Source organism: Phyllostomus hastatus, unplaced genomic scaffold (assembly GCF_019186645.2).
Source record: "Phyllostomus hastatus isolate PE091 unplaced genomic scaffold, TTU_PhHast_1.1 phas_contig_150, whole genome shotgun sequence".
Lineage (NCBI taxonomy): Eukaryota > Metazoa > Chordata > Mammalia > Chiroptera > Phyllostomidae > Phyllostomus > Phyllostomus hastatus.
In genome coordinates this window covers 20,492,646-20,636,824 of record NW_025333611.1, presented here as the reverse complement: position 1 = coordinate 20,636,824, position 144,179 = coordinate 20,492,646, and the positions used below count along the sequence as shown (strand labels likewise).

The window sequence follows — 144,179 nt, the reverse complement described above, 5'->3', positions numbered from 1 at the left end:
GAGCTGGGAGGTTACTCACCAGGTGGGTATGCATGCAAAGGCCATCAGACTGCACACTTCAGAGGTGTGCCTGCTGCTGCATCTGGTGGGCACCTCGATTACGGGAAAGAAGATGTGGAGAGACCAGAGAAGATTTGGTACAGAGAGATGACTGGGAGCGAGGGGCACACTAATCTCTCTTTCAACATAATAAAAGTGTGTTTGGAAGAGTGGAGTGGAGGTGGTGGTTGTACCTAATGGTTTTAATGGCCAAGGTCTTTTTCTTTTAATTTTTATTGTATTTATTGATTTTAGAGAGAGAGGGAGGGAGATGGAGAGAGGGAAAAGACCACATACTTATGCACTCATTGCTTCATTCTTGTATATGCCCTGACCGGGGATTGAACCCACAACTTCGGTGTATTTGTATAACACTCTAACCAATTGAGCTACCCGGGTAGGGCAATAGCCAAGATCTTGACCCACAGTTTGTTCCTTTCTCTCTTATAAAAGTTTGTATCTGGCATTTTTTCAGGATTTCCATACGCAGAAGGCACTTTGCCTGCCCAGGAGGGCAAAACAGCTTCTTGTCCATCTCTCCATTCGTTTCTGCATTTCCTCAGTTATCCTTCCCACGCTCAGCAGCACTTGGGGAGGGCTCGCCACGTGCGGGGTGCTGCGCTGCTTCATGCTGGGGCGACAGCAGTAAATAGACCCGACAAAAACATCTCACCTAGCCCAGATGGAGATTTCGGAGATTATTGTTACTTTGAAATAATAAGTAAAGTACACAGGACGTTTGTTGGAGAAAATAAAACAGGGAGAGGGGTGAGGAGTAAAGGGCAGGTTGCATCCTCAAATGGGGTCAGGCAAGGGCTCCCGGGCATGGAGCCGGCTCAGCAGAGATGGGGAGAGGTATTGGGGATGCGCTCCAGGTCGGCTGCAGGCACAAGCACCTGAGACAGTGGGGCACGCTTCCAGCCAGCGGGAAGCAGTGAGGGGTCAGGGGGGCTGAGGGTTGTTGAGGGACAGCCATAGATTTGAGTCTGGGAAGTGAAGGAGGGCGAGACAGGGCTGGGCGTTCAGACTTGGCCCCCCTGCCCTGAGGGGGGGTTGAACGGATGGCTGACACGATCTGGCTGACTATGCATAAGGGAGCCCCGGCTGCTGGCTGCACCCTGGGGAGAGACTGAGGCTGGGGGGCCGGTGGTCTGCAAGTCCCAGGCTCCCTCACCTGTGGTTCTCCAGGTGCACCTTGACCTCCAGGGCAGTGAGAGGAGAGCAAAGGGCCTTGCCCTGTCCCCTCGGGAGGCTGCCAGGACAGGCCGGACGGGGGTAAGGAGCAGCCCTGAGCCCCTCTGGACAGGGCACGTGAAGGCCTGTGGAGAACAGAAACTGCAGGCGTGGACTGTTTGCTGGTGACTCGCCTGGAGGCTTTCCAAGGAGGCAAAGTTTGCCTGGCAAGGTCTCTGGCCGTAGCCCGAGCTGAGCAATGAGGTGGAGGCTGTGAGATCATCTCAGGCAGGGCTGCTGACCTCACCTCCCGATTCCAAGGTGGGAGAGGCGCAGACAGCCCTGCAGGGGCGGGACACAGGGGTCCCTCCTCACAGCAGGGCCCGCTGTCCGGGGTGGGGGAGGGGGCCGGTGAAGGGGCCAGTGGGGCGGCGCTCTTGTACAGGGGGAGTCTGCTTTTGTGTTCTCTCTGTGTGTCTTTGTCCCCCACGGGGGAAATCTGGGTTGAAGGGAGGACCCCGAGTGTGCAGGCCTGGCCCTCCCGCTGCCTGCTGTGCGGGCTGTGGGCATCAGGCTGCAACTGAGCAGAAGCTGCACTTCTTTTCTTTAAAAAAAATTTTTTTAAGGATTTAAAAATCCTCACCCACGGAGGGAGATGTTTACTGACTTTAGAGAGAGATGAAGGAAGAGGGAGAGGAGAAACATCAACTGTCTGCCTCCCATTCATACCCCCGACAGGGGTGGAGCCAGCCACCTAGATATGGGCCCTGACCGGAAGTCCAGCCCACAGCCTCCCTGGGGTCCAGGATGGTGCTCCAGCCAACCCAGCCGCCTGCCCAGGGCAACACTCCATTTCTTCACCACGACCTTTTCTCCTTTCTGTCTGTCCACTCCCTTCCTTGTAATCTTTAAGCCCTCAGGACATCAGATCCTGGTCAGCATGAAACTATCTCAAGAACGAGGCCTCAGGTCTGTGGACAGGGTTTCTGTCAGGGTGAAGATGGCATCTCGACTTCAGGTGTGTCTCCGCCCCAGGCCTTGGCAGGTGGAAGGACCCGGCGGACCACACCCTCAGAACCAGAATGCACAGCGCCCGGGCTGGCATCAGGGCCCCAACTAACGATCCACTTCTCCCCACCCTGGCCCAGCCAGCCCATGCACCCGTGCACGCCCACAACCCCCAGCCCCGCAGTCCCAGTGGCCGACGATCTCTCTGCCATGTGACCCACCCCAAAGCCGTCAGGGCGCCAGGCCTCTGAGCACCGGCTTCCCTGTCACTCCAGGCCTGGACCCGTTTCCTCAGCCAACGAACTCCTTTCGTTGCTGTGAACTCCTGTTCGAGTCAGGTTGGGCTTTGAGGCAGCCAGGTTTCAAGACCCCTTGAAAGGGGAACAGACCCCTTTCGTCCGGTGACCAAGCTCCCACTCTGGGCTGTTCTCCCTCCTGCAGAATATGGGGCCAGGCCAGAGGATCCTGCTTTTCCCTTCGTCCTGCAGCCCTACCCAGAGAGCCCCTGCACACTGGTCTGCACCCTGGGGTCTGGGCCTCAAGGAGCTCAGTCCAGGTGTCTCCTAGAGCTGAGCCTTGGGTCACTCAGTAGCGTCTTTCCTCCCGGGGGGTGAAGTGTAAGGAAGCAGTTACCTGCTCACAGGTATGTCCCAGTTAAACTGAGGTTTTACTTTGTCCTCATGATTCATGCCAACTCCCTAAGGAAACATGCCAGGCCTTACATTTGAAGACACAGTATATATAGCGCTGCCTTCCAGAGTCCTGCAGTCACCCCCTGCAGACTCACTGACAGGCTCCCTGTGGCCTAAGGTATAAAAGCCTGTCTCTACAATCTGGTGTTCGTGACCCCACAGTGGAGGCACCGTCCCCCTCTTTCTCCTTCCCCACCTGCCCTCAGCTGTTTGGACCTCTGTCCGGCCTCCTCGACCCTGCGGGAACACTGCTCTCCAGCCTCGGCCCGTGGCCTGGCTCTGCCTGGAATGCCTCCCCACTCCACCAGCTAGACATTTGCAGAGCCCTGTTCGCTGACTTGTGTTTTACAAAACATTACTGAGTTCCCATAAAAATCCTACAGGGCAAGCTTCATCCCCTCCTTCAGGGCTGAGAGGTGAGCAGTTTGCCTGGTCAGCTGGTGTGCGGTGGGCCTGGAAGCCACACCCAGACCTCTGGACACCCCAGGGCTGAGATGTGGACCACTCACAGGCTTCTCCCAGCTGCGGCCTGCTTGTGCGTCTCTCTGCTCTGATGGGCCTGCGTTGTCCGAGACAGGGCTGGGGCCTTCTCGACCTCCGGGTGTGGGCTGTGGATGTCTAGCTCCTGCCCTTCCCCCGGCTCCACGGGGAGCATCTCCCACTGAGCACCTCAGGGCTGGGCGGGAGAGCCACCACTCCCCCGGGTGGCCCCAGCCTTTCCCCCACTAGGCGGGGAAGGTAGTTGCTGCCCAGACCTGCAGCTTCCATGACTCACCCACAGGCGGGGCAGCGCCCCACCCGCCCTGAGAGGAGCTGCGGAAACCAGTTGGGTGGGTCCCAGCTGTTAATGCAGCCCGGCTGCCCACTCTCCCTGCCTGCTCAGACCTCAGCAGTGTGGCCTTCACTGTTCCTGCTGGCACGACAGACTTAAGGTGACACTTTAACCCACCCTTCCTCCGTCGAAATCCGTGTAATCTACCATGTCCCCTGCGATCATGACAAAGATTTCCTAGCGAACCAGGCCCCAGTGTGTGGGCAGCATCTGCCTCTTGGATATGAATACTGACTGCTACCATCAGTCAACAGCTACCTGTATGCTTGGCACTGTTCTCAACGTAGCAAAGCTTTTGCGTTTCCCTTGAATCTAGGTAGAAGGAAAAGACAAAGTAAAAATGTGTATCCAACTGTTTAGGTGCAGGAACTGAGTTTCAGGATGGAGAAGCAGCTAACCTGGGTCACTGTCAGAACAGAGGCTAATAATTCTAGCCTCCTGTCTCCACCAGCTTCCGAGCCATTTCCAAGGCTTCAATCAAGCCGCCTTCCAGAAGCACGGTGGAGTCTGCTTTTGTTTCAGATCAAAGGTTAATGCAAGAGGAAGTTACGACGCACATGCAGCTTTGATGTTGTGCCTTCATCTTCATTAGAAATGGAAGCCAACCAAGGAGAGCGAGTCCTGCTGAAACCTGAGATAATTAATGTGGTCAGAAAGAGGCAGGAATCCAAGCAGGTTCAGATACAAAAGCAAAGTTAATGCCCTGAGCGAACATGCAAACGGAGACAAGCGCCACCCAATTTTCGAGAGTACTCTAGTGAATAGGGTAGAGACTGCTAGTTCCCCGCATTGTGTCAGCTGATTGTAAATGGCTCAGAAAGCTGACACAGAAAGCTTTCCGCTAGCTTGTCTTTTAAAAGCACACACATCACTTTGAACGCAGAAGGTGAATGTGGTAGGTGAGCGATCACAGGCCATCTCTTTAAGGATGCGGCTTTTAAAAGCTGCCCCATCATTTTCCATCGCCGATTTGATTGGCTAATTATTCAGGGTGAGTCTTTGTCCTGCTGAGATAGTCAACCCAGGGAGAGAGGTGGTTAGAGTGGGAGGCAGAAAACAGCCTGATTTTCAGCTCAAGGGAGTTTTTCAGGTACCAGATCCAGAGATTCACACCCGGAGAGGGAAAGGAATGAACTCCAGGGGCCCTCTGAGGGCTTAGGAGACTGAGGCCTGTGGGCAGCTCTGCCCTAGAAGTTTCTACTCATATGGGCCCCTAACCAGTGGGCATATTGTAAAACTGATCCACCCTGTTCTAGAAGCTCCTTCAGGAAAAAGAGGTCACCATGGTATAACATTGAACAAAACTCTAATGGAATTGTTTACTGATTTTCTTTTATTTACTTGTTATTTTTTTAATTTTAATATATTTTATTATGCTATTATAGTTGTCCCATTTCCCCCCTTCACTTCCCTCCACTCTGAACACCCTCTCCCACCCACATTCCCCCCTTTAGTTCATGCCCATGGGTCATAAGTTCTTTAGCTTCTACATTTCCCATACTATTCTTACCTTCCCCCTATTTTCTACCTAGCATCTATGCTACTTATTTTCTGTATCTTTTCCCCCTCTCTCCCCCTCCCACTCCCCTGTTGATAACCCTCCATGTGATCTCCATTTCTGTGGTTCTGTTCCTGTTCTAGTTGTTTGCTTAGTTTGCTTTTGTTTTAAGTGTGGTTGTTAATAATTGTGAGTTTGCTGTCATTTCACTGTACATGTGTTCTATCTTCTTTTTCTTAGATAAGTCCCTTTAACATTTCATAAAATAAGGGCTTGGTGATGATGAACTCCTTTAACTTGAGCTTACCTGAGAAGCACTTTATCTGCCCTTCCATTCTAAATGAAAGCTTTGCTGGATAGAGCAATCTTGGATGTAGGTCCTTGTCTTTCATGAGTTGGAATACTTCTTTCCAGCCCCTTCTTGCCTGTAAGGTCTCTTTTGAGAAATGAGCTGACAGTTTGATGGGAACTCCTTTGTAGGTAACTGTCTCCTCTTCTCTTGCTGCTTCTAGGATTCTCTCCTTCATTTTAATCTTGGGTAATGTAATTAAGATGTGCCTTGGTGTGTTCCTTTTTGGGTCCAACTCCTTTGGGACTCTCTGAGCTTCCTGGACTTCCTGGAAATCTATTTCCTTGGCCAGATTGGGGAAGTTCTCTTTCATTATTTGTTCAAATAACTTTTCCACTTGTTGCTCTTCCTCTTCCCCTTTTGGTACCCTTATAATTTGGATGTTGGAATATTTAAAGATGTCCTGGAGGTTCCTAAGCCTCTCCTCATTTTTTTGAATTCTTGTTTCTTCATTCTTTTCTGGTTGGATGTTTCTTCCTTCTGGTCCACTCCACTGATTTGAGTCCCAGTTTCCTTCCCATCACTATTGGTTCCCTGTACATTTTCCTTTATTTCACTTAGCATAGCCTTCATTTTTTCATCTAATTTGTGACCAAATTCAACCAATTCTGTGAGCATCCTGATTACTAGTGTTTTGAACTGTGCATCTGATAGGTTGGCTATCTCTTCGTCACTTAGTTGTATTTTTTCTGGAGCTTTGATCTGTTCTTTCATTTGGACCTTTTTTTTTTTTTTGTCTCGACATGCCTGTTACGTATGAGGGGCGGAGACTTAGGTGTTCACCAGGGTGGGACAACCCAGTTGCTCGGTTGTGATGTTTATGTGGGGAAGGGGTCTAAGAGGGAACAATGGCGTTTGGTCCTTTCTCTGCCGGATTCCAGTCCCTTCTGCCGCTTCCCCCAAGTAAACTGGGCCTTTCTGGTGCTGATTCCCAGGTGGGTGGGCTTGTGCACGTTCTAGGACCCTGTGGTCTCCCCAACGAACTCTCCTGTGAGGCAGGCAGTCTCTCCTGGCAACCCAACCTTCACAGGTGTTTTCAATCGCTGTTTGGAGGCTTTATTTCCCGGCGCTGGGACTGTGGTTTGTGCGGTCTGTCTTGCTCTCCATTTTCGTCCGGTTTATCTGCATGTGAATGTGGGACTGCCCCGTCAGCCACCTTGTGCACCCCACCCCTTCACAATCCACTGGGTCTGCCCACTGCCACCTTGAGCACCTGGGGTCCGCCAGCCACCACTTTGCTGAGACCCCCTTCCACCCAGCCTCCCGTCTCTGCCCCTCCTATCAGTCTGGATGAATGTGTCTACTTTAACTCCTTGGTTGTCAGACTTCCATACAGTTCAATTTTCTCTCAGTACTGCTCGTCATTTTGTTTCTAAATTGTTGTTGTCCTTATTTTGCTTGTGTGAGGAGGCACAGTGTGTCTACCTATGCCTCCATCTTGGCTGGAAGTCTATTTATTGGTTTGAGAGAGAGAGAGGAATGGAGAGAGGAACCATTGATTTGTTGATCCACTTATTTATTGATGCATTCACTGGTTGATTCTTGTATGTGCCCTGACCAGGGGTCAAACCTGCAACCTTGGTGTATCAGGACAATGCTCTAACATTAAGCTACCCAGCCAGGGCTCACTAATTTTTAATCAAAGAGCTCAAAGTGATTTTCGGCACATGCAGACACACCAGGGAGATACAGTGGGATCGGTCCCAGGCCATGGCAATAACGCGGTATCACAGTAAAGCGAGTCATAACCTTTTTGCTGGTGGATGGTCTTGCCTTCAATTTGTGTAAAAAAAAAAAGTAACATGTGAAGTGCAATAAAGTGTCATAAAACAGTTTGCCTGTATCTTGGGGAAAATTAAAAGAATTGAGTGACACTACAGCGACAAAAACACCTTCAAGTTCCACATCATTATGTGAACATGGCTTCTGGACCCACACGGTCGTGCGATAGAATGAAAAAATAGGGATAGTATGGGCAGTGTTCCTGTCTTGATCTGGGATATTTATTCTATATTTACTTATTTGTATTTATATTTAGGATATACATTTATCAATGCATATGTGGACATGCCATTTAAAAAATCCATCTCCATAAATAAAATTTAACTCTGTGTGTTTGTTACCAAAATTTGTAATGCACTCATGTGGCTTCCATCAATTAGATCTAGCACCTGCAATGACAACTGTAGCCAGAAGAAAGACCACTTCAAGGTTTGTGGTCCCAAGAACTTAAAAACTACAATGGGAATTTAAGTGCATATTTTTTGTTTCAAAGAAACACAACAGGGCAGCCACTGACAGAGCAAGGCACACAAAATGAGTTGCACGCTTGATTAAATCCTGTGGGGGACGTGAAATGGAAACAGGAGTTGATGGTGACAAAAGGAATGCTGTAAGATTCCTGACCAGGATGTGTCATGGGTCATTTCCAAAGGATGATGGTGAGCACAGCTGCCCCCAAAGGGTGTGGGCTCCAGTCCGTGAGTAAGGGCCACCAGTCCCAGATACTCATGCTTAAAAGGCAGCCACAATGTGGATGCCTTTTGTTGACAGTCCCCTACCCTGCCCCTGCCACCCACTTAGGGATATAATTGAAGACGGAAATTTCAAAACTGAATTCCGACGGTGCCCAGAAAGGGGGCATCAGTGTGCGGCTTCCTGTACAAATGCCCTAAGCCCATCCTTTGCAACCTTCTCCAAGTTTTGATTTTTAAAAATTAGATAAAAGTGTGCAAAGGGATACACTCTTTTTCAAAGGTCTTGTAGGGAACATGTGAGTGAAAGAGTGTGAAAACAAAATTCTAAACCAGCAGTGGCCACCGACAAGGTGACCATCCACACTTCTTTTCTCAAGAAATTCTTACCTAACTTCCAGCCCCTTGTCTTGTGAGATTTGAGAAAAACCATTTTCTTTCCTTACTTTCTGGTCAAAACCCAATTCACACGAGAACGGTATTGTGAAGAGAGACTGGCTTAACAATGAAGAGGCCACCGTGCCACCAACTTGTTCCGTGGCCTCCAGGAGGTCAGTGTCCTTTCTCGGCCTCCGTTTCCTTAACTGTAGAGAGTATTAAATCATATTTTAAAATGTACACTTAAAAGTCATAATCTTTTAAAAAATATTTTATTTATTCATTTTTAGAGAGGGGAAGGGAGGGAGAAAGAGAGGGAAACATCAATGTGTGGTTGCCTCTCACATGGTCCCCACTGGGGACCTGGCCTGCAACCCAGGTATGTGCCCTGACTGGGAATCAAACCGGCGACCCTTTGGTTCACAGCCCACACAATCAATCCACTGAACTACAGCAGCCAGGGCTAAAAGTCATAATCTTGTCCTAAAATTTTACGATCTTGAATGTCCGTTTGGTCAGTAACATTTTTAGACTCTGCTCTCTCTCAATACTTAAACGTATTTTCTTTCCCCCTCTCTTAACTATGCTCCTGCTGGAGAGGAATGAACACATCTTACAGTGAAACATGTGCTCAGTTGGAGAACCTGTGTGCTATAGGTTTAGGAGTTTCTTTCTGGTTAGAAGTCCCCTCTGCCCGCCCCCCCTGCCCCAGACCACCTTAGCTCTTTCTGAGCTGGTGTTGTCCATGAATCCATCAGTAAAGAAAGACCAAGAGCCTCCCTCCTAGCTGTGTACCATTCCTGCAGCACTAAGAGAGCAGACAGAAATGAGAGTTCCAGTCCTCAAGGAGGTTTCAGTCTTGAGGGAGAAACACACGTTTGAGTAATTGCAGAAATACAACTGCAAACCAAGTGAGGAGAGTAAGGGCGCAGAGGGAGAATGATTTCCGGTGGGGCTGGCAAGGCTTCCTAGAGATGTTAACGAGCGGGCAGATTGGAGGAGAAAGTGGATGGCATTTCTAACCCTGAGAAGTACATGGAGGCATGGCGGTACAGTGAGTCCTTGGAACTGCTCCTGTATCTGCAGTGCAGGCTGTTGGGGTGGAGATCGGGGTTCAGGACAGAGGCCAAAAGACGAGGCTGGATAGGTCGGTCAGCAGCGGCCCATTATCTGAAAGGGGTGACACACTCAGGAAGAATGAGGTGGAGAGTGGACTGGAGGCTCTGTAAGAGGATATTGGAAGAGTTCAGAGGAGATAATTAAGGCCAAATTGAAGCAGAACCAGAGGACGGTGAGGACACAGACCTGACAGCGGAGTCAAGGGTGGCTCCCAGGTGTTCTGCTTGGGAGTTCCCATTCATTGAGAGAAAATTATAGGAGGGGAACAGGGCTAGGGAAGCAAAATAGCACGTTGGTTTGCAGTTATGGTGAGTCAACCCCGATACTCAGCTAGCCATTGCAATGCATGGGGCTTGGTGCTGTGGTTGCACAAAAACCATAGGTAGGAGTTTATCACACAATGTAGGTGGCCTGTCACAGGGGCAGCCATTGGGATCAAAGTAAGTGTGCATGTTAAGCATGGGCTCTGGAGCCAGCTATTAAACATAGACCAGTAAGTTTCCAAGTCATCTTCCACAATCTTTTGGAAAGCAGAAGGGATGGCAGGTTCTTAAGCAATAGGCAAGCATAAAAAAAAAAAACACTCCAATTTTAATGTCAGCTTAAAAGTTCAGCATGGTTTGGAGAAAGAATTAGTTGGTCAGGTAAGACCTGCAACATACAGACCTTTTGAAAATGTACTCAAACACCACACACACGCCCAGGATCACAGGTTGATAAAATTTCCTGACAGGTGGAGAGAGGATTACAATTCTATTTTCAAGAAGCTGAATCGAGAGAGCTTTTGCCAATCTCTTTTCGGGGGTAGCACTTGGTTATTCTCTCACATCGACGATTCTCTCCCTCTCTTTCTCCCTCCCTACTCCTGTCTAAAAATAATAAATCAGCATGTAGCATTTTTTTTTTTTTGCACAGATCCAAGATAGATGTGGCCTGGCAACAGATCTTGAAAAAGCGATAATGCAGTATCTTTTTTTTTTAAATTTTAATTGTTGTTCATGCAGTATCTTAACTGACCACAAATCCAATGACTCCACAGCATAGTGGAGACAGAAAGCTAATGCTATCTTAGTCTCCATTAATATTCAACAGTGGTTTTCCTGGCCACCTTTTTGTACTAAACTCTGAACACAAGCAAAAAAAAAAAAAGAAAGAAAGAAAGAAAAGAAAAAGGACGATGGCCCTAAAAGAAACTTCTTTTCCAGCAGGGGAGATGCATAGTCTTTTCTAATTCCTATGCCCAAATGGAGCTCTAGCCCCCCACAAGGTCAAGCAGCTGTTGGTCATTTATGGGAAAGTTGCAAGATCAAACCCTCAGCAGATAGGCAGATGATTTCTTGCTGTGTTTATGCATATCCTAGCAACGGGAATGCATGGCTCGTTTTCCTGTGTGACAAGCCCTGACAGAGAGGTGCGGAGCGTGTGTTGTAGAGCCCTCAGGGTTTAGGGACTGCAGGCTCTGCCTTCTGGAAGATCCAGCCTGCATACCTGCGAGTTTCAACCACAGGTTCTGGACACACCCAGGTTTCTCTACAGCAGCACTTGCAAAGCAATCTGTGACTAAGAGAATTAGAACTTCCTAAGTACTTGTCCTTTCTCCTACATTGGCAAGCCTTCTTGGTGCACAGATTTTAGGCCCAACTAGGTCTGGAAAAAGGGGCATACGTCAATCCCGCCGAGGCAGTTCATTGCCAGTGTGCCTCCAGTATCTTTGCAAGGAGAAATTCATTTGCATAGTCGCTATTCTGGAGTTTGTCGATTTCAGTAATGAGCGTGAAACACCTCGGCTAATACAGCTTCCTCCTAGACCTCTCCATAGGGTGGTACTCCTTTGTGACTACTCCCTGCTCTTCAGTTAACTCATCCTTCTTTACCCTTGTATGCCTCAGACTTCTGCGTTCATTCCTCTTCCCATCCGGACCAAAACTGGAAAGTCCTAGGGTTTCAACTGTCACTCTTGCAGTGACAATGCCCTAATATTCACCTCTCTTCCCTGGGGGCCCTTCTGACCCCACACCTTGAACCTACTGAAAACAGGCGGCCTCCCAGAGTTCCTGGATAACTGGATTTGACAGAAAAGGAAGTCTTGTTAAGATGCATAAATCAGACCTTTCTCCTAAACGAACATTAAAAAAAGTTTGCAACTTAAAGGGATTCTAAGTTAATCATTTAAAGAGTAATCTTAACACAAGTTCTGGGAGTTAGAATCCAGGACAAAGAAACTTGATGAGCTTTGTCATCCAGCCAGAGGGGTGCCGGGGGTGGCAGGGACCGCCTGGTCTTGCATGGATGTCACCAGATGTGGGGATGGGAAGAGACAGTGCAGTTTTTTTCAACCAAGAGGATGCTTCAGGCTTCCATTGCCTGGGGCTGACCTTTTCCCACATGGTGTTTCTGACCATTCCAGCCTCACATCCATCAGCAGGGTGACAGCCTAGTGATTATTCATTCCCCTTTTATAGGTGAGGAAACTGAAATCACAGGTACCTTCCCAAATGACTTTTGCCAAGATTTCTCACACTTCAGTGTGCATGGGAATCACTTGAGGGGTCTTCTTAAAAAACAGGTTGGTGGGCTCCATCCCCAGAGGTGATTCTGTAGGTCTGGAGCTGGGCATGGCAATTTGCCCAGCTGCTGCTGGTCCTGGAACCATACTTAGGAGAATCACTGCCCTGTGCCTAGAGCAGTTCAGTGACAAAAGGGTGCCAGCTGGGCTCTGTCCTAGCCCCGTCACTCATCAGCTGCGGCCTTGAACAGGGTATTTCAAAGGCAGATCAGAGCGTGAAGATTCAGTGATCTGTTTACTCTCCATGCATTGCTTATTCATCATCTTAGCCTGTTTTAGAGCTCCACATACAGTATCGGGACACACACACCCCCCCACACACCCCCACCCACCCACCAGGGTTGGGTATCTCCAGATTTTTCAAAAAGCAAAATCCCTTTACCAAGGCTCTTCTCCTGGTGACAATGCACACTCGAGTAAAATTAATGCCCGGAATTTTCCTTCCTGATGTCGTTACAAATATAGCACACTTTCCTCTAAAGATAGAAATGAAGATAGACAAGTGGCATTTTAAAAAAAGACACTGGAATATACTTAGTGCATAGGGGCATATTATCAGCCTTAAAATCCAAACAAGACAGACTCGGCTCAAGATGATTGAACCCAAGGAACCCTCACCACGAACTTATGAGTTGTGTTAAAGCAACGGTTAGTACCACGCCCACGACATTGCAGGGTGCTGGACTTGGCACAAGGGGATGAGGAAGACACTCCACTGCTGGGACAGCCGTGCGCTCTGAAAACCACCTCCCTCCCCAACACATTCCCCAAACGCCAGGTTATGCTTTTTTTGATTTTTCTCACAGTCTCCTCCTCCGCCCCTGCTGTTGATATCATTCATGACTTCCCGCTTGCAGACTAAGAAAACTGTCTTGCAATAGAGGCATGGCTGGATGGGACTTTCCTCTTTCTCTGAATGTGTTTCATTTACATATTACTCAGGGCAAACTCATGATCTGACAGATGTGAGCCCCTCGGTCTCACCACCTGTGTCACTCATTTGGCTCCAGGTGAAAGGAGTGGGTAACTCGGCTGGATTATTCATGTGGGTGTTTGGCTGTACCATTCCTCCAGGATTAGTTTCTTCAAGGTGAGTCTTCTTTGCCCGGTAAAATCTTACTCATCCTTCAAGATGCAATTCTGAGATTATCTTTTCTAGTGCCCATTTGCTCTGCTAGTATTGCCTCCATTTTGGTAACATCCCATACTGCATACGGTCTCCTACGAACTGTCACCTCTCAATTCCCAGGGAGTAAGCACGGTGCCTGGCACTTAAGATTCAGTAAACGCTCCTTAGTTACTAGTCTATTTGTGAGTAAAATTAATTCCCATTACTGTTGGTGCAGAACTTGCACTTTTGTACACAGGTTGAAAAAGTGCATGCCACCATACGAAATTCAAGACAAAGATGCAGTGATTTATACACCCTTCATCATTAGGTAGGAGGCAGGGGAATAAAGGATGTTAAAAACTGTCCAAAGTACTCACTTTCGTGTTTTTTGGTGGACACACAATCGAGAGACTAATTTATTAGTTTTTGTCTAAATCCAGACTAAAATATTACTCGAGCTGTAGTTAGCACAGTGCACACCAGTTTTGCAATTAAAAATATTTACTTAGCAACTGTTGAGGGCAGTTTCTAAAAATATGCACCTCTCCCCCCACTGCTCCCAACTCTAAACGTCCAATACAGCACTGTATCACCACGAAGATTTGCACCGCTGCCCACTGGCAGAGGACCAAAGGCCGGCTGCTTAACATCCCAGAAATTGTTTCCAATGGTTATTCAAACCATTTTACTTCTCTGAATCAGTAATACTATCAACTTAATATGGTAATGTTAAGGCAGGCTACATTTTTCTACCTAGACATTCCACTCCATAACGACATTATCAGGCCAAAAAAGTACTTTAGTACTGGGGGAAGAGGAACCCCTTTGGTAAATATACAAGCATATTAGAATAATCTATATAACCCTGGTTACACAGAAATGCTCCAAAGATGGAAATGAAATATTTACAACCACAAGCAAAAACAACTTAAACCATACGGCCTAGCAGGATGCAGGATATTGAAATATAATGTATCTTACATTCATCCAATACTAACAATTTTTAAAAAAGATTTTATGAGGACCTGGCCCAGGCATGTGCTCTGACTAGGAATTGAACTGCCAACCCCCTGACTCTTACAGACCGGCACTCAATCCACTGAGCCACACCAGCCAGGGCCAATACTAACAATTTTCATTAGCAGTTTTATGCTGTTTTTTTTTTTTTTTTAAACCCTAATTGCAGTTTTTACTAGCTTCTTAGTAGCAAGACTGGCCGATTTTTTTTTTTTTTGTCTGTCAATACAGGAGTACTTGTTGCTAACTAGGTAAAGGTTGGCTGGCAAGTGCAATAAAAGGACTGCTCGGGCTTATTGGTGCCACTGAAAATGTTTGTAAAAACCGCGAACAGCACTGTTTGGCCCAGGCAGCAGCGCTGGTCGTGGGAACCTTCAGACACTTGCACATCTTTTCAGGCTTCACTCCCACCAGCTCGTCTCCAAAAGGCCCCAGAAAACAAGCTCTCCCACTTGGTCCTAAACATGGAACCTTAATGGCCTACCAGTTGAGGGAATGATGTATTCATAAAAACCCTCCATTACACTATTTGATATCCATTTGACACTCAATCTACTTTAAAAAGGCAAAAGTTCAGGTTTCAGTTAAGAAACCAAGAGAACCTCAGCACCTGCTCCAGCAACGCACTCGGGGGCCCTTGGAAGGAAAATGGAGTCAGAGCTCACCTCACGGAAGCTGGGGACAAGGCAGACGCAGGCACACAGCACTCGGAAGTGCGTGCCTGGCAAACAGCAGCCACAAGGCAGTACGTGCCACCAACCTTTGAATTTAAAATGGTGGTAAGGCTACAAGAGGGACATTGCTGTTTAACTGCATGAAAACAAACAAAACTAAAGGAAATCAGGTTTAGGTTCCGGCTGGGAAACATCTGCCCACCCTGTAGCCCCATACTTTCCCATTATCTAATGGGAAGACCCACCAACTGCTTCCTGTGGTAATGAGGATTAAACGTGATGTCCTTCATTCTCCAAGATACTTCATGAAAGTCACTATTGCAACCTTTAAAATGGGTATGATCACACCACCTTTCCAACTGAAGATTAAAAAAATGTTAGTATCTGCCCTAAAAGATGTGGCTCAGTGGGTTGGGCACTATCCCACAAGCAAAAGGTCTCGGGTTCCATTCCCAGTCAGGGCACATGCCTGGGTTGTGGGGTTGGTCCCCCAACAGGGCGCCTATGAGACAACTGATCAATGTTCCCTTTTTCCTCCCTCCTTCCCCTTCTCTCAAAATAAATAAAACCTTCCAAGTGTTCAGGCCAAGTACTTTTAAGAAAGTCCTGCAATTAGTAATGTGTAGATACTTTTAAGACAATGTAAATATCCTATGCATCAGAGTTGTACTTGCTACTTTCAGGAAAATGGTTTTCTAATGCAGTATCACCTTCATCTCCATTGGCCGACATTCTAAGAGCTCTCCCCTCTCCCATTCTTCACTCAGGGATCTCGGGGAGTTCTGCTGCTACCACTATTCTGGTAACATGTTTGATACAGATGTGGCTAGTCAGAAGCCTTCAAGTGCTTCCCATGCCCTTCTGACATGTACCCATCATATACATGTATCTTTTTTTTTTTTTGAGATCTCTTTTAACTTTTCCTTTTCTGTGCCCCAGCCCTAAAGCCACACGTCTCCAAAAAGCATGGTTCTTTCCATGATTTAGAAATCAAGATCTGGGTACTGGGTGTACTCAGTGCTGTTGCAGTTAATACAGGCCCTCAGTGAACACAGCTGGGAAATAAAACATTCTGTACACAATGTTGAAGTCATGAAAGACAAATTAAAGATGAGTGCCACACAGAACCAATGACAGCACAATACGGATTCCTTACTCTGGATCCTGGACAGGCTTTGGAGGAAAATGTTACGAAAAACACAGGGATAATTGATGAAATTGAACAGACTAGACTACAAACCTGTCCAATATTAAAGTGTTCTGATTTTGGTAACTATAGTATCCACACTAAAAATATTAGGTGTAATGGGGAAAGATCTGTAATATATTCTCAAATGGTTAAGGGGAGCTACTGCACTATTCTTACAGTTTGTTTTTAGTATCAAAATACAAAGTCACAAAAGAAAGCTTAAAAGTAACTTGTAAACCAAAGGACTGTTAACACACACACTACTTCTAAGGGTACTGACTCAGTTCACCAAGATGACCTGGTACAAAGCTCTTGCTTGTCTCACTGAAGTCTGATCCATGATCATATTATTTAGATTAATGGACAAATTGTTTCATCAAACAAAAGCTTTCATCTTAACTCGAAGTTACAACCTACAGTGACATTTTAAATGGCATCAAAAGAAATGTAAACAGAAACACCTAAATTCTGCTATTGGCAAAGAATTTTGAGGGTAAAAAAGTAGTTCCATCTAAGCTGCTTGATTTCATCTGAACAGGAAGTGATTTCTTAAAACTTCCCCCAGATGAGATACACACAACTTCCCTTAAAATCCAACCATGATTCTTGCCACCTTTAGCAAGTTGATGCTTCAGTATTTTTCACAAGTTTGTCAGAATAAGGCATAATTTGCAAATTCTACTGTCTTCTTTTGCTATTACTGAATGGATGAGCCAACCCCCTCCCACAGGTTTCACCCATATTCAAATATACTCTAAACGATCTCTCCTACAATTGCTTACATGGGTTCCCAGCCTCCAATCTATTCCTCAATTCTGTGATCCTTCCAAAGGGCATTTCTAATTTTGTCCATCCCTTTAATGCCTCTACAACTGTTTTATTCTCTACCTGCCATTCTCAGTCCTATCCTTAGTTCAGGTTTTTTATCTGCTGTGCTCCTTCTAACGTATCTGTTCCCACATCTGGCTACAATTCTAACCTACTCCTTCCAGGACTGAGTCGGCTGTCCCTGCTGGGCGCTCCCAAAGAACCCTCGTTTCTTTAGACGGTGCACTGCGATGGCCAAGTGGCTCAAGTTCATTTCAGCTTTTCTGCATGTATTTATTGAACTATGGAAAAATGTACCTTCGGAGTGATAAATATCTAGGTAAAATATCAAGTCCTGAGTTTAAGTATCAAATGAACAACAAATCACTAATATTCCATTTCTTCATATATTGAATTCTAGCCACTGTGGGTCCACAGCCTCAATCAAAACACAATGCATTTGACCATTGTGAAACGTGTTTTAGACAGTTATTCTAATAGCTGTTAGTGCTCAACCTTTTCATCACACTTTAGCATGTATCCTCAAAAGTGGTGCAGCAGGTCCCTTCAGAAAACAAGTCATTTTACTACACACTGGTTGATAATTAAATACAGAATGCATGGCCTGATGAGAAAAACTTATACTTGATTCACCACCACCTCTGGTCTTTTCAGAAGATGAAAGGTAGACCAAGTTTGTTATTATTAAACATATTCCACGAAGGAAGCAGAAAAACTGGGGAGGGGAAATCCTCAAACTGTGAGCAATGGTAACGTGACTAAAGAAAGTAGTCTCACTTTAAAGGGAACAGGACTTCCAAGACACGCAAGTTCTTGTACCTGTTTTCAGCAATTTACCTCATACAGACCCCCTCACATCTTGGTCCTATGGCCATCACTGTTTAAAACCCTGAAATGTGGCTCACACGCTGGCTCGGACCCAACTCTGCCAGGCTACTGCTGCGTCTGCAGGAGCTGAGCTGGAATGTCTCGGCCACCCCTTTGCAGAAGTCCCGCAGTTCACTCTCATGAAGCTGTAAGAACCTATCCTCGATAGACCAGCGAACATGGGGAAAACTAGCTCACTGGCTTGAGTTCTAAAATCCTTGTTTCTTATTATAATGAAATCAGGTTTATTATGATAGTATACTCTGCTCAGAGCATGTAATATTAGTATTGCAAGGACTGGCAGAAATAGGAAAATCTCTTAATATTTGTTGATAAAAAAGAGTGAAAGCAACCCCCCAATTCCATCTGTAGACCTTAGGAGCATAAGCACACTCATATGGGAGGAGATAACCAGTCTCTCCCTTCATATATATTTTTTTTATTTTCTTGTTATACCTTCCCAAAACAGAGACATTCAACAGTAGTTAGAATGGCCATCTCCCAACATTAAAAAAACTGTACCCCCTCAATGGGTGAACGAAGTGAAGAGCAGTAACCTCGAGTTCAGCTGAGTAAGCCACTGTGGAGCCTTAAGTGGCGAGGTCTTCCAATTTCAGAGTGATGTGTCTTCAACTTGTATCATCATTTTAGTGGAAAAACATAATTTAATTTTGGTGAAATGAGATTCATCTCCCGACAGGATTAGTAAACAGCATTCACTGAATTTCACATTCTTCTCTTGTGAACTGTGAAGAGAATGAATGGTAGCTAGAAGATCAATGGGATCCCAGCTCCAGCCGCAGACGGAATGACGATATACCAGGACAAAACACCTATATTTTGATTTACAAAGCTAACAGCAGTTATAAATCTGCAACTTAATTACAGACCAGCTACACCACACCTTTTCAAATGGCAAAAATACAAAAAAGTTAAGTGTTACAAAAATATTTCAGAAAAAGTGCATAGTCTAAGTGCATAGTAAATAAAAGCACTGAAAAATATCTTGCTAGAGGGAGTTCAGCTTGGAAAAGTTATTACCAAAGCTAAACATTTTTATTTTACACAAACTATACTCAAAAATAGCTTTATGAGACTGATTTCTGGCTAAAAGTATCAAAGGGTTTATTCGTCAGGAAACAAATACGGACACGGGTGGTAGGGAAGAAACACAGCTGCCTGCCCCGAACTCGTGCTCATTGTGATTTCTGCAGCATGACAGTGCTAGCATACCCTTTAGTGGCAGAATGTAGTCATTCCAGAATTAATTATTGCTAAAGTAGTTTTCAAATAAAAAAAAAAGAAAAATGAAGCTTGACACAATCTGACCAAACAAGTGTCAATTTACAGTTTCAAGGTTATTTTACAAAATACCTACATTTTTACACAATAGGCTCCTGGCAGCATTTTCAGAGAAAAGTTCTTTTGAATTTATTCTGACATGATATAAATGAATAAATTACAGTATTTAAAAAATTATCAATAACTCTTTTTCTTGGGCCAGAAAAAGAAAAGGGCAACATGTAAGATTAAGAGAGGGAAACGCAGAAACTTGCAGAAACGGGTGGGCTGGGGAGGGCGAGCAATCACATGGTGTGAAGCCCCCCAAGACTGAGAGTCAATCTGCTCAAAGCCAATTAACAAGAAATTGAAAGGAAAACTTCGTTCTGCAGTTAAACCCTTTAACGCTTTCGTTCTTACTCGAAATCAGTCCAGCTGTGGTTAGTCCGAGGCTGCAGGGGTCACGACACCGAGCCCTAGCAATCGCAGCGCTAGGCGTTTGTGCCTGCAGGTCATTAGAAAAAGAAAAACGAAACAATGCCTTTCTCCTCCAGACAAAAACAACTTTAAATTAAAAAAAATTTGAGGAAACGTTATTAACACTAAACCTAAAATGATTTGCAAAGGAGTATTATGTAACAAATGGCTTGAAGTAGTCTATTAAAAAATTGGGGAGATTTTGATTTCAGAGTGAGTCAGCAAGGCATTTTTTTGTTGTTGTTTAAAAAAAACCTCATTTCCTTACAGAAACAGTTTATAGTTTTTAATGAACTTGTAAACAAAAAAGCTCCCATTTCAAAATAAAAACAAAATCCCAGATCATATAGATGTTTACAGTGATTACATTTATCTAAGCGACATACATACATGTTCAGTTTTAAGATGTTAACTAATTTTGTGTGACAAATATGCTTCTTTTTAATACCAATAACATTATAGAGTTAATGCAGAGTCCTAAGAATAATCTAGTAGTCACTAAGTTTTTCTTAAGTCTTCACTTTTAGATGCTGTTATCTCTAGCACAGGTAAGCAGGCAGTCTTTCATATGCTCAAACACTGGAATCTTTGGTTGCTACCATATCAGCTGGCTTGCAAACAAGAAGCCAACCATTTTAAGAATGTTTTAAGTGAACAACTTGCAAACCCCAGGGGTGGATAAACCCTAAGAATGCACAATTGTGAGCATTTACAACCATCACAACTGTGGCTGAAGACTGTTCATGCCGTTCTTCTGAAATGAGATCTCAAAGCAGTATAGTTCAAAGTAAAAGATTTTAACAAAAAAAAATTGGCATATGCACAATTTCTCCACCAATTTATGTGTGTCAACCATTTAGTTAACTTTCCCACTTGAAAAAATGCAATAGAAAACTGGACACCATGTTTCACTATCTCAGTTAATATTCACAATTAACAGCAGCTACAACTCGGGACCCAGCATCACCAATGCCGCCCAGAGCCAGTTTATACTGAAATTAAGTTCTTTACACCAAGTAAATGGTTGTCCACAACCACTGGCTAGTGTACATATGAACTAAAATTTCTAGATTTGGGGAGAAACAAATGCTGCTCCGATCATCTGCACTGCTTCTTCTGTTCCTTGATTCATGCTTAGAAACCTGTTCAAAAAGAATAAAAACAGGAAAAAATGGTTAAAATTCCAAGTTAAAGAAAGTTTAAAATGACACCCAAAATAAGGAAATTGGGTAGAGGGGGCTAACAATTGTGCTACAATTGCGTGTGACTCAGGTGATTTTATTTATTTGAAAACCACTAGCTCAATTTTTTAAAACAGAAAAACAAGAAACCTGTCTGCTCTGGAGATGTCTAGGTAGGAACGGTACACAATGAAGTAAAACCTCCCCGTCAGCATGTGGTGCTCAAGCTAGACGAGCCGTGGTAATCACACTAAGCCTGTTTTGTTTACTGCTGTATCTCCAGTGCCTAGAACATACTGTGTTCGACTGTCAAACTGATGAACAATGGATTGCTCCAGCAAGTAGGAAGTTTAGTTCAATCACACTCTGAGTTAGAGACTTTTTTGCACATTATTTCTGATACAAATAAGGGAACAATAAATTCTAGTAAGTGTATTCAAGGCATAATTATTGGAGTTATTCCACTGAACACAAAATTGTTACTTTTTACACGGAGACCTCATGACTTCAAAAATTCTTTACCTCCATTCAGTTTACATTAGAAAGGTTAGGTTTTGTCTTGGATTAGAAAATGTAAAGAGTTGTTTTTTTAGCTTTATTTACTTCTCAAGCCCTCCCGCCTTTGCAAACACTCCCTCCTCTCAGCCACAATTAAGACTCTAGCAGGGGTGTCCAACCTTTTGGCATCTCTGGAGCCACACATTAAATACAGAATGACACGTAATCACAAAAAAAATCTCATAATGTTTTAAGTGAATTTACAATTTTGTGTTGGGCCGCATTCACAGCCATCCTGGGTTACACGTGGCTCTCGGGCCACAGGCTGGACAGCCCTGGTAGGGCTTCATGTCAAGGTCGGTGGAATAAAGAATTCAGGTAAATTTACCTATGGCTAAAGACAGAGAGGAAATAGACCTCTCTCTCAGGAATAACATAAAAACCCCATCAATGCCCTCTCCTTTCTTTCAAGGCACCGATGCCCCTTTCCACCCCCTTCTGAACTCTTATAGCCACGCTATTAAGTAGCTTATTCTAGCCCACTCTGATCTCTCACTTCCTTAGCACAAACCTTTTTTCCCCCCCAATAATAAACTACCTCTTTTTTTGGTACTTCCCAAACATTTGTGGACCATCGCCAATGAGCTTTGTGGGATAAATAAAATACTTCTATAATTCATGTTCATGTATATACCATATGCCTTTTTTCCAAAGATAATACCAAACTTAAGATTAGGTACAGAACAGACCCATGTTACCTGTCCCAAGTACTATGTTGATAAAGCAAATGCCAAAAATAAAAGGAGGAAACTTCCTGAAATTGCACTTCACCACAAGGAATATTATCTTATTGATATGCATTATTAAATAGGATTAGCAAGGTAAGCCATAAAAAGAGCTTTTAAATCACATCTGAATTGAACTTTAAAAATCTGACTATATTCTGTAATCTAATCCCAATTTTAAAATAGACTATTTTAAAGCAAATTAAAACTGGATTAGCTAAATAGAAATGACCTTTACCCTAATAAGCATTTTTTCAAGTACTGCAATTATTCTTAAATACAAAGTTTCCCCAACTACTAAAATTGTTTTTTCTGTTATCACAGCTTACTTACACAATTATATAGAATAATTACTATGTTGAATATCCAAACAGCTTTAAATGGAAACCATCATCACTAATAAACTAAAAAGGAAATATAAGTTACACCAGTTGTGTCTTTAACAGGGATAAAAATTATCTAGGTAAGAATTTTATCTGTTCATCTTTTAATTAGATTTAAAGAATTCCTGGGTCAATTAATTACAACTGTTTATGGACTGGTTAAAGGCTAGCCTAACAATATTCCTGGTAGAATACATCAGTCAAATCCAGATTTAACTCTTCAGATTAGCCAGCGGTAAGCAGGACACTCCGCCTAGGGAATCAATGTATCTCCAGTGAATCGTCCTAGGATGTTACTGAAGTTTGTTGAGAAAAAAATCTCAATAGGAGCATCCAGGGTTTTGACATTCAATCTTCAAGTTCTAAGCGTTCTTCTTCCCCAGTGTGCATTAGTGCTTGGTTTTTGTCTTGTACTTTAGGTGGTGTCTCCTGGCTTCTACAAGTCCAAAAACCCATCTTCACTGCAACAACAGCTAAAATAAGAAGTGGGTCCCTTTGTTCCTAAAAGGAGGAGGGAAAAAAAAAAAAAAGTTAAAAAAGAGAAAAAAAAAAGGCCTCAGGACTATCACGACAAATTCAGGAGTTAATAGCTACATTTAAATTTCTTTTCAAATCTGCAAAAGAAAAAAGAATGTTTGTTTATATATAACTAACTAGGAGATTCTACCTGTCAATCTGAAAAGTATTTATCTGCTCCTATTTGTAAATTAAATTCAGATGTCCCCAGTTTTTTTAAAAAAATAGAACAATTTACTTCAAAGGGATATTTATGTGGTAATAATAAGGCTTGAAAGTTTATGATGGGCTTCTGAAATGTAAAATTCTTTCACAGTGTAAGACATGAACTTTTAAAAAGTAATTTAAATATTCATATTCATCACTGTGCAATGCCATTTATATTAACTTTTCCTATTTCATGCTTCTGTGTTTTTTGTCACATAGGATCAGAATCAATCTGACAGAATTTGAAAGCAGACTGGCAGTATGAAAGTAAAAGCAAAAACAAAACACAAAAACCTGTAACTCTTCCTTCTCCACACAAAAGTATTACATTAGGAAAAGATAAAGGAAATAGATTTTATTTTTATCACTACAGAGAAGATAAATTACCATTTAAGTAATTTATTAAGTAGCAGGTACACATCATCCCTAAACTGCATCAGAAAAACAGACTGGTGATCTGATATTTCTTGTCTTTCCTATCACAGAATTCGTTCTGCTACAGATTTCTGAGATTGCTGAATTTTAAAATACCTGTAACAACTGATTCCTTCCCCAACTGGTAGATGGTCTGCATTATACACCACTTGAGCCACAGCCACACTGTACTCTTCTGGGTCTTCTGGACCGCTGTACCACCCAGGAAATCTGACAAGGTGCCAAGTCTGATAGGTCAAGCAAGCCTTGAAGACGTGGGCTTCAGGTCACCATAGATCAACTCTTGCACACTCATCTTCATTTCCTGTTGGGTAATTTAGTTCTTCTCTCCAGCTTTATTGTCCACAGTGAAAAAAAGCTGACAAAAATTTCAGCAAGCAGATGCAGCTCCCTGGTGCTTCTTTGACATTGAGTATATTCAGAGCAGATCAGTCGCTCCAGATATTTCAAGGTCTTCCCCTGTGATTTGAGTTACGTTGCTAAGTAACCAGCCACGTTCCTAGCAGCAATTGGTGAAGTCAGAAAAAGTTAAGCTAGACATAAATGGTAGGTGAAGCCCAGCAAATACTGGAAGGTAATTCAAGGAAGACCATGGACATGTGATGGGAAACTATTTCTAATCTCTTGAATGCCAACAATTTGATACCCAGATACTTATGACAAAACTATGCTTACTAATGATGGCTGAACTAGTGACCAGATAGGTGGGTTAAGATGATGAGAATTGCAGACTTAGGTGAGGATCAACCTTTGGTTTTAGTATCTTCTGAAATTCTCCCATCTCTGTCCTTAACTAAAGAAATGATGAACTTAATGGACTATAAATGTCCTAAAAATATCCCCTTCTCCTTTACTTCTTAAATGCCTTGAAATCATGTATAGTTACAAAGAAACTGAAATGGATCTGGAAGTGTGTCAGATGTAAATCTTTTAATTTTTTTCTTTAATACATATGAAAACAATAATTATAATCATGTGGAAACAGAACACTGAAAACTAGTACAGAACATAGTGGGCATTAGGAGAAGAAACACCTTGTTTCTTTTTTATTATTATTTTAATGGGCTTTGAAATGAAACATTTCAAAAGACAGTTTCTCTAGAAAAGTAATTAGGACAGACACCTATTACATATAATAAACCTGTCTTGGCTGAATTAATTCAGACTTTAAGAAGTCTTTGGGCATTTTTAGTGGATTGCTAGAGTTTCTTATTATAGCTTTCCATAAAGAAATGTTAGATACACATTTTTCAAAATAAAAATAATCAGCCCTGGCTGGTGTGGTTCAGTGGATTGAGCGCTGGCCTGCGAACTGAAAGACTGCTGGTTTGATTCCCAGTCAGAGCACATTCCTGGGTTGCAAGCCAGGTCCCCAGTTGGGGGTGTGTGAGAACCAACTGACCCATATTTCCTTCCCTCCCCCCCTTCTCTAAAAATAAAAAATAAATAAACTTTTAAAACCAAATAAATAAAAATAATCACATAAAATATACTAGTGAATGCCACCATTTGGGGTATTTTTCCAGGAAAGATATTCCTGTGATATAGAGATCTGCTTGCTGAAGATTCATTTAAGAAACTAAATTCTCTGGCCCTGGCTGTGTGGCTCAGTGGATTGAGCACCGGCCTGTGAACCAAAGGGTTGCTGGTTCGATTCCCAGTCAGGGCACATGCCTGGGTTAGAGGCCAGGTCCTCAGTTGGGGGCATGTGAGAGGCAACTACACATGGATGTTTCTCTCCCTCGTTCTGCCTCCCTTGCCCTCTCTAAAAATAAATAAAATCTTAAAACAAAACAAAAAAACAACCTAAATTCTCTGATGTGAAAAACTGCAAGTGTAGCTCTCTGCATAACAAATGATATGATATATTTAAAAAGGCACCATCTAAAATTTTAACTAGGAGAATGTTGGTGTCACCAGCATCACTGAAAGGATTTCTGGGAAGCAATAAATCATTGAACTACACAAGCTATTCCTTGAATAAAAAACTGCAGCTTTTAAACACCCTTTCAACTGAGAGACTGGAACCAGGAATAAGTAATCCAGACTGGTTTTCAAACTCCAGACTTCATAGGTTTATAAAGGGATGACCCAGAAAATGGGGCTGGGGTAAAGGTTAGGGGAACTGGGTCCTCATACTCATTTCATGCTGCCCTCAAACCCACAAAAACTCTCATGGCTTTATATACAGGGGTTTCATGTAAAATTTGCTTGGGGCACCAAGTTCTATGTCCAAAATAAATGTTTTCAAGAAGTCAAAGATCAAAAAGAATTTTGATTGTATTCTGTGGAGTGGCACATTTTAGTTGCAAGCAATATTTTGCTTAGAGTCAGATTATACTACTGCCTGCATATGCATTTCTAAAAGTAGTCAATGATATGTGATGTGTTTTAGGAAAAGCCCAATTTTCCAAAAATGCACAAGTCCATTTAATGTAATAATTTGTATAACCTCTGTGTCTAATAATGCTATGAGATTTTCATTCAGATTTTAAGTTGCTTTTATGAAAAATAGCTTCGATACAAAGTAAGGATTGAACTTAAGTTTAATTTTTTTCCCAAGGAAACATACTAACTCAGTGGATCCAACTTCTCATCTTTAAGACCTGGATAGAATAGGACAAAAATTCCGCTTGTTTATTGAGTAAGAAACACATAGTAAACTAACAATGAAACTAGCTCAAAATAAGGTATAATTCTTTCTGAAGGCTGCTGAATGCCTGAAGTGAAATGTTCTAGGTCAGCTGAGATTTCAATCTAATTTTAGTTCTAGAAATTGCAACTTGTGATGATCCTATTATCCCAGCTAGCTTTAGGCAAAACTTGGTTTCATTCTGTGGGGAAAAGCAAACATACCATAGGTGTCAGGTGCAGCAAACCCCCTTTAGAGACTGTGTCGTCTTACCTACAGGAGGGACATTTCTTCCACTTTCTCGGCACTGTGATTAGTTATACGATGATTGAAACACTCAAAAGGAGCAATTCAGCCCCAATGGAGATGCACACACAGAGCACCAGGCAAATGTTTGTATTTGCTACCCTGAGTTGAAATTTTATCATTTTAGAATCCTCACTACAGTAAACCTTCAACTGTGAATCCTCCCCAAATACAGAAACAGGGAAGCATCTCAATTTCATTCCTAAGTAGATGAGCTGCTGGGATGAGGATGACACCAGTTAATTATATTTATAAAGTATCCTTGAATTAGAGCCTATTTTTATACCACAAAATAGTTTAAACACAACACTAAAAATATGGATCAAAGAAGACCAAGTTCAGACTAGAGCAGTCATTCAGAAATTAAACAATTAGAAACTGAAAACCAAAACTTACCTGCCCACCACTTCTAAAAAGCAGGCAGGTATTAGGAGTTAAGCCCCAGAAAGGGGAAAAGCAAACAAAGAAAAAACATGAAACACAGGAGCTGAACTGTACGGCAACAGCAATCAGAAATGGAGCTGTGCCCTAACAGTTCCACCCCCACAGCACCGAGAGTGCCAGAGAAAGAAAGGAAACAGACTAGCAGTTCAATGGCATCTGCCCCAGTTTTTTTTTTTTTTAATTTTGCAAGGCCTAACTGCAGAATTCAATTCTACAATGTACCCCTAGATGCTAAATAGTAGCAAGATTTAGAAAAATAAAGCCCGAAACAAAAGAACCACTTTGGAATAAAGAACATATGCAGTTAAGTATCAACTGTAAGAGACGTTTATTTTCAACTAGGAAAGATGTGCCGAGCTTTTCAGTCACTTGAGCATGCAAGAGCTTACACCAGATGCTCTATAACTGAGAAGATAGACACCCTGGGGGCAATGCCAGGCTCACTTCCTGAAATTAGATCATGTTCACAATATTCCATTTTAAATGCTAAAGTATTAACATGCAGAAAATATTCTTAACACTGTTAGTCTGAAAGAGAGTCAAGACATCATGGCTAACCAGCTTCATTATTAAAAATCAACAAGTGTTAGGTCTAGGATTTTGGATTGATTGATTATACCATATTCCCAACACCAAATGTTTATTTTGGAAAGAGTTAATGAATGAGTAAAAGATGCAGTTGTTAAAAATGACTCAAAATCCCAAGAGAAATGATATAATATACGCACATATATGTATATACAAATACATATACATATATATGAAGAGGGACATTTGGGTTTAAAGTTAGTAGTCAAATTTTCCAAGGACGTCTTTTTTTTTTTTAAACATAAAGCCAAATTTTTGTTATTTTACAACCACCTCCTCGATCTAACACTGTTAAAAATGAATGAATGACCCAATTTTGTGTTCAATTTTTTCCCCCTGTAACGTCACTTGGCTCTTGGCTACTAACCTTTCATGTTACTCTTGGTTTTGTCAGTTTGCTTGCCTGTGGGGGTTTGGGCCTGCTGACCCTGCCCACTCGAAGAGGCTGCCTGCTGCGCTGCTTTCTGCTTTAACATTGTCCAGTCAAACGTGTAGTCATACTGGTGGTTCAGGGTCCTGGAAAGTACAGTAAAATTTTATGTTAATCCTTCAGTAAGATTCTAGTTTAATACACTACTGAACTTTCAAGAAAGTGACACCATTTTTTTTTTAAAGGAAATGAGTACTCTCTCCTATTCAGTTAATCAATTCTTTTTACATGTCACGACTAGGGGAAAATGATGGTGCCACTCTGGTCTGCTATATCTGATAATAATAAATCCTAACCCCTTTCAAAAAAACCCCCCCAAAAACAGAAAACAAACTGCCTTTAAATCTTCTTAAAAGGGGCAAGAGGGTAGGAACGGAAGGCAGCATGAACGACAAAACACTGTCATTATCTTGTGCGGATAATCATAATAGGAGGCACCCCTAACAACAAATCAGAGTAGGAATGGGACTGCAAGTTTGTGAGGGAGATAGCTATGCTGGTGGCTTGGCAAGACTTTTCTGGGGTTAGAGAAGCACTTCCAATTATTCTTTTCCAACCAAGACCTCAAACCCTGTGTACTCTATCACCCCACCTCCCAAGACCAATTCTGGGCTGCACCTAGGGAACGCTAGGAGTTGGGCCTGCCTCCACACTATCAAAGACTCCATGACTGAAAATTCAATTTCTTCTCATTTTGGTATTGAATAAAGTTTTGTATCAAAACTGGAAACTTCCAAGGGCCATCAATGTCACTTATTTCTAATAGAAGTGCAATTATTGTGGAAAAGTTAGATTCTACTTTGAGCTTGATTCAATTGTTTCTCTATCCCGAACTAAAATGGTTTCAAGCACATTTATATTACAAGTGGAAACAAGCAACAAAACAAAACCCCAAAACAAACAAAAAACAACCCCCAAAACCAAAGAACAAACAAACAAAAAATAAATAAATGAACAAATACCCCCAAAACCATTTCTTAAAATTTTATTCATATTGGCCAGGCCCACTTTACTCTGACACTTGTCAGACAGATATGTTGGGTGAATTTAACTAATTACCCTCACTGGAGTTTATAGTCTTAAAACACCTTAAAAACTGACCTGAAAAGAATGCGGAATAGCTGCCTCAGATACATGTAATCCGGGGCTTCCTCAAAGCGCAGCCCACGACAATAGTTTAAGTACATGGCGAATTCTGCAGGAAAACCCTGTAAGTTCAAAGGTTAAAACACAAAGTTAAAAAAAAAAAGTTTTATTTCAAGATAGAAAAATAAATGTATTTAAATACCAGAAAAGTATGTATTTGAGGAAAGTGTTTACTACTGTATTGGACAACCCAGAAGTAAAATAAAGGGCTCAGTATCTTTATAAATTAAACAAATTTTACTGTCCTGACCTCTTTTATTATTAGTGTCATTTAATATGTGTAGAGAAAAAAAATATATATTTTTTGCCCTGGTTGGTGTGTGAGAGGAAACTGATGGATATATCTCTCACACAATGATGTTTTTCTCTCCCTCTCTCTAAAAGTAAATAAAATGTTTTTTTAACAGATCATCTGTGATTGTTCTTTTTTAAAAAATATTTTATTTATTTATTTTTAGAGAGGGGAGGGAGGGGTATATAAAAAAAAATTTTTTTAAAAATATTTTATTTATTTATTTTTAGAGAGGGGAGAGAGAGAGAAACATCAATGTGTGGTTGCTGGGGGCCATGGCCTGCAACCCAGGCATGTGCTCTGACTGGGAATCGAACCTGTGATGCTTTGGTTCGCAGCCCGCGCTCAATCCACTGAGCTACGCCAGCCAGGGCAAAAGTAAATAAAATCTTAAAAAAATTTTTAATATGCATTCACGGTCTGTGTTACCAGTGAACAGCAATTACCAAATGAACTAGCCCTTACATGTATTACAAATGTTGTTCAACAACCACAACTGAAGGTCAAGTAGAATATTTCATGTGTTGTCCCGTTATAAAAACAGACAAAACCTTAACAAAAGATATCTACCAATATCATAAACATTACAGACGTGAAATAAGGAGTTCAACTGGATCATGAGATTGAAAACATTCTCACTATTTATAGTAATAGCTAATACTTCTGAGTTTACTGTACCCTGAATTATATGTGGCTAACTGGAAAAGACAAAATTCACAATTTCTACATCACAATGAAGACAGAGGCCACAAGCAGAGACTGTACTAAATCCTTTCTCTTCCTGTAAAAATGACTGACTTTTCTGATAAGTGAAATGAATCTTTCTGTTACATGGAAAGGTAGTCTATAGAAAAGACGATATTTTGCTTCTTGAAGTATACAGATTTTAAAGTTACTTGGGTGAATTATAACAGAAGAACATTTTGCTCAGTAACCTAAAATGTATTTCATAATTTGAAACAAATCCCCAGGGGTCTCAGAAAAGATCAATTTTCCACTCCATCCGCTCCTTTATTGCAGATATGTAGAAAAGAGGGAAAAAAGTCATTTTGTGGATGGGGAGACACATAGGGACATCACTATTTACCCCCTTCCAGGGCACTATTTCAACTCATGCTGATTTCTACTTTCTATCGCCCAACTAGGTAGGTAATTACATATTATTTTCTCATTATTTCAGGTGTTCAATGGACTCAAAAGCCACTCTGCGGTCTTCTCTCTGTGGAAAACCATGGCTATCCATCATGGTACAGACATCTCTCCATTTGCAACTCACATGCCCTCTCTGAGGTTATCCCTTCTTTTCTGGCACCAGTTTAGAGATAAAGAGAACATTTTTAAATTTGATTTCTCATAAATTAGTGAGGGTCTATTAGAAAAGTTTATCTGCTCTCTTATTTTCCCTGTAATTTTTAGCAGATGACAGAGCCCAAATAAACCAGAAACAATAGAACACTTAATGGCAAATGGTTAGCTCCTAAAAGGATGTTTAAGTTCCAGTGCTGACAAGCGAAGCCTTTCTTTTTGTTCTTGGATCATTTATATTAACAAATAAAAATTTCACCATGCACACCTACCTTACATAAAACTTCAACAGGAGTGGACATCTTCTTTTCACTAATCTTTTCATATTTTTGTTTCTTTGTTGCAGCCTGTGGAAAGAATCAAACCACACAGACATACTCAGTACTATATGAACTGCATCAGTTGAACATACTAGATATAAATGTAAACTTATGATTCAAGAGATCATAAACAAACAAAAACCCAAACCCAAAGTATAATGTCTAAATTTCCCCTCCTAAATTGTCAATTTTTTATGAGTTTCTACTCCAAGATCATTTTTAGCTATCAGGAAAGGGTGCATCTAAAAGGAACATCAGGATGTATGATTCAAGTAAAACATGGGTAGAGTCCAACTTGAGATTTTTCTTGACCCATAGTCAACACAAGGGCAAATGTATGAGCAAATCAATTACAAAAAATGTTGTCTATCATTTAGCACCATTAACAACTGGTGTTAAGTCAAAATGTTTTTTTTTCAATGAAAAAATACTCATATTGAACAAAGCTGCCCACATATAAGCACAAAACAATTTTTTAGGTCACAGATGCTCCAAAAATACAAGAACTATTTTCCTTTAAAGGATGAATAAAATTTTAAAATAGCCATTTAACTCTAGGATATGGAGATTTATCATCAACACACAATACTCACAAAAGAAATGTTAGGATAATTAAACAATATAGTTACTGCCACTGGCTAAACCAGTTTTCATGTATACAAAAGCAGGTATTTTAAACATAACAGCAACACATCAAAATGAGAAAGTCTCCACCCAATTTCTTAGCCCATGTTAATGTCTACCCAGAGAAAGCTACTGGTCGCCAATGGGCACCTGCTTACTACCTCCCAAAAACTGTTCTTCAGGCGTGCCTGTGGAGAATTCTATTAGATTATTCTAGCTGGAATGATCAGATTTTACTTCCCCAATAAAAAGTAAAGCTAATTCCCTTTTAGAACACCTCACATTTGAAAGAGACCTTACAGATCTTCGAAAATGTATTTTTATTTTTGAAACAAAACAAAACCCTGGTAATTTGAGTCTGGTTTACCTTTAGTCCTTGCCATGGCAGGCTGGTTCTATTAAAATACATCAAAACATATCCTAATGATTCCATGTCATCTCGGCGACTAGAAAAGAAAATACGTATTTATGAGCTGAAATTATTATGTAAAATATGTGAAAGAAAGCCAGGTACACAAAAAGAATTTTTTTTAAGTGAGGAGAGAAAAATTTGGTGTCTTGTGTAAATTACTTAGTTAAGGCAATAAAAAAGTTCATAACGGATTACTTCTAAATAAAACACTCTCACAGAACTCAAAATTACAAAACCTAACACAGTCTTACAACTTAATTTTTAAAAAAGGGCAAAGAAGATTTAGCCAAACTTTCCAAATAAGGTTCATGAAGACGGAAAAACCGAAAAGCGCGATACTTGTAAGTTCTGTGGAAGTTCATGAAAAATAACTTTAGGGATGCTGACATAAACTAACATTTTAAACATGAGAACACACACACACACTTTCTCTCTCCTTCTCTCTCTCTCTTCCAGATGACCCTTGAACAACACAGGTTTGAAATGCAAGGCTCTACTTACATGCTGACTTTTTCCAATTGACCACAATTCAACTGACCCAGAGCAGTTCAAACCTGAGTTGTTCAAGGGTCAGCTGTACACATGTACGTATACCCAGGCAGATACATGTATTTAACAACTGGTAACACTTTGAACTACAAGAAATGTGAAATTATAGTTTAACCCAGGGTATTTATTCATTTAAGTATTTTTTAAACTTAAAACCTTCTTATGAGGTTCCTTAACCTGAAAGCACATCATCTGTCATTTCTATGCTTGTTTTAAGGAGCAACAGATGACTTAGAGAAGATGAAGGGAACATGGAAACATAGAACTTAAGACAAGAAACAGGATAGACAGATGACAAAGATTCACTTCAAACCGGATGCTATTTGTTAATTTATGGAAGAGTGGAACAGGAAATGACCCACCAACCCCCTTTGGTTCATTAGTACTCCGATAACACATCCCCCGCCCCATGAAAATATCAATACATTCTTCTCCCAAACTCAACTTACACCACTAGAATATAAAAAGCCTAAGACCAGCATTAAGAAAATAAGTACTGTCTTCAGATGCAAAAACAAACATGACAAATTGCATTTATGTATCTCCCTTTTCATCATGCAGTACTTTTCTCCCCAAGAGATAACCTTCAACAACGAAAACAAAAGGCCTCATTTAATTGGCTTCTCTGAATTGGCTAAAACAGCAGATAAAAGAATTAATAAGCATCCTTCAAATCCTCAGCCAAGAGACATCTTCAGATATTGTAAGAAATTAATTGAAATATTGTAAAAACCCGCTAATGGCTTTTGTTATAAATTTGATTAACACAGTCAATTGTCCAACTCACCTCTGTTCAATACCAAGATGTGCATTGATGCTAGCATACCGGGCAGTGCCGGTGAGATTTTTATCTTCTCTGTACGGTATATGTTGCCTTGTCCTGTTGTCTCTGTACTTTTTGGCCAAACCAAAATCAATAAGGAATAACTTAAAAAAAAAAATTAAAAGACATTAGGTTTCCAATCTTGTTTATTTACAATACTTCTTATTCATTAAATGGCATCTATTTTCTTTGTTCAAATATATCAAAATAAAGTATCCTAAGTAGAACAGATAATGAACAAACTTAACACTCTAAGCTTTTACTAGTCCTTATCAACAAATCAAGTTAAAAAAAAACTTAGGTCAAGTGGTTGGTTGATCCTGTCAAATGAACAATTTCACAGGCCCAACTCATTCATTACACACCCAGGAGCCTGTCTTTAGACAAGTAGTGGAGAAATACACATCCCTCTGCTTGATAGCAGAGTTGACAAGTGTGCTAATGTGCCATAATGAAAACTGGTATCCTACTACTATCGGTAAACAAGACAGCTTTCAAAGTTTGATAATGACAACAAAAACAAGATTTTTATTAACAAAATATAAGCATTTTTCTAAACAAGCATGTATTACATTCTACTATTTTGAAGGGACATTTATGCATGTGATCAGGTCAAACATCTGGAAACTATAACAAATTGATCTAACAATCTTTAAGTGAAAAGTACTTAATATCAAGGTGGCCTACAATTAGCAGTTTAAATAACCTAACCAAAATAAACAAATGAACAAATAAATAAAATGCAAAATATGTTCACACATTTACCTACCTTCTAAAGCAAAATAAACATTTACTTAAAAGTTTAGCCTTTATCATAAAATTACATTAAGACCATTAAGCAAAGCAAGTCTACATGCCCTTACATACTAACATCGTCTTAGATTATTGTTCTCCACTAGTTAGGCCTAAATTTTGTAGATCTTTCCATTAGGCTGACACTGGGTCCCTTCTGCCACAGTTTATAATCTGTTATGTGCTGGAAAACCTGATTACCTAGTCTGTTAGGGTGTGTGTCAAAAAATAAAACAAATTATTAACTTAGGTGAAAAAGATCTCTCTTAGGAGGATGAAAAAGAAAAAAAAAAAACACCCACTTTGGGCAGGCACTGTTGTAGTCTTTGTTACAAACTGGATGAAAACACACTGAGGTTTGAGCTCCTGTAACCATGTTAACAATGTGATATTTATGTACTTGGTCTAATATTATAAAGCAATGAAGACTATATTTTAGTAAAATGTATTGAATAAAGAAAGCTCTCGTAGAAGATGAAACTCCCTTCCTAAGCAACTGAGTTACAGGAATATAAGAAAATGTTATAAAACACTAAATAAAGCTCATACTGTTTCTCTTGATATGAATATCGGCTTAGTACACAAATGAGCAAAATAAGCAAAATGTATTTATTAAGCAAAACAAAAGTTGTAAACTTAAGCTCTGCAGATTCATATTAAAAATTTAACAAAGGAAAAAATAAACACAAAAGGACACCCAGCTTCAAGGTATTTTAAAAATATCCCTAAGAATTATGAGGATTTTAAAAGTAATGAGAACATAGAATCTCCTTTAAGGGATATTTTCTGGGATTGCTTCCTTTAGTCCTCAAAGCGAAGGAGGAATAAGCTCCAGCATGATTAGGTCTTGACAGCTTCATTCAGGGCTAAGCCTACCATAAGTAGCTCCGTTTGCAATTCAATAACCAGACACTTTCTCACAACTAAAAGACTGCTTTATAAACTGTTCACTAGTTTTTTCCTTCCACAACTCTAAAGGATGAAATCGAATGAAGAAAACAAAAAAAAAAAACATACAAACACATCTCAATCTTTGGTATCAAAACAAAATATGTACAAAGCAAATTAAATCAGTTTAAAATTTTGTTCTTGTAAAAACTGAGTCAGGAAAAGTAAAGTCACTGCCAAACAAAGGTATCTTATTTCAAGAGCAAACAATTTAAAGAAAAACTACGTAAATTTTTTTAATCTCTTGGTAATTCATCGTTTTCTGGTACTATCAAGCTTCTTTAACAGCTCTCTATGCTTTGAATTTTAAAATGAATGTAAACATATAATGGAAGCATGTACACGAAACCGCATGATAACAAGGACACGACACAGTCGAAAATATGTAAAGGTAGAATAAACAAGCAAGTCAATATTTAGTTAAGCCACAAGATAATGTATTTTTTATAGGTTTGTAGATTTAAAAAGATGCCTAATATTTTTTGTGGGTGAAGCTGCTTTTCTGTGGGTTTTAAAGATATGTTCTAAGTATAATTTGTGCCTGTCTTAAAGAATACAGCCTATTCTTCAAAGGCATGTGGAAATAAAGTAATATTGGATATACAGGGTAACGCCATGCAGTAGAGGTGCATTGTCTTCAGAAACACTATTGCCAATTTTAGGTTATATTTGCAGCAAATTATCTCCTAACTGGGGGGTCACATTCCCCTGCCCTTCCAAGGAATTCACAAGATCACTTTTCCTCACAACCCAGCTAACCTGTAGAGAATATAAATAATTCAATGCAATTTAATGGAAATATTAAATGATTATGGTACAAAATGTAGGTAAAACATGTGAATGAATGGGTAAGTTGGAAAGTGGCACCAGAACTGCATTAGAATTGCCTCATTACCCACCACCCTCCCTCTTTTTGTAACCTAAATCTAGTAACTACAGTTGGTACTTCTTTGTCTAAGAATAAAAAGAAGTGTAAACTTACGAAACCTTTGTAATGATGGGAAGTGGTCCCTAGAATAATGCTGGACAGTATGGACAAAAGTTAAATGATCACCCTGATCATGCATGTGATAATTAAACTGTAACATATGTTTACATAGCAAGTAAAATTTTCTCTTTTTAAATTAGTCACGGCAATACTTTCTTCTCAGTGTATACTAAATTGATAAAGATTCATTCATTTACTCTGGATCTTCAAAAATTTTACCTGTCATCAGCTTCTATTTTAATTTATGTGTTACTCGATGGCAACTGTTTATGTTATCGTTATGTTCAGAATGCAAATTTCTATTTATCTTATATTTCCAGAGCATACAATGTTTTTTTTTACCATGTTCTTATTGAGGTAAATCAATTCTAGAAACACTAGATCTGAAATCTGATCTACACTTACTTGAAGTTCATTAAAGGGCAAAAGAGTTGAGGCACAATATATTCACCATACAGCACTGCTGCAGCTGGATTTAGATGTATTTCACACATTAAGTTCTGCAACTCCAAATACATTTAAAAAAACTAAACAGTCTATCCTCAGTTTATCATCAAGTAAAGAATTTCCATACTAGTCTAACACATCATTTTCTCAAATGGACGCTGGAGATCTAAACATAATCCTGTTTTCATTTAGGTTTTCTCTAAACTTTAGAAGTTTAAGCAAAAGCCACAAAGAAACATCTTAGTAATGTTATGTTTGCCAAGTATGTCTGAATAATGCCAACGTAAGAGGTGCTTGAGCAAGATCTACATTCTCCAGAATTAAAACAAAACAAAAATAATCAAAATAAAACAATAAAAAAGAAAAGCACATGAATTTGGGATTGAGGTTGGAATAGGAGACAGTTTCAGACCTGGTTTAATCCTGAGAAAGATGGGTCCTGAGAAGTACTAACAGTCATGCTTCTTTTCCTCTTCCCCACTGGAGATTCTAAACACTAAACAGACAATAGAGGGTGGCAGTGCATCAAACAGTATTGCTTACATTGCAACAATGGCCGGCGCAGACAGGCAACACCGAGGCATTAGAGAAAGAACAGGGTAGCCAAATGCCATCCTTCTTCCACCAAGCACTGAGCTTCTCAGTTTTCCAAATAAAAATTACATGCTCAAGAACATTTGAATTCTGGAAAATACTCAGGTTTTTAATGCCACTATAATGTGTCACTGTCTGAAACAGGGATAGCAATGGTGACATTTGGCTCTTTAATTTATAAAACCAAAAATGGGGAATTTGGATCTGCAATCTTTAGTACCATAATCTGCCCTTCCCCCAAAAAAGATTGTATAGGGGGAAAAAATCTTCAGTAAGGAAGAGGTAGAAGGCATTTAGTCACCTTAAAATTTATTTTCATAAGCATGCATGGCTAATTACTGGCAGAGATGAGCAAATTCACTAAGACTGGAGTGGCTACTCCTAAACATCAAATTCAGAACAATTTTCAAAATAAGAATTTGACTTCAAAAATCAACCTCGAAAGCCCCCCCCCCAACTTTGTTTTCCAATAAATAGAAAACTACTGGAACAAGCTGACCAAAGAATCCAGTCTCACACAACTGGCATTTTTGAAACTACAATACAGAAAACACTAAAAACCAACTACATAAACAAAACACTAATCTAAAATGTTCAAGAACAACATTTAGAATTTGAGTCTTAGTCCAAACAGTGCGCTTCTTGCCCTAGGGGCTCTCTGAATCTGTGTAACAGCAAGCAGCTCCACAGTATTCTGTTTAATACCTCTAAAGAGGACACAAAATTCTAAAAAGACTTTCATCACCAGGCAAAATTTGGACGTCCTAACACAACTATGTGATTAACGAACTATTTTTAAAGGCGGAGGGGAGAAGCAAAGAGGTATTATATAGGCCATCATTTAATTTTAAGGCATAAACTATGTTCTGCAACATCAACACACAGAATAGGGATCACATGAGGATAACAGATCTTAAGTGGGGGAAAAAATGGGAAGGAGGAAGCTGGAAAAATGGCCAAAAGATTAGGGTCAAACTGACAAAATTGCCCCAAAATTAAGACCGGCATTTTTTTTCGATTAAATTACCAGGTTTTGCAATAGCAATTAAGAACCTGGATGCTTCAAAGAAAGAAGCTACATAGTATTTTTTAAAAAGATGCAATCTGGGAATGGCAAGATAAGTTATATGTAGATTTAAACACATTTAAAAAAATATTTAGCTCAGTTTTCAACAACAACAAAAAAACTTAATTTCCTAGAACTTGGTCAGACCAACATTAATGTCTCACACATTAACAAGTAACACCAGTTCTAATAATGGTAATAGCTCCAAGTTGGCATTCATACAGGCAAACAAAGGTAAACATTTATAGCTAGACCTAAAAACACCAAACATTTCCTAACAGTTTAATAAAAACAAATGGGAATCTTCCATCCAAAACATAACAAAACAAAAAAACATAAAAAACCCCCCAAAAGTCCCCAAGTTGTCCTGAAGTTGAGAATTCCTATCAGATCATTAGAGCATAATATGCTTAGTGCATTGCCAATGCTGCCTGTCTGCCCGAGCTCAACAATGAATCAATTGATAAATAAAGCAATTCACTCAATACACTAATCATTGTAGAAAAAATTTCAACACAATTCGTTTCTAACTACAATCATGCGTCACTAGCTAAAAACCCAATCATCCCATAAAGTTCAACCATTTTGAGACCCCAATGAACACTAATTTAGTTGTATGAATGTTCATTTCACTTAATATCTTCTGTTGAAAGGGAAGGGGATGAAGAACCCACCCAACTCATCACCCAAGAAACTGTCAACTACTTCTGAAACCGGCCCAAAGGTTATTCTTTTGAATACACAAATCCAAGGACTGAAGAATTCTCATTATCAACCATGCTCAGTCAGCAAATGTTAACACCATGGTGACAGGTCAGTGGTTCCCACACTGGCACAAGCACGTATGATTAAAAAAATAACTAAAACTGTTCAACAGTTAAGTAACAGATGATCATATTTCATTATAAAGCCCTTGGGAATTTTATACTTCCGTAAAGATAACTAACCTTCGTTGGGTAAGTTGGAGAGAATTTATTTCAAGTTACTAAGTTAATAGAGTTAGCTGATTATCCTTCTAGTACAATCTTTAAAAGCAATTATCAACAGCAAATTAAATTCACTATGACTTTTTGAAGATCAAAAGTTTACCAAAGCAATTCTTGAAGTTTTCTACTCTTTGTTCTTTCATGCAAATAACATTTGACTAACCTTATTACAGTGACGCCCAATACCCATTAGGAAGTTATCTGGTTTAATGTCTCTGTGTATAAAATTCTTTGTATGCACATATTCAATTCTACTGATCATCTGGGGAAAGAGAAAGAAGGGGAGAGATAATTAAATTAAGTCATCTGAATTTAGTAATAAAAGAAAGACATTACTTATCAATTACTTCAATATCTCAATTATTTTTCAAGATCACAGGTATATTTTAATAACTTTATAGTTCACAAAGACAGTGTAAGGCAAAATTAAATGAAAAGGGCAATCAGGCTCTCCATTTACCTCTAGACTCATGGATACCCAAGCATAAACCCACATCCTTTGGCTTGTTCTCTCCCAATATTAAAGATTTAAATAAGGCAGCATCTAGCCCAACAACTGGTGTTGGCAATTTTTAAATTGCAAAAGCAATAAATTTAGAATTGTTTCCATTATTGTAATCATTATATAAAGTAAAAACCAAATCATTACTTTTTACCCCCAATCCCATGTCCCCTGAGGTAATCTGTGTTAAAACAGCCTGGTAGTACCCAGATCTATTCCTACGCTCATAAACATACACACACACACAACTCAGACATATACTGTGGAATAAGGGGTCCTGATCAATTGACAAATATAGCTATAAGTTGTTATTGTTTTAAATGGAAATAGAAGCATTTTATTTACTTTATTCTTGTTTGCTTATTTGTTTTTAATTACACATATCCAAAACATTCCTGAAGTTGGCAGCATAGAGAGTAAGAATATAATTTTTACATAAATGAGGATCTACACATGCTGGGTTTCCTTTGTTTTGCATGTTTTTGAACTCCCCATTTTTTCTCCACACTTGTAAATCATATATATTAAAAAACTGAATAGTAAACATGTAATTTTGACAAGTTTTTCCTGCAGATTCTGCGAAGTCAAATGAAGTAGGTCTTGGCATTCTTTTTAATGGCTACAAATATTTTATGGTATAGATGAAGTTCCCCCCAATCACCCCCAACCTACAACATCCCCACTGTTTCCAGTATTTCCCCACTGTAAGCAGTAATACTACCAATAAATCTAAATATAGCCTGCCTACTAGTGTTTTTATTTCCATAAACTCCAAGTACCCCTCAATTACAGGGAGAGTTGCTGGACTGAAGGGTATTATTTTTTCATTTTGATAAGTGCCCGTCAAAAAGGTTACTAACAATTCATTTTTCCACTAGGAACATTTAAGAGTATTCTTTTCCTCACTAGTGAAGTGATTTCAGTTTTTTCTCAATTTTTCCAATTTGACAGTTATTACCTCACTTGTGCTTCCCTAATACTTAGTTTGGAAATCTGCTCATCTGTACTGACCATTCCAATCTTCTATTCTATAAACTGTCAATATATATATATTTTTATACATTATTCTTTTGACTTGTTCTTGTCAGTTTTTCAAAACTCATCTTTTAACTGTTTATGGTATCTCTTTCAAAATAGTTTTAATTTTCAAATGATGGAATATGCCTACCTTTTCTGTAAGATACTTAGAAACTGTATCTAACCATGTCTTCCATATCCAATGACTGCCAACATTGTTTTTCTCCCCAAGTGTTCTTGCTCTTTCAGTACTATGTGTCAAGATTCTATTTTGTATTTGTCCCCCTTTCTCCAGACCTTTTATTACCATGGATATAAATACTCTAAATCTTAGTAGGCTTAATTTGAGAAATGTCTCCTGACACTGAATCTGTAATCTCTGACTTAAACTATTCATGCTCTCAAGGAGGTAAACGTGCACGCCAAATACCACCTTAAATACAGCAGCAACTTGTGCATTAAGGAAGTAAAACAAAACATTTGGCTCACTTAATGCACACACTTGTCCTAGCTAAATAATACCCATCATTAAACTGTGATTCTTCACCCACTGGGAAAATGACAGTTACCGGCACAAACTACAGATTACTTTAAGGGCTGCCTAGTCTACAGAGCAAGACTTAGCTGCTACCTTCTAGAACAAATGTTTTCCTGCAATCCTGAATTACATTCTTTCTCCCTCATGACCAGTATACCCAGAATAGACTTTTACCACATTTTTCTCTGCTAAACTCCAAACTCCTAGAAAGAAAGGACTAGTTATGTTTCCCTATGCCCCTCTTTCTAGCGCTACCTAATTACAGTGAATGCCCTAAATAAATACATGCCAATGTGTTACTGATCCTACAGAATATAAACCTTTTTATCAGGATTCACTCACATATTAGTTAAAACTTATTATAAGGATTTTAACCCTTAAATGTTTGAGTCCCTAATGTTCAACAAGTAAAAACACTGTAATTTGCTAATATATTAAATTTAGGGAATATCAGGTGCTGATTACCAAAAAAATGAGCATTACTTTCTAATCCTTTAAATGTAAGCTTCCTAAAATTCCACCTCAAATGTTACTTTTATTACCTCATTTTACTTTCTTATGATATCTGATCTAAATTTTATAAATGTTTTTCTCTTCTACAGCATTTTTATAAACACTGAGTTAACTTGAATTATTTCAACATTTTCCTGCTCTTAAAGGGATTGTGACCAAAATTTAAAATGATAAATTCCTTGACATTTACATACTACCTTTTACTGTATTATCTGTTTCCTCAAGGTTTATTCTCTGACCTCATTCTCCCATCTAAGTTGTTTAAAACAAATTTTCTTTTGATAAAAGAAAACTCTAAGCTCTGGCTTTAAAACATTTTAATCTAACCTCTAGCCAACACATGAATTGAATTCATGACATCTCCAAAACTTTTGATTTTGTTTAGATACTACCAATGGCTGAATTTTCTATTGCTTCAAAAAACTTCCATTTGGTCAAAATTTCCTTCTTGATTAAATTATTTCAGTGCTTTATTTCCTCATGTACTCTGAACCTTTCTTCAATCTTATAAGGAAACTTTCTATATTTAACACTAAAACAAATACACTGCCTCTGATAGAGTAAGCATGAAAACTACTAGTCTACAGGTGAGTAATAAACCAATACAATCTGTTTTTGCACTATACCCATCATTAAACATCTGTAAGTCATTACCAGAGTAGAATGCCTGAATGAGTACACCCTGCTATTTTATCTTTCTTTGCTGATCCTAAGGTTAAACAGTGACACATAGGTTTATACACATTTAAATTACAGTCACATAGTGGAAGTTGTATTTTCAAGTTTTAATTCTCATCAAAATTTCACATACCTGGTCAGCTAACATAAGTACAGTTTTCATTGTGAACCTTCTTGAACAGAAATTGAAGAGGTCTTCGAGGCTGGGTCCAAGAAGATCCATGACTAGAACATTGTAGTCTTTTTCCTGGCCATACCACCTAAGGAACAAAAGGGGAAAAGGAAAATCGAAGGCATTATGAAAAGCTGATTATCACTTAACATCACATTTTAAAAAATCTTTTTTTTTAAGTTGTTGTTCAAGTACAGTTTTCTGCCTTTTACTCCCATCCCAGCCCAAGCCCCCCCGCAACATTTTAAAAATTCTTAAACCTTAGTAAGTTTTCCCTCTCTGGTTCAGATGATGAACCCACTGAATGAGCACACTGCCCAACACAAAATAAGGGTAAGGAGACATTCCTTTTGTCAGTGACCCCACTGTCCCATTCAGAGAGGACTTGCCTGGCAGGCTTAATACTCCTCTTACCAGGGCAGATGAACTCTATACCCATCTGCCGCTCATTCCTGTGCCCTTGAGCAAGTTCCTTAATCCCACCTAGTCTTACTTCCTAATTGAAGAAATAAAGAAGACTGTCTATCAGTCATTTCAAAAACATAGATCTCCAATATTACATCTCCTGTCCCATTCCCCACCAAATTGTATTTAATAAAAAAAAACATGTTCTTAAAAAAAAGTCACATTTTTTGGCTAAGTTTCAGATTACAGAAAATCAGTATCACCATGAAAACAATGCTTGCTTTTGAGAGGAATTTTGTTTTCCTTGCCCCATGCTATATTACGGTGGACGAATAACACACTGTCCACTATAACTCAAGGGACATCTATTGCTAATTTCAGAGACTCCAAGGACTGGGAATCACTGCAATAAATGATTTCAAGTTGCCATGACTATAATTCTGGTAAGAGTACTTTCCTAAAAAATCAACACTACCATTTTTATTTCAAACTTGTGTAGATTACAAATTCTGCTTGGGGTGGGGGGCACAAAAAAAACCCCTGACGAATATTTAAAATGTTTTTAAAAGAAATTTACTTCTAGCCCTGGCTGGCATTGCTCAGTGGATTGAGCTTGGGCTGCAAACCAAAGTGTCGCAGGTTCAATTCCCAGTCAGGGCACAAGCTTGGGTGCAGGCCACGGCCCCCAGCAACCGCACATGGATGTCTCTCTCCCTCTCTCCCCCTCTCCCCCTCTCCCTTCCCTCTCTAAATATAAATAAATAAATAAAATCTTTTAAAAAATTTATTTCTGCCCTGGCTGGTGTGGCCCAGTGGACTGCGTACTCAGGCCTGAAAAATCACTGGTTCAATTCTCTGTCAGGAGGGCTCGTACCCACCCCAGTTGCTGGAGAGGTCCCCAGTTGGGGGCATGAAAGTGGCAAACGATCAATATTCCTTCTGCATTTCAATGTTTCTCTCCCTTTCTCCCCCCACTCTAAAAATGTTTGTTTGTTTTTTTTTAAAGAAACTTATTTTAAAGCTAGACTGGAGCAATTTCTTTGTTAACTCCAAAAAGATCTGACCAATTATTTACCATATTTGAAAAGTTTGTGTTCTTAAAGTATTTCAAAAGCCAGGGTGAAAAAAATCTGTCAAAAGCATTAACAAGTATCAGTCCAGTGGGAAACTTAGAGCTACTTCTTTTTAAAATTTTTGCTATCATGTTGTTTTGTTGATATGTGTCAATTAATTAAGAGAAAAAAATCAAGATTAAACCCAAAATATGGTTACTTAGTATTTTTTAAAGATTTTATTTATTTTTAGAGAGAGGGTAAGGGAGTGAGAAAGAGAGGGAGAGAAACATCAATGTGTGGTTGCCTCTCATGTGGCTCCTACAAGGGACCTGGCCTGCAACCCAGGCATGTGCCCTGATGGGGAATCAAACCAGTGACCCTTTGGTTCATAGGCTGGCACTCAGTCCACTGAGCCACACCAGCCAGGGCAGTTAATTAATATTTTAATAATTCTATTTTCTACAAGTTGACTGGTCATTTTGAGAAAGCACCTGGTCTGTCCCAAACCAAGCTCTTGGTTATAACCCCAGGGGGACAAAAAACTCTCTGGACACCAGCTTTTGTATTGGTCCCACTGAAGACATGGCAGGACTTTTTCATGGTAGGATGGACAGAGATGGGACACTGGAAACCCAGGGAGCAACCTCTACTTCCACATGACTAAACCATGCCACACCACAAGCTCCCATGTGTGGATCCCTGGAATGCTTTCCTGTGATCCCATGGAAGAGCCTAATTTCCACAGACAAAAGAACTAGGCCCAGCAAGTTCATGTTCCTTTCTACACTTTAGCTTCAACTGTTTTTGAGAATTACCCCACAGACATGATACGTGATTTACTGCCACCAAACATACAAAGTGAATTCATTTCACCGTAGAAAAAGGTATCTTGTTAGGAGTTTCTGCCTAACCTTCTAGAAAGCCTGCCTACTAGCCTAAAAGCAACAGATGTGTGACTGGCAGAAATTGTTCTGTCTGTACAGTACCCAGAACTGTGTAAGCCCTCACTTAACATCATCAACAACAGGTTGTGACTTTATAAGTGAATCAAGCAAAACCAAATGTAATGACAAAAATTTCACCATAGGCTAGTTGATATAGTTTCTTCCTCATCTCATCAACGTTTTAACAAAATGACACTGAACAAAATGTTACTCCAGAACCTGCTGTGCAAGGGTGCTCTGTAATTTTCTCTCTTCCATCCTTATTTTCCATATGGGAATTCAACACTTCACATTTATTCGAACGTTTACTTGGAAGAAAAGCTTGCAGTGGTGAAATGGGAAGATGTGGATAAAACATAAATAATTGAACAGGTTATGTTCTCCTTACCTTTCCCCCACCTTTTCCTCTCCCATTACTTAATGGCAGAGGCAAATCCATGCTAGAGAACTGTGAGAAACTTCAAAATCAGTCCTTGCCACTATAAATACCTAGTAATAAGAGTTATAGCAAATATTTAATATAAATCTAATTTATCCAGGTTATTAAAAAAGAGAAATTATTCTACACAAGAATACCAAATCCAGAAAGAGTGAAGGTAGTGAGAGGAAGGCACAATGTCAAAGGTGAAAGGGAAAGCACATATCACTCTCGTGAAGACCACATCTCATCTCTTTATCAGATCTGCACCAACAGCTCACCAACAAAGCTATAACACGCAAACTTTACAACCATCCAAGCCCAAGTCCAAACCCAAAATGTAAAGAACAGAAATTCATACTTCGTATCTTCATGCAATCAATTACACAATTTCACAAAGCACATTTTGAGAAGTCATCTGCAAAATAAGCGTTAACGGAATACTCTTATTATAATAATTAGAAACCAGAATTAGATGAATTCAAAACCACAGCTTTTTAAAAACCAAGGTTTTATTTTGCACCTTTTCTCCTTTTATTTGCCTAAGTGTTTAAGACATAGCTACCTACTATTCTCAAGGTGAAGAAGTGATCCACAAAAAACAGCTAAAAAATAAATGTTTCCAAGGCATTCTTCTCCATGGAACCACCATGCATTTCTAAAACAATCAGATCTTTGTCCCATGTAGACTGATACTGTTAACTCCTTAAAAAGGACAGGTGTTTCTAATGTTCATACTTCCTTTTGGTCTCAAGAAATATACAATATAGCTTATTTCTCTAAACCTAACACCTCATATCCTCCCCATCTGTGCTTTCCACCTGTCTAATTTATCCAGACATTATTACACACAGATCAGAAGCCAGGAACAGTGTTCTGCTTATCCAAACCCTACTTACTCAGTTTCTACCTTTACCTCTTATGTGTCCCACTTCTGTTGTGAGAGCTTCTCACTATTACAAAGAGAGGTACCTTAAGGTCTGAAGAATATGCTAAAAGAAGGCAAGGTCCCCTCACCCTTTGTTCTGATCTCCTTTCCCCTAAACTACATCCAAACTAAATCTAGTTTAAAAATTAAGACACACACCAAAGCACAAATGTTAGATGACACATTCACAAGCCACTGAGGCCAACAAAAATGTTAACGGAATTCATAAAACCAAAAGAACATGGGACCTACATTTGTCCAAAGAAGCCTCATGAAAATGACCCATTGTTACAGGTCAGATCCTGAAGGAGGGACAATTTACTGAAAGGGAAGGTAGAAAAGGGCATGCCTGCAGGGGCAAGAACAGATCTAAAGAAAGGAGAGTCAAAGTCATTGGTAGTTTCAACCTATATTATACACTCTCGAGTGCCAGGCTGAAGAGCTTTTCAATTCTCTAAATAATTGGGGGAATTACCAATAGAGTGTGGCTGGGGCATAATATAATTAAGCCAGTATTTTAGAGTAGCCTTGGCATCAGTATGCGATATGAAAATAGGAAGTAGGGGAAGGAATAACAATGACATGGGGACCTATCACAAGTGTTATATTATGGCTGGAGATCTGAGGCTAGGGGTGGGTTTCTTTTTGAGAAATCTCTTTATAAAAATGAAAATGTCTTAGAAAAGAAATGACTGAAATAAAGAATTTTTAAGTATTGCTATCCAAAAACAACAAATCACTATATGTGTGTATGTGGTTCAGATTAAAGCATTCAATTATGTTCCATTCCTATGACTAGTACAACAATAACAGATAACAATGTATTTATTTATTGTAAGTACTCCCCACTCCAGACTATGGACTTTAGAGTATCTGTCTTGTTCACAACTCTGTATTCCTAGCATCCAGCACAATGCTTTACATATCAGAAACGGAAAAGCTCAGTTAACATTTGCTAAATGAAAGAATGAAAAGCCAAATAGGAGGCTGTAAAATAGTAAGTGCTTGATTTGACAGATAAAGAAAACAAAAGAGGGAATTCGAAACATTGCATTGAAAGTTTCAAGTCAACAGCAAGCACCTACTCATCTTTGATTCAAATAAGCCACAAATTACAGAAGTTTAAAAATGACAGTTTTAATAGGTAAATATATTTTCCTATGCCATCTTTAGGTCAATGTCAGTCTTCACTGAACAAGTAAAAAGTATAAGCACTGATTCAGTGCTATAATATACCCATTTTCATAGCATCTACATATTCAAGACACTGTCTTAAACTTATTCTTAACAAGACATCATCTAACTTTTATGTTCCTTTTTATGAGGGTACAAAATAAGGACCTGGTCTAGCACAATCTTGTTGAACTCTAAGAACTAGCTCAAGCTCCCCTTTTAGGCTGCTATTGCTAACAGTTCCAGCCACCTGGTTCTATTTTGCTATGTTCCTTTTAATGTTCCCATACATTTAATATTTACAGGCACCATCATTACGCTGCAATCTGGGATCAAACCCGTAACCCAGGTCATGCGCCCAGACCAGGAATCAAATCCACAACCTTCTGGTGTACAGGATAACACTCCAACCAACTAAGACACCTGGCTGGGCTATTTGTACCATTCTTAACAGTATGATTTTGCCATTTATAATGGAAATAGAGTCTTAAAGTTATAGATAGCCCTTCCTCCCATCCTTAAACAGTGCCCAACCTACCATGAGCCAAAGAAATTACCTTCAGGCTATTCTTGTTTATTATGTCCTATACCACTCTTTCTATTTCTTACTGTAATGATGTCATGTTGGCTTCTTTTCTTTCTTTCTTTCTTTTTTTTTTTTGATGTGTGTGTTTGTGTGTTGTGGTTAACAATTCATTTATAGCAGTTAAAGGCAGTTCCTTATCCTACTCCCTTCCTAAATTACCAGGGTCCAGCAGTAAGGCACCCTTACCCATAACACATAGCCACCTATTCTTAAGCTAAGTTCTTGAGTCTCTAAAATCACCAGGCCATTTGGTACTGCAGTCATTTGTTGATTACTTCTCAAAGTTGCAGAGATCTATGAACTTGAGTCTCAGACACTGTAACCTCTACCTAGCAATACTTTTTAAGCTCTACCTTATTAACAGCATCCATCATGAAAACATAACCAATAATGCAAGACAGGTTTGACACCGTTTTGATTCAGTCTAAATGTGAGTTAACTCCTGGTTTTCTACTGGGTTTTTCACCTCTTGTATGTGCCCTGACCAGGAAATCAACCTGTGACCTTTTGCTTTGTGGGATGACACCCAACCAACTGAGCCACACTGGTCAGGGCTGTTCAACTTTTTTAACTGGCTGATTTTCTCACCTTCATAATCTCATACTTCTGGGGAGACATTAACAAGCATGAAATACTAACTTAAAATTGAACAAGACTAGGAAGGGAAAGAAAAGAAATACTGGAACTCCACAACTGAGACCAATCCTGCATCAAATGTATTTAAGTCACAACTACTAAGAACTTGTGTTATGAGGGTTGGAGCAACTCACTCTACACTAAGAGCTCTTAAATCTTTTGGGTGCCATGGGCCCCTCCCCCCAGTTTCATTGCCTAATGAGGCCTATGATCCCTTTCTCAGAATGTTTTAAATTCGTAAAGTAAAATACACAGAATTATAAAGGAAACCTATGGAAATCCAGCTACTATAAAATTGCCTAAAAATCAATTTTGATATAGTAATATACATGCAATTTATTAATGCATTAAGTAATAAAAAATATAGGGGGCAGGTCTAATGAGTACTATAATTTTGAAGTAGTGATGCCTGTAAACAATATTTCGAGATACTCGTAACAATGTGGCATGAAAATATCTGTGACTTGTATTGGTGACAGAGCCGTAGGTATGCTTAGCTGGGGTTTCTTGCATACATTTATAATAGAAATAATAGATTTAGCTAGAGAGTCATAAAAATAAAGATGTAAATTTTTTCTTATCCAAATTCAATGACCTCTTGGAAAGTGGGGGTTGAGGATATCTTTGAACTATGTTAGAAATTCATGCTCTAAACTGACTTTTAAGGTACTTAAATAGACTGCAGAATAAGACCTAAAATTCGGGCACCATGTGCTATCTATGTTTTTGCACAAACACTCTCAACTAGAATGATTCATTTTTCTCCTTCATCCTGACCCTTCTAATTGTCGCTACTAATCCTTTGCTCACAATATATAATCCCTCAGATCCTTTAATTATGCTGCAACATTCTCATTTCTCAGTTTCCCTGTTCTTTGCTTGCCCTCTGCTTTCAAAGATGTATATAAATGTTCCTTATAAAAACACAAAAACATGCTGTGACACATATCACTATACACTACTAAAGCTACTATTCATTTACCCATTCAATATATATGTTGAGTAAGAAAACAAACAAAAAAGGAAGATGGGTGGGTGGGGGTTAGGAGCTTACCTGAGGCTTGGCATTCACAAGAAACAAAGTAGCCAGTAGCCACCATGGCTGATACATAATGAGACAAGATCACCTTATTTTCTCCTTTATGAATTAACTTCTTAAAATCTAGTTTATACCTGCCATCTTATTCTCATTTTTTTCCTTGGTTCCCAGTAAAATGGTTATCATGCTCATAATACTACCCAAAATTATATTTCAAAGATCACAAGTTATCTGATTTTTGTCAGTCTTTGTTGTCATTGCTCTAACATTGGTAGTGGGAGCACTGGAGACAGCGTGTGGAGAACCAGGCACTTCAAGGGGATACAAGTATTAAAATATCACTTCCACTAACAAATGGACAGTATATCTATAATTTTCACTATACTAATTATGAAGGCTTGATCAAATCTTTTCTAACAGGCAAATACATACACAGAGACAGATAGTATATTAGTGGTTGTACAGGGCTGGCAGAATATGGAGATCAATCATTAATGCGCTCAAAGTTTCTTTAAGGGACAATGAAAATATTCTAAAACCAGATTATGGTAGTTACACGCTGTGTACCTATCCTAAAAGCCAATAAAGCCAATAAAGCCAACACTTGAAATAGATGAAGCTTTATGTATATAAATTATCTCAATAAAACTGTAAAAATTTTCCCCCCAAATCTGCTCCTCCAGTCTGAATATTTATTAAACACTTATTATGTAGTTGATACTGCAGCTGAAGTGCTACAGACATCTTAAGGTTTAGGAAAACAGATAAATGACAAAAGCAATATAAAAGCAACAATAAGTTACAAAATATAGAGGAGGGAGCAATTTATTCAGAGAAGATAAAAGGGAAGGTTTCCTAGAAAAGTTAGCACCTCAGCTAAATTTTTAAAGATGCCTGGGTTATTGTGTTACCTTCCTAAATACCATTTCCAGCAGTTCCCTTATGGGTTCATGGAGCCATTTCTCTGCTGTGAAAACCAATGCCTCTACCCCACCATCTTCCAAAATGGGAAAAGTTTTATATATATGAGAAACTCCAGAATCTGGCCTCTGTCAGGTAACTCTTTAATTTTATATACTTAACCCCCCACCCTCAGACCATTTCCTTGACTCAACAGTTATTTACTACACATCATTATGTAGTGGGCTTCATTTCAGTGAAACCCGAAACCCTTTAAAAATCTCATTTCTTGTCTGTCTCTTGAATGTATATTACCTCTTCCTAAAAACTACCTTCTTTTGCCCTGGTTGGTGTGGTTCAGTGGATTGAGCACCAGCTTGCAAACTGAAAGATCACAGGTCTGATTCCCAGGCAGGGCACATGCCTGGGGTTGAGGCTCAGGTTCCCCAGTTGAGGGTGAGTGAGAGGCAACCAACTGATGTATCTCTCGCACATTGCTGTTTTTCTACCTTTTTTCCCTTCCTCCCCTTCTGTCTAAAAAGTAAATAAAATCTTAAAAAAGAGAAAACTGTCTTCTTTTTAACTCCAACAGCCCATTATCCCAATTCTCTTCTCTTGCTTGCTTAACTTTGAATTTCCATTCAGTCCTCATCCTCAACTTACTTTCTCCACTATCACTTCTATGCTGAGCTTGCTCAGATCTATCCCTGATCCTAATTCCCTGGCTTAAGTTTAGCTCCGTTTTTTTTTCTGCCACTAACTTGACTACGTAAGAGTTAAACTTAGGATACCATATCACTTTAAGCTCAACATGTCCTTTTCATAAAATCCACTTTAAGGACATTATAGTGTGAGGGAAACAAAAATTCTCCCACCCCAATAAATGCCTTTTGGGATACTGATTTTAAGCTGGCTATTAAACAAGATTCAGAATGAACCTTTCACCCTCCCCCTTACCTGCCTAAAGAAAGGCAGATAGAAAAACAGGCCAGGTGATTCAATTGGTTAGAGCGCCTTCCCAATACTCCCAAGTTTTGGGTTCAATCCCTGGCCAGGGCACATACAAGAATTAACCAATGAATGTGTAAATTAGTAGAACAACAAACTGATATTTTTTCCTCTCTCTCTAAAATCAATAAATTAAAAAAAAATAGACAGAAAGAACCTGCTTAAAGGAAAAGGAACAACACCTTAATATAATAATATAAAATATAGCAGAATGGGAGAAATCTAGCAAAGCCTGTTTGAACTTTCTTCTGTGTAACATTGCTTCTGGGTGGCCAGCAAGAATTTATCAGCTTTGCTCTTATCTACCTGCAAATTTTGGGCTTCAAATTGCTAGGCCCCTGCCCCCTTTTCTTCTTTGTCCAAAAATGACATATGTAAAATCTCAACTGCCCAATGTATCTTTGGGTCTCACATATTTTTATGGCACCCTTGTATATACATCCATAGTTTTGGACACTTTGTCCTCAGGTACATTATTATTATTAGCTCAGGTACAACAACTTAGAAGGTGAGAGTAGTTATTTTTTGACTCACCCCAACATCTTCAGTGTAGGGAAATGAACTTCCTGACGTTGCTGAACTAGAGCCAAAATAAATTCCCAAAAGCCAACACCACTGAGATGTTAACAGATACCTAAGCTGACTATGCCCACAATAGCAAACCTTTACTGTGAAATTAATAGACATTAGCACTTCATAATACAGTAGTGTTTTCACACCAGAATTCAAAGCTAAATAAGCTACAACAGCCATATTTCCATTTGTAAACTGGCTGCCAGTTAGTAAGCTCAGCTGAATATTTAAGACATAGTAAGTACTATAGAGATGATGAATATTCCCAAGAAGAACTGAGGAATTAACTATGCATGCATTAGGTACTCCTAAAATTCTATAAATGTGTATAAGACATAACTTCCTACAGAGCTCCGTTAAAAAGATAAATGCACAGAGATAAAATAAAAACAGAATTTCCTTGTTATGGATCATGCTTCTTTTAACCCAACATTATTCTAAGGAATATAAAAGATACTTCCATCAGCCAGACATGGTTCTTTCCCTCAAGGAGCTTCTAGAAAGATTTTTGTAGGAATGCATCTGAGAAGTGAACAGGAAAATGATTTCACATACTGGTTTTCAGAAATCAAAGCATTTGACTCGATGAGATTACAGTGTACTTTCCCGTACCATGCTTCCTAGTATAGGATTTCCTCAACTAAACCTCTTAATTCATAGGAGGTAAGTAAAAATCCAACCTCATCAAATTGTAGTTCTAGGAAAAGATGGGGGTTTGTGAGTGTGGACAGAGAAGCACTATTATCAATCTCGGAAATATGGTATGGGACACTGGTTTCTAAACTTTGCTGTACATCAGGAACAACTCAGAGCTGTTGTAACTTGTGATGGCTATGTTATACTCCAAACCAATCAAATCTCAGGTTGGTTAGAAGCCAGGCGTCAAAAATTTTCAAGTTCTCCAATGTGCAGCAAAGTTTGAGAACTGCTAATAGAGCTGAAAGGAGCAGTAAGATCTATTCAAATAACATATGAGCTATGTGACTTTAGGCAAATAACCACTCTGACTCATACGATTTATATGAAAACCCAACTTCAAAGGACTGTTATAATGATTCAATGAGACCAGGTACAATGCCTGAATAATGGTCAATTATTTTTTTTCTTGCATGTAGATAATAAAAAGGAATGTTTAGCCACACTGAATTCAACCACCACTTATTTGAATAGCATGTATCAATGTTATAAACAAAAGGCAACTATACATTAAAGTCAGAACAAATCATTACTGCATCAGAGAATGGGAGCCATATTTTATCTTATGATCCCATCAAACTACATAATGCACTAAAAAACTCTTAGGACCTAGCTGATCTTACAAAACCCCTTTTTATAAATGAAAGCTGACATTACAAATTATAGAATTCATTCCAGTTCACATCTATATGATATCACAGTCGAATCCCAACTCTCATTGTAACTTTTCCATTTCCCTTTATATTGAGGATCGGAATGCACTCTCCAGCTAAACCTTTTTGTACAGCACTTCCAAAGTCCTCTTTAAAACAATATACCCCAATGATAGCTTACAGATAAGGAAAAAGTAGTATTTTAGTCCTTCAATAGAGAACCAGGCGAAGAGCTGAACTGCCACTAAAGTATTCATCACCCCCACCTGATTATTTTATTAGGTAAATCTAATAGTGTACTTCATGGCAATAAACAGACTGCTAACCTGCAGTCATGCATAGACTAGTAACATCAAATCCAGAAAAAATAGTATGTAACCATAATACAAAAAAACAATTAAGAAGAAAAAGAACCTATGTTGTCACAGAACATAGCTTGCCAAAGATTATCACTTTTTTAAAAAATCAAATATTCTGTATCTCAATAGGAAGTATGGATTACACCAGTGCATGCATTTGTTCACACTGATTCAGTGGCACATTAAAAACTGTCCATTTCACTGCAACTACATCTCATTTTTTAAAAATCCCATTAACATATGTATTTGTCCATGTTATATGATTACTGGTCATTCAAAATTTCAAGAACCACCTGTGATAGTATTGGAAACAAAAACACTAACAAAAGCAACATATAAACTAGGTAATCATTTATATTATGAAAGCTATTAAGGTACTAACTTAACCTCAGAAAAACCTTTAAGCTCAAGGACTGATTTTTAATATAAACAGAATAAGCATAAAAGATGCAACTTACAACAGTGCTTCAAATTCTAGTTTTTTAATAGAGTTCTTGACATTAAGGTTCTCACTATAAACAATGATAATGAGAAAACCTTGCTTAAATATACTTTGAAACAAAATGATACAACTCTAAAAATAAAGCAAGGTAGTAAAATCCAAGAACTCTACTACATGAGTTCACAAGCATATACTCCAATTTAAAATGAAAATTAACAATGTCCAACAAAAGTCCTCACTCTGCAATCCATGGATTCTAATGGGAGAATAAGAATTACAGGCAGCTAGTTAAAAAAAAGGAGGCAAAGCATGGACCTGCACCTTCAAATGAAAAGGTGCAGGGCATGCAGGCAGGCGTGATCTGACCTTGATGTAAGGTGAAAATGGTTCACAGGAAAACAGGAGACTCTAAAATCAAGAGTCTACTTTGTATTATGAGGTGTTGGGCTATACCTCTTAGGTTTCATCCAGCTCAAAAATGCTACCTAAGCATCATTACATCATTCCATAACTAGAAACCATTAGAAGCCAATATTAAACATCTTTAGTATGCTTTGGATTCAGTTACCCTAGGAGTTAAAATCACATTTCTTGTGTATCCAGTGATCTTCCTAACAAAGACATACTCAGTACAGATGTCACCTTTGTTCTAGGATAACAGCAGTAGGACTTATTTACAGGATATATCCTCAGTGCCAAAAAGCAAAGATTAAAATTTAAGCTGCTTTTAACACTGAAGAGTAAGGATTAACTAGTACTTTAAAAATATTTTCTAGAATACTTGACATTCAGAGGACAAAAAAAATAGTTAAAAAACAAGGTAACAACAATCCTCCTGCCCCTCCCATCTTCTTTATTCATAATTTCCTTATAAAAGTAGGCTCCACTAATTTACTTCCTTCTAAATGATAACCTATGGTTTACCTGATGGAGATGCCATCTTCCAGAATCTTGAGTGGTGTCTCAACTAAGTAACATTCATAGGTAACATCTAGACATGACATTGAACTGTGATGAAATGCTTTCTGTCTACTATCTGAAAACAAGTCTTAAAATTTCCAAACTGAAACTTTTGGTATCAATTGGGTCAGTGACTCTAAGTAGGGACATGTAGTCAAACAAACCCCTACGAGTATGCTCATGTGCAAAACTTCTTCCAGGTTAAGGAGGACAACCTAAACCTTTCTTCTGTCTAGCACTCTCCCACTCCAAATAAATTAGAAAATATCTAAATTGGTAACATTCTTTTTATTTCTTTTTAAAAAAGATTTTATGTATTTATTTTTAGAGAGAGGGGAAAGGAAGGAGAATGAAAGGAAAAGAAACAGCAATGTTCAACAGAAATATTGAGCAGCTGTGTCTCGCTAGCCCCCAACGGGGGACCTGGCCTGCAACCCAGGCATGTGCCCTGACTAGGAATTGAACCAGCAACCTTTCTGTTGGCAGGCCAGCACTCCATCCATTGAGCCACACCAGCCAGGGCTCTTTTTATTTCATGGATGAGGAAAATGATAGGCCCCAAGTTAAGGGACTGAGGACCCCAGGTCACTGAGTCAATACCACACAGCTGATCTAAAGCTATTATCATAATTGTTTCTTTAGAAAACATTAATTCAGAGTGTCACAAAGAAAGGGAGGGTTGTAACAGAAATACACTAATTTTCATTGAGTTCCCAGAGGCCAATTCCCAAGGTCCAAGAATTTCAGTTTCTTAAAAATATCAGACATTATCATCCTCTCATTTTTGCTCTTTACACTGGACACTATGCCTCTGGGTAACAACAGCTATCTTAATAAGGTCCTTACTATGTGGATCAGCCAGGCCTGCTTTATAGGTCAGGAAAGGATGTTTCAAAGTATATTAAAGAAAATAGGCAGGGAGGGCCTGGAATAGGTGTAAATGCAGCAAAATCCTAGTTTTTAAAATTAGTTTCAACACTCCTAAAACAATGGATAACATGTAGATTGTCTTACTTAATCTAGCTGAAGTCAATTTCATTCATTACTTACCAAACAAATCTTTAGAATGTATATGATGTGTCAGCAATTTGGAAGCAGTGGGGAACAAACTGAGGGGATGGGGAAGATGCTGCCACCCAAATAAAGACTCACGTAAGTTTTTCTTACCCTTTCTGCTTCAGTGACTACCCTCTCACACTTAAAAGAACCAATGAACCACTTTTGTGTCTATGTACTGACTCCACCACTCTTAAAACAAATGTACTCGTTCCCCACCCTCATCCAATTACTACATTCTGCCTGAGACTACTCCCATAAGCCACACTCTGCTCTGGGGTGCCTGCCCCAACCAGTTCACCAAGCTCTCTTCCTCAGAGCCAGATCGTGAAATCCCATCTCCTCTCCCAGAAAGCCTTAACTTGAAGGCTAGGGCAACTCCTCTTTAGCTCCACCCACAGACAGTTTATATTGGTAACTACCACAACTCTGCACTCAACTTATAAATAATAGACGCCTATTATTTTGTTCACAAGTGGATTTCCTCTATTCATTATTAAGTATATTAACTATTGCCCTTGTTGGTATGCATCAGCGTTGTCCTTAAATAAAAGCTACTAGATAAAAGGGCATGTATTTAATTTGGGGTTAGCACTGGAAACGCCAGATGCCTTTTTGTGTGTGAAATTTATAAAATCTCCCAACATGGATGAATCTAAAAAGCATTATGCTAAGAAGCCAAACACAAATATTACATCATATATGATTGCATTTACGTGAAATTCTACAAAAAAACTAGTAATGAAAAGCAAATCAGTGGGGGCCAAGGATGGAGAGATTACATGCAAAGGGAAGAGTTTTCCACTTTCAGGCTAATGCAATGAACAATTTCTCTGAGAACAGAGCTAAGTATTTCAATCAGAATTTTCATTCTTTCACAACAACAAACTTATTTTCCCACAAAAAAATTTTTTTAAAGGGATGGGAATCATAATTTACTTTCACTTACATTTTATCATGCAATTTCTGTTTAAAATGTCTATCACCTTTAGAAATTGTTTAAGGATAGTGTTACTTTGTTTCTACATTAGAATGAATGTATGTAATCTAGTCTTTAATTCAAGATTTGAGAAATAGAAATTGGAATAGAAAGAGGCTATAGTAAATACTAAATCCATTAATTCTCAACTATCTCTGGATATTTTTGAGTTATTTTGAAAAAACCGGTGGGTTTAAAGCTGTATTTACTCTTTTCTAGGAAAAGACTCTTTAATCGCACAAGTCAAAACTATTTGAAAACCCTTTAAACATTTCAAAGAACCTAGTCTGTCTCGTTATCTTTATCTCCACCATTACTATTGTACTTGCCTTCACACCTCCCCCATAAAGCCACAATTTCCCTGATGTGACTGACAAGTTACCGACCAAGTAACTCAACAGGTTAAAGTTACTTATCAAACTGTGATACCGCGATTACACTTTCTTTTAATACAACTGAGATCCGAGTCAATTTCAACCTAGTGCTGTAAACCACCTTTGCTATCACCCATAAAAATTTAGTACTCAGACAGAAGTGCAGCCAACCGTGCCATACTTGGAAGGGTAATTAACACCTTTAAAAGGATTCTTAAGGATTCTGCATAGTATAATTTAATAATTTCATGTCGCATCTGTTGCAAAGATCAGACTGTCATTATACCATTTCCTTCCTTGGACCCCATACCTCCTGCAGCTATATTCTTCTTTTCATAGGTCTAATCCACTCAGGGCTGCTAAAAGGGGAATCAAGGAAGCTTCCCTCGTGAACCCAAGCAGAGAAAAAGGCAGGAAAATGCGGTTGAGTCACGTCGTTCCGCCATTTTCTAAGCGGAGGAGGAAGACATGTTGGAACAAAAACACAACAAAAGAGCAGCCATTTCCCAAGCCAGCTCCAATAGCAACCCGAACCGACGGGGCCGGTGACTCCGGCCCCTTCAAATCCAGTCCGCTGGACACACCTAAGGACTTCAGAGGCGCCCGACGTAAAGAAAGCGACCGCCAACCCTTCCGGGTAGGGATCAAAGATGACCTGCAGGCTTAATGCAAAGGGAAAGCCTCGGGAAAAGCGTCTGAAGCTAAAAGGAGCAGCGTGTGGCACTGAAATTCTAAACTAAGTTGGCAAACTGAAATTCACTCAGTGGTGGTGGGGACTTACGGTTCAAACGAAACCACCGGCCAAAGGCAGCCCAGGTAATGGAACGCCCAGCCCGGATGCAGGCGGTCCAGTTCCCGGCCTCTGCCCTTTTCCCCGTTCCACACTTCCCTCGGAGCATCGCCTGACTGCTCGCGGGTTCTTACCGTATGTGGGGGATGCCGACCCCACCCTGAAGGATCTTATAGAGTTTGCTCTCGTACAGCAACTGGGGATGCCTGGCCTTCTGAGACTCTAGCTTCACTGCCACTTCCTGCAGGGGAAAGAGGGGATAATGGTATCAACATCTGTGGAGTCAATGTCACTTGGGAAAGGAAAGGAGACATTAGCAAAGCTCCAACTCGCGACCAGAAAGTGAGAGGCTGGGAAGAGAAAGCTCTCTTTGTAATTATAAAAGAAGGCTCCAGCCTCAGAGGCCTCTTCAGGGGGTAGTGACGAAATCAGCACGTCCTCTTAAGTGCAGAAAAATAATTCATCCAGAAAACGTAATGAGGGATTATGAAGAAATCAAGCGATCGGAAACTGTCCTAATTGGAACGAGAAGCCCAGTAGAACGGATACATATATCATATATATGTAAACTGGGAGGGCGGGTCATAGAAATAGGATTCTGCCGTTTTCACCTTAAACGACAGTTACAAAAACAAGTTAGATTACGGTACATTTTTAACGATCTGGGAAACTTCCTAGTTTATCCGTGCTTTCTATCGTGTTCTTTTCCTTTTAGGGAAAGAGCTTGAGAAAGGTTCCTAAGCCAAGAAAACTGGCTCCTCTGGAATCCCCAGTGTGTTCGGTGGGAAACCGCCCCAGCAGTGGTCGGAGGTGGGGGGGGGGGAGGAGGACGGGAGCGGCGTAGTCGTGAACCCCACCCCGGGTGATTACCTCGCCATTGGTGATGTTGATCGCCAGATAGATGTCCCCGAAGGAGCCAGACCCGATCTTCCGTACCAGTTTATATTTCCCTCCGACAATGAATTCGGCCTTGGAGCCGCTGCTGCTCGCCATCCTGAGAGACGAAGACGGAGGCTGGGGCCAAGCCCCGACACCTCTTAGAAGAGGACAGAGGCCTCTGCGCTCGTCCCCTGAGCAAGGCTGCGGAGGAGGGCGGCAGGAAACGGAACACGTTGGCTTTTGGCGTCACAGGGCCCCACAATCCGCCAAGGGGAACCCGATCACCGCCGCTCTGTCCGATTTTTTTTTTTTTTTTTGGTCAGGCCGCAGTTTGTGACGGGTTCTCGCGGTTCCCAGGCTGGGCCACTTGTTTCTGGGCTGCCGCCGGTGCCACGCTCTCGCGGCGACGTCGCGGGCTGCAAAAGGGGCGCGGTGAGTTAGGGCGGTGGTACCCTTGCCACCACTGCCGCCGGCTCCCGCCCGGAGGGACCCCTATCACTCCGCCGACGCCGCCATCTTGTTACTCCGGCTCCAGCCAACGCAAAATGCCCCCAGTCCCCGGGAGCCGCTTCTTCACGGCGCAGAGCACTCTGGGAAAGGGATCTCAGGCGCTAGCCCCGGAGGGTCGGCAGCGAGGAGGGCGGAACACGACCGGCGAATGTCGCGGCCCACGCTCCGAGCGTCATCTCGTCACCGCCCAAATGCTCCTGCGCACTGCAGCCCTGCTGATTGCGCAGGCGCTTCGCGACCTCGTCTCACCCCCCCAATCCCTGGATCATTTCCACTTCCGGTCGTAGGCTGTTCTGCTCTTGCAGCCTGTTTGTTCGTCGCCTCGGATACGCCCAGTCTCTGAAAGGCCCCGTGTCCCGAGGCGTCCAGAGCAGTTACAGAGGAGACGCAGTTAGAGAGGAGTCACTTTCATTTTTCTTGGAGGACGGAAGCTTCAGGTCTTGGGGTTGGGTGTTGACCTCTGCTCGAGGCGGTTTTAAACTTTGATCTTTCCGCCACTCCCATTCCAGCCCAATTTCTCCAATTTCTCTTTTGAAAGAAGCTGTTGCCTCTGGTGGAGAGGAAGAGAAAAGCAGCCCTGGGCTGGCTGGGTTTGTTCAGGGCTCTTGATTTTTGCAAAGTCTAGCTGATTAGTCTTTATTATTATTATTATTATTATTGTTATTATTATTATTATTTAAGGATTTAAGGGTTAGAGAGGGAGAGAAACATCAATGTGAGGTTGCCTGTCACATGGCCCCCCACTGGGGACCTGGCCTGCAACCCCAGGTATGAGCCCTGACTGGGAATTGAACCAGCGACCCTTTACTTTTCAGCCCACACTCAACCCACTGAGCTACACCAGCCAGGGCTGATTAGTCTTGCGCCACTGAAGAACCTAACATTACTAGCAGACACAGTCAACAGAAAATAAAATTTACAACCGTGAAGAAACACATAAAAGTTGTTATATCTACCCCCCGCCCCCGCCAAAAAAAAACCCCTGAGGAATCATGTCTTAGTATGTTGAAAACTGCAGCATGACCCAAAAAACAGGATAGAGAGAACTATTACAAAATAAAAATGACAGCGTTTGAAATATTGCACGTTTTGCAAAGAATGTATCAAAGAATCACACCTTGGCCGTATTTTGTTTTACAGAATTTGGCCTGGGAAAATCAGTTTTGGTAGTAACGATGATCACAAAAGAAAACGTGGTTGATGCTGTAATCTGTAATACTAATCAAACACCGCTGAATGAGTTTAACCCTGAATGAATCAAACCTGTTGTAAAAACTGAAACAGAAAAAAATCTATCCCAAATAAAGTAATTTCATTAAAATGGAAGTGGGGGAAAAATGTGGACTTAACCGCAACTTTGAAAACTGATGAAGTAATTAGTAATGGAGTTTATCCTGGAAGATATTTTAATTAAAATTCTTCCATGTTACTGTAATTCTGACTTACATGTTTGTATTAAAGCCCTAGTTTAAATGTCTCCGTGAACTTGAAAACAGGGGAAGAGACTCCTAATGTTGAGTGCGAGGTCTGGAGGCACTACCAAACCCAGCTCCCAAATCAGCATTAGTAGCTACATCCCCTTTGGTGACTCCAAAGCATGTTTGGCCTACTTGCTAATTTCTGCTGTTAGATTCTGTTTAAAACAAACAAACAAACAAACAAACAAACAAACAAGTGTAAGCCATCCAAAATTTAACGGATTCCTCAGCGCTTTTGGAGCTCTTCACAGACAGGTTGAGGTAGACATTGAAAGGGAGTTTTGCGTGAAGGATACAAATGCTGGATTGGAGATGAAGGGGTAGCCAGGTGCACGTGGAATAGACTAGACTGCAGATGCACCAAGGGCTGAGTTTGGATAGGGGTGAGTCTAACAAAGGTTTCCATAGAGATACTAGAAGAGTAAGAACAGTGTAATATAGTTTTTCTTTCATTTATCTGATTTAAAATTATACTTTATTCTGAGATTTTTATCTTCCTGTGTATGCATCATTCAAGTGCCCTTTTGTATTTTTATTTTATTTATTTTTTATCCTCGCCTAAGGACATGCTTAGTGATTTTTAGAGAAAGGGGAAGGGTGGGAGAAAGAGAGGGAGAGAAACATCGATGTGAGAAACATCAACTGGTTGCCTCTTGGGGACTGAACCTGAAACCTGGGCATGTGCCCTGACTGGGAGTCGAACCCATCACCTTTCAGTTTACAGGACGATGCTGCAACCAACTGAGCCACACCGGCCAGGGCATAGAGAGCCCTTTTATAAAATGGTGCTAATGATAGGTAGCTCTGTTTTGTTAATATCCTTATTTGGCAAAATTAAAGTTGACACTTAAACATTTTTTTTCATTTTAAAGTTGACATTTTATCAACCCTCTTTTTTAAAAAAAAATATTAATAAGCTTTTGAAATCCCACACTGTGGGACTCACTAGTTTCAATGACTTCCAGAAACCCTTCCAGCTGAGATTCCATGGTTTTGTGTCTGTAGTTGGTGTGTCTCCTCTTCTGTTTCCAGCCTGCTGTAGGCACTATTCCAGCACTGACAATACCCAGCAAAGGTACTAAAATGCTGTGTGGTCACAGCCTTTTCAATGTGATTTCAGTTGATTCCATCTTAAGAATTAAATTTGTCAGATATAAGGAGGACAAAAGTTGGGTTTTTTTAACATAGAAAATGAAGGTTTTAGGTTTCGATTATGACTCAGCCTTTTCCCTAAAATCATGTATCATTTGTAGTGAATTTCCGTCTCAGCAGTCGAAGAATTACTTGTTTTAGGTGCGGCTATTTTAAAGTTACCAGTCATTCTGTACTTATTGAATCAGCATCAGCTTTGTTGTAATGGAAGGAGTCTTTTAAAATGTGCCAAAATGCAATTCCTAACTCTTGGATCAGATGAATTCACTAAAAAATATAGTCAAAAGTGTAGGGTAAAAATGTTAGACTTTGAGGGAAATATCACATCCAGGTCAATAATAATATTTTAAAATGCATTCCAATTTACAGAGTGGTTTCACACATGTTACTTGTGCCCTGCTAGGTAGGACAAAGTGGCTTGTCCAAGATCATACAGATATTAGAAAAGGCAAAGAAAGGACTAGAACCCCAAACTCTAACCAAAAGAAAGAGAAAAAGGAAAGGACATGATGCAAATTGGGACCATCATGCCACAGTGATTATTATGTGTTCACAGAGAGATCAAGATGAATTGAAAAAATAATTTTAAGACACGGCATTTACCCAGGAAGAGGTCACTACTAACCAGAGCATGTTTTGAGCAAAATGATAAGGACAAGCGCAAGAAGTATAGACGGATGCTGCAAGGAGGAAAATAAAACAAAAGGGTGGCTTTCCAATCTCTAGAGTTGTTTGGCGCAGGTAAGTAGGAAACATGGAATGCTTTAAAATATGTCACCGTGTCAGGTGTTGTTTAGCTGTTACACAGCCTCATGCATAATCAGTTATCAGACAAGTGAGTCAGTGGAACGATGGAAAACATGAACATCAGAAATGCCCTTTGGGGTTAGAGGGATAATTCCTTCAGTCTGTCTTCCAGTCATTGACTGTGACAGCAATTTCCGTGTCCCTTTCTTGTCTCAGTTCCTGTCTTCCCATCTGCTGCTGTTCAGGAGGTTTTGTAAAGCAGACTGTTGCGTCTATGACAGCAACTTCAAAAATGTTTGAGATATTCTACAAACATTTCTTCCTTTCTGTGTAGTCATTAACCATTAATTTATTTCAATTAATTTAATTCTTTGAACTTATGCTTTTGACCGCAAGACTTCAAGACTCTAAAGATTAAGTTCTATGTATATGCTACCCAATGATCTTTTTTAAAAAAATATTTTATTGTATTTATTTTTAGAGAAAGAAGAAGGGAGGGAGAAAGAAAGGGAGAGAAACGTCTATGTGCAAGAGAAACATCCATCGGTTGCCTCTCACACATCCCCAGCTGGGGACCTCGCCTGCAACCTAGGCAGGTGCGCTGACTGGAATCGAACCCCGTGACCTTTCGTTCTGTGGGATGACACCCAACACACTAAGCCACACCGATCAGGGCCCCAGTGATAATCACATATAAAATGTTTACTGTTTAATGTTTAATAATCACATATAAAATGTTTACTGTTCTTTTCCTTATAAGTGGCAAATATTCACTTGGAAAATTTAGGTAAATCAGAAAAAAGAAAACAAAAATCTCAACATATATTTAACTTTATTTCTTTTTTTTTTTAATATTTTTATTTATTTATTTTTAGAGAGGGAAGGGAGGGAAGGGGAGAGAAAGAGAGAGAGAGAGAGAGAGAGAGAGAGAGAGAGAGAGAAACATCAATGTGCGGTTGCTGGGGGTTATGGCCTGCAACCCAGGCATGTACCCTGGCTGGGAATCGAACCTGGGACACTTTGGTTCCCAGCCCACTCTCAATCCACTGAGCTACACCAGCCAGGGCTCTAACTTTATTTCTTAAAACTTGCAACAAATAGTCCTAGTGCACATTCAGTTTTGAGACTTGTTTTTTTCATTTAATGGTTTCCTGGAGACATGTTCCCATATGAGTGCTCTTCCAAAATATTTTAAATGTCTATACATTAAATATATCTAGTATCGATGGAACAATACTTAACCAATCCCAATTGAGTATTCCAGTTATTTTCAAATTTTTACTAGTATAAACAATGCTTTAATGAATATTCCTGTAGCTAAATCTCTGCTGGCATCCAAAATTAATTGGTTAGGATATATTTCTAGAAATGCTACTTGTCTTAAAGCTCCTTGTATGGTAAAGAACTTCTGATTCTGTGTTGATACAGCTTGTGATGATTAAACCCATATCCATGTGCTATCCTATCTTTCTTAAATAATTTGTGTTCAAATTTAAATCCTAATCCTTCAATTTCTTAAAAAGGCCGTCAGATTTTCTTTTTTGACCAACCATTGTTGTAAAACCTAATGAACTTAGAAGAGCTCTTTGCAGCCCCCCTATTCCTTTCCCCACACATTTCGAAATCTCAAGAATTTTGCAAGTCTGTGGTTTGCAAATGAAAATGTCCCTTTTATGGACACAGCCAAGAAGACACATTTGTTGACCATTAGTGAAACAATTGTGTTCTACAGATGTTTAGATTTAGTTGAAGGAAGAGGGATTAGTTTGCTGTAAGAGGTCAAAGGACCCTTAAAATCAAGAATATAGTTAATCAAGTGTGAAAAACAGAATTATCTCATGTATGTTCAAATAGCCCATATTTTGCATGAGCTCAAGTAGTCCCACAGAACCAAATGTTTAATCCCACAGAAAGAAGTGTTCAAGGTCTTAGACAGAGATGGGCAAGAATTCAATTTGTCACTGTTCCAAACTAAGATGAACTTAGACTTTACTAAGAAATCTTGTATTTTTAAAATTTTTATATATTTTTTAAACCTTCACCTAAGGACACACTTAGTGATTTTAGAGCGGGGGGAGCGGACAGAGAGAAAGGGAGAGAAACATCAATGTGAGAGAAAAGCATCGATTGGTGACCTCTTGTACATGCTCCAACCAGGGAACTGAACTGAAAGGGGACCAAACTCAAAACTCAGGCTTGTGCCCTACTGGAAATCGAACCCATGACCTTCTGGTTTTCTAGACAACAATCCAACCAACTGAGCCACACTGGCCAGGGCCCTTTCAGGTTGCTAGTCGTGCCATAGACCCCCTTAAAGGAGGAACAAGGGGGCCAGACAATAGCCTCAGACGACTCCCAAGGAAGTCCTTTTGTGACCACTCCCTTAAGCATTAAGCCCTAGAGATAACATCTAGGCCTCAGTTACATCTCAGCTCCAGGCCCCGAAACAGCACTTGGCCAGGTAGGATGACACCATGGCTGATATCAGGACCAGCCACAATGACTAATGATCCTTTTCCCTGGGGCCCGCCAATCAGCAGAGACCGTGACCCTGAAAGGACACACCTGGAAAGATGATGAGTGTTCTGTTGAGATCCACCCCTGAGACCCCTCCCCCCTTCCTCCCTCCCCTCCTCTTTTCCTCCCTTCCTCTCTTCCTCCCTCCCTCCTCTCTCACACACACATACCTTTGTCCACCTGCTTCTCATTCCAGGCGCGCACTCTCTGGAGCACACACTAGTGCCTGCCTTCCTCCTGAGCTCCAAGGGCTCTTTGCCTCTACAACTTGCTTCCTGAGCCCACGCAGCCCCACTGGCTCACTTCTTCCACTGGTCACTTCTTCTACTCCTGTGACTTTCTAACTAAACTTTTGTTTGTATTCGAGTTCTTGGCTCTGAATTCTTTTCTTAGCTGAACTCAAGGACCAAGGTCTAACATTGCTACTAACAGTTCCAGGACTCCCAAGAAAAGCAAAATCCACAGCTCCTCAATTCCCTTACATGAAATGGTGTTATATGGGCGTACAACCTATGTACCATCTCCTGCATACCTTGAATCCTCTCCAGATCACTTATAATACCTAATGCAATGTAAATGCTATGTAAATGGTTCTAGTACTGTATTGTTTAGGGAATAATGATAGGAAAGAAGCCTGTACTTGTTCAGTACAGACAACCATTGTAGACCTAGCTACATAGTACATGTCAGCAACAATGTGACAATTTTTTCCTGAATATTTTTGATATCTTCGAGTCTACGGATACAGATGAGGAACCTGGGGATTCAGAGGGCCAACTATAATGGTGTCTTAGTTTTGGGGACAGCTTTCCCTGGAGGTGAGGGAGGGGCTTCACTTAAAAATGATTTCTCAGTTTCCATGCTCTGCAACTTGGTGCTCAGTCAGGGTCTCGGTTCTGACCCCCAGCTGTGTCTGAACTCCCACCGTTTTGAGGGCTGACACCCATCTTCTCCATGGTCCATGCTAGTCTTTAGAAAAACCCTTGCTTAGGTTCCCATAGAGGAAAATCTTACCCTTCAACACTCTTATTTTTGGCAAGGAGTGAGATTCAATCGAGAAAATCAAGCAAAGCTAGTTTTTGTCCTCTCTATTACTGTTTCCATTAGCCCCACCTCTGCCTCTAAGAGTCCCATTGAAATAATGCCTGAGGCTTTAACTCTTTTGTCTGCAATGAATGTTCTGCAGTGTAATATTTAAGTGCCAGAAATATGTCCTGACAGGGAAGAAATTCAAGTAATGTGATGGTGCATGCACTTACTGAAAGCTTCACTGAGGCCAGGACTTGAAAAAGCACTATGAAAGATGAAATGCCTATGTTTCTCCTGTGTTCCCCCTTCCAACCCATTCTCTTCTTCTGGTCAGTCTGTCTGACCTGGCAATTTTTGTATAATCAAATTGTACTTTAAAAGTGCAGTTTTAATCAGATGAACCATTAATTCCTGGAAATGCAGTGTCATGCATGGTGTTTCGAGATATTCGTGCCGGCTATTTTTATTTGGAAGCATTTTATTAGTGTTTCTCGGAGTTTCTGTCATTTCTGCCCCCCTTTCTTTCCCAGCCCCTGTTCTCTCTCTCCTCATTGTTCCTTAGCAAGGCCACGAATCTGTGCTCCCTGTGACTCATTATTGCTCACTGTAGTAATCTACTCTTCTTTGTGAGACTAAATTTGGAAGATGCTGGAGTTGCCGTTCTTGAGTCCTAGGAGCACATCCTGTTAACTCTCAACTCTCCATGCTGATGCTAGGAAGCATGGATAGCAATCACAGAAGAGGAACAGCTGCTGCATTTGGTCCTGGCTGAGCCCAGTGTCACGCCACAGAAAGACCTGCTGCAGTCAACAAAGCCAGGGGCTTGACTGCAAAAAAAAGGAACTCTGGATTGCAGGGCCCTAAAGCATGAAGCAAAAAGGTCCAATTATATTTATGTAGCCCTCTGCAGTTTCTAAGGTATTTTGTGAAGCACTGACTGCTTTTCACGACCAGGATAAGAAGTGGGTAAAACAGCTATTGTTTTATTCATCTGGCTTGTGAGGGAAGCTGAAGATTGGATAGGTGTGGTGACTTACCCCACACCACCAGCTTCCAAGCTCTGCCCTCCAGCCACACCCCTGTTCTGCAGCGTGTGCCCTTCACCCCTACAGCTCGCACATCCTGTCCAGACCTCAGCACCTGTGCTAGATCTGGACAGGGAGCACATGGGCGGTCACCACCTCCGTAGACCTAGCCTGGTCTAGAACCAGCAGCTTCCAGCTGGTGGGCTCAGCCCATCTGCAGCTCAATGATCTCTGTGTCCATACCCAGCAACTTGGAGCTCCGTCAGGGTCTGGGTTCCGACCCCCAACTTCTGGTTGTGTCTGAACTCCCACAGTTTTAAGGCCAGATATCCATCTCCTCCATGGCCGAGTCTCAAATCTGGTTGTCCCCGGCTCTCTAGCTGGCTCCTCCATCCTGGCCCCCTGATCTCAGTTATTCACCTCTCCCCTGTCCCCACCAGCTGTGCCTCCTTGCTCCTGCCTTGCCAGTGTTCATTACTCCTGTCTCTCAGATTCTGAAGCCAGCGGATATATTTAGTAATCAACTTAGCTACCCACTGGACTTTCCACACCCGCCTTCCTTCCTGTGGACTCTGCACCTGATCTGAACTCCTAAGAACGCTCCTTATTTGTGTTCTGTAGGCCGGACAGATGATAGACCTGGGGCCCTTTATACTCACCACTCGGCCCCCTCTAACCTATATGAAACTCATATTTTAAAATATTTTTTTTGCTTAGAATTTCAAATCCTGTCAACCTTCTTAGCCTATATTTTCTTGTTCCACACACACATTGATTGTCACAGGCTGTACCCTAGTGAAATAGGATATGTAAAAGCACTTTGTTTAAGCAATACACCTTGTACAAATATACCCTGCTTCTGTTATTACTAGGCAATTCAAGCCAAAGGTGACTTTTTTAAACCTTCCTGGTGGAGGGAGATAGGCTATCAGCTGAAATAGGAACTTAACAATCATTGCCCAAGGCCAAAATAAGACAAGTGTAACAATAGCAACAACAAAAAAGTACAACTATGATCCTACCAAAGCTGACGGAATTATATAGATTATTCCTTCTGACCAGGTTACCACCACAGGTTTTTACATTTTCTTTTATTTATTGATTTTTTTTAGAGAGATGGGGGAAGGGTTTGATCCTTCGTTCCAACCAAGGATCAAACCCACAACCTCAGCATATCAGGACGATGCACTGACCAACTGAGCTACCTGGCCAGGGCTCATAGGACTTTAAGATGTGTCAGGCAACAAAACAAATATTCTAGGTGATTCTCAAGGCCTCAGGACCTTTTTTCTACTCAACCTGAAGATACTGAGTTTTCAGACGGCATCTACCATGATTGATTTTTCCATGCTAAGGTAATAATTGCTTTTAATATTTATACAGCATTTTATACTATTCTTTTTTTTAAAGCTGGATCTTTTTTTTTAAAGATTTTATTTATTTATTTTTAGAGAGGGAAGGGAGGGAGAAAGAGAGAGAGAGAGAAAAACATCAGTGTGCGGTTGCTGGGGGCCATGGCCTGCAACCCAGGCCCTGACTGGGAATTGAACCTGTGACACTTTGGTTCGCAGCCTGAGCTCAATCCACTGAGCTATGCCAGCCAGGTATTCTTTTTTTTAATTTTTAAAAATGTGTTTATTCATTTTAGAGAGAGAGGAAGAGAGAGAAACATCAGTTGGTTGCCTCCCATATGTACTCTGGCCAGGGACTGAACTCACAACCTAGGTATGCACCCTGACTAGGAATCAAACCCCCAAACTTTTGGTGTATAGGATGATGCTGTAACCAACTGAGCCACACGAGCTAGGGCTGTACTGTATTATACTTACCTACATTATCTTATGTTATGAAAAAAGATTTTATGGGAAAAGTAACTTCATTGTTTTAAACTTTTAGATAGGAAAACTGAGGCCCAGAGATCTTAGTTAACTTGCCCAAATGCACTAAACGAGTCGGGGGGGCCCATATACTGGAACTCAGGTTTTTCTGACTCCCAAAGAAAGTGCTTTTTCATTTCTCCAGTCCAGGCGTCTCAGAATGATAAAACACCCTGGAAAAAAAACCTGCTCATCTATTTTATGATTAAGTGAAGCTCTAAAAATTGACATCCACTCAATAATAGAACACAGAATTTATCACTGAGGGGTACATTCAAGAACCTGTGCCTCATTGTGGTTTTCAATAATTATACGCTACTGCCATCTTGTGGATATGCTCATTTGCTGTTAGTACTTCTGCCCGCTTCTGGGACCTAGTGTCATGCCTGGCCAGCATTGCCTAGCTGAATCTGAACAATCAAATGTGAAATGCCCAGGAAAGGGCTGGAGTCAGGGAACTTAGAATAATATTTGAGGGGCCCCTCGACTTAACTGTAGAATTGTCCATTCTCTCCTGCAGCAGATAATACTCTTGGTGACCTTGGAATACTTAAGAGCATTGCTCCTTTGTTCTTCCTCTTTCCCAACAAGACTCTTAATTTTGTTAAGTCTGCATGACTATGTACTTCAGAGGGAGGCTGGCCCAATGTTGGGTCTTCATCCATCCAAGCCTGTCAGTGGTTGGTTTAGGTATGGTCAGGTATTCTGGTCAATGGGATAGGAGGAAGAGCCTATTGGAGCGCTTTTGGGAAGGCTTGCTCTCTTGCAGAGACACACAGGCAGAGATGTGGTTTTTTAAAAATTATTTTATTGTTGTTTAGTTACAGTTGTCTGCATTTTCCTCCCACCACTCCCCACACTGCAACCCAGCCAAACCCACCTCCCTCCCTTGCTTCCACCCCCTTCCTTTGGTTTTGTCCATGTGTCCTTTATAGTAGTTCCTGAAAACCCTTCCCCCCAATTATGGTCTTTTGTTCTCTGGTCTTCGGTTTTGTAATGGACATTATCATTTCCAGATGAGTTGGATCTCTGGCACTGGGACCAAAGGAGTACTGACAAAGAATATGGTAAAAGCAAAGAAGTTCCCCCAAATGGGGCTAAAAATCATGGTGGTGACAGGCTGTTGAGCTGCAAGGTCTTCCAGAGCTTCCCAGGTGTGATCTGAAACCAGTCCCCACGCACAGAGGGCAGGGAGAGACTGAAGAAAATGGGAGATCGCCCCAGGTTGGTAGGTGGCAGGTTTAACAAGGAAGTGAATGTAGGAGACTTGTCGTGGGGACTACAAGACAAGTAGTTTCCTGCAGCGCCCCACCCCCTGCCAAATCTTAAAAGTTTACACAGAGACCCTAACTGGGGTCACCCATGTACACAGGAGGCCTTAACAGAGTCCAGTCATGTACCAAGTCTACGTAGTCTCATCACCACATTACTGTCTCAAGGCTGTGTCCCCGGGGAAGTCTCCAGATCAGGAAAGGCAAGCGGAGTGCACAGGGTTGGAGTGGGGAGCCTCCAATCGCCCAGGTCCAGCTCCCAGGTCAAACTGGCGCTCACGTCTTCATGATAACCTTCGACCCAAATGGTAGAACAGAGGCATTTACTTAGTAACGGAGGTCCAGCAAAGTACTTATAGGGAATCTCCTAAGCTTTAAACCTAAGGATCATATTTCACATATTTCTACAGATGGAGAACACAACTGTTCCAGAGATGCTAAATGGTGCTTCACGGTACAGATTATAAAACCGGCTTAGAGGGGGTACAGCATGATGGGGTCCCTGCAGTCCTGCTTCCCGACTTCCTGTCAGCGAGACCCCTGGCAGGTTTCTGAATCTCTCTAAATCGCAGGTTTCTCCTTTGTAAAAAGCAGATGGTAACACTTGCCTGTTAGGGCTGACCAGTAGAGTACCCGGTTTATGATATGGGCTCGATGGAGCAGGCACTCTTGTTATAAGAATGTTTACATGTTAGTAATAAGGCTACTACTCTAGCCTGTTACCTAATAAAAGTTTTATTCTGTTAAACACATGGCAACCAATAGTTTCTTGACTGATAATTTAATGTTTCAAAAATAGAAGAAACAATTCACAAAACTTCCCTTTGGATTTTGTAGAATTTTAAAAAATGGTGGTGGGAATCTCTGGCGAAAGCCACCACACGAGAGACAGTGTGTGTAGGAGCAGACGTGGCTCCGCCTCGTCAGCTCTGAGCCGTGGACTCCTGGACTCGTGGACTCCTTACTCGGTCCCTCCGAGCTTCGGTGTCCTCGTCTATAAAGTGCAAACAATGACTATTGTGCAGGGCGACTGTCAGAAATGATTGGTGAATGTTTTCTGACACGTAGTAGACATGCAGTAACTAACATCTATTCCTACTACTGCTGTAGAAATTAGAGTGGTCGATTTCACAGAACTGAATGGAAGAATATACATATGATCTCAAGACTGAGACTCTAAAAGAGGTGGACGGTTATTTTTTTTTAATTATCAGAAAAATAAACTAGACTCATTGGGCTCATGGCACTGCCCCCTCTTGTGCTGCTCGGTAAGTGTTTGGCACAATTTACCTCTTTCTTCTCCACTTCCTTTGCTCAACTCTGCAATTGTCAGTGATTCCTACAGGAAAGAAAGAGAGGCTTGGGAAGAAAATACTACTATTGTAAAGAAGTCCTTCTTTTAAAAAGTGATGTATTGTTATTGTATTGCAGTTGCCCCAGTTTTTCCTCCTGTGCCCTCCTCTGCCCAGCCACTGTTATAAAGAAGTTCTTGGACTTCCGGCAAGATGGAGGCATAGGTGGACGCACCGTGCCTCCACGCACAACCAAGATTAGAACAACAACAGTTTAGAGGCAGAATAATACCCAGAACTGACAGAGAATTTATCTGAATGGAAGTTGGACAGCCAAGAAGTTGAAGTAGACCCGTTCATCCAGACCGGTAGGAGGGGCGGAGATGAGCGCGGGTTGCAGCGCGTGGAGTGCGGAGAGAGCTGGGCCCCTAAGGCAACCGGGAGCGAGTAAGCCCTCCGGGGCACACAGCGGGTGGACCCTGAGTATGCAAGCGGCGACTGGCGGACCCTGTGAGGCTGCGATTGTGGACCAGGGCAGAGCACGCAGCCCAGGATCCCAGGGAAGAGACTGAGATCCCGGAAGAGTGGGGCTGCTGCCCCTGCCCCCACCCCCACATACTACGTCACAACCTAGTGACTGGGGTGCCCAGCCCTGGTGAACACCTAAGGCTCCGCCCCTCACCGTAACAAGAGTGACCAGACAGAAAAAATAAAAAAAAGAGAGAGCGATGGCTCAAATAGAAGAACAAATCAGTGCCCCAGAACTCATCCTTTTGAGCGACCAAGAAATAGCCAATCTATCAGATGCACAGTTCAAAACACTGATCAGGAAGCTCACAGAATTGGTTGATTTTGGGTGCAAATTAGATGAAAAAATGCAAGTTACCATAAAAGAGATGAAGGAAGATGCATGGAGAACCAATAGTGATAAGAAGGAAACTGGGACTCAAAACAATAGAGTGGACCAGAAGGAAGAAAAAAGAAACCAAACAGGAAATAATGAAGAAATAAGAATTCAAAAAAAACGAGGAGAAGCTTAGGAACCTCCAGGACATCTTTAAATGTTCCAACATCCAAATTATAGGGGTACCAGAAGGGGAAGAGGAAAAGCAACAGATTGAGCATGTATTTGAACAAATAATAAAGGAGAACTTCCCCATTCTGGCAAAGGAAATAGACTTCCAGGAAATACAGGAAGCTCAAAGAGTCCCAAAGAAGTTGGACCCAAGAAGGAACACACCAAGGCACATCATAATTACATTACCCAAGGTAAAAATGAAGGAGAGAATCCTAGAAGCAGCAAGAGATAAGGGGACAGTAACCTACGAAGGAGTTCCCATCAGGCTGTCAGTTGATTTCTCAAAAGGGACCTTACAGGCAAGAAGGGGCTGGAAAGAAATATTCCAAGTCATGAAAGACAAGGACCTATACCCCAGATTACTTTATCCAGCAAAGCTTTCATTTAGAATGGAAGGGCAGATAAAGTGCTTCTCAGATAAGGTCAAGTTAAAGGAGTTCATCATCACCAAGCCCTTATTTTATGAAATGTTAAAGGGACTTATCTAAGAAAAGAAGATAAAGAAAAAAACATGTATAGTAAAAGGACAGCAAACTCACAATTATTAACAAACACACCTAAAGCAAAACCAAAAGAAACTAAGCAAACAACTAGAACAGGAATAGAACCACAGAAATGGAGATCACATGGAGGGTTAGCAACAGGAGAGTGGGAGGAGGAGAGAGGGGGAAAAGGTACAGAGAATAAGTAGCATAGATTGTAGGTTGAAAATAGATAGGGGGAGGGCAAGGATAGTATGGGAAATGTAGAAGCTAAAGAACTTATAAGTATGACACATGGACATGAACTAAAGGGGGGAATGTGGGTGGGAGAGGGTGTACAGGGGGGAAATGGGACAACTGTAATAGCATAATCAATAAAATATATTAAAAAATAAATGCAAAATATAATGAAACAAAAAAAGAAGTTCTTGATTAGCTGAAAATTTAAAAGGTTGAGTAATAAGTATGACAGGCACCTCTTCTGGTTTTGAGAGTTCCGCTCAGGTGCTGTATTAAGCACTTTTTAGAGATTATACTCTTTAATTCTTTCTGGTTTGGCCTACAAATTATAAGAAGATGACTTTACAGTGGACATTTGTGATTATTTCTTCTTACTCAGCCTCCAGATTGCCTTTATAAGTTTGAGGAGTAGGTGATTGTGTGAGGCAGAGCCCTGCATCGCAATCAATGAAGCCAGAAGGCCCTGGTGGTAGTTCTTCCTGATTGCTGACTGCCTGGGGCCTAAGCATGATTGGTCAGCCGATCCCTTCCAGAGCACGATGCTGGAGATAGGAGTCAAGAAAAGCAGGAAATGTGTAAACTTTATTTTGGTAGCAGTGACATTTAGTATCTGGTAGCAGCAATGGCAGCTGAGTCAGCTATGGCACCCAACCCCCAGGCCACTGCCAGTGTCCAGCAGCAGCAGCAGCCTTCCTGTGGTATAGCATGGTTTCCTCTGTGGGTCTGGCCACCCAGCCTCCCTTGGTGCCTGCCTGTATTCCTAGACTCATTCTCCAGCTTTTTCATGGATTCTTTGAGCTCCTACTACTCTTTCAAATAAAATTTTTTTTGGCCCTGACCTGACACCTGTTGGGTGTCATCCTCCAGGATGAAAGGTCACCGGTTTGATTCCTGGTCAGAGCACATGTCTGGGTTTTGGGCCCAGTCCCTGGTTGGGGCACATGCGAGAGGTGACCAATTGATGCGCATCGATATTTCTCTCCCTCTCTTTCTCCTTCTGTTCCCCTCTCTTGAAAAGTAAATAAATAAAATCTTTTTAAAAAACTCATTTTTCTGAAACTGGGGCTCAAATCAATGATTTGGATCAGAAGGAAGAAATAAACATTCAACTTGAAGAGAATGAAGAAACAAGAATTCAAGAAAATGAGGAGAGGCTTAGGAACCTCTGGGACAACTTTAAACATTCCAACATCCGAATCATAGAAGTGCCAGAAATAGAATAGGAAGAGCAAGAAATTGAAAACTCACTTGAAAAAATAATGAAAGAAAACTTCCCCAATCTGGTGAAGGAAATAGACATACAAGTCCAGGAAGCTCAGAGAGTCCCAAAGAAGTTGGACCCAAAGAGTAACACACCAAGAAACATCATAAATTACATTACTCAAGATTAAAGGCAAGGAGAGAATCTTAAAAGAAGCAAAAGAAGAGAGTTACCTACAAAGGAGTGCCCATAAGACTATCAGTTGATTTCTCAAAAGAAACCTTACAGGCAAGAAGGGGCTGGAAAGAAGTATTCCAAGTCATGAAAGGCAAGGACCTACATCCAAGATTGCTCTATCCAGCAAAGCTTTCATTTGGAATGGAAAGGAAGATAAAGTGCTTCCCAGATAAGGTCAAGTTAAAGGAGTTCATCATCACCAAGCCCTTATTTTATGAAATGTTAATGGGATTTATCTAAGAAAAAGAAGATCAAAACTATGAAAAGTAAAATGATAACAAACTTACAACTATCAACAACTGAACCTGGAAAAACAAAAACAAAAACAAACTAAGCAAACAACTAGAATAGGAACAGAATTACAGAAAAGGAGATCATTTGCAGCCATGGGATCTTCAACCGCATGTGAGAGCAATCTGGAGAGACTTTGACAGCTCATGTCAGCATAATACCTGCAGCTGCCACTTGCCTTTCTTATAATATTAAAAAAAAAGAAAGAAAGAAAGAAATGGAGATCACATAGAGGGATATCAATGGGGGTGGGGGGTGTCGAGAATGGGGGAAAAGGTACCAGGGATAAGAAACATAATTGGTAGGTACAAAATAGACAGGGAGAGGTTAAGAATAGTATAGGAAATGGAGAAGCCAAAGAACTTACAGGCAGGGCCCATGGATATGAACTAAGAGGGGGAATGCCAGAGGCAGGAGGGTATAGGGCGGAGGGGGATAAAAAGGAGAAAAAAATGGGACCACTGTAATAGCGTAATCAATGACATATACTTTAAAAATAAAATAAAAATTCCTTTTTCAATTTCAGTTAACCAGACTCAGTTTTTGTTGATAGCAACCAAAAGATTCTGGCTAACTACCTAGTTTTTAGAACATGTTCCATCCGAAAGAGTCTGCTGTTGCTGAATAAAGTCATGGTCAAATTTACAACTGGTCTGGGAGTTCTTTGAATTTCATGTAAAATGCCTGCCGGCCCACCCTAAACCGCTTCTTCCTCCATCTCCCACAACTTCTTAATTCACACTCAATAAACACATACTCAGCACCTACCACATACAAGGCAATATGCCAGGCACTGAGAGGACTCTGAGATCAATAAGCTGTAGCCCTGACAGTATGCTTTTGAATTTGAACCAGGAAAATGTATTTTCTTTCCAAAAAGTAAATGTAAAAGCTGATCACTCTGTTGAGGGTAGAAGTGAAGGGAAACTGTTTTTATCTTTGAGTTACTGTCATTGGGGGCAAGGTGATGTCCATTTCTTTGTAAATGTTCCAGAAATCAACCCCTAAAGGCAACTGGATTCCTTTGTTAGAGGTTCCAGTAAAAAAGAAACAGGTAGCTCTCTAGAGCACTGAGAAAAGAATGCCTCATCTGAAGTTGACAACTAGATTGCTGTTCATCAAAACATTTGTGATGAGGATGAGGGATGGGGAATTAGTGCCAGCGCATTAGAAGTGTAACTCCAGATAATGCAGAGTCCTCAAATAGAATCAAAGAAACATCAGTTTCACATGAAAATACTATCCAGTTTACCTCCTTTTCCTTCAATTACCAAGTGAGTATTTCTCCAGCGGAGTGGGGACTCTGCTGGCTGTGGAGCCCCTATAATATAGCGATTGCCCAGGAGGGTGGACACTTGTGTATGAAAAACACAGAATATGCAACATAGTCAAGGAAGAAGGGCACACGTGAGTAATGTTACTAATGTTCATGTTGAAGCAGGTGTTTCCACACACCCAGGAAAAACTGGTCACACGCATACAACACTTACTTCATAGGAGCTTAAACTGGTGAGCTGAGCACTCGCAAGACCCTCAGGCACAAGCGGGAAGTTTGGTCTAGAAGTCAGACTTGGTTTTGGGGTCAGGTCTTCACTTCTTGGGTGACTTTGGACAAGTTGTTTAACTACTGTAGGACTCAATTTTCCTTCAGACTCCCTTCAGAACAGGAAGGGAACTTAGAGAGGGTATAAACTAGTCTTCTACTTCTACATGACTTTTCTTTGAAGCACCCCCAATAAACTTCTGACACTGATGACAGGATGCTCACTCTCTCCGGGTGACTGCTGTCATTTTGGAAACACTTTGACTGTTAGAGATGTTCTTCCATACATATTTGCAACGTGTCTCTCCACAGCTTTTCTCTTGCTGGTAACCTCAAAGGTCAAGTCTAACCCATGGACGGCTCTTTCAGAAAACTTTCAACTGCCTTTGCTTTTCTCCTCTACAGGCCCAAACCACCCACTCTTCTCCACTGTTCTCATCCATCACGTTCAAGATCATGGCAGCATTCTGGTCTTCATATTGTTATGTTTGTAGGGCACAGGTTAAGCACTCTGAGGCCTCAGACACAGTCTGAATTTGAATACTGGGACTGTCGCTTAGCTGTGTGCCAGTGGGCAAGCTACTTTGATTTCTCCAGACCGATTATCTCTCTAAAATGAGGACAGTATAAATAATAACCAGCAGCAACAGCAGCCTACCTATCTCTTAGAGAAGCTGTGAAAGAGATAAATGAGCAAATACAAGTAAAATGTTTAGTGTAATACCTGGCAATATTACTGCTGCTATCACTAATAATAGTAGATAATAAGCTCTAATAATGAGAATAAGAATAAATGTTCGAACCTGAAGGATTTAGAAATGTTAACCTAGTTAATTCATGACTCCACAAAGAAAGTTTGGTTGCTCTAACGTGAAACTTCCCATACTTTTCATAGCAATTACCACTTTCAATTGTGTGTTCAACGTCTGATCCACCCCGAAGAGGGTGAGGACCTTTTCTATTGTGTTGACAGCTGAGTACTTAATGCCTAAATCAGTGTCCTGTTCATAGTCGTTAAGAGAATGGACAAACACCTTCATATCGTAGAAAAGGAAACCGGGGTGCTGGGGGAATGGCAGCTTTGCCTAAGATTGTGCAGAGGGCTCCCAGGAGAGCTGGAGCAAGAACCCAGAGGTCCTGAGCAGGCCACTCGCAGAGTCAAATCAAGGTCCAGCCGGAAAGTTTGGTGATTCTGGCGGGAGCACAAATATCAGGTGGTGTAGACTTCAACATTCCCACTAGGCGGCCTAAGGCCCGCTCCCTATTTTCGGGTTGTGAACCGAAGGAGAGGCCAAAGACGGGCGTGTCCCGGGGCGCGGCGCTAACACCCATTTGCAATGCTCCTCACCCGCTCGGGGTTGTTGCTTTGTTGCTGCTGCAGCCCGGCCATCCCAGCTGGGTCGGCTCCCCGAAGCAGCGAGGCAGCGAGTGGAAAACAACTCCGGCTGCAGAGAGACAATTAACAAAGACGGGGGACCGGGCCACCCATTCCCAGGGCACGCACGCATGCAGCGTGGGCAGAGCTGTACCCGCCTGTGCCCTCGATGGGGAGCGCCGCTCAGACGTCTGGTGTGGCGTGGGTCTGGGCAGCCCGGAGCTCCTCCCGCCCGGGCTGCGCAGTCACCGGGGGGCTGAGCTCTGCGTGTGAGCCCGGGCACCTTGCACGCGCACGGTGAGTCTGCCTGGCAAGACAAGGCGGGCGGGGGGGGGGGGGGGGGGGGGGCTGGAACTGCTACTGTCAGATCTGAAAAGGGAGGTGGAAGAACGCGGGAGCCACGACGCCCTGTCCCGGGTTGCATTGTAGGTAGCTTTGTGTCTTGAGCCTTAGATAATGCAAACAACCAGCTCCATGCGACCCGACCGAGTGGTTTTACAGGTGTCAAACCGAGGCCCAAGGGAGGTAAGCTGGTCTAGTAAAAACTAATCATTCCTCGTGTCTGTTTGTCCCTGCCCGTTTCCGTGTAAAATCTGAGGCAACTTTTAAAAAGAATCCATACATTAAAACAATGGAATGATTCAAACAATGCTAAAGAATCCTTGCCAAGGAAAGTATAATTATAAATAGGCAGTCAAGGCCAGGGGAAAAGAGAACGGAAATCTGACGTCCATCAGGGGAGCAGCCTTGGCCGAGGGGGGCTCAGAAAAATAGTGCCAAAGCTGGGGCTGGAAGCCAGACAGCTGGTTGAGCTCCCGCTACAGTGCCCCCTGCCGGTCGAGCCCCTGGACCTTGGGGGAATGGAGAAGAGGACAGCCTGCCCAGGTTCTTAACCTTCTTGCAATCACTGACCCCTTAGAAATCTGGGTGCCCTCCCCAAGAGGGGTTCACATATAGCCTTGCATTCGGTTTCAGATTTGACATGAAGCATATCTGCTGTTGTCAGGAGTAACTGAGGTTGTTACTTGGGCTGCACTGTTTCAGACCAGTTTATTTTTTCCTTTAAGGGGAAGCATCTGGGTCCTGGCTTGTGTGGCTCAGTGGACTGAGCACCCACCTGTGCACTACAGGGTTGCTGGTTTGATTCCCAGTCAGGGCACATGCCCGGGTTTTGGGCCAGGTCCCCATTTGGGGCGCCCGAGAGGCTACCACACATTGATGCTTCTCTTCCCTCCCTTCCGTTTTCTGTAAAAATCTTTTTTTAAAAAAGGAAAAAAAGGGAAGCATCTGGTTAAAGAGTATCTGCTGTGAGTCCAGACAGAGTCCTGGTGATGCAGCACACATAGTTCATCCTCTCAAAGGCCCAGTTTTCTTTCTCTGTTTCGTACTTCAGGCTTTTGTCAGACTTCAGAATGAACGCTGAGTTTGGAGCCTAGCGTGGAGTAAGTGCTCTATAAAAGTGGTGCACATAACCCAGTGACATAACCCAGTGCCTCACAGCTGTGCCACTTGGAAAGGAAGCTGGGCCGTTCCCAAAATGAAATAAAACAGAACTTGAAAAATTATAAACCTGCGAGTATAAAGTCAACCCTGTTATGACTTACAAATGGCAGCACCTACCTTGTGGTAGTAATCTAAATGAGAGTATACTTATTTAGAATAATGCACTACACTCAATATTTGACCCAAGGTCAAATGCTGAAAATAGAAACTACCAGACATTTAAAAAAAGAAAAGAGAGGAAAAAATAAAACGAAACTGCCAGACATTCTAACAAAAACTGTTTATTAGGCCTCACTTCCCTCTCTGAATAGGGTTTGTTTTTCAATGGGAGGAAAGACGAGGACACACTTGGGAACCTGGGTGGCGAACAGGCTTGCCCAGTGACGGCGGGTCCGCTGAGTTTCCGCCAGGGCACAGACAGGGCTGCTGGCAGTTGGCTCACACCCCTCTTGGATCAGCTACTCACTGTGCTAAACAGTGCCTTGGTTGATTCTGCTCTAGATCAAATAAATGGCTTTTTATTTAACGAATGGGGGGAGGGTGTCTTTGGGTGCTGACACTGAAGCAAAGTGGCATTTGATGACCTTGATTTTCCAAAGCTTATTGCTTGTTTATTGACAAGCTTCAGAATTTAAAAAAACCTATGAATCCAAAATCATGGGGACAGGGCCTGGGCAGGCCTCCTTATCTATAAAAAGAACTGCTCTTACAAAATCCAGTTTTGTCTCTTTTCTCTACCATTTTAGGCCTTGCAGTTACAGCCAGGGAAATACAGCTAGGAAAAGTAGCTGGGGACAAGAACGTGCATGCCTAAAAAAGTGCTCCTGGTGGTTCTTATACACCCTTGGTTATGAGTGTTGGTAGGGTGGGGATTAGTTGTGGGGGACTATTGAATCTTTTACATTTCTGTATTGTTTACCTAGTTATGTAATGAACAAGAACCTGTATTGTAATTTCAGCAAACAAATAAATCAACAACCCCTTGGTGTCCAGTGAAGACATATGGGTAGCAAAAAAGTACTTGACAATAGGCCCAAGATCATTAATTGGGGAAATGCACACTAAAACCACAATGACATATTACTTCGTACCTATCAGGTATGGCTAAAATTAAAATGATTGACTACACACAGCGTTAATGAGGTTGTGGACAAATTGGAACTCTTATACACTGTTGGTGGGAATGTAAACTAGTACCACCACCTAAAAAAGTTTTACATTTCCTTTAAAAGTTAAATATATACCTATTAGGTGACACAGGCATTTCATTCCTCAGTCCAGCTTTATTGTAATAGAGAAACGAGAAACAATCGCTATGTGGATAAATAAACTATGGTATATCCATTTAATAAAATACTGCTCAGCATTAAAAAGTAAGACCTATTGACACATCCTACAATATGGATGCATCTTAAAATAATTTTCCTGGAAGAAGCTAGAGAAAGAAGAATAGTACATGCTGTACAATTTTATTTGTGTAAAATTGAAGGAGAGTTGCTATCTCTCACCTGACCTCAAAATTTTTAATGACTTTCAAAAGTTGTGTATGATCATATTAGTCTAACTCCACTTGTAAGTGTTGTTGGCAATTTGATGATTATTCTGCCAGTGTTTATCCATGTCATTTATGCATTCATTCAACTAGTTGAGCACCTACTATGTGCTAGATCTAGAATTGGCACTAGGTAATGTGTTGGTGAATAAAAGAGACATGATCCCACCCTGGCTGTGTGACTAAGTGGCTTGGAGCATTGCCTGCGCACCAAAAGGTTGTGGGTTCGATCCCCAATCAGGGCACATACCTAGGTTGCAGGTTCACTCCCCAGTTGGGACACTTACAGGAGGCAACCGATTGATGTTTCTCTCTGATATTGATGTTTCTCTCTGATATTGATGTTTTGTTCTGTCCTTCTTCCTCTCTCTCTAAAAATCAATAAACATATCCTCAAGTGAGGATTAAAAAAAGGCTATAAAAGAGACATGATCCCTGCTCTTGAGGAGTGTACAATCTATCAAATGAACCAGTAAAACAAATAGAGTAAGAAAATATCTATTGGGGGAAAGGAGTGGTTCTTTGGAAGGGGGATGGGAGTCAGGGAGGACTTGCCTGAGTTTTCAGCAGGGAGGTAAAGCAATCGGTTTTATGCTTTTGAATGACCACTCCACTCAGAGGCTGTGCATTCAGTCTGGAGGCTGTTGTACTGGCCCAGGAGAAAGGTGACAGAGGTTTAGACTCAGGTGGTCTTCGAGATGGAAAGCACCGAAAGAACTAGTGGGTATCCTTAATAGACAGAGAAGATCCTAGAGGCTGATACTGATCAATGCTCTTTGAATTCGGCAGTTTTATCAATTTTCAGTCCATACTAACTGTCTTATTGCCTCCCCCACCTCTGGCCTCCATCATTACATCTTATTCCTTATTTGTGAGGATGTCACGGGAGACTGGCGCCACCGCCTTGCTGGTCCGGTTACACTAGCTTACAGCATTCCTTTGATCTACTGATCTAGTTAACTTTACTTAAGGGAATGAGGATAGTCTGGCATGACCTGTTTGGTGGTGTTGTTGTTGTTAACCTAGGCCGGCTCCAAGGGCTCTCTTTCATTCTCTAAAGGCTTATAGAACATCTGTTTTAATCAGGTGGCAGACACCCGACTCAGCATGGATCATGGCAAAGCAGGGTGGGGAGTGAAAATGTAAAAAAAGTCCAAAGAGAATCAGATTTGTTTCATCATGGCCGGGCTGAGTAGTGCCATTGGAGCCCAGTCTCATGGTCCCTCTTATCTCTCCGCTCCATTTCTTCGGTGTTAGCTGGGTTCTCAGTCAAGCTCTTGTGCATAGTTATTATTATCATCATCACGGTTACCTCTTCCCACCGTCCGCTTCAATATGGCCCGTCAAGTGTCCTTAGACAACTGCTTCATCCATCTGACCCATAGTAATGTTATGGCTTTTAGTTTAACAATAATAGTGACAAAAACAACAGTTACTATTATTGAGGGCTTATGATGTGCAGGCACTCTGTGAGACACTTTATGTGGATTATCTAATTATAAGAAAGGTCATATAATCCTCTCAGGAAAGCCAGCCAGTTGATTGCAGAATCAATTTAAAATCAGATTTTCTGGCTCCAGGATCTGGGCTCCAAACCTTCACAGCACCTCCTGCAGTCACTCTTTAGGGCGAGGAGGGAAGCTAAGCCACCAAATGTGTGCCTGTTTCTCACTTTTTCTGAACATGAATCATCAAATAGAGTTGGCAGCCATATTTGGAGGGGAGCTTTGGAGGTTCTTCTTATAATTTTGTCCATTCCAGATCCTTCAGGGTTGGAGAGTTCTGGAAGCTCTTTATGCAGAACCCTGCCCTCTGACTAGTGTTTACGTCTTCATAAACCAGGCTTCCTATGTGGCCACTCTTGTTTCTATAGGTGTTTCCTCCCTTTATTCTTCAGCAGGGTCTGTGGCTGTCATGGTGCTTGAACTTGATCTTTGATGGCCTTCCCTAACCCCTGGTGTCTCAAACCAGAGGTTTTACTTCCTCCTCCTGCCAAATGTTGAAACTGACCTACTAAAAGCTGGGGTAGGAGGATGATGGCTGTTCAGCTTTCTTTGCTGTGACACTTTACCTTCTGGAAGAACTTTAAGATGATGGTGTCACTTTCCCCTATAGATTTTCTCACTTCCATTTCTCCTGTTCTGACTGGTCAGAATTAGGTTCAGAGGATTATTTTCCCATCACTTCCCTTGTCTTGAAAGGGATGAAGTAATCAGGATGCTAATAGCATTTACTTTCTTCTTTCAGAGGAATGAAACATGGAGCAAATAACCAGATACTTTAAGTGTCCTTCCCTTATTGTAGAGCTGTTTTTCCCTTGATCTCTGTATCCACAGCATCCAGGAAAATGCTTGGCATGAAGTAGCTGTTCCAAATTCCCCTGTGTCAGTGTGGGCAGAGGAGATGAGAATTAACTGTTTTATCCTATCCTAGAGTCAGAAGCGGTTGCTGCAGAGCATTCAGTAGACACTTTTTTTTTTTTAGCACTGAGTATATGCTAGACTGACTTTAGTTCCTAATTGGCTCTCACAGGGCATCAGAGATCTGCAGGCTCAGCATGGACTGGACCGTGAGGAAAGCCACGTTTCCCTGAGTTTGTTCTCCAAGACAAGCCACCTTTATCAGGCCAGACAAGGCATGGAACAAGGGCATCCAGCCTGCTCTCCAGCCTTTTGAGCTGCATTTGTCCTGAGAGTGTTGCAAAGACAGTGGATCACTTAAGCTATATACTATTTTGTTTGTTTTTTAACTTATTTTGAAACAATTACAGATCAACATGAAGTTGTAAGGATAGTACAGAGAGATTTTGTGTACTCTTTACCAACTTCCTCCGATGGTTACATCTTAAATATAGTACAACACAAATCTAAGACATTGGCATTGGTGTAATATATGTGTATAATCGTTCTATGCCATTTTATTACATGGGTACATTTGTGTAACCACCACCTCAATTAAGATAATAGATCTATCACCACAATGTCCAGTCTGGTACAATTCTTTTTTTTTAAGATTATATTTATTTAGATGGGAAGAGAAGGAGAGAAACATCAATGTATGAGTGAGACACATCAATTGGTTGCCCCTCGCATGCCCCCAGCTGGGGACCTGGCCTGCAACCCAGGTGTGTGCCCTGACTGGGAATCAAACTGGTAACCCATTGGTTCACATGGCGGTCCTCAGTCCTCTGAGCCACACCAGCCAGGGCTGGTGCTGTTCTCCTATGGTCACATCTACCTGCCCTTCACGGTCGTCTCTAACCAAGTGGCAACTAATCTGTTTTCTGTCCCTGTAACTTTGTGTGTTAAATGGAATCTCACCATATGTAGCCTTTTCACTCCACGTGTTTCAGGCAGCATGATTCCCTCCGGAACCATCCACATTGACATTGTTGCTATCAATAGTTTATTGTATTTCTCAGTAGTCAGTGATATTGGATGTACCACAGTTTTTTCAAAACCATTCACCTATTAAATTTACCTATTAAAAACATTTTGTTGTGTCTAGTTTTGGGCCACTAACAAATAGACTTCCGCGAACGTTCATGAACAGGGTTTTGTATGGACGTAAGTTTTCATTGTCTGGCATAGATGCCCTGGAGTGTGATTGCTGGTGAGTGTGTGTTTAGTTTTTAAAGAAACTGACCAACTGTTTTCCAGAGTGGCTGTACCTTCTACATTCCCACCAACAACACGCGAGGGATCAAGTTTCTCCGTATCCCTGACAATAGAGAATATTTTTCTGGTAACGGCTTCATTGGAATATAATTCACATTATGTATTCCACCCATTTAAAGTGTATGAATCAGTGGTTTTTAGTGTAGTCACTGAGTTATGTAACCAAAACCACAACAAATTTAGGACATTCTTGCCGTCCACAAAACATCCCTCTGCCCAGGAGCCTCCATACCTTAGGTGCCTACCTGCTCTGCTTAGAAACTGATCTACTTTCTGTGTCTATAGACTTGCCTATTCCAGACATTTCATAGAGATGGAATCATAAAATACGTGGCCCTTTGTGTCTGGCTCCTTTTACTTAGCACAGTGTTTTCTATATTCACCTATGTTGTAGCATGGATCAGTACTTCATTCCTTTTCATTGCCACATAATATGTAATCTTTATAAGAACTATAAGTGTGTTTCTTTCCATTACATGGGCAATGCACTGAGATAGCAAAATGCGGCTACAGAGAGCTTTTGCCAGGCCTGCTTGGAGGCCTAGATTGGAATTAACCCAAGTATAAATCAGTGTAATTTTTAATATTTAGAAGTTCCCTATAAGGTATTACGTATGCATTTTGTTTATTTAGAAACAATTATGAGTAGTGGGACCTGAGGAGCTCTCCTGAAATCCTATTGGGATCTTCCTGGAGAAGCTAGGCACAGGGTGGCGAATGCCAGTGATTCAGGCCAGGGGCAGGTCAGCAGACCACAGGCAGCACTCGGGAGCTGGAGTAGGGCTGTGCGACAGATAGTTGTGTTCCAGGATCTTTCTAGATCCTTTGCCTTCTGGACAACCTCGCTCTCCCCAAACACTCAATTTACATATTATCTGATCCAAGGGTCAGTCAGTGTTTACTGCCAAGGACAGAAACCTCTGCTGCTACTGATATATCCAGAAGGGCCAGTTATGCACGCAAATATGTAGTACTGGGAGGCCCAGAGGAGGACACAAGATGCATCGGTGCTCATCTGGTCTCTAAGAGCCTAGCGTTGGGCAGGGAGATGAGGCACAGTCCTAAATAACCCAAGCACAAGGCTAAATGGGATGCATGCCACTTTCAATATTAGGAAATATTTTAGCCATCAAGAAAGGACTGAAGAAGAGTAAATGCTCAGGGTCTTACTGCCTAGCTCTATGTAATTTTAACATTTTTGCCATATTTACTTCAGTTTTGTTTTAAAACAAATATAATGTCTCAGCTGTCAGCAATAAAAAAGAAGGAACTATTGATACACACGATTACATGCATCTCCAGGGAATTATGCTGAGTGAATAGTCAGTTCCAAAAGGCTCATACTGCATGGGTCCTGTACACATACTATATGATTAACGTACATTCTTGAACTGACAGGTGAAAGAAATGGACAATGCATTCGTGGGTGCCAGGGGTTAAGCACGGGATGGGGGTGGAGCTGAGCGTGGAAAAGCAACACGAGGGATGTTTGTGGTGGAACTGTTCTGTGTCTTGACTGTCAGAGTCCACCCCCTGGGTGTGACATTGTCTTTTTAAAATAACTTTCTACTTTTTAAGTACAGTTGACATACAGTATTATATTAGTTTCATGTGTACAACGTAGTGATTATACCTTTATGTAAATGTCTAACTATAATTCATTACAAATATCTTCTGCTCTGAGGCCTCTCTTTTCTTTTGGTTGTAGAATGGTTTATAAAAGGAAGAACATTCCAGTATCATTGTAGTCAGACTGAACAGTCTTTATCAGTCTTTTCTTTTGGAGTTTGTACATTTTATGTCTTATTGAAGGAATCCTTCCCAGCTGGGGAGCATAAAAATATTTTCCTATGTTTTCTTTGGAGAATTTAAGAGTCTTACATTTACCATTTATGTCTTTAACCTTTCTGGAGTTTCTTTGGGGTGTGATGTGGAATTTGCCTTTGTTTATTTCTCTGTATGGGAAGCCAGTTATGTCATGGATCACCTTTCCCCAGTGACTTAGAGTGACACTACGTCGCATGTCAAGTTTCCATGTTTGCTATGGTCTGTTCCACTGGTTCGTTTGCCCCTGTGTCAGTATCGTGCTGCCTCGTTACTGGGGCTTTTAAATCGATCTGAACATCTGACGCGACAGGCCCCCCACCTTGTTTCCAGAATTGCCTTAGCCATTATTGGCCTTTTACTTGTCCTTACATATGTTAGAGTCATTTTATTATGTCCTAAAACAAACAAACAAACAAACAAACAAACACACCTGGTTGGAAGTTTTGTTGGAATTGGATTGAATCAGTTTGGGGAGAATTTTCACTTTTATGATATTGATTCTCACTATCCATGAACCTACTGTATCTCTACTTGTAACTAGTTTTTAAATGTATTTCAATAAAGTTTTATAATTTTCTTTATAAAGATCATTGTATACATCTTTTGTTAAATTAAGATATTTGGGAAGGAATAGATGTTATTATTCATTTTATTATTTTTTATTATTATGCTGCTATCTTTCTTTAAATTGCACTTTTAAATGTTGTGGGCATATATAGGAATATGATTTATTTTTGAATATTGATCTCCAGCAAAATGAGAAACTCTCACTTTTTCTTATATTTGGTTTATTATATAAAAACAGATAATTTAGAGGGATGGATAGTTCCCCATTTGGTATAAGAAACAGAGACAGATAATTCCGCAGGGTTGTTATGAGAGACAACCTGGTCTTTTCTCTTTCCTTCCTGCTCCAGCCACCACTGGTCAGTGACTCCTGTCATTTTTAGCTGGTTACTGTGGCATTTACCTGCGCGTCTTTAAGTAGCATGCATGTACTGCTACTTGTCGAGCTGTCAGGGAGGGTTTTGTTCTTTGGCTTTACACTGTGGAAGATGAGGGTTTAGCTATTTTTTTCTACTCCCCTTCCACCACACACACACACACACACACAGCTTTCCCATTACCCTATTCTCTTAGTATGGTTGCAGGTAATATTAATCAGATCACTTACATTATTGTGTGTTTAAATTCTATCTATAACTGATCCAGGTAGTGACCTATATTTTTTGTTATAAAAAAATTCTTGCCCTAGCTGGTGTGGCTCAGTGGATTGAGTGCAGGCCTTTGAACCAAAAGGTCACTGGTTTGATTCCCAGTCAGGGCACATGCCTGGGTTTTGGGCCAGGTCCCCGGTAGGGGGCACAAGAGACAACCACACATTGATGTTTCTCTCCCTCTCTTTCTCCCTCCCTTCCACTCTCTCTAAAAATAAATAAATAAAATCTTGTTATAACAATTATTTTTGTATATTGTTTGCTTCTTAATTTTGCATATATCATCAGTGTCATTATGTCTAAATAAACACCATATTCTCTACTTTAGAATAAATCTGTTTCCAAGACCTTCTAGTACCTTCTAGTACCTTCTGAAATACTCTAGTCCAGACCATTTGCCATCTGCCTGTCGCCAGCAGTCAAATCAAGGATTCCCTTCGCCTGTCCCAGGGACTGCCCCAGTCCCTCCCCCAAATTCAATCACCAGTCCCTGGGTCCTGTGTTTTCCTCTTTCTTGATTTATTTCTTTATTTTGGTGGCACACAACCTCCGATGGTTTTCAGAGAACAGGAACACAACAAGGTAAATTCTTGAGGCCTTCAAGGTTCTGCAGTTTGTCCTCAGTGCGTTTAGGTGTGGGTTTTTTCTTTTGTTTTGTAACTTGTCCTGCTTGGGGCTAGTACTTCTTGGATCTAAGAATTCATGTGTTTTATAAATTCTGGACAATTATTGGTCTTATCTCTTCAAATATTGCCTCTGCTCTCTTTATTATTGCCTTCTGGCGCTCAGATCTGATACATGGCCCTCTTATTCCAGTAATCCAGATCTCTTACGTTCTCTCATATTTCCCCTGCTTCTCTGCCTGTTTTTAGCAATCTGGATAATTTCCTCAGCTCTACCTGCCCCTTTCTCTTTCCTTGATATCTCTTGAACCTGTCTATTCAGTTATTAATTTCAAAGACTAAATTTTAATTTCCATGAGTTCTGTTTGGTGCTTTAAAAATCACACAGGTCTTAATTTTTAAAAAACATAATGTTTTTTCTTTCCTTGTTTATTTTATAGATTTTATCTAGCTGTTTGATTATCTGGGGCTCCCGGGGTCTCATGCTGCTCTTTGTTGTTCCTGAGGACGCTCTCCCACAGTGGAGGTCTTGTGACTTTGGATTTGGAATTCACCTTCACAGCGGGGTCATCTGTTGTGGTGCCATGTGCGCTCCAGTAAGGATGTGTCCTTCTGGAAACATTTTATTTGTCCTGTGGGCACGCAGAGTGGCATTGGTAGCATTAGTCCAGAATTTTTTTTCTTGTTAAGTTCTTATCTTTAGGCTATTTGCACCTAAAACCTAGTGAAGGCAGGCCTGTTGTTATGAATTTTCAGAGGAGACTTTTCCCCTCAACCGGCACTCAAACCAAGATAAAGGAGCGTCTTTGTCATCTTCTCTGTGGGTTAGTGGGGGGCAATGTTTTTTCTTTTCCACCATTTCACCGGAGTCCTTGGGGATCCCCCTTCTGTGAAGGAGCTTGTCTCCTCATCCTGCCTGGGCTCCAACGCCCAAGTCGCTGGTTCCCCGAGCTTGGCAGTGCCCTCTTCCTTGCCCACTCGGACCACTTGCACTGCATCAGCTCAGATGCTCCTGCGCCAGTTTTCAGTTCCCTCTGTTCGGGGACCCTGCTGATCTCCTTTCATCTCTCGCAAGCCCTGCCGTGCAGTGGAAAGGAAGCTTGTTACAGCTGATCTAGCATTTTTAGATATTTTCTGGTGGGGCAGTTTTTCAGGCCATCTTGTCCATTGCCATTTGCACTTTTTAAACTTTGAGATAAAGAAGAAAAGTACATCTGGCTGGGAGGATCATGTGGCCTTGGAGAGGATGCGTGTTGGAGGCTCAGAGGATGAGGGACGGTGCACAGCAGGTGCAAAAGCAGAGGCAGGAAGTGATTGCGCAGGTGTGGAGAAAAGCACGTAACTCTCTTTTCCCTGGAGTGTGTGTAGGAAGGGGAAATGAGGTTGGAACTGGCTGCTGAGCTGCAGGGGGCATCTCACAGCATGGACTACCATGGTCACAAGTTTTCCTTCAGGAAGTTTAAACTGGAACCGTTTCCAGGATGAATGGGTGTGGGTGGCAGCAGGTGGGAGAGGATCCGGATTTGGGAAGGTGATCTTGGAGGCTGTGGAAATAGCCCAGGAGACAGGTAGTATGCCTGAATGGGGTAGTGGGCAGGGCAGGGAGAGGAGGGAACCCCTGGGGGTGGGATGAGGAGAGAGAGAGAGAGAGAGACTGACTCAGCTGATCCAGATAAAGAAATCTGGGCCAAGAGTGGGGGAAAAAAATAGAAGAAAAGCCAGACAAGCACATTGTCTGAATCCTGGGGAATGAATTTAAAATGTCAACAATTTTCTGAGTTGTGTTCTACTTTTTAAGGCTATTCAGATACCACTCACACAAAGGCTAATATACAGTTCACCTTGACTGTGGATGCAGCTAACGATGTTTTTAGGCTGCTTGATGAATAGTTAGCTCTGGATTAGTGACAGCATGTCCCAGTGGAGCTTCTGGAAATGAGTTGGGATGTGTCTGCCTTCCCCAGAACCTGCCGACATGGCCGATCATGGGGCCGATGAGCCATCCTCCAGGACAGGGAGTCCGGATGGGAAAAGTCAAGTCTCTGAGGACAGATGGTTGCTCCATCAGAGGCTGGCCATCAGGGAGCTCATTGACACCGAGGCCTCGTATGTGCACATGCTCCAGCTCTGCGCCTCGGACATCAGGAGCCGCCTGCATCAGGTATCTCGGTTGCGGGTGGCCACACACAGCCTGTCTTTTGGAGCAAAGGTGGGTCCTGGGTTCTGAGACCTCACATCTGTTCCTGGAACAGGCTTGCTGGAGGGAAAGTCACAGCGGACATCACAGGGATGTAAGCCCTGTACTTCCACTTTTTGGCCATGCAGCCTTCAGAAAGGCCTTGGAGCCTTAGTGTATTCATCTGCTAAATGGGGAGAGGGATGATCACCTTAGAGAATTAAGTGAGCTAGTGGATAAAATAGCCCTTTATCAAGTTTAGAACAAATTGCTTGAACCAACCTACATTCTCATTGTCTCATTGGGGGGATGTGGCATGGAGAGGTTAGTACTATGGTGGATTCTATTTTAGGGTTCATTTTTACAGCTTTCTCCCCCTGATTTCAGAAATAATACAAGCTTTCTTTATAAACTTTCAAGCATTCCCTGATATGGAAGCTCCTTAAGAGCAAAGCCCATTTAGTTCACTATATCCCGCTTCTCGACACATAACGAATGGACTCCAGTTAGTGTTTCTTGAGTGAATGGAATGAAATACTAAAGTGGGTAATGTGGAAGGTGAAAGTCTCTTACATTTTACTCTCCAGAAATTTGGATTTTTCTCTGTAAGCATTAAATAAACAAATATAGATTGTTATTTATTTTAACAAAAGTAAGATCATACTCTAGACATTTTTGACAGTTAGGTGCCCAGAATTAATCGATTTATCTATTGATCATCTGTCATCTCTCTTTCTCTCTCTGATATATGTCCCTGCACATAAAAAGATGTCCTGTGTCCTTTTTAATAGTGGTAACCCTAGTTAATAAGAGCTGGCATCCAGAATACATCTCAAGGTCATAATGATACGTGCCAAATATATCAGCTGGAAAGAAGTTTGGCTCCCCAGCCTTCTATGACAGATGGGAAAATGAGGGAAGAAAAATGATAGCTGGTAAAACCCCAGCTTAGTTTTCCTTCCAGGCCGAGTGCCCATCTTTTCCTTTCTTCTTGTCGAGTAATGGAAATACCTAACTTATAACATTTCAGGGTCCTTGCAAACATCCCACTAGGGCAGCCTTCCAAAAGCAACAGGCTCCTGGGGTGTGCATGTTCTCGACTGTCCCTCAAGACCTGCAAATCGGGTCCCTCTACTCACCTCCCAGCAACCTCCCATGGCTCCTTTGCTCCTTCCAGCTGTCGCAGGGAGATCTGGATGTCCTGTTCTCAAACACCGATGATATCATCAAGGTGAACAGCAGATTGCTTCAGGATCTGCAGGAGACAGACTCCAGGGAAGAGGAACAAGTGCAGCTAATTGGTAAGCAAAAGACGAGGCAGCTGTCAGCCTTGGATTCCTGTGGAGTTGTCCTCAGCATTTGGTCATTGCAGAACTGTGTCCAGAGTTCCAGAAAAATGCAGCTCAGTGGAGGGCTGCATTTGGGATCCCTGAAACAGCAGGTCTGAGCTGGCAGAACCCTCAAATAACATCTAGTCCAACCCATCGAGAGCACGAGTACTTAACATGTAGTAGCTTTTTTCATTCCCATGACACCATAACTTATTGACTATTATTATCCCCATCTTACGAAAGAAAACCCAAGGCCCAGAGAGGTTCAGTAACTTTCCCAGGGCCACACAGCTTGACCAGAGAGAATGAGAATTTGAAGCTAGCTCTTTCAGACTCTAGAACCCTAGTTCTTGACCATTCTGCCTGCTTTTCTCTTCTTTCTAACTAATCCCAGCGAGAGGTACAACATCCTTTAGATAGTTGGAGTAACTTTTTCGCTGCTATGGCTTCTTTCCACTCTGTGACTGGAGAAAGACAAGAAGGAGGAAATATGTCTTTACCTTGTCCCAGGGAATTCCTGCCTCTTTGGACAGTTCTGCTCTATGGGAGTGAGCCTTCCTCTGACCTTCAGTTACGGGGAAGTGCCCATCCCTGGCCATAGTGGTGTGATGCAGTGCCTTTGACCTCATCCACATTCCCGTGGAAGCACCCATGTGGAGGAGAAGGTGGCACCTGCCTTAGGTTTCATGGCTACACCCAAGTTGTCTCTCGGTGGAGGTCATCTCTGCAGTTGGCGGATCTCCCTGACACACTGATCCTCCTACCTGTAGTTTTGGGTGACCGTTCCTGCTCATGCCCTCCCTAGTTCTGGGGCTTCTCCTGAGGGAGCTCCCTCTGAGGAGTCACTGGGCCAGCACCGGGGCGGCAGTTTGGGCCAGCACCGGGGCGGCAGTTTGGTCCTGGGCCAGCACCGGGGCAGCAGCTGCAATGCTGCTGTGGGAGGCTGGACTGCGCTGGTCTGGGTACCACTGATGGTCCCAAGTGGGGCTCGGTCCAGGGGAGAGGTCCAGCCCATAGCTTTGGCAGGCATGGGGGTCAGCTCGGCTTCCTGGAGTCCAGGGCTCCCCACCTGCCCTGTGTGGTCAACACATTTCTTTTCACCCTCACCGCTTCCCCCCCCATGGACAACCAAATACTCTTGCTTGGGTATTTGTAGCAGCTTCTAACAGCTCTTCCTTTTACCACTCTTGATCCCTGTTGAGCCTCCACATAGTATAGAGCTAACAGACTATTTTTTAGAGCACTTTTAGGTTTACTGAAAAATTAGGTAGAAAGTATACAGAGAACTCCCATATACTTCTCCCTCACATGCAGGGTTTTCCCTGTTGTGAATATCTTACACTAGCATGGCACACTTACTATAACAGGTGAATGAATAGTAATATACTATTGGCTAAAATCCGTAGTGTACATTGGGCCCACTCTGTGTGTTGTACAGTTCCGTGGACTTTAGACTGATACAATGTCATGTTCTAAAAACCCTCTGTGTCCTGCCTCTTGATCCTCTTCGTCCTCCAACACCCGAAACCAGGGATCCTTTTACCGTCTCCATAGTTTGCCTTTTCCATACGTCATGTTGCTGGAATCATAGGGTGCGTAGCCTTTCTGGAGCGGCTTCTTTCTTCTAGTAATGTGCACCTAAGTTTCTCCATGTCTTTTTCTGACTTGACACCTCATTTCTCTTTTTTAAATCACTGCGGCTGTGGTCAGTTTATCCCCTCAACAATTGAAGGACAACAGGTTGCTTCTAAGATTTGGCAATTGTGAATAAGGCTGCTATAACCTTAGTGTGCAGTGTTTTAAAAAACTTTATTTAAAACTTTTTGTGGTAGAATATACGTAACTTATAAAATGTACCATCGTAATACTTTTAAGTGTACATTTAGTGGCATCAGGCAGTCCACCTTGTCGTACCACTGTCACCACGACCCATCTTCAGAACTGCTGCCTCGTCCTCAGCTGAAAATGCCCACTGCGCAGGCCCTGGTCGCTGCCAGGCTGCTTCCTGTCCCCACGAGTCTGGGCACGCCAGGAGGCCCCTCTCAGCTGTGCCGCATCGTCCTTTTGTGTCTGGCTTACTCCACTTTGTACTATGTCTCCAAGGTTCCTCTTACACTTTTTATCTTGAAATAATTTTAGATTTACAGAAAAGTTGCAAAAATAATACAGAAGCTCCTATATAGCCTTCATGTAGCTTCTCCTAACTTTAACGTCTTACCTATCCACAGTACACTTATTGAAACAAGGGAATTAACACTGTTAACGCAACAGACCTTATTCAGATTTTACCAGTTTTCTTGTGAACTTTTTTTTCCCCCTGATCCAGGATCCAGTCTAGGGCATCACATTTTATTTTATTGTCATGTTCCCTTAGTTTTCTTCTGCCTGTGACAGTTCTTTAGTCTCTTTTTGTCTTTAGTCACCATAATTCTTCTGAACAGTTTAAGTTTATAGAAAACTCCCCAATTTGAGGCTTTCAGTTATTAAAACTAAAATTATTTTATATATTTTGTAAAAGTTTACATATAAAATCCATATTTTATGAGTCTGTGCTATAATACAAATTTCATATTTTGTAACATTATAATATGATTTATAAAATTATAATCATTTTAGTTATTAAGTTAAGGTTATACATTTTTGGCAGGCATATCACAGTCAATGTCAAGTTCTCAGTGCATCATATCACATGATTACACTACATAATATTACTTAGAATAGTGTTATCTTTGATCACATAGCTGATAGAAGGTGGTATCTGCTAGATTTCCCACTGTAATGTTACTGTTTTTTCCTTTGTAATTAATAAATACTTGTGGAGAGAAACTTTGCCATTATGCTAATGTTCTGTTTCTTTTCAAACTTTAGTCAATTTTAATGTCCATCAATGGTTCTTGCTACAATAATTATTACTGGTATTCTAATGGTGATTTTCTATTTCCATTATTCTCCTTTTACATTTATTAATTAAAATTATCTTTTAAGGAAGAACTGTCTTTCCTCCCCATTAGTTTTTTCTTCAATTATTTATTTATATCAATATGGACTCGTGGATTTTTACTTTATTCTGTGAGTGAGAAATTAGTACTATCGTGATTTATTTTCTTGCTCAAATTGTACCAACGTCAGCCATGGTGAGCTCCTTCAAGTTGGCTCCTGCGTCCTTTCAATGTGCCTCTAACAATTTTTGAGTACCTCCTCACTTTCTGACACCACAGGACATTTCAGGGTCATCTTCTATCTTCCTTACCTCATCCTTAGAACTAGCTGTTCCCCCTCGGAGCCCTGGCTCCTGTCTTTGGAGAGTGGTATTTAGATACCAGGTTCCAGCCTCTAGGTGTGCTCACTGCTCCTGGGGTGTCATGGCTCCTGGGGCCTTCTCAGCTGATAGAGCTAGGAAGTGCATGTTTACATGCTGTTACATGCATATACACATACCTATGTTTCTTTCTGTATTTATTTATCTATCTTTATATATTTAAAACCATGAGTTCACACTGATACCTCCAATTCCACCAGCATCACAAGGTTTATTCTAACCTTCCCCCTTTTCTTATTTGTAACATCTTTCTCTGACAGAAAGAAATGGCTGTCATTATTTATGATATATTTACTTAGTTGTTCAAAGTTAGCATACACGTAAAGTAGTTTCACAATTACTAACAGTACCACTGTGAAAAACAGATACTTATATTAATTTCCTTGCCACACTATTCACTGTGATTATGTTATTTGTTTGTAATAAATTCTTATTGCTTGTATTCCATTTGGGGTTCCCCCTCCACACCTGGTTGGCCTTAATTACATTTATATATAACATATATATTATATATTTACATGACATAATATATATAATATATGTGTTATATAATATATATATATATTATATATTTACATGGCATACACACACACACACACACATGGCCTGTCCAGAAGGTATCCAGCCAAGTAATATGAAAAATAGAGACATTAATTGAGAAAATACAAGACACAAGAAACAGTGTACATAGGACAATGACTCCTTGGTCCCTTTCAAAGTAAGTACCTTGGGACCTCACACAGTTCTCCCAATCACTATCAGCTGCCACATCATATTTTCCTGAATCTCATGAATGGTCTGAAATCTCTTCCCTTGCAAAAGTAATTTTAGTTTTGGAAAAAGCCAGAAGTCACAGGGCACCAAGTCTGGGCCATAGGGAAGACGAGTCAGCTGGGTGATTTGATGTTTCACTAAAAAAACTCTGAATTAGATGTGATGCATGAGTGGGTGTGTTGTCATGATGAACCTGCCAATCACCAGTTGCCCATAGCTGTGGCCTCTGAATCCTTCAAATAGTTTCTGCAGAGGAATGTTCAAGCTTAACACAAAATTTGATGCAGATTCATTGCACTACTCACTCAGTCATTTTGAATTAAAGGCCGCACAGTACACATGCTCGCTCAACAGTGTCTACCACCCCCATTGATTAGTGCAGTGAAGTCATCATTGACCATGCATGCACATTCCAGTCCACTCTCCTTGGCTGCCAGGTTACATCGATATCACGCAAACTGTTCTTGTTATATTAACAATAGCTGGACTTTTTCGGGACAGATCTTGTATATACAAATATGTATATATATATATACACACAAAACATATACACACACACATACACATATATACATGCTGGAAGTGTGTGAAACATTTCATGGATCTAAGAGTCAGAGCTATACAGAAGGGTATTCAGCAAAGCATTGCCTCTCATTCCTACCACCCTACCCCACTTCCTCATCCTTTCCCATCTGTTCCTTCTCACCCTACAAATAGCCAATCTCATAAGTTTGTGATTTAAATGTATGTAATGCATCACGAATTTGCATGTCATTTTTGTACAATGGCCATGCTAATCTTGTCTATACTGTTCTAACTTTAGCGTAGGGGCTGCTGAAATTGAAGACCATAGTGATCCTTTTAAAACAGAAACCAGATCATGTCACCTCTGCTCAAAACCCTCCAGTTGCTTCCTACCACCATTAGAATAAAATCCAGACACCTTACTCCATCTTCCTTCCTTCTTTCCTTCAAAGCTCTCCACGATCTGGCTTCAGTTTCCTGTTTATTTTGTCAACGCTGTGCCCTTGCTCACTCTACTCCGGGCACAATTGCCTTCTTGCTCTTACTTGCATGCCCAGTGCCCACCTGCCGTCAGGCCTTTGTATCTGTTCCTCCCTAAGCCCAGTAAGCTGCTCTCCCCTAGACATTCCCAGGGCTGGGTACTTCTGGTCTCTGGTTAACATTTTTCACAGAAGCCTTCCCTAAATAGATCTGCCACTTTCTAATTCTTTTTCTGCCTGTGTCTTGGTTCGTGGTACTCATCACCACCTAGCATATGGACTATATTTACTTACTGTCCACCTTGCCCACAGAATATAAGCCCCAATGGGATAGGGGTTTTGTTCTGTTCTCAGAGCTTAGAAGAGTGCTTGGCAGATAGTCAATAAATGAGCAGTTGGTAAATATTTGGTGAGTGAAGTTTGTGTCAAATGCTTTACATGTATTATTTCACTTAATCCTCATCAAAAGAAAAAACACTTGCAGGTGAGTAGTATTTTTATTTCAAACTACAGATGGGAAAATGCAGGGTTGGAGGGGTCCAGGCTCACCCAGGCTGTGCAGCTGGGAAAGGGTTGACTGGAGACCTGGCCCTAGTCCTCCCCGAGCCCGAAGCCCTGCCGTGCCGTCACTTCCTGGGCTATGGTGCAGCGTGTCTTTGCAAACTGGGCGTCAGTGGTTGTGCTTGCCACACACAGTCATCGTAAAGATACAACATGGGTGTGTTTTGTCAACTGTACAAATATGAGCATTATCAATATTGTTGCTCTAATTATAGCTACCATTCATTAAGTACTCACAATTCATCAGCCTGAGCTCTATACAGTGTTCTGTCACTGATCCTTACAGTGTGCTTGTGGAAGTCAAATGAGACCAATGGAAACCCAGGAAGCTGAGGCAGCTTGCCCAAGGTGACAAAGGTGGTCACTCTGGCAGTGGTCTCACTCATTACCTCCCTGTCCCAAGCAAAGGGACAGATAGACATGCCTTTGTGAGCTCCTTGTTGCTTTTTCACTTTCAGGTAACTTATTCCTGGAATTCCAAGAAGAGTTGGAGCGAGTCTATAAGGTCTACTGTGCCAACTACGACAAGGCCTTGCTGCTGGTGGAGTCGTACCGGCGGGAGCCAGAGCTGCAGCAGGAGATCCGGGGCATCATTGAGGCCGTGGTGTGAGTAGGAAGACCAGTGTGCATTTGTTTCTGCGCTGCAGTGACCCCAAGGTCAGGGACTGTTAAGGCCTCACCTCCATTTGGTGATGCTCGCACCGCTTCCCGAATGTCCCAGTCAGACTAGGCTAGGCTACAGACATGAACCCTCTCAACTCTCAGTGGCTCCCAACCACAAAGGCTTACACCTTCCTTTTGCTCCATTGCAGGGTGGCTGGGGGCTCTTTGCATCATCCTCACTCTGGGACCCAAGCTGACAGCAGCCCCTGTCTGGAATATTGCCAGTAATTGGGGCAAAGGGAAAAAGAGCTCTGGAGGGTTCAACACTGGTAACTGAATGCTCCAGCTTGGAAATGATAGCCATCGCTTCCCTCAATTCATGGGGCCAGAACTAATCCCGTGGCTTTATCCAACTACCAGGAGGCAGGGTGTGCTGTCCTACCCTGAGTCAGAAAGTGGAGAGCAGAAACATTTGGTGGACAGCTTTCATGACTTCCATAGGAAGGGCAGTGAAGTGGGAGGAACCACGTGCCGTGAGCAACAGTGTTGGGAAGCATGTGTGTATCGCCTGGGGAGGCCTCTCTGCAGGTGGCTGAAGTCCTGCCCCATGGAAAAGGATCAGAACAGCCCTGGGTGGCATCACAGCCAGAGCTGACACCAGTGTTTGGAAGCGCCAGGCCGAGATGTGTAGAGAAAAAAAAAATTAGCCCTGGCTTGTGTGACTCAGTGGATTGAGTGCAGCCCTGCAAACTGAAAGATCGATGGTTCAGTCCCCAATCAGTGCACATGCCTGGGTTGTGGACCAGGTCCTCACCTGGGGGTATGTGAAGAGCAACCAATCATACATTGCTGTTTCTCTCCCTCTCTTTGTCCCTCCCTTCCCCCTCTCTAAAAATAAATGAATAAATTCTTAAATTACAAAAAATTTAATTACAGTTTGAATGGGTAACATAGTTACTCGGTTCAAAATGTTTAAAACATCCATATTTATACAGTAAAAAAGGAAAATCTTCTCAACCCCGTCCCTTCACCCACTCGATTACAACTCTCATTCCAAAGTTAAGGCAGCCGCTTTAAAAATTTTTATGGGTCTTTGCAGAGTTCCTTTATGCATGCACAAGCAAGTTCAAATAACTACTTAATGGCTACAGAGAGTTCTTTTCCAGGGCAGGTTTATGGTTTAACCATTACCTGTTGGTAATTTGGTTTGTTACCAATTTTATACTGTCATAAATATAGTTGCTGAATAATTTCCACCTCGCTTGCTCGAGTTGATATTTCTGGGAGTAGATGACTGGGCTCGGATTGACGGAACAAAGAGTCTGTGCACTTCACATGCTGCCAAACTGCTCTCCTAGGAGATCTCACCAGTTGATTCCCCTACCTGGGGGCCCGTTGCCTCGCACTCATCTAGCTCAGGCATTATGTTGTCATTTTTGTTGTCTATCCGAAAGGCTGCATACAATTTTTTCTCCAGATTACATTAGAAAAGCCATGCATGTCAGAGTCTGCTGTCACTCTGTAGTGTGACGCCTTGATAGTTATGGAGAAGAAATGTGATTATCTCTTTGAAGACCCCCTGCCCTCTGATTTGTGAGGTGACAGTTGTCCCTGTGAGGCAGTTGGCCCTTTCCTTTGGAGAGTAAGGCCAGAGGACAGAGTTTTGCCAATACCTGGCGATGGCATCCACCTCCCCCGCCATGGTCAGCCGGGCACTAGGAAGCCCCTGGGGAGAGCAGATGGTCGGCGTAGGTGTGTCCTGATGGTCGGATCGCAGCCCTGCCGCCCCATTCCCTGCAGCTCGTGATGGCGTTCCCACCTGCTCTGCCTATTTTTAGCCTCATGGCCAATCTTCCCTGACCGTTTGGTCTGGAGATTTTTCCTGAGGCAAAGAGCAAGAGCCAAGGGTACCATTGAGAGGCGGGAGGGGAATGGTCTTGAGCAGCGTTTGTGAGTCTTTGTGGAGACTTGGATGGAACCCTCATGGGTTTCTCGGAAGCCAGGCCTGAGGGCTACTGGTCAAGATGAATGAACAACTGTTGGAGAGATCCTATGTGTCCCGGGTGCCTCTGACTTGGGCGCTCCTGCAAATACCAGCCGTCATCATGAAGGGGATCAGAGAGATAGTCGCCCATTCATAACTGGCGCATCTGGAATAGACCTTGACACCATTAGTTCCCATGTGCTTTTTTTCCCTTTTACCTTTTTAATGAAAATTTCAAACCTATAGAAAAAAAGAATGTAATGAACACTTACATACCCACCACCTGATATGAACCAGTGTTAATCTTTTGCTGTTTGTTTCATCGATTTTTATGCTGAACCATTTAAAAGAAAATACAGCTGTTATGACTTTTACTTTAAATACTTCAAATACATCTCCAAACATTAAGCTCCTGTCATTTGAAAAGCTTTTCTTTTTTAAAGCAGCAGAACCATTTTATTCAATGAAATGTCCTGTGGCTGCCCCATCTGGAGGGCTGTGCTTGGGACACATCCAGGTGGAGATGTTACGTAGGCAGTTGACCGTGTGAGTCTGGGGCTCCGGACACAAGCAGGAAGCAAAGATCTGGTTTGGGCTGTGTCTAAAGCCTTAGGACTAAGTGAAGTAGGTATGAGAGGGAGGAGAGGAGGCCCCAGAGACCCCAGCATGGGAGGGAGCCCCGCAGAGTTGGCCAAGAGAGCGGTGTGGACAGAGGGCATCTCTGGGGCCCAAAGAAACAAGTGTTTCCCGAAAGAGGGAGTGGCGCTCTGGGCTTGCTGCTGAGTGAGCGAGGGAACTGAGGGCCGAGCACTGGTCCTCAGGTTTGGAACAGATGGGGAATCAAGGCCCAGAACAGGTGTAAGATGAGACCTAGCAGCACCCATCCAGCTCCTGGAACTCACAAACGACAGATGAGGAAACTGAGAGCACAGAAGGAGGTGACTGGCTGGAGATCACTCAGGGAGTTCTGTGGCTGAGCTGGAACTAGAAGCCCAGTTTCCCTGGAGTCCCCAAGGGCGGGCTTTGCCTGCCTAATTCCAGCCTTCTTCCCCAGGCCTCAAGCTGGACCCTCAGGCCTCAGTTTCCTACTGGTCATCCCTCTGCAGAGGATTACCAAGTACTCACTGCTGCTGCAGAAAATTCTGGAGAACACACTCCCCGATGCCAGTGCCTACCCTGTTCTCCAGAGGGCGACCTCCGCCCTCCAGGACGTGAACATCAACATCAATGAGTACAAGAGGCGCAAGGAATTGGGTAAGGACTCGGGCAGGTTAGAGGACACAGCAGGGAGCATACTTCCAGTTACAAAATCTCATCCCAGATCGGCTTCACCAATAAAGGGCATGTAGGAGGTCATGGACCCACAAGTCCAGAGGTAAGTGGCCTTAGGTAGGGTTTGATCAGGGTGCTGGCTCAGTTTCCCTATGAGTCTCTTCTCTCTGCTCTTTACTGCTCTGCTCTGCCCTTTATCTTCAGGCCAACTGTTCCAAGATGCACCTCTGCATACCACACCATCCAAGATAAGACAGGCCTTCCTCCTCTTAGCCATAAAAATTAAACTGGAGCTTCACTCTGACAGGACCCACTTGGGTGATGTGCTTACCCTGAACTTTGGTTAGGGGAATGCCATGAGCTGATTGGCTTAGGCCTGGGTTATGTACCCTTCTTTGAACCAATCACTGTGGCACGCATCCCTTGTACTAAAGTAAAATCACCATTCAAGCCACATGACTGTTATACTTTGGAGGACAGATGAATATGGAGGTAGGGATTGGGGGTGGGGGGAAAGGGCTTTGTATATACCTGGACAGGGGAGGAGGGTAAGTGGGGGTCCTGCCTCTCAGATTGTTAAAACAGAAAGGTTTGAAAAACGAAGCAGTGTCCCAAGGACAGAGAAACTCATGTGCACAACTGAGACTATATAATAATGATAATTTAGCTAATGTTTGCTAAGGGCTAACTATGATAAGTTTTTCATTTCTTATCTTGTTTGATCCTTGCAATGGCCCTCTGAGGCTGGTACTATTAGTTCTGTTTCACAGTTGGGTAAACAGAGCTTTGGTCCTTTGCTCCAGGCCACAGAGCTGGTACGAGACAGAGCCAGGTTTCACCCTCAGTCCTGGGGTCAGGCCATCTGTAGAAAGCCCTGAGCCAGGAGTGGACACGTATGGTCCCAGTTTGGCCAGGCTAACAGTGACTGAGGAACCTCGGGCACATCACCTCTCGCTTGGGCTCTTTTTCAGAAAGTAGGTCCCAACCCATCATCTTATGTGATCTTCCCAGCCACCCTGCGATCTGGCTGGCCTCTTTTACGGATAAGGAAACTGAGATCCAAGATGTGGTGATTGCCAAAGTCAAGCAGGCTGTTCAGCCAGGGCTCACACCGCACAGTGAGGGCTTAGCCCCGTGCTTGTCTACTCTGACTCACCACCCTTCCAATGGGCGAGACCCTGATGTGTGAGAAGAGGGCCCACTCAGCTGCCTCGCCAGGAGGATTGGATGCTTGCTTCCCTGGGTCACCTTCCATCCCACACCCTCCCTCTCTGTTGGTGCAGCCTCCAAGTACAACAAGGTGGAGCAGCTCACCCTCCGGGAGCGGCTGGCCCGCATCAACGCACACACCCTGTCCAAGAAGACCACACGGCTAAGCCAGCTGCTGAAGCAGGAGGCAGGACTCGTGCCCAGGGTGAGCGTGGGCAGGAGGAAGGGTCATATCCTAGCCATGCAAAGGGGCAAGCAAGACTGCAGTGGGTGGGGCGAGGGGCTTAGACTGCTCTCAGAGGTGAGACACTGAGGCTCAGAAAGGGAAGTGACTTTGCAGCATCGATAGCCAGGTATAGGCAGCACTGGCACCCCACTCAATTCTGAGGAGCCCGCACAGGGCTTTCTCCACTGCACCTTGTGCTACTCTCTCTCTGGGGCCTCTTGACACAGAGAGGAGAGCTAATCTCTGGGTCTGGGCATGGGGTCAGCTGTGATGGCTACCAGTAGCAGCTCAGGTCGATCAAGTACTCGCTCTGAACCAGGCGGTACTTGACCCACACAATGAAGCAGGTGTTCCTATTACCCACCCACCTCCACTTTGCATATGAGAAACTCAGAGAGGGTAAAACACTTGCCCAAGGTCACACAGCTTGCAAGCAAGTGAACCAGGACTCATGCTTGTGTGTTTGATCCTGTGGTCTGAATGCGAAACCACTAAACCACACTTACTGCCTCTAACTGTCCAACTCAGCTTTGGGGCTGAAGGAACTGGCTCTGGTGGGCCGGGCTGTGGAAAGGTGGCCCTCATGGAAGACTTGGGGATGCAGCTGCATGGTGAACACTGCCCCCACATGGACATTCTCGGCCCTCACAAGCATAACTTTACTCACAGACGGAAGACAAGGAATTTGATGACTTAGAAGAGAGGTTCCACTGGGTGTCACTGTGTGTGACTGAGCTGAAAAACAACGTGGCTACTTACCTGGACAATCTGGAGGTGAGGACTCTGCAGTTCATAATGGGTGGGGCAGGGTTGGGTTCCCTGGGCAGGAGGCGAGCAGGCCCATCCCACAGGCTGGTAAAGGTACCAGCTGCAGGAACCAAATGGAGGAGGTCACCCAGGGGCTGGATGAGGTCCCACAGGCAAGTACTGCACAGCCCACAGGTCATTGGACTGGGCAGCTTCTGAGCCCACTGAGCTCTCAGGGGTTGGGGTCAGAGCCCCCAGAAGGACCCTGTCAGGCTGGCACCCAGAGCAGGTGACAAACTCAGGTGCTCAAAGGGGCCATGCACTGAGTGAAATGTACATGTGTACAAAGCCTAGTGTCTGTTCATGAAACTTTTTGGTAGTTAAATAAACAGTAATAATATTTGGAACTTGAATGACAGAATGAACGAATGAGTAAATGAGTAAAAGCTACAGGGGCGGTGAGTACTTGACTCAGGAGAGTGGCTGCTCTGGGCCCAGTGCGGCCACTTCTGACTTTAAGGAAGAAAAGAAACCTGGAAACTCAGACTTTTAGGTGAAATCTCAAGATGAGTCCATGTGAGCAACTAATTAACTAGACATTTAATTAAACGGAAATGGAAATGTTACTCAGTCCCAAGGAAATGTATTTCCATAAGCTGGATCCAGCCCACAGGCACAGCAGGCTGCCTTCCCACCCAGCATGTCCGTCGCTTGCCTTGTGCCAAACTCCCCGCCTTGTTCTTGTCATCGACGCTGACTCATTCCATCTACTTCATCCCTCTTACGTGGTTTGGCTCTCTGTCGTGTCCGTTTGCGCACACCAGCTCCGTCACACGATAATGGGCTGTTTGGATAACAGGACCTGGGGTGGCATTATCGGAAGTGTGTATACAAGGAGGGAGGTGGACGTTGCACACTCCTCTGAGTGTGCAGATCGCCCTGCTTGCTCCTGCTTCATCCTGGGCTCCCCAGTGGAAGGATCTGACAGCACAGGGAGCTGGCAGGGGAAATCACTCAGGGCTGGAGGGAGAGAACCCAGAGGCACGTGAGAGACACATCAGGCTTTGCGCAGGAGGACGAATATTTGGAAGCTTTCAGGCTGCATTTCCCTAGATGCAGGGCTTAGAAGACAGAACGTGGAATCCCACAGGGACAAAGTGATTCCCTCTGTTAACCCTCTGAGTCAGGAAAAGCCTCTTTGGCTGTCATGTCTTTAACGCAGGCAGAGTGGGGCTCGGACTGGGAGCAATCAGCAGGCGATGACATCCAGACAGAACTTAACAACTTTGTTTTTATAGCCATTATTCTCACATGCCTATTTATGGCAATTATTACTCATTTTCTCTTTATGGCAGTGTCGTGGGTGTTTTTCTTTTAGATAAATGCATTGATTGAAATAGGAAGACCTCGTTGATTTAAAGAAAAGTATTAATAGACCATGTAGAAACAGACGTGGCAAAAACACCACGAGGGAGGTGTGCAGACGCGTGAGGTTTGGGAAGTGCTGGAACAGGGAGGAAGATGTTGGCTTAGTCAAGAAGAACTTTCTAGTCAACCAAGTTGTCCGGGGGCGGAATAGGCTGTGCGCTTCCCTGTCACGGGGGATGTGCAGACGGGACGCAGGGCCGAGGTGGCTGAGATGGACTGTGACTTTCTGTCTCTCATTTGCCCTGCTCCAGGCTTTCCTGCGCTTCCGGCCGCAGGAATACGACCTGGACATTCCCGAGGGGCCTGCGGGGCAGTACCGCAGCCTGGCCAGAGACCTGCAGCTCCGGGCCTTCCCCGAATTTGTGAGTGGAATTCCTCCCCCTCCCGCTGTGGGGTAGGTGACGGACCTGTACAGACAATGTGTAGACGTCAGGCCCCTCACACGGTTGCCACACCCATGACCACCCTGCGTAGTCAGCAGGCAGAGGTTATTATTAGCGTGTTTTACCGATAAATATAGCCCCAGCTAATGTTTGCTGAGCCTCACTGTCTGCCAGGCACTGAGCTAAGCCCTTCACAGTCTTCACCTCATTTAATCCTCACCACACGACTTACAGGGTAGACGCTATTAATAGCCACATTCGGCGGATGAGAGCTGAGTCTCAGAGGGGTGACCGCCCACGTTATTCAGATGGTCAGTGGCAAGCTTGAATCTGAGCCCTGAAGTCTATGCTTTTGACCACCACTGTATACAAAACCTTTTTCAAGATCTGTGCACAGTAAACATATCAAGAAGTGACATATGAAATACCTATTCTGTTCCAGGAGCTCTGCTCATCTCGTTACCTGGACTTTCCCTATTTTTCAGATGGGTACATCAAGGCCCAGAAATGTTAGGTAGCATGCTAGAGGTCACAGCTAGTCAGTAGGGGTAGGACTGGAGCCCAGGCCTGCCTACCTTCAAGCTCCCTTTCTCACTGCCTACTGGCTGCCACCTCTTTCCCAGACTCCCAAGCTCACCTCTCCCCACAGAAGCAGCGGCTGGAAGGCCTGGTGTGGCGGCCACTATGCAGCCTGGCCAAAGCCCTGGATGGCCCTCAGAACCTGATCAAGAAGCGTCTGGACAAACTACTGGACTTTGAGCGGCTGGAAGAGAAGCTGCTGGAGGCGGGCAGCGTGACCTCCGAGGAGGAGGAGGCCCGGCATACGTACCAGGCACTCAACTCCCTGCTGGTAGCTGAGCTCCCACAGTTTAACAAGCTGGTGGGGCAGTGGCTGGGCCAGATTCTTTGCACATTCGTGGCTCTGCAGAGGGACCTTGCAAAGCAAGTGTTGCAGAGGGCAGAGAACAGCTTGGCTCAGGTAAGACCTCTGGGGCTGGGCACCTCTGGGGAATAGCCCTGCACCCCTTCAGCCTTCTTTTGCAGGGTCTTGGAGGGATGTTGGGTGTTCCAAACAGGCCCTGAGGTGCTTAAGAGGAGGCTGTGGGGACCTTCTGGATCTCTCCCATGTCTGCTCTCCTTCCTTTAATGGAGTGGGCCCTTGAAAGCAAGGATAGCACTGGGACTCCAGGTCATTCCTAGGCCCTGGAACACAGAAGCAGAGGAGGCTCTGCTGGGGAAAGGGCAGACCTTGGAGATGTTGCCAGGGTTGGATTAGATGTTGGTGGCAGAGACAAGGACCCTTCTGAACAGTCAGGAGTAAATGTGTCCATCTGGTGTTTCTGTTATTCCCACCACTTTTAGCAGCTGCATCCTCATGGGTGCTCACTGTGTACCTGTTTGGAGCACCTTCCGTGCATGATCTCACTGACTCCTGAAACAACCCACAGAGAAAGTTTTATTATTATCCATGTTCAAAAGGATGCTGAAGCACAGAGAGGTTAAGCAATTTTCCCAGCTAATAGTGGGATATGAATCCTGACAATACTACTCTAGAGCCTGGGCTCTGGACCAAACACTCAACAGCCTCTAAAAGGAGCAATCTGCTGAAAGCATAAATAGGCTGCAGAGAGGGTTGGATGAACCTCCAAGTGCATTGTGTTTTTGGAATTTTGAAGGCTAAGGTTGGTATAGGAGAGGATTCTCAGCTGCTTTCGGATCTCTCCCTGATGTCAGAATCAGAGCTGCACGGCCTGTGGGTCCGAGGCTGGAACAGCTTCATACTCTACATACCACATGCTGTCCCCTGTGCTTCTTGTTCCCTAGCTCAGCTCTCCCCTTCCAGTTCATTGCATGAAAACCCCTCTCGAATTCCCCCTCCAGTACCTGTCCAGCCCACAGCCCCACTCTGCACCTGTAGCCCCCACTGCCAGCGCACACCACTTCTGGTCCATTTGTGCAGGCTCCTTCCTCGGTCTGGGTGCCCCTCCCCATCATCCCCCATGCCTTTCACAGCATCTGGCATGTGGTAGGAGCTCCCCAATATGTGACAGGTGTCCATGAAGGTCTCAGAATCCCTGTCCCCAGGTGGGAGACCCCCCTCTCCCCATCCTTTGTTCTCCAGCAGCTCTTAGGATGTGCTTCTGCTAAGCACTTTTCAGAGCCTGCCTTCTGCTGGGGTGATGGATGAAGCTGTTTCTCCTCATTGAGGGGGCTGGGACTATGGGTTTTTCTTCTTTGACTTGAGTTAGGCCTGAACCAACTTGCAGGAAGAAGCATTCCTCTTTCCTGAAGGCCAAGGGCCAATCTGATGAGATGATCGTTTCGTTCTCTTCCTACCTGCTGGTGTTCTCTCCCTGGCTGCCCAAACCCCTTGTATGTAGGCTGAGATGTGAGGGGCCAGGGAGTGCTGCTGAGGCCAGTAGGGGAGGCCAACCTCATTAAAGCAGAAAGAGGGTGGTCTCCATTCTCAGCTGGCCCTGTACTGCAGAAGGTTGGGGCCTGCCAGTGATTGATGCCAGCCTCCTTGTCTCTGTCTCATGGCCCATTCCTCTGGTCTCATCCTGTGGAGCCCAGGAAAGACCTGCATAGTAGAACCTCAGCTCCTCTGGGGAGGGGAAGAGAAGCTCTAAATCAGGACCAAGAGCAGTGAGTTTGAAGACAAGCAGAGGGGACCCGTCTCTGATAGCTCCGGGGTCCCACTCCCTCCTAGGTGGCCTGGTGAGAGTGCGGGAGAAGCCCGAGGCCTGGCTGTGTTCATTACAAATGATGTCATCAGGGCTTGACTTTCACTCCATCTCTAGCTCTGCTTCCCTGTCTGGATTGGCTTCCTTCTCAGGCAGGCCTTTCTCTGTGTGGTGGGAGAGATGACTCCCAACAGTCCAAGTACTTACCTTTACAGCTCAGAATCCAAAGGAAGAATGACCCAGTCATTCACAGCCTTCACGTCCTAAATCCAATGGGAGGATTCCGATCAGCCCTGTTCAAGCCCACTGTCCAATCCTTGGACTGACCATGGTGGCTGGGAGAAGGGACACCACGACTGCCAGTTCTGTGGCTTAGAGCACTGTGACTGGCCATTCTGCTGTTTGACTGGACCCCCGCCCATAGAAGGGCAAACTCTCAAAGGAAAGTGGGGCAGTAAGCAGACAAAACCAATAGTTGTCCCATCTTAGCACACCTGGGGTTTACGTGTAGGCTGACAGTGTCTATCCCCACCCAGCTGCCTCACCACCAGCTCTCTGAGCCAGCCTTCAGGAAGCTGGTGGAGGACGTTCTTGGCCAGACCAGTCACCAGCTTTGCTCCTTTCAAGAGAACTTTGAGAAAGTGCTGCCGCCTCTCGCTATACAAGTGAGTGACCCTCCTTCACCTGACCCTTGGGTGAGGTTCAATCCCCTATTTCTTCTCCCTTTTCTCTTTTCAGTGTTTTCCATTACCATGGAAACATTCCCCCTTTTCCTCTCTCCTTTCTCTCTGAGAGATGGGGGTTGGGATTCACACTCCCCCTGACACACGCCATTTATGGCCAATAAGCATCAGAGCAGAACAGAACTCTTGGGTCAAGAATAGGAAAACCGGACTTGGAAGATGGTGGGGTGGTAAGAGGGAGCAAATTCCACTTCTCCCTACACATGGGAGAAAAACTAACTGATCTATGGAGGAACAGAGCAAAAAGCCAACAATATCACAACATTTATGAAAATTAGAGATAAAAAATTATAGCGGACATTGAAAAACCAGATGGTAAGGAAAGTGCTTCAGGATAATAAGGGCCCAGGGATCAGCTTGGGGACCAGGGAGGTTGCAGCCCCCAGGCCTGGTGCTCCCTGGTTTACCTCAGGGAAGTTGGGAGAGAGCTGGGTCCACCGCTCCCTCCCCGTCCAAACAAGGATTGAGCAGCACCAGGGGAGGCCTCATTGCTTGAAGTCGCAGAGAGGGGAGTGAGGACTGAGAGACAATCACATAAGGGCTGTGAGCACCCATGCACAGCCCTGGGAAGAGTGTGCACCCCAGTCTGTGTGACCAAGGGCGGCCTGGTCGTGCACCCATGCCCCCAACCCGGAGATAGTGTGGTTTTGTGGAAGACCCAGACCCCACAGCCGTGAACACGGAAAAGGCACTGGTGCTCCACAGGATCCCCAGTGCCCATGGCTGTGAACTTGGGGGGAAGTGAGCGCCCCCTCGGGATTCCTGGAGCTCACACTGTGAACCTGGAAAAGGTGCGGGTGCTCCGCGGGATCCTAGAGCCCATAATGGTGAGCTCTGGAGAACATGCTTAGGAGCACCCAGACCCACACCCAGGGCCCTGGGGAGAGGCACCAGACCGGCTCTGGGGAGAACGGGTGGCTAGCCCTGGGGACAGTACTTGAGAGACTGATTGAGTTCTGACTGGGAAGGGAGAAAAGAGATTCCAATCGTTCCTCAGCCTGCTGAAGCCAGCAAGACCAGAAAAACTAGTTTGGCCAGTTAGAAACCAACAAGAGGGTTTTTTTTTTTATTTGATTGTTTGATTTTATCTTTTTTTAAGTAACTTTTAATTTTTTAATTCTTATTATTTTTATATCTCTCAATTCCTTATGCTTCTCTTTCTTTCACTCTAGTGTTATTCCTTCCTTTCCACATTTATTTCTTCTTCATTCCATCTTCTGCTTTTTTCCTTTTTTTTTTGAACCTGCAAGTTATTGCATATTTGTATTACCTTCTTTTCATTATTCTTACATTTTGTATTTTAATAGTATTTTGGTATTCCTCTTCTTTCTGTATAGTCTTCTTTGCTTGGCTGGTTGTACTGTATCATTTGATAGGTTTCCCCTGTTATCTCATTCATAGTGTGTTGCTAATTTACTGTCCTTTATTTGTGTTCCATTAGCACACTACTCAAGGTCCTATATCCCTATTCTTGTCATCTAGATCTCATAGATTCTGTCATATGATTGTTGCTCTAATATTACCATAAATAAGACCTATTCCATATAATTGTAAATACTACACAACACCTCTCCCAGATCTCAGCCCACTTTGCGGTTTCCCCAACTCTATTACTGTAGTGGTTAACTCTATTCTCTCACACACTACACCTATTTACTATTCTTTACTCTCACCCTACCTCAGAATCTGACTTCCCACAGCCTCACTGCTTTCTAGATCCAACTCACAATCCTTTCCTCCCCAACAAGAGTCTTATCTTCTTTCCATCCTTTCTAAAAAGTGGCTAGTGGGGTGGAAGATCATGGTTAACACAATACATATCCAAAGGATCTCCTGTCTCTTCTCTACTGGCTGCTACTGTAAATATCATAGAATACTCTCTTGCTGTCCTAAACCATTTTGCCTTACCCCTCCAACTAATCACAAAAAAAGAGTAGGGGGAAGCTTTGAACACCAGGATACCCGAAAGAGACTGCACCACTGAATCTCACAGGTGTTCTACCACAGAAGTTCACACCATAAACCCAGGGAACCAGAACAGATCAATTTAAGAAACAGAAGCTAACAAGAAGAGTCTCATGAACAATGAGAAGACAAAGAAACAATCCCCAAGTGAAGGGAAAGGAGGAAGCCTCAGAAAGAATGCTAAATGAAATAGAGGCACTCAACTATCAGATATTCAGTTCAAAATGATTATCAGGAAGCTCAATGAACTCACAATGAGCTACCAGAAACTACAGGGAAACTACAACGATCTCACTGCAAACTATATCAACATGAAAAAGGATATAGAAACTATCAACAAGGGCCAAGAGGAAATGAAGAATACAATTTCTGAACTGAAGAACACAGTAGAAGGAATGAAAAGCAGGATCAATGAAGCAGAAGATTGGATCAGCAAATTGGAGGACAAAGTACAAAAAAACACCCAGAAAGAGCAAGAAAAGGAAAAATGACTCAGAAAGAATGAAGAGGAATTAAGAGAAATGCAAGACAATATGAAATGTAATAATATCCGTATAATAGAGATACCGGAAGGAGAAAAAGAAGAGCAAGGGATGAAAACTTGTTTGAAAAAGTAATGATGGAAAACTTTCCTAATTTGATGAGAGAAAAACTCACACAAATCCACGAAACACAGAGAGTCCCAATCAAGAGGAACCCAAAGAGGCCCACCTCAAGACACATCATAATTAAAATGGCAAAATTTCAAGACAAATAGAGAATCTTAAAGGCAGCAAGGAAGAAACAGGAAGTAACATACAAGGGAGCCCCAATAAGGCTAGCAGGTGACTTCTCAATGGAAATGCTCCAAGCCAGAAGAGAATGGCAAGAAATATTCCAAGTAATGAGAACCAGAGGTCTGCAACCAAGGCTACTTTACCCAGCAAGGTTCTCAATCAAGATAGAAGGCCAAATAAGAAGCTTCCCAGACAAAAGAAGTCTAAAAGAATACACCTTCACCAAACCAGCTCTGCAAGAGATACTAAAGGGACTGCCTTATGGAAAGGAAGGAAAAGAGAGGGAGAGAGAGAGAGAGAGAGAAACACAAGCACATAGATGACAATGAATAAGTACCTATCAATAATAACCTTAAATGTAAATGGATAAAATGTTTCAATCAAAAGACATAGAATAGCTGAATGGATAAGAAAGCATGACCCACACATATGCTTCCTACAAGAGACCCACCTCAGGACAAAAGACCTACACAGACTGAAAGTGAAGGGCCGGAAACAAGTTTTCCAAGCAAATGGACGGGAAAAAAGAAAGCTGGGGTAGCAATACTCATATCAGACAAAATAGACTTCCAAAAAAAGGCCATAAAGAGAGACCCAGAAGGCCACTTCATAATACTCAAGGGAAGAATACACCAAGAAGACATAAACATTGTAAACATATATGCACCCAACATAGGAGCACCCAAATACATAAAGAAAATCTTAGAGAACTTCACGAAAGGTATTGAGAGCAACACAATTATAGTGGGGGACTTTAACACCCCATTGTCAAAAATGGACAGATCTTCCAAACAAAATATCAACAAAGATATCATGGCATTGAACAATGCCCTAGAGGAAATGGACTTAACTGATATATATAGAGCCCTCCATCCCAAAGAAGCTAAATACACATTCTTTTCAAATGCACATGGAATATTTTCAAAGGTAGACCACATGATAGGACACAAAACAAGCCTCAACAAATTCAAGAAATTTGAAATCATACCAAGCATTTTCTCGGATCACAAGGGACTGAAACTAGAAACCAGCCTGAAGGGAAAAAAACCCCAAAACACTCAAAATCATGGAGATTAAATAGCATGCTATTAAACAATGAATGGGTCAAGAATGAAATTAGGGAAGAAACCAAAAAGTTTCTGGAAACAAATGAAAATGAACTCATAATAACCCAAAACTTATGGGACACAGCAAAGGCAGTTCTGAGAGGGAAGTTTATAGTGATACAGGCCCACCTAAAAAAGAAACATTTCAAACAAACAACCTAACCCTACATCTACAAGAACTCGAGGAACAACAACAAAGACAGTCCAGAGCAAGTAGAAGGAAGGAAATAACCAAGATCAGAGCAGAATTAAATGACATAAAGACTAAAAGCACAATTCTACGGATCAATGAATCCAGGAGCTGTTTCTTTGAAAAGATAAACAAAATCAACAAGCCTCTAAGCAGAATCATCAAGAAAAACAGAGAGAAGACCAAAATAAACACAATCAGAAATGAAAGAGGAGAGATTACAACTGATACCACAGAAATACAAAGGATTGTAAGAAATTACTATGATGCCAACTGTATGCCAAGAAATTTGAAAACCTAGATGAAATGGACAAATTTCTAGAAAAATATAATCTTCCAAAACTCAATGAAAAAGAAGCAGAAAGCCTGAACAGACCAATAACAGCAAATGAAACTGAAGCAGTAATAAAAAAACTCCCGACACACAAAAGCCCTGGACCAGATGGTTTCACAGGAGAATTCTACAAAGCATTTAAGGAAGAGCTAACCCCTATCCTTCACAGACTATTCCAAAGAATCTAAAAAGATGGAAGACTCCCAAACTCTATTTATGAGGCCAGCATCATCCTAATCCCAAAACCAGACAAAGACACAACAAAGAAAGAAAACTTCAGGCCAATATTGCTGATGAACATAGACACTAAAATCCTGAACAAAATATTGGCAAACTGCATCCAACAATACATTAAAAAGATCATACACCATGACCAAGTGGGATTCATTCCAGGGATGCAAGGGTGGTACAATATGTGCAAATCAGTAAATGTAATACATCACATAAACAAAAGCAAAGACAAAAATCACGTGATCATATCAATAGATGCAGAAAAAGCATTTGATAAGGTGCAGCACCCATTTATGATAAAAACACTCAGCAAAGTGGGAATAGAGGGAGCATTCCTCAACATAATAAAGGCCATATATGAGAGACCTACAGCCAACATCATATTCAATGGGCAAAAACTAAAATCTTTCCTACTAAGATCAGGAACAAGACAAGGCTGTCCACTTTTACCACTTCTATTCAATATAGTACTAGAAGTTTTAGCCACAGCAATCAGATAAGAAAAAGAAATAAAAGTCATCCAAATCGGAAAGGAGGAAACAAAACTGTCACTGTTCAAAGATGACATGATAGTGTACATAGAAAATCCTATAGACTCCACCAAAAAACTGCTTGACCTAATAAATGAATTTGGCAAAACAGTGGGATACAAAGTCAATATCCAGAAATCAAAGGCATTTCTGTACACCAACAATGAAACAGCAGAAGCAGGAAATCAAGAAAAAAAATCCCATTTGAAATAGCAAAAAGAAAAATAAAATACCTAGGAATAAACCTAACCAAAGAGGTAAAAGACCTATATTCAGAAAACTACATAACACTGAGGAAAGAAATCAAGGAAGACACAAACAAATGGAAACATATACCGTGTTCATGGATTGGAAGAATTAATATTATCAAAATGTCCACACTACCCAAAGCAATTTACACATTCAATGCAATACCTATTAAAGTACCAATAGCATATTTCACAGACATAGAACAAACACTTCAAAAATTTATATGGAACCATAAATGACCCCGAATAGCTGCTGCAATTTTGAGAAAGAAGAGTAAAGTAGGAGGGATCACAATACCTGATACTAAACTATATTACAAGGCCACTGTAATCAAAACAACCTGGTACTGGCATAAAAACAGGGACATGGACCAATAGAACAGCCCAGAAATAGAGAGCCCAGAAATAAACCCAAGTCTCTATGGTCAATTAATATTTGACAAAGGAGACAGCAACATAAAATGGAGTAAAAATAGCCTCTTCAACAAATGGTGTTGGGAGAACTGGACAGCTATGTGCAAAAAAATGAAACTCGAGCACCAATTTACACCTTACACAAAAATAAATTCAAGGTGGATAAAATACTTAAATATAAACCACGACACCATTAAAGTCCTAGAGGAGAACATAGGCAGGAAAATCTCAGATATTTCATGCAGAAACGTCTTTACTGACATGTCCCTTAGAGCAAGGGACATAAAGGAAAGAATAAACAAATGGGATCTCATCAAAATAAAAAGCATCTGCACGGCTAAAGAAAACAGTATTAAAATAAAAAGAGAACTAACTGTAAGGTATATTTGCCAATGATACCTTAGACAAGAGTTTAATCTCCAAAATATATAAAGAACTTACATGACTCCACTCTAAGAAGACAAGCAATCCAATTAAAAAATGGGCAAAGGACTTGAACAGACACTTCTCCAAGGAGAACATACAAAGGATCCAGAGATGCATGAACAGATGCTCAATGTCTCCAGCTATCAGAGAAATGCAAATTAAAACCACAATGAGATACCACTTCACACCAGTCAGGATGGCCATCATAAACAAAGCAACAAACAAGTGTTGGAGAGGTTGTGGAGAAAAGGGGATCCCAGTGCACTGTTGGTGGGACTGCAGACTGGTACAACCACTATGAAAAGCAGTATGGAATGTCCTCAGAAAACTAAAAATTGATCTGCCTTTTGACTCAGCAATTCCACTGCTAAGATTATATCCTAAGAACCCTGAAACACCAATCCAAAAGAACCTATGCATCCCAATGTTCATAGCAGCACACTTTACAATAGCTAAGTGCTGGAAGCAACCTAGGTGCCCATCAGTAAATGAATGGATCAAAAAAACTATGGTACATTTATTTACACAATGGAATTCTATGCAGCAGAAAGAAAGAAGGAGCTCCTACCCTTTGCAACAGCATGGATGGAGCTGGAAAGCATTATGCTAAGCGAAACAAGCCAGGCAGTGAAAGACAAATACCATATGATCTCACCTTCAACAGGAACCTAAACAACAAAACAAAGAAACAAGCAAAATATAACCAAAGACACTGAAATAGAGGACAGGCTGACAGTGACCAGAGGGGAGAGGGGAGGGAATTTCAGGGGAGAATGGGAAAGGTTTACAGGAACAAATATAAAGGACATATGGAGAAAACTAGGGGGGGGTGGAAATGGGAGGGAGGTGTGGAGGGATGGGTGGGTGGTCTGGAGTGGGAGTAAAGAACAGAAAAATGTACTTGAACAATGATTAAAATAAAATTTTAAAAAAGAATAAGAAAACCCAAACACTCTAATATTGAGAGAAATTCGGCATAATAATGAGCAAGTGGCATTTAACATCCCAAAACCTGGAACTTCTTCAAATTTTCCATCAAAATTTGCCATTTTCTCATCATCTTCTCATGGTACTTGCTTCAACTACCAGCATTCAGGATGAATCAAGTTTGAATAAAAACTCACTTAAATTTTCTTTCCACTATTGAATTTCTTTTTTTTTTAGATTTTATTTATTTATTTTTAGAGAGGGGAAGGAAGGGAAAAGAGAAAGAGAGAAACATCATTGTGTGGTTGCCTCTTGAGTACTCCCTACTGGGGACCTGGCCCACAACCTAGGCTTGTGCCCTGACTAGGAATTGAACCGGTGACCCTTTTGTTTGCAGGCCACACTCAGTCTACTGAGCCACACCAACCAGGACAAATTTCTTAAAAATTAAAGTAGAGTTGACATACAATATTCGTTTCAGGTATACTCGACATTTATGTACCTTAGGATATATACATAATTGCCATGGTGAGACTGTCTGTCACCGTACAAAGTTATTACAGTACTATTGAGTATATTCCCAGTGCTGTACACTACATCCCTGTGACTTACTTATTCTATAATAAAGTTTTTGTGCTATGGGATTTTTTATTGTTAAAGACAGTATTTCGGCTCCATAATAGTTTACAAAGCTTTGGATGGCCAAGTGCTTTTTTGGGTAAAGTTATATTTTTATATACAAGGAAAGGGTATCTTCCAGACAGTCCATGTGAAGACTGTACCTAGGTGGAGTGTGTTTTAAAAGTAACTGAAGGAGATGAAGGGAAAAGGGGCTCCCAGGGTTTGAGAAAACGGAAACTGTATTCAGTCCCACATGAGATGTGGAATGAAGGGCCAGGAGACAGCCCCAGGGTTCCCCAGCAGGAAGAAGGGAGCCTAGAGGCACAGAGAGACAAGTTGGGGCCGATGCTCCTCAGACCACCGCAGTCCCCACTTCCTCCCTCGCAGGGAGGCTGCCCCCGCAGAGGTCTCGTGGGCCCTGCCACCTGGGGAGAAGAAGTCCCTAGGACTAGGAAGAACAGGCCCTCAAATGAGTCACGAGAATCCCTCTTTGTACTTGTGACAAAGCAACAGTTTTCTTATTGGAAAAGCAATCCATGCGGATTCCACAAAAAAAGAGAAGACTTGGAAAAACAAAAGGAAGAAACAAATGGGAACATAATAATTCCAGTGCTCATTGAAAATTGGTAGGAAGAGAAGCTCTGGCTGGTGTAGCTCAGTGGATTGAGTGTGGGCTGCGAATCAAAGCATTGCAGGTTCGATTCCCAGTCAGGGCACATGCCTGGGTTGCAGGCCATGGCCCCCAGCAACCGCACATTGATGTTTCTCTCTCTCTCTCTCTTTATCCCTCCCTTCCCTTTCTAAAAATAAATAAATTAAATTAAAAAAAAAGAAAATTGGTAGGAAGAGAAGAGCCCCCCCAACCCCGAACCTGCCCCACCACCACCACACACACCTCCCATAAATTCTTGACTTACTTGGGTAAGGGTACAGAGCCCACAGACGAGAGGTGGCCCACCCAGGGCATGCTGCCGTCCTCTGCATCAGGCAGGAGCTGCCAGGCTTGAGAAGTTAAGGCACGTGCTGGCTACGCTGCTGGCTTTTATCCTCATGTCAACAACACTGGTCTGAAGGAAAGCCGCCTCATCTCTCCATTTCCCTTTTAGGGCCTGTTTGAAACCTTAGGATCTCCTGTCCTTGATCCTGACTTGGGGAACCCATTGGAGTATGGGTAATGGGAGAGTCTATGCCCAAATGTCCTGCAGGGCACCTCTGTCTGTCTCCCTACACTCAGCACCTCCCCATCCAGAAATAACTAACCACGTAAATATGGCAAATATAAATATACACAGAGAGAAAAATCTATATTCAACATTTTTAGTTTCTTCTTTGTTTTTCCAAAAAGGGACATTCTTGTTGATACTTTTGCTGGAAGCAGTGAATGAAAACACAAAGGTCCTGGCAGGAGATTTTTGGTTGAGCTGGGTCATTCTCCCCACCTAGGTGGCAGTTCCCACCAGGACAAGGCTCTCTGCTGTGTTTCTGCTACATCGTTCACAAGGCTCACCGTGCCTTCTTCACAGTTGGTGCTCAGTAAATACAATACGTGGGGATGGAAAACTCACGGAGAGAAAGCTAGCATCTCCTCATTCCCACGTGTGGGAGGTCTGCTTGCGTCTGCCCCCGTGCTGGCTGAGATGCTGGCTGAGCGAGGCCTGGTGCCCGCATGCAGCTCACAGTCTACGGGGGCTGAAAGCCCCAAGCAAGGCATCTCCATGGGATCAACGTAGCTAGGTGCTATGGGCAGAATTTAGAGCCCAGCCCTGGAGTTTTGTAACTGAGCAAGTTTCAGAACTTGAATTATAATTTTAGAAAACCCCAGAAGTATAGGCCTTGGAGGGATTTTAGAGAATTAGATGAGAGGCCCATGGACACTAATTGCATGTCTTTCTCATCTGATCCAGCTGTCTATTAGTCAGGGGATTGTTGGCCACATCTTGGCCCCAGCTTTGACACCCTAACCCAAGTGCCTGTCTCTGTCTGTCCCCAGCCACTCCTTCCAGGTGCTGAACGCCAGGTGCAGGCTCTCCTGAGCAGATATGGCCCAGGAAAGCTGTACCAGGTGACAGGCAACACCAGCGGGCCTAGGACACTGGACCTGACATTGCCACGGGGCCAAATCGTGGCCCTCCTTCAAAACAAGGACACCAAAGGCAATAGCAGCCGCTGGCTGGTGGATACTGGGGGTACGTAGGACTTCGTGGGCCCTTCTCCTCCCTCTGGCAAACTGTGCGGGCCACAGTCTCGCTATGCAAATCCAAGGTGGGAATGAGCCCAGGTGGAAACATGGGGCTTGGAGCACAGGCGGCTTAGTGTGGTGCGTGAAATGCCAACAACAGGTGTTCAGTCTTTTATTGCTACATCCATTATCAAGCACCTACTGTGTGCTGGGTGCTGTGCAAGGAAGACAAGGACCCTACCTTGGGGACCTCACAGACCTGTGGGGTGGACAGAACTTCAGCACCAAACTGAGAGAAGGACATGGGCAGAGAAGGGATTCTTGGATCCTGGCTGCATGGACAGACGTCTGCTGTCCAGAATGAGGGAGATGTTGTCTGGTCCCCTCTGCATTGGTCACACTTCTGGAGGCAGGAGGCAAGTGGCACCTTGAATCCAGGAGCAGATGGACCAGTGGGCTGTCTTCCAAAGAAGACGTGTGACCCATGGGATGAGGGTCACATGGGGTTATTGAGAGGGGATCTGTGGAGAGTGGTCCCCCAATCAGAGAGTTTATTATCATTATTACTAATGATACTAATATATATTAGAAAAATATAACTAGCACATAAACCCATGATTTTATTCATATTATTGTATAGTGCAAGACTATGTTTTAAACAGCAAGTCTATGAAAACATTAAGCAAACAATATAAATCCAGCAGAAATCACAAAAGGGCAGTCTCCGAGTCAAGCTGAGAACCGCCGAATGGGGACTAAAGCAAGGCCCCTGGGGTGCGAGGACGAGGCTGCAGCCCAACACCACCCTCCACTGCATGGCCTTGGAGAACGGTCGAGCCGCTGCAGCTCGGCTGGCCCAGCAGTGAAACGGAGAGTTGATGTGCAGACTAGATAGTGCCAGCTCCGGCACCTGGAGTGCTCTCAGGAAGTGGTGGCCACTCATAATGACAGTAGCCAGAATGGCATGGAGTAGCTGCTGCATGAGAAGGAACTGGGGACACCTGGGGAAGAGAAAAGCAATTTCCACCTCGTGGGAAAGGCTGCCCTGGGCTGAGGAAGCAGCCTTGCTCGGGGGTGGCCACTTCAGGGGAGGGGCCGTGGTGCCAGCACCAGGAAAGCTGTTTCATCCCAGATCAAGGAGGCACTACTTCTGTCTGCCGGAGCTGTTCAAAACCAAGGGGCTGCCTCAGTCGAGGATGAGCTCTCTGTCACTGGGGGGTGTGCAAGCAGAAGGTAGAGACAGAGAGGGCAGGAGTGGGGGGCTGAGAGGTTCCTGCACGTCCTCTGCAGGTGCTCCTTAGTACTGAGGGGTGGTGTTGGAGGCACTGGAGCCCATGCGTGGTGGTAGTTTCCTCTGTCACTAAAGGGATGGAGATGGGGGCCTGGAGCCAGATTCACGGCCTGTGTGTCCCTAGGACAGCGAGGGTACGTGCCAGCTGGGAAACTGGAGCTGTACCACGTCATCCCCAGTGAGGAGAAGCTCAGGGAGCAGGCACAGCCTCACGAGGACTTCCGACATCTAACACCAGAGCCCACCCTAGCCCCCATCCCCTCTGTCCCAACCAGGACTCAGGTGAGTTTGGGAGTGGAATGGGGGCTTGCCTCCCGACAGCCACCTGGAGTGGGGTTTGAGTTTTCTCTGATTGGGAGGCGAGAGGGCACTACCCTGCGAGGCTGGGGCCTTGATTGGTGGCCATCCCAGTGTGCTGGCCAGGGATGGGGACTGCAGAGAGGAAGCGCTGGTGCACGCCACCACATGCAGTTAGAGACAGCAGACCGAGTCTCCTATGATCCTATTTACATGAAATGCTCTGAATAGGCAAATGCACAGACACAGGAAGGTCAGTGGTTGGCAGGGGCCGGGGGCAGGAGGGCTGGGAGTGATGGCCAGCTGGTGCGGGTTTTCTAGGGGTGAAGATGTTCTGGAATTAGTCAGTAGTGATGGTTGCACAACCCTGTGAACACATTCAAAACAACCTGTGTGATGAATAAGTTCCTTAACTTCTCCAAGCCTCAATCTCCATATCTGAAAAATGGGGCAAATGGAACCATAGAACAGTGATCATCAAAAGTGGCAGAGCACTAGAGCAGAGCCCACCACACCTCCGTGGGTGCTCGTGGAGGAAGAGGCTGTTCGCAGAAAGGGTGTGCGGGGAGGTGACGGCTGTCCAGCCACAGGGACTGACTGCGGGGAGGGATCCCGGTCCACAGCCTCTCTGGGCTGGGTCTGTCTGTCTCCCGGCCCTGGCTCACTGCTGTGTCACCCGTGTGTTTCAGGTGGTCGCAGCGTACCCCTTTGTGGCCAGAAGCAGCCATGAAGTGAGTCTGCAGGCAGGCCAGCCGGTGACTGTCCTGGAGGCCCAGGACAAGGAGGGGAACCCGGAATGGAGCCTCGTGGAGGCAGACGGACAGCAGGGATACGTGCCTTCCAGCTTCCTGGCCGGGGCCCTGAGCCCTGCACCCTGGGGCTGGAACCTGCCCTCCTAGGGTCAAGGGAGGTGGAGGATCAGAGGCTGCGAGCCCTGGGACAGAAGAGAGGCAGAGGGAAGCAGGGTGGAGGCGGGGGGAGTCAGGCCACAGTGGGGCAGGGCGAAGGGCTCTCAGCAGGCAGCGGAAGAGGTGGGTGTGCCTTGCAGAATGCTGGTGTGGGTGGGCTCGAAAGGCTCCACCCCGCACGGCCTATGGTGTCTTCACAAAGGGGTGCTTCTAAGCTGGAGTCACAGCCCCCTGACTGGCAGGTCAAGTCGTTCTGGATTTGCTGGAGCTCACAGCCAGGCCTACCTGTGCCCCTGTCTGGGCCTGCCCACAGAGAAGGTCACCGGATGTTACCTGCGTGCTCTGTGGGTGCAGGGAGGGGCGCTGGAGAAGCCCAGATTGCCTGGCCTAACAGTGGACTTCCTACATGCGGTGTCAGAAGGCACCGTAGCCGGCCAGTCGTCCTTCAGTTCTCCGTGCTGGGCGCTGAGCTATGCTGGGCGCTGAGCTATGCTGGGCAGTGAACCCCCGAGAACCCGTTCTAGTCGAGGAGTGGAGCTTGTTAGGACAGGGGAGAGGTTCCCAGGAAACTTGCCTGGGCCTGGGAGTGGGCCAAACCACAGTTCTGGAATGTGTGTAGGTAAATGCAACCTATTCCAGGGAAGAGGAGATTTTGAGGGTGTGTTAGGTGGGGGTGTGAGGCTGTTGCCAGGTGGCTGTACACTGTTGCTATGTTCTCTGAGCCAGGGGCCGGAGGGGCATGCAAATCAGAAAGGACACTGTGAAGCAGGTGAGCACAGGCCTGGTGGGTGGGGAGGTTAGGTAAGGGCTTGGCTTCCTGTTTCCGGAAGAAGGGGAGCTGGGGGAACCCCAGGTGGTCTCAGGAGGCCACCGAGGGCCTGGGGGCAACAGTGGCTATGGTGTCAGTTGTCTGTGGGACCCGAGACACAGGACACAGCCTCCTTCTTCCCATCCACACAGACCTGACTCACAGGGTTGTGGCACGAATGACATGAGGCTAAGGAGGCGGAAGCTCCTGGCAAAGTGTAAGGTGTATATAAATGCACATTGGCCTTGGCAGCAGGCTGTGCTGGAAGCGCGCTCAGGCTGGCCCCAGCATCAGCGTTAACGCTGCCCCTTCCCGTTCCCGGGCCCAATGTCGTTCGTCAGTGTGGCATCTTTTCCCGTCGCCCTAGGATCTACTGCAGGCTCCTTCTCAATGCTACTCTCTAGGTAGCCAAACCCTTGACCCTGTCATCCCTCTCTAGAACCTGGAGATGGAAACCCCCCCATAAAATACTGACCCACAGGGGCAATTTTGGGTGCAGCCACTGTCGAATCATCTCTAGGATGTTGCTTTGAGCTCAGATAATTACAAGACTCACAGGAGAACGAAGAGACCCAGCATGATCTTTAACACAAATGACAACACTTGGGGCCAACCCAGGTTAGAATGTGTGTATAAACAGGTGTCAGTTGAGACTAAGCTCTGAGTTATCGTACCTGTAGTGCCTATAGTTGTCAGCTCTGGCTTTTAGGGGGCTCTTAAGAACGTACACACGCGTCTGTGTCAGAAGGTGTGTAACTCACCTCCTCAGGGCTTGTGAAAGCGTGGAGGTTGCACAGCGCCAAGGAAACAACTCCACAAGCCCTTTCCCAGCCCCAAATTCACTTTACAAGATGCTCTTGACTCATGTTCCTTTCTCTTTCCTTCTCAGATTGCCGATACAAATAGGAAGCATAGGAAAGCAGATAATAAAATAAGAAACCCATATGTGGTTCCACAATACAGACTGAGAGCCCACTGGGCGCTAGAACCCCGGCTCAGGGTTTCTCAGAGTGCCTGCTCACTGCAGTCACGGGGGCAGCTTTCAGGTATGGCTGCCACCAGGACCCCACTGGAGATGCTGATGTAATTGGTCTGGGGAGTGGCCTGGGCCCCCAGGACTCAGAAAGTGCTCCACATGCTTAGCGTGTGGCCAGGGCTGGGGCCCTCTGCCCTAGACACACAGCAGTGGACCAGAAGCCTAGGGTCGGAAATGGGCGCCAGCTGTGAGCTACGACGCTCCCCCTGAGCTTTGCACTAGCTCGGATGTTTCGAAGAGGCAGCTTCAGAGGTGGTCTGAAGCAGGACAACCTGCTCAGGACAGTCTGGTCAGGACACAGAATGTATATTTATTAAGTGCCATTAAAAGGGACCTGAACAAAACCGGATGTTCTTGTAGGCACAAGGGAGGAAACTGAAATACACTCAGAACCAAATTGGTCTAATGGAGGGAAAATACAACGTGTTCAGCAGCACGTGGTGTGGTTTCTCGTGGGCCAGGGAAGAGACTGAAAGCCTCACTGAAGGGTGGGAAAATGCACTCTGAGAAGAGGGAGAACGGCCTGAATTTTCTCCAGGGGACTCTGTAATGTGCCCTTTCCCCCCAAATGCCTAGAACCGTTGCACTGTGTCTTGTTTATCTCACTCTTGAACTTGCTAAGGCATCTGCCTATGAACTGACAGGACTTCTCGGAGTGGAAGACTGACTCACAGAGGTGTCCCTTTGTCCCTTGCTCCCTGCAGCGGAGTGAGGCCTCTTGAACCTTTTGGGCCCCAGCCCAGTTTGGGACAGGAAGACAGGATTACAATATCAGAGGAGAGATGAGTGGATTCTTGGTTGATGTGATGAGCTCCAACTTGGTGAATAACTCCTGGGAATAAAGGACTACGAAGATGAAAATGTCTCTGGAATTTGTGCGACTCTCACCATCAGGTAGTCAGGTGCCCCAGCGCCCCATTTGGTCACGGGGCACTTGCTACACATAAAAATGAACACATTCATTCATGTGTTCGTTTAAGGAGTGGCTACAGCATACCTTTGGGTTCAACAGCTGGGGATGCAGCTGGAAGTCAGACAGATGCGGGCCCTGCCCTCCCAGAACCCACAGCTGGAGAGAGAGACAGACAAGTCAACAGTCAGTTGCATGCCGTGTAAGTGCCAGGGGAGGGAATGAACCAGTGCCACCAGAGCCCAGGCGAGGGTCCGGCCCTGACTCAGACTTGGCAGCTCAGGAAGGCTTCCTGAGGGAGGTGATACCCAAGCGGAGGACTGATGGGTAACTAGGGTTGAATGCAGGTGGGAGGCAGGTATGTGCCGAGGCCTAGAGGTAAGAGCTAGCACGGTCTGTCAGGAACCTGAAATGCGGTAGAGCTAGAGCACAGGGTGTGTGCAGGGCTGGTGGGTGCAGTGAGAGATGGCTTAGAGGGCAGCATGGTAAGGAGCTTTGGTTTTTATTCTGAGAGCCATGGGAGGGGGTGGGGGCACTGAAGGGTTTGGGGTAGAGGAGGGACAGGCCCAGGGTTGTATTTTAGGATGCAAGCTCTGGTTCATCCTGGAATCATCCTACACATGTCACATGCCTTAAGTGATAGATGTTCTATACATATTGCTCATAAATGTCCCCGAGAGGATGGGGCCACGGCAGCCCTACCTCTGAGGAATCTCCCAGACAGCCGGAGAGGCAAGACCTACAAGAGTGAGGCAGTCACCTGGCTCCCCAGGACAGGAGACAGGAGGGAGGTCTGAGGGGGCTGAGGAGGTCACAGGGCTTGTTAGAGGAGGTGGGGCAGGTGCTGGGCCACGTGGGCCAGGTAGGACTGGGGAAAGCAAAAGGGAAAAGAGGCCTCCTCAGGCCTGGGGAGGAGCGTAGTGCCAGGAAAAGTGCCCAGAACTTGGGAAAAGCTGAGCTCAAGGCCCAATTGACCACAAACAAGTAACAAGTGCACTTTTCTGCATGTGAAGAAGCTTGATGAGGTCCCCCAGTCTCCCCGTCCTCCCCACTCGGTGCCAGAAGCACTCATTGTAGAGTTCTGGCTTATCTTGAGGAGCCCCTGACTCCTCGGCTTGCATTGTGGCAGAGCCGTAGCTGGGCCTGGCAGCCGGGGGCAGACTGAACGCCCTCCCAGGACTGGGGTAAGGCGAGAGCCGGTTTCTGCTTCTGGCATCATCATGAGGAGCTAGGATCCTGAACAAGCCATTCATTTAACCTTGCTCACCTACTTGCTTTTCTTTTTCTTTCTTTATATTTTTTCAATTATACTTTGCATTTAATATTATTTTTGTGTAGAGCATAATGGTTAGGCAATCATATACTTACAAAGTGTTCCCCCTGGAATCACCTATTTGCTTATTGGTAATTTCTGAACGTGCCCTTTCTGCTTTCTCATCTGTAAAATGGGTACAATTCCTGTTCTCCCAGGGTGGGTGAGAGGAGTAAATGCCACAATCAGCAGCAGGAGCATCACGGCTGTGCAATGAGGGAACATGTGAGCTGTGACCACCAGGGGGCAGCAACGCTCTACAATTCAACTGTGGGGAGGCCCCAGAGGCGCCCCTGGAGTCATTCTGGAATGCCGGCAGGTGCCTGACAAGTGGTGCAAATCAGGGGAAGGACCAGGTGAAAGACATTAGGGAGTGGTGGGGACTGTGTTGGACCCCATCGTATATGCTCAGTCTAAAATACAGGTGGCAAACACAAGGCCGTCGGGCTGAATCAGGCCCTCCACCTTGTTATATCCAGCCTGTCACCTTGTTTCTACCCAGTGGCAGCACTGAGCTCTCACTTAACTGTTAAGGAGCAGTTACATTTACACAGTCCTAAAATTACATTCGGCCCCTTGAAGGCGACTTCGAGGCTGATGTGGCCCCTGGTGAAAATGAATTTGACACCCCTGGTCTAAAAGAACAGCTTCTTGGCTCCAACCTATTTGCCACGTCAGAAGGAGGGCCCGGTGGTGCCAGGTAGACCGACTTTTCAAGAGAAGCCAGGAACCAGGGTTCCGTTTGTTTGACTCTGTTGGTGTGAAGTCTCCTGTGTGGCCACAGCAGTCCCCCTCTTTGTCTCTTGTGCCTGAGTGTGGACTCACTGTCCTGGGTGGAGGGTCTCGTCTGAAGAGTTAGTTCCGCATCCTGACATTTCCTGTGAAACACCTTCCTGTGTCTCCCCTGTACTCATCGGGCACTCGTTTCCCTTCGTGAGACCTCCGGGGAACACCGTTTCCTTTCACGCCACCGTCACTCGCAGCTGCCTCAAGGTTTCGTGAGGTTGTGCCCCACATTTGCTGACTCCCCCGTGAGGATCCCTGCAGTACCTAACTACAAGAGTCTTTTGAGGATTAAATGAGATACTGCTATAGAATCACTTAGCCCAGCATCTGGCTCATTCGTGCTCCAGAAACGCAGCTATCATTGTCATGGGGACTTCAGAAGCGATGGTGTGACATCTGGAGAGAGGTCTGCAGGCTCTTTCTCCGGGATGGTGACAAGGCCTGGCCTTTCGCCTGTGCAGATGAAGTGCCGGACTTGGCTGTCACACTCCGGAGACACTCCTGAGACTTGCCCCTTTGACCTTCACTAGTCCAGCCAGCCAGCGGGGTCAGGGTGGGCAGGCGTCCCACCCACGGCAATGCTCATGGGTGCGAGCAGCCCGCATTCTCCTGCCCCTCTCCAGCCGTAGGGCTTACCGCTGCCCTCCGCACCACTGCAGAGACGTCGGGCCAGTGCGCAGGCAGTAATCAGGCACACTGAAACTGCTGGGACGCTGGCAGCCAGGAGCATCCTCTTGGGGTGTTCTGAAGGGACCCAGCAGCTTTGGGGCCCAGGTTCCTCGCAGGGGAGTGAAGAGAATGAGGGGACCAGGTATGTCATGGGCTTCATGGCTGGGCCCATGAGCCTCAGTAGCTGCTGTTCAGTTTCTGCTGAGGTTGCAGGCAGCCCCCACATACCCAGGACATCCAGGGTGGTCCTGTGTTCCCTGCCTCGGGCCCATCTACCTGTCATCAGATGTTTGGGCATCCTTGGGTCCTGGGAGTGGAAAGAACTATAAACAGTGGCTGCAGGTTTGGGACAGCCAGGAGCCCCAGTCCCAGGAAGGTTTGGACTAGCATGGATGTAGGAGGAGCAGCCAACCCTTCAGAGCATCTCACGCCTCTAGAGATTGGATATTTGCTTGTTTGCTCTCACAATCATTCTCTGCCCTGCTCTGCTCTGCCCTATACTTCAGGGGACTACAGTTCCCAGGCTCCTTTGCCCTCTGGTTTCCTGGTGGGTTTGGCCAATGGGAAGCACTGACAGGCAGGAGGTGGGGAGAAACCAAGGTATTTCTCCCTCTCTCTGCTTCAGGCAGCATCCCAGCCTGTGGCTGGTCTCCCATGTGGTTCTAGTTCCCAGGGGATGACCACTTCCTCAAGGCCTCAGGTCCTGTTGGGCAGGTCTGGCTATGCTTCCTGTTTTTGTCCCTCCGGCCTGAGAACTGGAATGTCTTTTTGCTGTTAATCTCTGAGGCTCAGATCTTCATTCACCTGCATAACCTCCTCCCTATTTTAAATTCCTTCTGTTCACAATGAATAGAGAGGTTCTCTTTCTTTCTTTTTTTTTTAAGATGTTATTTATTCATATTTAGAGAGGAGAAGGGAGGGAGAGAAACATCCATGTGTGGTTGCCTCTTGCGTGCCCCACACTGGGGACCTGGCCCGCAACCCAGACATGTGCCCTGACTGGGAATCGATAGAGTGGTTCTCTTTCTGACTGGCCAGTGACTGGCATGCTGTTCAGCAGCTGGGGGTACAGGATGGGACTGGGGAGTGGAACTAAGGGGCGCCCAGGTACCTCTGTGCCTCAGGCTGCCCAACCCTCAGGCTGGATTTGGACTATCACCAGGTCTGCTGCACCTTCCCTGGGTGAGGGGACTACCTACTTTCTCCACCTAGGACTCTTGGAAGTGTCTTGAGCTGCGCACAGCGGGTCACACTCCAGGTCCAGTGACTGAGAGAGTTGGCTGACTGCCCCCGGTCTTGGCCAGCTGAGGCTATTGCTGTAGGTCCCAGAGCGACAGACACAGAGGAGGTCCAGGGCTGCTGTGTGGGAGCGGAGCCAGGCTATGGGCAGAGGGAGAGGGCCACCTCCTTCTGCCAGGGTGTCTCAGCAGCATCTATGTCTGGCGCTGGCTTGGACATGGTGAGCAGTGAGCCCCAGGTAAAGGAGACAGGAAGTAGGAAGGGGGCACTGGCCAGGGAAGTCTCGAATCTGGGGTCTCTGGGCTCCTGGGCACATCCGGAGAGCGCCTGGCCTGGGGAGAGACCAGGGTGCAGACAGCACTCGTGTGGTTCTAGTCACTACTCAGGGGGCTGCTGGAGCATTGCAGGAGGCAATCTACTTTATAGGACTCAGCCAGTGCCTAACACATGGAAGGCTCTCAAGAGCTGCGAGCTGAAAAACAAACCCAAATCTGCCCATCAGCCAGCCACTGTGTCGTTCTGTAGGCATTTCCCAGGATGAGCTGGTGTCGCAGTTGAGACAGAGGTCCTAGTCTCTCCCCTGGGGCAGAGCTGGGGCTGGGGACACATGCCACCACCAGTCCGCTGCAGGAGTCGTGAGGTTGGGAGGCATGGCGGTCCCGGGCACACTCCCCAGGGGCCGGGGAGCCCGCAGGTACCCAGTAGGCAGTCGGAGCCCCAAGGGGGAGCTCAGTGACAACTATCTCTTAGTGTCCAGGCAGGACAGAGATCAAGACCAGGTTGCAGCGTGGGCGGGAGGGCCCCAGTCTTGGGGCTGAGGTTCGAGCACCAGGTCCCAGAGTCTGTAGGGTCAGGCCCTCTGAAGATATGGGGATCAGGGCAGGAGACGGGATTAGGGTCCAGCTTTTAGCGCAAAGGACTTTGTACTGAGTCCTTGGGGAGAGGGGAGGGGCAGGGGTAACTAAAATCCTCCCATTTGAGGACAAGACTGAACCTAGGGAGCAAGGGGGGCTAGACCTGGGAGAAGGTCATGGGCAGAGGCTGGGGTGGGCAGGTGCCTGGACCTCACATTGCAAAGTGCCTGAGTTCGAATCCTGACTCCACACTTACCTCGTCATGAGACCTCGTTGAATGAGTCACTGCATCTCTTTAAAACCTCACTTTCCTTTCCGTGGGTGAACCAGGAGTGGCCCTGCCTCCAGGGTTGCTGGGTGCTGAAATGGGGTGGGGCACCACAGCGTCTGGCACGGCATCTGGGACGTGTGAGTGCTCAGTGAAGGGCTGACCGGGGTCCCACAGCCAGTGCCACTCCTTCCCAACTTCACCAGGAGTGGCCCTGCCCCCGAGCCCTCTCTGCCCCGGTGGGTGAACACTCCAGGGTCTTCAGCCCTGCCTCCCGTGTCTGTGCGCTCCTGCACCCTTCACCACCCCAGACTCCGAAACACAGCCCTGCACTGGGTTCTCCTTTCAACACTGAAAACAAGGGGATGTCATAAGAAGCCCAAGGTCGCCGCTGGGACCGTGTCCTCAGATACTCTCTGGGGACTGCAGCCGGCCACCTTGCCCTGCTTCCTGATAAGCAGTGTGTGTGGGTCTACCTTCCCCCACTTATGTCCCCTAAATTTCTAAATCTTTTTTTATCACAGTCTTTTTCATCCCTCTTCCCTCACCATAAAAAAAAAAAGAAAGAAAGAAAAGAAAAGCCATAAGTCAGAACAGCAATTGTAAAATAAAAAGTAATCACAATGAGGCACACACAAACTTTTGGGAAAATTTCAGCGTGCATCCCCTTCCCATTCACAGCAATGCCCCTGGCCGCCTCCCAGGCCAGAGATCCCAAGGGGCAGCCCTCCCCTCAGCTTCATGCGTCTGCATCTCACTGGGAGATGCAGCCCAAAACTGAATTTGCTTTCTGTAGTCTGTGCTGTGACAATGACGTGCAATTTGTTGCTTCCTCCCCCAGGTACGGCGCCAACAAACACCTAACCTGTGACCCCACCCCAAAGCCACTTTTCCCGCAGTCTGCCCCTCAGCAAACGGCACCCTGGTCCATTCAGCCGTTCATGCCCAATGCCTGGGATTCACCCCAGTTCCTCTCTTCCTTTCAGCCCTTCACATGCAATCCTTCGGTGAGGCCCCCCAAACCTTCCCCAAATTGGTTCCTGTGTGTCTGGCCTCCTGCATCTCCCCTCCAGGTAATTGAAGTGCAGCGTCTCTCACCTGGACCCCTGCAGGGCCCTCCTGATGATCTCTCAGTCCCACCTGAGTCCTTTACCCTCCGTCCACTCTCCATAGAGCAGAGAGACTCTGAAAAAGTAGGGCATCACACCTCTGCTGAAAACTGAGCAAAGCCCACGCTCTTCACTCTAACCTAAAAGGCCCCGCCCCCCTCTGCAGGTTTGCCTTCTGTTCCTCAGTGACTCCCAGCTCCTTCCTGACTCGGGGACTTCGCACTGGTTCTTGCCGTCCCTGGGGTGCTCTTCCCCGAGGTCCACCCGAGGCTGGCTTCTTGCCATGCAGGTCAGCTTCTAGGGGATGCCTGCGTTGACCACCCTGTCTTGGAAGCCTCCACCGCCCCCCCCCCCACATGCCCTGATCCCTGTCATTCACCATTGCGTCACCATGTCTTGCTGTCCTTATAGCCAGTCTCCATCCCTCCTGTTGTCGAGTTTGCTTGTTGTCCGACTCCCCCATCAGAAAGTAAGTGTCTCGAAGGCAGGGATTTTATCCTTCTTATTCAGCGCTACATTCAAGCACTCTTTAGTATGTCCCAAATGAAGCATCATGCTTATATTGAAAAATTACCAATGGTTGATCTGATTCGAATTTAACTGGCTGCCCTGTGTTGTAGCTGGAGCACACACATCAGGTCTGTCAGCTCTCAGCCGTGCCGAGCACGCAGCTGCAGCAGTCTCCTGCAGAACGGAAGGGATCCCAATTCCTTGTTTGAATGCTGTGTAATTCTGAACAGGAAAAAAAAATATTGCTTCTTTGATGAGAAGAATTTCAGGGGATAGAGGCCTTTCTCGCTGGTACCGGGAGGAGGGAGAGCCGGGCCTCAGCCCAGTTCCAGGACGGCCTTGGCTGGCCCGGGACTGACTAATAAAGTGTGAAATTGACTTCATCCTCTGGCACGTCCCCGCCCCAGCCAGTGCGTCCCTGCAGCATCTCCCTCCGCTGCAACAGATGCGGGCGCTGCTGACATGCCCTCGTCACTGGCAGACAGGCCGGTCATCAACGCCCACGCGGCCCCAGGGCCCGGCGCTCTGCAGAGCCCCGCTCTGGCCTTGGGCCAGGATGGGCTTTCACAGCCAGAAGCATCTGGATGTGGCTTGTCTGATGCTCCCTCTACGTCAGCCATGGGCCCCTCCTGTCCCTATTTACTCCTCTAGCCCGGGCTTCTAAGGCAGGGGTGTGGGTTGGAGGGGAGGCAGAATTAGGTGAGCTCTTTGGGACGCTCCTCGACCCTGCCCTGCCTGTTGCACCAAATGCAGGGTTGGAGAATCAGAGCAAGGGGGGCCTCCGAGGGCGATGAGATCAGCGCACTCCGGGGAGCCCCTGGGGACCTTCAGGGATGCTTCGGGGATGATGGAAGCCCCCCACGCCCCTCCTTCTACTAGCGTGGGGCCAGTTTTGGATCTGTTTTGTTTGTTTTCTCCTGTTTAAGATTTCCTAGGAAGAAAGGGATTCTGTGGCTCTAATAAATCCTCAAACCATGTTCTAATCTGAAGTCTTTCCCAAATTTGTCTCTGCATCAGAATCAACTGGGTGACTCGGTAAGAAACATGGATTCTGAGCCCTGTAGCAAGTTTGCCTGCTCAGCACCCCCTTCCACTTCCCTCGAGGATACCCTCTGGGTTCCCTTGAGGAGCCCTCCCTGCCCCCCCACCCCCCACAGCCCATGTGGTCTGGCTGGAGACCCCATTCCCTCGGTCTCCAGGGTTGAGCATGTTCCCCAGTCGGGGCCGATCACAGCCGAAGTATTCAGCCAGGTCCAGGGTCAAAGCTTGGCTGGAGTGGCAGCCCCAGGGTCTTGGCAGAGAAGCTCTCTTTTTCAGAGGCCACGGGCTGGTAGCTGTCAGCTTGAAACTGTTGGCTAAGAATGAAGCCAGCCCCGAGGCAAACCATGACCAGGGATGAGAGACAGACAGACAGACAGACAGACACACCAGCTGACATGAACACCTGGACCCGGCCTGTCTGAAGTTTATCCCCTCTGGGCCATTCAGACACAGGAGCCAATGCTTTGCTTCGTTATTCTTCAGCCAGTTTGAGCTGGGTTTCCGCCACTGGCAACCGAGAGAGTCCTGATCCACAGACCCTGTCTCAGATCTGCTGGATCCTGAGCTCCGTGAATGGAGTCCAGAAATCTGGACTTTTCAAAAGATTTTGAGTGGATCCTGATAAAACGACTGTATAAATCATTGTTCTGACAGCACTGAGACCTTGGTCCGAGGACGCACAGGTAAGAGTGGTCCTCCCACAAACAGCCGTTATAATTGTATGTCAGACCCCCATGCATGGTCTCAACCTTCACACTCAATGAAGCGCAGGTTATTCTTCCATTTCACAGATGAGAACACCGAGGCCCAGAGAGGTGCATTCATGAGTCCAAGGGTGCGGATCTAGCACCCTTTGAAGCCCGTCCTCTGTCCACCACTCTGCACTGCCCAGGAAGACAATGTGGTTGCCCAGGGCATCAAGAGCTGGTGTTGAAGATTTCAGCCCTCTCTCTCTAGAGACTCTCTCCATAGGCAAGGCCTATCTGAGTCACTTCGTGTGCTGTGGCCCCCCGGGAAGGGGGGACACCAGTGGGATGGACCTACACAATAAGGTCAATTTATTACACTAAGAAGTCCCAAAGTAAGATGGCTCTAGGGTGGTTAATTCAGAGGCTCAATGTCATAGTCAAGGGCTCAGGTCCTTTCCATTTTTCTGTTCTGCCTTCTTCTGGTTCCAGCCGGCCCTCAGGTTGGCTCTCCTCATGGTTATGAGATAGCTGCTCCACGTTCAGATGTGCCAATGTCCAGCACAGGAGTTTGGTTTCTTCTTGTGTGTTTATCAGTGAAGAAAATGCTTCTGAAAAGCCCTCTACATATCATTGGTCAGAATCTCATCACATGTTCATACCTGGTCCAATCATTGGTAAGGGAGGTGAGAACATCATGATGGGCTTGGACCAATCATGATTCTGCACACCCGAACAGCACAGGGCTCTTCAAGAAGGAAGGAAGGAAACAAAAGGTGTTGGGTAGTGTCTGTGCACAGTTCCTCTCCTGCTCCCTGGGTCTCCCGCCCAGACTCTGGGCTCTGGCTCCTGAGGCACCTCTCTTTTCATTAGACACAATACTTGCAGTGAGGCCAACTTCCAAAGTTCAAAATCCTCCCCATGGCTCCCTTGCCCTTCCTTTTAGTCTTCTCCCATAGCTGGTAAGGTGTCCCAAAGAAATGCAGGACTTTCCCTCCATCACCCAGAGGTGCCCTTCCTGGCTGTATTTCCCTCATTACCAGTCCACGGGGTTGCTGGGAGGATGGGCACCACATGTGTGGTGATGGACACGTGCTGTTGCCTGCCCATCACCTGTTTCTCCTGTTCCTGATGACAGAATGTACACTGTCCCTTAGGGATTCACTCTTTCCTACTTTCAAGCCCTGGGGTGTAAGCGACACTGACCCTCATGGTATCCTCAGCTCTTAGGAGGTTTCTACTCCTGCGGCCTGGGGTATGTGACTTAGGTCTGCTCAGTCACTATGTTTAATACCTCTTGCCACAGGGCTTTACTTGGGGTGGACAGATCTCTTTTATGTCACTAACTTTGTAACTTTGGGAAGGTCACTTAATCTGGATGTGCATCAGTTTTTTCTTCTGTAAAATGGGAATAACGGTTGTTCTCACAGAAACTCTGTCTTTCCTATGAGAGTCACTTCATGGGCCTTGGGCTCAAACTCCTGGAGAGAGAGATTCTATTTCTCCTTAGGTTGTTCAGCAGCAGGATTTGAGTCTGGAGCTTGTAGCAACTATTTTGCAACTTCTGAGAAGAAAGTTGGTCTGAGAATGAAGCTAACACAGAACCAAGAGGTGGAGCCAGAGGGACCCTGTGCTGCTGGATCCAGCTGGGCCTGATGCCAGACAACCCTGTGCATCTCAGTCACATGAGCCGATAAACTTTCCATTCTTGGTCAGCCTGGTCGGAGCTGGCATTATGCCCCTTGCAGTGAGAAAACAACTAATACAGCATGTGGTTTTGAAAAGGCTGAACTGTGCTCTTCTTTGGGTGAGTCTTGCATGTGTAAAGGGGAGCAATGGAAGATAAGGTTGGGAAATTAGGCTGCAGATACATGGCAGGGGGCTGTGAGTCCTTGCAATGGACCAGGCAGTCTCAGAACCATTGGGCAGTGCGGGATCTCCCTAGGCCAGGTGATCCCAGGAACTGCCCAACAGGGTAAACTTTGCCCCCAGAGATCAGGTTAATGTTTCTGTAGCAGCTGATAAAAAAAATTTTAAAGATTTTTATTTATTTGTTTTTAGACAGAGGGGAAGGGAGGGAGAAAGAGGGAGAGAAACATTGGCCGGTTGCCTCTCACAGGCTCCCAGCTGGGGACCTGGCTCGCAACCCAGGCCTGTGCCCTGAATAGGCATGGAACCAGTGACCTTCTGGTTTGCAGGCCAGTGCTCAACCCACTGAGCCACACCAGCCAGGGCTAAAGTAGAATTCGTGACCTGCAGAAGGACTTGTTCTCGGCATGCTTTTGCCAGGAAAGAGTTGGCCAGTTCTGCAAAATGGAGAATGTTTAGAAGACAGGAGGTACTGGCACTTACCAATGGCTCCTGAGGGCTGGCTGCACTTAGGCTTATGTCTCCAAATCACCGCTTGCATTCTCAGTGCATTTGTCCCTGACAGAGCTTCTGGGCATCTCATTTTGTCTTTCCCCAGGGACTCCCCCCAACTCACGCACCCTTGGTACATTCCACCACCCTACATGGGAGGTCTTCATTCAAGTGTCTGAACAAAGAAAAAAGTTGTTCCAGACAGTAACAGGAAAGGAGCAGGGACAAAGCCACCATTCTGCCTGATCTTGCTTCAACCAAATCCAAAACACACAATACAAGTTTAGTTCTTCACACGTATGATCTCATTTTCATTTACATAATACTGTGTACAGACATTGGGCCTGGGACTCTACAGATATTAACTCATTTAATATCCAAAACAACCCATAATAACAATTACTATTCCCATTTTACAGACAAAGACATTGAGGCACATGTAGATTGAGCGACCTTCCCACAGTCACAAAAGTAGTGACAGAGCAGAGATTGGGACCCAGGGAGTCTGCACTCTCCAACCCGTGCCAAGGGCAGGCAAACCTTTTCTGCCAAGGCCAGGAGGGTTTCAGACACAGAGCCTCTGTCCCAACTACTCAGTTCTGTCGCTGGGGTGGAAAAGCGCTTGTAGACAACACATCAACAAATGGATGCGACTGTGTGCCAATAAAACTTTATTCAGAGACAATGAAATGTGAACTTCCTGTCATCTTCCGTGGCATGAGATGTTACTTTTCTTTTGATTTCTTTCCTTCGAACCATTTAGAAATACAAACTCCTTTCTTAGCTTGCCGGTCACGTGGAAACAGGCGGCGCCCTGGATCTGGCGGGCAGGCCGCAGGGGGCTGACTGCCCCTCTCAGCTACACTATTGTTCACCCTCTTCCCACAAGTCGCTTCTTATCACCTCCGTTCCAGGACAAAAGAAATTGAGGTGAGAGGAGGTTAATGACTTTCCCAAGGTTACAGAGTGAGTGGCGAGGAGGCGGTTGGGGTTGTCAGGATTTGTCTGGACCCCGGAGGCTGCAGCAGCAGGAGAGCTGGCAGGGGCCGGATGGGCAGGAAGCAGGGCTGAGCGGAGGACATCAGGGCTGCCTGCCTTGGCTGGAAGCCACCAGCCACCAAGTGCTGGAGGGTCCCCCTACCGCTCTCTCTCCAGGAGCCGAATGGGTCCTCTGCCCCCATCTGTCACTGCGGTCCCCTTTTCACACACTCCTGAGATTTGCAAAGACAGAAATGCCCTGCCTTCCAAGCCTGGAGCCAGAGGCCCAGAAAAACCCAGAGGCTGTCTTGACTTGGTCTGATCTTGCCAACCACAGCCATTAGGGGAGGAAAGAGCTGGCCTAAAAGGGCCCTGAGCTGCCACTTCTGAGAATACCTCAGCTCCGACCTGGCTAAGCCTGGGAAAAGGCAGGGGAGGAGGGGGGAGGGCGAGAGACAGAGAGCAGGGGGCAGAAGAAGGGGGGGAGAGAGAGATGGAATCAGAGAGAGATGGACACACACACACAGAAACACCCCTTAACAGCTGTTTTTCCTAACCAAAACCCTATTTCCTAGTTTCTCAACTTTGCAGATACAGAAAAGCCAATATTGCAGCAGAAAAAATCTTCCTGTGTTACATACTGTTAAAAATTCTTTGTTTATTTTGTCTTTCCTAGGTTTCCACAACCTTAACTTCGTTCACACCCGTGAGTGGGCCCTAAGGAGGGCAGCCCAGAGGTTACTTGCCTGAGGAGGGATGTGGGGCTCAGAGAGCGCCAGCATCTTACTCGAGACCTCGCAGCGAGGTAATGGCCAAGCGGGGACCCAGGATCGAGACTGCTGGCTCACACACACACCGCCTCTGGAAGCAGCGGTCCCCTGGTGCTGTCGTCTCACTCCAGGCTCAGGAGCGGGCAGCTCTCAGTTCGGGACTGTACAGCACCCGTTCCCCTCCTAAAAGCACCCCAGTTCCATTAAGGCGAATTGCCTGTCCCCAACTGTCTTGGGGCAGAGGTCATTCTTGGCTCCTTCCGCCCACTGCTGGCCTCCTCCCATTAAAGTCAAAGGTATCAGCTCCCTCCTCTCTTCACGTGGGTGAATCAGTGGAGACACGTGACCCAAAATGCTCTTTCCAGGGATGTTGACTCTGTCAAGGACAAGGGAATGGTTCCTGGTTGGTCATTCTCTTTGTGACGATAGGAGCTGTGTGGTCATTGATAGCACCCCCGCCTCTGTCCCTGTTAAAGGCAGTGACGGCTTTGCCTGCTTCCTGCTTCACGGACCTCAGAGTTCCCTTCATTCCTGCTGACACGGGCCTGCTCTCACCATCTCTCATTAATTATGTAGGCTCCCACTGGGCTTCAGGAAAAACCCCCTTCGCTCTTAGTTTCTGGTGCTCGCACAGAGCCCTGTCTGACACAGCTCCAAAGAATGGGGGCTCTCTCTCCCCCTCCTACTTCCAAGCCTCACCCCCATTTCTTCCTCAGAAGAATAGTTCGGGTTCCCCAGAACTAATCCCCACATTGCCTGGCATAAATCCATATAGAAAAAGCAAGCAAACATAAAATATGCTCCCAAAATCTTAGGGCCAGTGCAAGTGGTGAGGTTACTGGAGGATTTCATTTCCATTTCATTTCCTCTTGTTGCTCATCTTTGTCCCCTGAAAATTTCTTCCCACTGCATTTATGATTAAAGACAACAATATTTATGGGCTTGTTGGTTTGATTGCAATTAGAGAAACTGAGACATTGCCCCTGTCCCTTTGTGGGTGTCCTTGTGAAGGAGACTGGGCCATCACTCTGTCACTGCACCGCTGGCTGTTATCACCCCACTGGTAGGGGTGTATTTACTGACAGAGCTGAGGGCTGATATCCCATTGGCTTTGTTGTGCTCATGACTCAGGGAAAGTCCTCACCTCTCCTTGCTCCCCCAGGTCTCCCCGAATAAACAAGGAGGGGATGGGACTAAGTGACCTCTAAGAGTTCCGCTGCTCAGTTCTGGGGCCTTTTTGAGGCTCGTGGCTTATTGGAAACTGCATCTGGGAGAGAAGCGACAACTCACTCTCTGGGGGGAGACACTTAAATGTCCCATGTAGTCAGCACTCTTTAAGTTGCAAAGGACAAAAACCCACCTCAAACTGGCATTAAAAAAAGGTGTGGGGGGCTGTTTATTAGCTCATACAGCTGAAAAACTCAGATCTAGAGTCAGGTTTGGCTGGATCCAGGGATAAGAGGGTGTCATCAGCCCTGACTGGTGTGGCTTGGTGGATTGGGCTTCATTCTGCAAAGCAAAAGTTTGCCGGTTCAATTCTTGGTCAGGGCACATACCTGGGTTGTGGATTCAAGTCCCCATACTGGGCATGTGCAAGAGGCAGCCGATAGATGTTTCTCTCCCTCTCTTTCTCCCTCCTTTCCCCTCTCTCTAAAAATAAAATCTTTTTCTTAAAAAATGGAGGGTGTCATCATGACCTGCTCTCTCTTAATGTCTTCTGCTCTCCTTTGGCTGCCTCATCGTCAGGCAAGTCTTTCCAGGCAAAGATCAGCAGCAGCTGCAGGCTCACGTCTTTCCAGCTTTGCGCCTCTTCCCAAGGGTTCCAGCAAAAGTCCAGGGGCTAAGTCTCACTGGACTCTGCTAAGTGACACGGCCATGGGTGAACGAATAATTCACTGGACTTGGGGTGTAGATTCTGTTGATTGGCCAGACACGGTCACATTCCCACTCCTGAAGCTGGGAGGCAGGGTGAGTATCACCTATGCCTTACAGCCCAAGAGGTGACATGTGGTAGTTCACCAAAGAGAAGTCAGGAGCTGTGACCGGAAGGGACAAGAATGTGGGGAGGAAAAAACCCATGAAGGTCCACTCAAGTTTCTCTACATCAGCCGTTATCAGATGTGTTCCCCACATTGCCACCATCAACATCACATGGTAATTTATTAGAGATGCAGCCCTGGCTGGTGTGGCTTAGTGGATGCCAGTCTGCGAACTGGAAGGCTACAGGTTTGATTCCCCATCAGGGCACATGCCTGGGTTGCAGGTCAGGTCCCCAGTTGGGGCGTGTGAGAGGCAACCGATCTATGTTTCTCTGCCACTCTTTCTTCTTCCTCCCTCTTTCCCTCTCTCTAAAAAGAAATACAATCTTAAAAAAAAGAAATGCAAATTCATAGGCCCTGCCCCAGACCTACTGAATGGAAGGGGCGTAGCCTTCAGGTGATTTGGACACAGCCATGGTGGTCTCCGAACTGGGGGATCTCGCACCCAACTGCAGTAGGATTACCAAGGGAGCTTTTAAGCTGCCTGGACTCCTCCCCCAATTTGATCAGGATAAGAAAGGGGATGAGGCCCAGTCCTTGGCGTTTTGTAGACAGTCCCCTAAGTAATTCTAATGGCGACAGAGGTTGAGAGAACCACTGAGCTCAGAGGAAATCTCATTCTCAGCTCCTATCATTTAATGGAGTGGAGAGAAACGAAGCTGGTGACAGTCCCTCTGCTGCGAACGGCAGTTTCTTAAAGGACTGGGGAGACAGCAACTCAACCAAGCCAAATGAAGTAATAGTGATCCACCCACCTGCATGGAGTCTGACCCGAGAGTTCCCTACACTATGATAAATTAATCTTTATACCCTTACAGCCAATTCACCACGAAGAGAACTAGAATAGCCATCACAAACAAATCAACACACAAGTGTTGGCAAGGACGCGGAGAAAAGGGACCCTAGTGCACTGTTGGTGGGAATGCAGACTGGTGCAGCCACCGTGAAAGACAGTATGGAAATTCCTCAGAAAACTAAAAATGGGTCTGCCTTTTGGCCCAGCAATTCCACTGCTGGGATTATATCCTAAGAGCCCTGAAACACCAATCCAAAAGAATCTGTGCATCCCAATGTTTGTAGCAGTGTTACAATAGCCAAGTGCTGGAAACAGCCTAAGTGCCCGTCAGTAAATGAGTGGATGAAAAAACTATGGTACATTTACACAGTGGAATTCTACATAGCAGAAAGAAAGAAGGAGATCCTACCCTTCACAGCAGCTTGGATGGAACTGGAGACCATTATGCTAAGTGAAGTAAGGCAGGCGGTAAAAGACAAAATACCATATGATCTCACCTATAAGAGGAACCTAATCAACAAAACAAACAAGCAAGCAAAATAGAACAAGACACATGGAAATAAAGAACAAACTGACCGTGACCAGAGGGGAGAGGGGACACGGAGGTAATAGAGGAAAGGAGGGGAAGTGACAAATCGAGGGACAGGTATGAAGGACCCCTGGACAAGCACAACAAGGGTCAGGGAGGATGGAATGTGGGCAAGGGGTGGTGGGCAGGGCCGGGAGAGCAATGGGGGGAAAATGGGGACAACTGTAATTAAACAGCAATAAAAAAATTTTTAAAAAAGAAGAGAACTAGAGGGAAAAAATAAGAAGCAGTTTATTGAGTGCTTAGTGTATACCAGGCAATGTATTTGTGTCATTTAAGTCTGCCATTAAACTGTGAGATAGGTGATAGTAAGTGTGAGTATAATCCTGTGAAGGAGGTGATGTTAAGCGTCAAAGAGGAAAACATCAATGGTCAAAGGGTAAGGTAACTAGACCTTGGTGCCCAAGCTGGGATTTGAATCCAGGGCTGTCCGGTTGGAAAACCAGGGCCCTTAGGTCCCATTCCATGCCGCCTTCTGGGAAAGGCCGTGGTCTCCCATTAGGAGTAGAGGAACCCAGGGAGGGGTTTAGAGGCAAACCCTTTGATTCTACACGTTAGGAGGAAAGAGCACCGGCTTGGAATCAGAACCTGGGCGGCACTCCCAGCTTCACACTTGATTGGGTGCACGATCCATCCGGAGCAAGTCCCTTCCCTAGCTGGGGCCTCAGTCTCCTGACTGCAGACGGGATGGCGTTAACTGACCCCTCAGGTGTTTTCCGGTTCTGTTTAAATGATGGTATGAGGATGCTTCCATCAAAAGAACCTGCTTCCCTCGATCCCAGGACCTGCTCAGAAACACTCCCGTGTTCCAGCCTGACCTATTCATTCTGCTGCTGCCTAACGATTTGCTCCCTGGACCGGTTGAGAACTATGGATTTCTTCAAGGCTAAGATGACAGCACAAAGTTCTGCATGATCTCTAAGATGCCCACAAAGTGAGAAAATCAAGGTCTAGAACAATGTGTACAGGATGCTGGCCTCACGTAAAAGGAGGGGAAAGAATATTCGCGCACACTTGTTTTTTATGTGGCTGGACCAGGTGGGTAAACTGTAGCCCACAGGGTGAATCCAGCCTGCTATCTGTCTTGGTATAATCCGTGAGCTAAGAATGGTGTTTAGATTTTTCAATATTGGAAGACAATCAAAAGAATAATATTTCATTACATGTGAAAGTGATATGAAATTCAAATGTCAGTGCCCATAAATAAAGCTTTATTGGCACATGGCCTGGCCATGCTCATTCACTTGTGCACTGCCTATGGCTGCTATCACAATACAATGACAGAGTCGATTCATTGTGACAGAGACCATAAGCCCGCAAAGCCTAACATATTTATGATCTGGCCATTTACAGGCAAGGTTTGCTGACTTCTGGCCTTGCTAAGCTGGAAGGAAGCACTGGAAACAGGTGACCTTGGCCAGTTGCTCTAAGACAGCATTGAGCTGCTGGGGAATAGGTTAGGCAGAAGATTTTTCATGGTGCTCCCCTTTTGGACCAATTTTAACATGTCAACAAAACAAAAGCACTATATTTCTGCATGCAAACATATTAGGATGTCCATAAGTAGAAAAGTATTTTAACAGCTGTACACCAAATGAATAGCTGAGGTTACTTTGAGAGAGAGGCTGGCAGGGCAGTCGGGAGTCAAGTAGCTTCAGTAGTAAGTATGTCATTGGAATATTTTACAAAGAGAATCACATTATGTATCACTTGTGCAATTAAAAGTAAAGAATGTATACTTTCTAGAGCTGTGTGTTCTGTGAGGTTGTGAGCTAGGCCTGCTGTGGCCCACTGTAGTTTTTGAATGAATACAAGGGCCCAGGAGATGTGTGTTGGGAGTGAGGGGTGCACTCAGAGGAGGAATGCGTAGTTCAGAGGGTGCTGGAGTGGGGTGGGGTGGCCTGAGAAGAAGTTTGCGGGGGGAAGTGGCTGAGCAGGGACATCATCCCTAATGCCTCCCCAGCCTAAGGCCCCCAGCTCCCCATGGTCTGGACATGCCTTGGCTGACAAGCCCTCGCCTTTTGGGGAGCTGGAGGCATTTTGGCCTCTCCCCACTCTCCGCCTCCATCAGGTCCCTGATTTTTGTCCTTTACAACTCTCTTGAAGGGCACTAGGCGAATCTAGCTGAGGGCTCGTGCAAACCAGCTGTGCCTGCTGCTCCCTAGAACTGCCTTTTCAGCGAGCACCATCTGCGGTGCCACCGTTCTCTGGGGAGAGACTGCTCCTACCTGCCATCCAGTGCTGTGAGAGTCCCCTGCCCAAGGACCAAGCCTGTGTGGCTGCAGCAGAACTATTATATTCCCAGGTACTTGGCTCCAGAAATAGCCGACGAGTGTCTTATAGACAGGCAAATTGAGGACACCTCTTTTTGTGCTTGCTTTCATCCCTTCTTTCAGAAACTGAGCCCCTATCTTATTCAGGGAACTCTTTATGCTCAGTTCATGTAATTTGGGTGGGGCTGACCCAACTCGGGACACCAGATTGAACCTGTGATCCAGGCCTAGCCAGTCAAAACATTCCATTTCCCTGGTCACAGTGACTGGTTCAGAGATGGGCATGTGACCCAAGCCAAACCAATGACTGACAGCCTCAGGATTTTTGCTGGAGCAATTGCAGAAGAGCTGCTGTCTCTATGCTGGGGTTGCTACCTGCAGAGCTATACTTGGAGCTACTGGTTGACTTTGGCCACTACAAAGAGCAAGTCTGCCTGAAGACAAAGCTAAGACGGAAGGAAGTAGAGCAGAAGACTGGAGATTGGTATCTGATCAAACTGTTTGAAGTGGATTCAGCCACCCCTGGCCTTTTTAGATAAATGAACAGGAATATTCCCGCATCCCTTGTTGTTGTTGTTGTTGTTTAGCTTAGGCTGATTTATAATGGCAAGAATTATGACTGCTATCCAGAGTTGGCATAGCCAAGCTTCCTGTCAGATTTTCGGATGTGTCGTGGAGATTTTATTTCCAACCCCTTTTGCTGTGCAGTTGGGACTCTCGGTTACCCTTTCCCAGCTTCCCCGAGGCAGTCTGCTGGTCTGGCCTGCTGGTTCTCACGCTCCTCTCTGGGTCACCTATCTGACACCCCTAGGCCTCCTCCCCTCCCCTCGGCACCAACCCACTCCTGTGGGTGTGTTCAATCCTAGACTATAGCCCATGATCATTCATTCAGGTCTGCTGCCATTAACCTCCGTGCGCATTTATGACTGAAATGGGGTTCAAAACATGACCATTTTTGTTCTTGAACCTTCA

General features: G+C 43.8%; 2 protein-coding genes, 2 long non-coding RNA genes and 2 other non-coding genes across 9 annotated transcripts; 3 read left to right on the top strand and 3 right to left on the bottom strand.

Moving 5' to 3' along the window:
* Positions 1–18,237: 18,237 nt before the first annotated feature.
* On the bottom strand, positions 18,238–60,239 carry CSNK1A1 (casein kinase 1 alpha 1). Of its 4 annotated transcripts, none has more exons than XM_045818764.1 (11): positions 59,534–60,238; positions 58,798–58,904; positions 42,651–42,777; positions 39,433–39,531; positions 37,036–37,119; positions 33,413–33,552; positions 32,032–32,110; positions 30,993–31,067; positions 29,079–29,185; positions 27,951–28,063; positions 18,238–20,714 (listed from the first exon to the last, which is right to left on the bottom strand). In XM_045818764.1, exons 1-11 carry the CDS (start codon positions 59,654–59,656, stop codon positions 20,707–20,709), a joined length of 1,062 nt encoding a protein of 353 aa, XP_045674720.1. In that variant the 5' UTR covers positions 59,657–60,238; the 3' UTR covers positions 18,238–20,706. The 4 variants fall into 4 exon arrangements, with proteins under 4 accessions (XP_045674720.1, XP_045674703.1, XP_045674729.1 ...); XM_045818747.1 differs by having other exon boundaries at positions 27,915–28,063; positions 59,534–60,237; XM_045818773.1 differs by lacking the exon at positions 37,036–37,119 and having other exon boundaries at positions 27,915–28,063; positions 59,534–60,231.
* Positions 60,240–70,813: 10,574 nt separating this feature from the next.
* Positions 70,814–78,533, bottom strand: LOC123808929. Its single transcript, XR_006783851.1, has 3 exons — positions 77,460–78,533; positions 72,439–72,487; positions 70,814–71,442 (listed from the first exon to the last, which is right to left on the bottom strand). It is a non-coding gene; the product is annotated as an uncharacterized LOC123808929 (long non-coding RNA).
* On the top strand, positions 76,033–76,160 carry LOC123813256. The gene has a single exon (XR_006784698.1). It is a non-coding gene; the product is annotated as a small nucleolar RNA SNORA44 (small nucleolar RNA).
* A 317-nt stretch (positions 78,534–78,850) lies between the features above and the next one.
* Positions 78,851–124,878, top strand: ARHGEF37 (Rho guanine nucleotide exchange factor 37). The gene is made up of 13 exons (XM_045823882.1): positions 78,851–79,184; positions 91,251–91,447; positions 92,640–92,763; positions 98,910–99,057; positions 102,093–102,292; positions 103,594–103,724; positions 104,415–104,519; positions 106,172–106,282; positions 106,953–107,282; positions 109,524–109,652; positions 119,489–119,684; positions 121,093–121,250; positions 121,955–124,878. The coding sequence occupies exons 2-13, from the start codon at positions 91,262–91,264 to the stop codon at positions 122,162–122,164; spliced, it is 2,028 nt and encodes a 675-aa protein (XP_045679838.1). The 5' UTR covers positions 78,851–79,184; positions 91,251–91,261; the 3' UTR covers positions 122,165–124,878.
* On the bottom strand, positions 97,627–97,735 carry LOC123813298. The gene has a single exon (XR_006784726.1). It is a non-coding gene; the product is annotated as a U6 spliceosomal RNA (small nuclear RNA).
* Positions 124,879–135,157: 10,279 nt separating the features above from the next.
* On the top strand, positions 135,158–138,430 carry LOC123811518. The gene is made up of 3 exons (XR_006784398.1): positions 135,158–135,208; positions 136,526–136,692; positions 137,417–138,430. It is a non-coding gene; the product is annotated as an uncharacterized LOC123811518 (long non-coding RNA).
* Positions 138,431–144,179: the final 5,749 nt, after the last annotated feature.

Excerpts from the sequence above, each read along its gene's own strand:
- ARHGEF37 (XM_045823882.1), top strand. The coding sequence starts at position 91,262 with ATGGCCGATCATGGGGCCGATGAGCCATCCTCCAGGACAGGGAGTCCG. Across the intron at positions 107,283-109,523 it reads CAGAGAACAGCTTGGCTCAG|CTGCCTCACCACCAGCTCTC; the intron begins GTAAGACCTCTG and ends ATCCCCACCCAG. Across the intron at positions 119,685-121,092 it reads CTGGCTGGTGGATACTGGGG|GACAGCGAGGGTACGTGCCA; the intron begins GTACGTAGGACT and ends GTGTGTCCCTAG.
- CSNK1A1 (XM_045818747.1), bottom strand. The coding sequence starts at position 59,656 with ATGGCGAGCAGCAGCGGCTCCAAGGCCGAATTCATTGTCGGAGGGAAA. Across the intron at positions 39,532-42,650 it reads TACTTATGTTAGCTGACCAG|ATGATCAGTAGAATTGAATA; the intron begins GTATGTGAAATT and ends CTCTTTCCCCAG. Across the intron at positions 31,068-32,031 it reads TGCCATGGCAAGGACTAAAG|GCTGCAACAAAGAAACAAAA; the intron begins GTAAACCAGACT and ends TTCTTTCCACAG.